The sequence below is a fragment of the Netta rufina genome (genome assembly GCF_964035555.1).
Source record: "Netta rufina genome assembly, chromosome: 5".
NCBI lineage: Eukaryota > Metazoa > Chordata > Aves > Anseriformes > Anatidae > Netta > Netta rufina.
In genome coordinates, this window is record NC_140128.1 from 43,530,725 (window position 1) to 43,669,616 (window position 138,892).

At 49.5% G+C, this 138,892-nt stretch overlaps 6 protein-coding genes and 1 long non-coding RNA gene across 8 annotated transcripts; 6 read left to right on the plus strand and 1 right to left on the minus strand.

Annotated features, from left to right (window-relative positions):
- Positions 1 to 4,021: 4,021 nt before the first annotated feature.
- On the plus strand, positions 4,022 to 6,555 carry SYT8 (synaptotagmin 8; the record flags this gene model as incomplete). Its single annotated transcript, XM_084287129.1, has 8 exons — positions 4,022 to 4,133; positions 4,498 to 4,655; positions 4,978 to 5,073; positions 5,266 to 5,433; positions 5,566 to 5,733; positions 5,873 to 5,990; positions 6,103 to 6,236; positions 6,322 to 6,555. The coding sequence occupies 8 exons, from the start codon at positions 4,022 to 4,024 to the stop codon at positions 6,553 to 6,555; spliced, it is 1,188 nt and encodes a 395-aa protein (XP_084143255.1).
- Positions 6,556 to 17,753: 11,198 nt separating this feature from the next.
- Positions 17,754 to 19,603, plus strand: TNNI2 (troponin I2, fast skeletal type). The gene is made up of 5 exons (XM_084287733.1): positions 17,754 to 17,927; positions 18,240 to 18,368; positions 18,578 to 18,667; positions 18,802 to 18,978; positions 19,306 to 19,603. The coding sequence occupies exons 1-5, from the start codon at positions 17,769 to 17,771 to the stop codon at positions 19,402 to 19,404; spliced, it is 654 nt and encodes a 217-aa protein (XP_084143859.1). The 5' UTR covers positions 17,754 to 17,768; the 3' UTR covers positions 19,405 to 19,603.
- Positions 19,604 to 19,740: 137 nt separating this feature from the next.
- Positions 19,741 to 60,680, plus strand: LSP1 (lymphocyte specific protein 1). Of its 2 annotated transcripts, none has more exons than XM_084287731.1 (11): positions 19,741 to 20,750; positions 39,654 to 39,806; positions 42,050 to 42,139; positions 44,379 to 44,574; positions 45,196 to 45,318; positions 48,307 to 48,350; positions 48,494 to 48,575; positions 48,943 to 49,083; positions 49,739 to 49,819; positions 50,541 to 50,655; positions 59,345 to 60,680. In XM_084287731.1, exons 1-10 carry the CDS (start codon positions 20,671 to 20,673, stop codon positions 50,628 to 50,630), a joined length of 1,080 nt encoding a protein of 359 aa, XP_084143857.1. In that variant the 5' UTR covers positions 19,741 to 20,670; the 3' UTR covers positions 50,631 to 50,655; positions 59,345 to 60,680. The 2 variants fall into 2 exon arrangements, with proteins under 2 accessions (XP_084143857.1, XP_084143858.1); XM_084287732.1 differs by lacking the exon at positions 19,741 to 20,750 and adding an exon at positions 30,311 to 30,440.
- PRR33 (proline rich 33) lies at positions 51,454 to 68,615 on the minus strand. The gene is made up of 3 exons (XM_084287730.1): positions 68,382 to 68,615; positions 63,078 to 63,205; positions 51,454 to 56,274 (listed from the first exon to the last, which is right to left on the minus strand). The coding sequence occupies exons 2-3, from the start codon at positions 63,096 to 63,098 to the stop codon at positions 54,676 to 54,678; spliced, it is 1,620 nt and encodes a 539-aa protein (XP_084143856.1). The 5' UTR covers positions 63,099 to 63,205; positions 68,382 to 68,615; the 3' UTR covers positions 51,454 to 54,675.
- An 838-nt stretch (positions 68,616 to 69,453) lies between these two features.
- On the plus strand, positions 69,454 to 79,158 carry LOC311210063. Its single transcript, XR_014618485.1, has 4 exons — positions 69,454 to 69,627; positions 73,952 to 73,986; positions 75,059 to 77,518; positions 78,208 to 79,158. It is a non-coding gene; the product is annotated as an uncharacterized lncRNA (long non-coding RNA).
- Positions 79,159 to 80,902: 1,744 nt separating this feature from the next.
- Positions 80,903 to 100,146, plus strand: TNNT3 (troponin T3, fast skeletal type; the record flags this gene model as incomplete). The annotated part of the gene is made up of 12 exons (XM_084287933.1): positions 80,903 to 80,933; positions 82,077 to 82,091; positions 85,787 to 85,804; positions 90,839 to 90,857; positions 91,621 to 91,666; positions 92,498 to 92,614; positions 92,947 to 93,024; positions 93,256 to 93,369; positions 93,574 to 93,683; positions 94,543 to 94,633; positions 95,324 to 95,364; positions 99,747 to 100,146. Coding segments are annotated over 12 exons (729 nt in total), but the record flags the coding sequence as incomplete, so codon positions are not given.
- Positions 100,147 to 101,206: 1,060 nt separating this feature from the next.
- On the plus strand, positions 101,207 to 112,252 carry MRPL23 (mitochondrial ribosomal protein L23). Its single transcript, XM_084288292.1, has 5 exons — positions 101,207 to 101,280; positions 101,374 to 101,496; positions 102,194 to 102,276; positions 104,099 to 104,172; positions 111,886 to 112,252. The coding sequence occupies exons 1-5, from the start codon at positions 101,222 to 101,224 to the stop codon at positions 112,048 to 112,050; spliced, it is 504 nt and encodes a 167-aa protein (XP_084144418.1). The 5' UTR covers positions 101,207 to 101,221; the 3' UTR covers positions 112,051 to 112,252.
- Positions 112,253 to 138,892: the final 26,640 nt, after the last annotated feature.

Consider the following 138,892-nt stretch of genomic DNA (forward strand, 5'->3'; position numbering starts at 1 on the left):
GTAGCCAAGGAAGAAATTCCACTTTTGCATGCCCAGGTCCTGTGGTTTCCACAACCGCCTTGCTGTACACTTTGTTTCTCTGTGCTAGATAGTGCTATAAGTGGACACTGGGATTCAGCCTGTGGGATGGGATTGGCTCCTGTTCCCACAGGGGTTATTTCCATCCCACAGCTCCTAAAAATATACTGTGGGGTTTCTCGGGAGAGCAAAGGAGGTGAGGACGGCTCTGCCTGGAAGTGCTGGGAATTGCAATGGAATTACAACCTTGTTCCCCCTTTAATGTGCTGCCTGATTAATGGGGTGAGAGGCTGTGCTAGCATAGACCAGAAAGAGCATACAGGGTGAAGAGTCAGGGTCTGCACGGGGAAAATCTCACTGACAAATGTCTTATTGCTGGGGACTTCACCCTCCTTGCTGTCCTGCCACGCTTGCTGCTGGAGGACTTCAGATCCTCATCCAGTGGTCCCTCTGGAGGTACGGATGAAAGGACTTCATATATAATCTGAATAGGGACATGCTCCTGCACATGTGCTCCCTAATTTCCCCCTGGGGTTCAAAGCCCCATCAGCAGGGCTGCTCCCCTAGGAGATGCTGAGTATCTCTGTGCTTCTTCCGCTTGCACCCTGCATGGGGAAGATCTCATCCTGCCAAGCAGAGCGCTCGGGGTGACAGCTGCCAGCCTGTCTGAGCAGGGAGAATTCCCCTGAAGGGATTTCACCCAGGCTTAAAATATGCAGTGTTTTGGGGCCTCTTTTCTTAAAGCGAAAGTGAAAGAGGTGACAGGAGCCGAGGCGCGCTTCACAGAGGGAGAGCAGCCCCTTTAATTTCTGCTCTGTCCCTTGAAACCTGGCACACCAAGCCTGATTCTCCCCTCTCTCTCTTCCTATAGTAATTGAAGCGTTGTTTACATACAGCCCTTACACAGATACGTATAACACACACCTACATGTGCACACATCCGCAAGCACCACACATGCAATGCCATACACACAAATACTTAAGGCAGATGCTTGCTGGACCCCACAGCTTAGCATCGCCTACCTCCAGCTGGGAAAGAAAGTGCTGAGGCTTTGCTAGAGACAAAAGCCCAAACTCACCTCCAGTGCCACTTCCCTTCCCTGGTGTGGTGTTCAAACCTCTGCCCAGCTTCGCCCAAGATGCTGCTGTTGATATCTGCCTGGAGCTGGCAGGAAGCAGGCAGGAGCTGTGCTGGGGCTCAGCCCCGCTGCTGGCGTGCTGGGATTTGTAGGCAGCCCCGTGGGCTGGCTTCGTGCCCAGCCTGGGTGGCATTTCCCGAATCAGCCCCGGCCAGCCTCCTGGGGAGCTTTTTTTTTTTCCTCAATTTCTGCTTGCAAGCACTGTCATTCGGTTTATTTTTGTAGGTGGGTTATTTGAAATGTGCCTCTGGACCTCTCATTTTCTAGCCCTTGCCTGCATAGCTGTCGTGCTTTTGACCAAAAATACAGGAGTGCCTCTTCAGGAGCACGCACAGGGCAGCCTCTTCACATATGTAATTTTACTGCACCAATTTTGGGTCCTTGTTCATTTCTCTTCTGAAAGCTGGGGTTGTTGCCATGTGTTACCAGATCTCCTCCCACATCACAGGCTGCAAGCAGGGTCCTGCTGCCATGCAGCTGTTTCTCTGAGATGCTTGACTTCAGCAGACAGCCAGCTGAAAGTGCTGGCAGTGAGCTCAGCATTCAGCATGTGTGTGTGAACCCCCTTTCCCTGAGTAATTTTATTGGATGTGTTCCCTTCCCCCCTGCCCAGTTTCCATTATATGTTTCTCCTGTGCATCCTCCAGGTCTGCCAATTCAGAAAAAAAAAAAAAAAAAAAAAAAGTATTTTGGCATCTGTGTCCCCTCTCCAAAATCTTGCTGCAGCATCACTCCTGCAGCATCTTTTGCACCTGGAGATGATGTTTCTCCATGCAGCAGGATCTCAGGGTGCTTGTGAGCAGGGCTGTGTTGTGGGGGCTAAGGACGTCCCTGGCACCTCTCTAGGGTATGGCAATGCCTTGGTGGCTACAGGAAAATCCAGAGGTGGTTTCTGGGGCCTCTCCTTACTTTTTGGATGTGCCGCTGCTTTTGGGCATCAGGCTCTCATGGTATTGCTCCCCACTTCCAACAGCAGCCCTGAACGTCTGCAGGGACAAGGCAGTTTTTAGGCTGAATTGACAGCAAGAGAAGAAATGAGGATCAATTTGAGATGGGGAAGCTGCTGAAATCACCCCTGACCCATCCCCTGGCACTAAGCACACGGAGCCTCGTGCTGTGCCCTGTCCTGGCACTGCTGCCGGGCTGGCCTGGAGGTTTGGGTTTGTCCCCAGCAGCGATGCTGGCCGGCTCACTGCAGCCAGGAGTGCAGGTTGTGCTTCCTGCTCGGGCAGGGAGTTCCCCGCTGGCTTTTCGCCTGCGTGAGCACCGCTTGGGTCAGCGGTGAGGTGGGGCCGGACGAGGAGGTCGGTTCCTGGGCTGGCAAAGCAGACTTTCCAGTTTCGGCTGTGCTGTGCACGGGGAAGTCACTGTCCCTGCTGTGCCCCCAGCCCCGTGCCCGGTGGGGACCTGTTTTGTCCCACAGCATGTCCTTGCCACGTGCTGTGGCTGGAGCAGGAGCCCAAGCAGAGGGGAAGGGAGACTGAGGCTGGGAAGGAGACACCGTGGTAAGTTTGGTTTTGGGACCCTGGTCAGCATGGGGTGGGGGAGAAGGACAGGGCTCCCCAAGTCCTTTTGCAGAAGCAAGAATGCTCGGTGCTCCCAGGTGGTGGCTGGGTTGTCCCCATTGCCCCCAAAACAGCGGTTTGAGTCACCTCACAGGGCTGGGCTGAGCTTTTTCCTTGTAACTGGGGCTGAAATCAGACAGCCATAGGGCTCTGGTGGGAAAAAACATGATAAAACATCTGAGCCTGTGTGGGGTGGGCATCTGCTTGCCCACGCTGCCACTGCCCGAAGCTGCAGCCTCCTGAATAATGAAGGTATATCACCAGGCTGCTGCTGCTTTCTGCACATGGAGACAGGGGAAACAGATCACTAAAACTCAATGGCGAGGCTGTGAGCTGAGCGTGAGTTTCCGATGACACCAATAGCCCAGAAGGCCCTGGGCAAGTCATTTAACCTGCATCCCGCTGCCCCAGCAGGGATAAAGAGCTCTCCTTCATCCCTGTGCCACCCAGCAGCAGAGCCCTGTTGTCTTAAAAAAATAATTAAAAAAATAAAATTAAAGAGCATCCCTGTGCAAAGAGCCCTGCAGTGCTGGTGTGGCCAAGGTAAACACGTGCATACCTGCCGGCCCTCGTCACCGTGCTGGGAAGAACACACCCCAGGCCATGGTTCCTTAGAAGGTGGCCTCCAGGAGGCTGTGGAGAGTGTTTTCTGGTCCCTTTGGAGGCTTCTAGCATGAGATGTGCTCTCCTGCTGGCTCCTTCAACCCCAAGTCATAGCAGCTCTGCTGCTGCTCATCATCCAAAGCAGGGAGAGAAGAAAGCTTAGGTTACAATGAAACATTCATGTGAGGAGAGCACATCAATTAAAATAATAATTATAAAAAACCAACACCAATTCTGGTTTAAGCATGAAGCCTGCTCTTAATGCACGTCAGCGTTGCCATGTGCACCAGCCAGGCTGACGCAGTTTCCGAGCTGGCATGGTGGCACTGCTGGCACTGCTGACACCCATCGTGTGGCCACCAGCCCTGCTGCGAGCGATGGTGCAAGCCCTGAGCCCTGCGAGAGGGCAGGGAAGGGCTGCAATGAAGTAAAGGAACTGGTCACGGAGGGGAGATGAGGATTAAATGAAAAACCAGCTCGAGCAGAGACTGTCCTGCCTGTGGGAACAGCTCTGCTCCATTTCACACCTCATTTCCAAAGCAGCCGAGCCCTAAATGCTTACTCTGGGCTTTATCTTAGGATTTTAATTGTGTTTACTCATTAAATCTCTGCGCCACCAGCAGCACATGTGCTCCTGGAAAGGAAATCCCCACCCTGTTCATTTTGTTTGCCTCCCCAGGTCACCTGCACTTCTCCATGGCCAAGGCGTTGAGGATCAGTGGGGCTACAGCCTCCCCGCTCCCTGGTAGCCCCGTGGCTACCACGGCTCCGCCGGGCTTCCTCAGTGGCTTCGTTGGCCGCGTCCCATGTGAGTACAGCTGGGGCAGCTCTCGCCCTGCTCCCTTGGGAAGCGTTATCCTAGGGGCCCTGCCTCTGTTCCAGGTTGCATCCCTTCCTCTCCCCCCTTCCAAATCCTATTTTCCAAAGGGGTGTGAGGACCACCATGGCCAGGGATGCTGCGGAGCAGCCCCACACCTCCCCAGGAGAGATCCTTGTCACCCATGTCAGGCACGGTCTCTACCTGCAGCCTCCCAGTTTTGGGTCTTTTCAGGATTTTAGGGTCAAGCCCCCCAAATGCAACTTTGTAATGCTGTAACGCTAGGAGGGGAATATAAATGCACTCTGCATGTTTTTGTTTGCTTTTAACTCTTTTGTCCACCTTGTTGCACCAGTACCCAGATGGGCGCTCATCGCCGTGGCACTGGCAGTGGCTATTCTGCTCCTCCTCTTCCTCATCTGCATCATCAGGTGCTGCTGTGCCAAGAAGAAGCCCAAGAAGAAGGAAAAAGTCACCTTGCATGCCATCAGCAGCTCCACCACAGCCAGCCTTGTGCGTCCTGCTTTGCCCTCTTCCCCACCACCCTCCTAGCAGGAGGTTTGCCCTGCGCTGCCCATCTTCCCCCCAGGTCCCCAGAGTGGCGGTACTGGTTGTAGATGTGCAACCTGGGATTTCTGGAGGGGGGCTCTTTTAAACCTCACCTTTAGAGCATCTTGGTCTGCACGGTGCATAGTGCCTGGACAGACAGCGGGGATGTGAGAGCTCAGCTTGGTCCCCATAGGCTGGGAACAGAGCTGGGGGTCCCACCCATGCATGGGAACACACCTGAGCATTCGGGACCCCACCATGAGGGATGTGCTACTCTCTGCTGCAGGTCCAGCCCGAGATGGAGGACCTGGAGCAGGGCCCGGAGCAGACGGGGCGAGGAAAGCTGCAGTACTCGCTGGAGTACAACTTCCACGCGCAGGAGGTGGGGCTGCTGTGAGGCTGGGCTCTTGCATGGTCCCTCCATGGCCCATCAAGACCCAGACATCCATCCCTGCTGTCCCTACCCTGCTGGCTTTCATGCTTACATGGTGTGGTGACATCTCTGAGAGCTCGCTTGCTTTTCACCTCTCCCCATCCTACACTGTGCGGTGACCTCGTGCATCGTTCTTTCAAGCTGAAGGTCGGCGTGAAGCAAGCAGCTGATCTGAAGGCCATGGACAACAGGGGCACGTCTGACCCTTATGTTATTGTCTACCTGACGTCTGACATGAGGAAGAAGTATGAGACCAAGGTTTACCGCAAGACCCTGAGCCCCGTCTTCAACGAGAGCTTTACTTTCCAGGTAGGATGCCCTGGCTGCTGATGGTTCCTTCATCCCATCGGGAGCAGTGCATGGGTGCTGCTCTCCAGGCAGGGAGATACCTTTGCTGTCATTGTGTCTGTCACCCCATCCTTCATGGGTCCTCCCCTGCAGCTGCCCCAGGCGGAGGTGTCCGAGTCCACGCTGGTGATGCAGATCCACGACTTTAACCGCTTCGCCAAGCACGACACCATCGGCGAGGTCCGCCTGCCGCTGGCCAGCGTCAACCTGCAGCACGTCATCGAGCAGTGGAGCGACCTGGCAGTGGCCAGCAAAGTTGAGGTTGGTGGGAAAAGCCCCCGAGAGGGACGTGTTGTTGTCCCTCTTGCCAGCCTCTAAGGAGGTAAAGCTTTGGGTCTTGTCCGCCTCAAGAGCACCTCCTGTGCTGGGTACCCCTGCTCATTGCCCACGTCTCCATCAGCAAGAGCGGCTGGGAGACATCTGCTTCTCACTGCGCTACGTCCCCAGCACCGGCAAGCTGACGGTGCTCATCCTGGAAGCCAAGAAGCTGAAACGGATGGACTCCCATGGGCTGGCAGGTTGGCAGGGGCTGCTCGTGCTCACAGCTCCCTACCTGGTGCTAATGATAGCACCGAGTGCTCTCAGGGCTTTGCAGATCTTGGTGTGGAACTGTCCCCTCTCTCTCCTCAGATCCTTTTGTCAAGGTGCATCTCATCCTGAACAGGAAGAAATGGAAGAAGAAGACAACAAGTGTGAAGAAAAACACCTTGAGCCCTTACTTCAACGAGGTGTTTGTGTTTGAGGTGCCTTTCAATCAGATTCAGGTGGGTTTCCCTGCAGTGCCCAGCTCTGAGCAGGTCCCTGGGCAGGTGCGGATCCGACTGATGCTCTTTCTCCTGTCCCCACCAGAACGTGGATGTTGTCATCTCCGTCTGGGACTACGACAGAGTGACCAAGAACGAGCCCATCGGCAAACTCTTCCTGGGCTGCCGGGCCACGGGCAACCAGCTGCGGCACTGGTCCGACATGCTGGCCAACCCGCGCCGGCCCCTGGCCCAGTGGCACAGCCTGCAGCCCGCCGACGTGGTGGACAAAGCCCTGGGGCTGAAGTCCCACCTCAAGCTGCCTCTGGCCACCAGATAGAGGGGGCGAGAGCCCCAAATGTGTTGAGGGCTCTTCTTGGCGAAGAGAGGAGCTGGCTGCTGGTGCAGCTCGTGCCCTGGGCAATGCCAGAGCAGGGCAGATCTGCACCGGGGGGATGCTGGAGGGGAAGGTGTGGATGGGGGTCCGGCTTGTCCCAGCCCCTCACAGGCTGGGGGGACAAATACAGAAAGGCTCATTGGAAAACACTGAGTCCCTGGGTATTTTTAAAAGTTTTAAACTTAATTTTTGAGGGTTTTTAACTGAGACCAAGATCTTGAACCACCCAAAGAGGCTTGGGGGGAGAGAAAGAGGATGGGCTGGTGAGGAAGGCATTGGAGACACAGGACTAACTCTTTACTGACTCTGTGATCAGCACACTTTGTGTCCTGGCAAGAGGCTAAAAGAAACAGCAAAATCAGCCCCTGGCTGTCCATGCAGCTTCACTCTTAGCCTGTTCCTGACCTGACTTTGGCCCGTGCTGAGCTGTGCACCCTGAGATGTGTCCCGGGGGGTGGGACTCACCAGCGACCATCCCTAAGGACCCTGCAGATGAGTCTGCAGTGCTGGCTCCATCCACCCCCATGTGATCCTACAGAGCCGAGTCCATGGGGTTTTAACCCCAAACCTGGAGGTGCTGCTGGGGTGGGGTGGTGCTGAGCATGCACCTTGTCCTCTTGCTTTCATGCTTTGAGTACCCTGTGCTGATGAAGGCTGGGCTGCAGCCCTCATCTCAGTTCAGGGTGGGTTTTGCATAGTCTGCTTGTGTCCCCCTGTTCTGCCTTGTGGGGTCTTGAGATACATGTGGGATATGGAAGGAAAGATCTCTCCTGGGACAGGGCGGCTCCTCTGAGCCCTCTGCAGGTGGAAGCTCCCTGCACTGGGCTAACTCCAAAGCCCAGGAGCCTCCTAGCTCCCCGAATTAGTATTTCAAGGAGCTAATAAGGGAGAGCCTCCTTGCTTCAGCTGAGAAGAGTTAAGCCAGATTGGCTCAGATACTGCCTGACCCCTTCCCATTCCCACCCGAGGGGATTGCTCCTGCTCTGAAATGTTCTGGGAGAAAACCTCCCTTCTCCTGGCCTTCTGCATCAAAGCAGCCACAGCATGGTGGAGATTTGGGTTTGTATCACTGCATGTGGCCTCAAAAGACAAAAGGAAAATAATTTGCACCGGGCAGCCTGTGGGAAGCCGTGGGCTCTGGAGGGGGAGAGCCCCAAGCATTAATGAAGAGCCATTAATATTGAAAAGCGGTTAATCTGCAATTATCCCCGGCTCCGCAGAGTGACTACGAGAGAGTTAAACAAATACGGTGAAGCTGGAGAAGATTATGGAAGCTCTCGATAGAGATTAATGACCTGAACTTAACTATAAAAAGCCGCCGTGTCTGCTGTTTAATAAATGTTAACCGGGCTTCGCTGCGGCCGTGGTGAGGGGAGAAATGACAGGGTTGTTTTGGGATGGCTGTGACAAGGAGAGTGGGGCTTCTGCTGGGAAAACAGCATCATCTGGCTGCCCTTAAGGAAATGGAGGAGGAAATCAGTCACCTGAGAAATGCTTGCAAAAGGACGCTGGGTGAATTAAACCCTCAGCCTTAAACCGAGCTGGGAGGGGCTGTGCAGAAGGGAGCAGCTCTGGGGGAGATTTTTGGGGCAGCTGGGGACCCCAGGAGCGAGCACCCGGCTGGGCAGGCTCCGTGCTGCCCCAGGTGAGCCTCGGGGAGGTACAGAGCCACCGGCTGAGGTGTTTGCTCAAGAGGGAAAGGTGCCTGGGTGGGGATAGTATCCACCCAGCTCTGGCTTTTAATGCCCTGCCAGGGCTGCTTTCTAGCTCTGGTGTTGCTTTTCCCTCTCCTTGCATCCCCACCAACACGTCCCCACGGCCCGTTGTCCCCCTGCCCGCCCCGTGTCTCCTGCCCAAGCGATGTTCCTGGGAGGGCTGAGCGTGGAAATGAGCCTCAGGAGGAGGATGCCCTGGTGGAAGGCGCAATGGGGAGCGCTGCTGGGTGAGAGGGAAACCAACCTCAGCTTGTGTCTGTGCTGGATTCCCGTGTCTGCATCTAGAGGGCAGGGCAGGTACGTGCTGGGATATGGGGCCCCGTTATCTGTGCTCCCAGCCAGAGCTCGGCCTCCTCATGAGGTCTCCTACAAATGAACACGGGTGCGAGGCAGAAAGGCCTGGTCCTGCACTGCTGGGGCAAAGAGGGCTTGCTGCTGGGTTTGGGGGGGGAAGGAAGAGAACCAAAGCCAGGAGGCTCAGCCTGTGGGGTGGCAGGCTGGGAGGCTGTGGACCCAAATTACAAAGGAAATACAATTAGTTATGAGGGGGCAATCACCCTGAGGGGTCAAACTTCAGTAGGGGTGTGGGATCTCCATCCCTGAGGATGTTCACACCTCAGTGAGATGCTGCCCCTGGCTCTGAGCAGGACCTCACTCCGGATCTAACCCCACTGGTGGCCCTGCCCTGGGTTGGGGCTGCAGCAGGCAACCTCCAGGAGTCCCTCCCAAGTGAATTATTCCCTCGCTCAGTGATTTTATGATTATTGGTCCCTGTGCTTTAGGAAACCAGCCTGGAGAGCTGCACCAGGCGAATGCTGAACATTATACATGCTTGTCACCATTCGTCTGCCGTGAGACAAAAATGATTATGGGCTGTCATCGTTCAGCCTGGCTATGTGCTGGCTGTCCTCCAGCCTCAGAATTTTTTTTTTTTGGCTGGTCTCACAGTTTTTGAGCACTGGAGACTATCTAAGCTTCTCTCACAAGGAGTAAGTGTGCCCATTTTATAATAATGCTAGTTAATGAATATTTATCTCACAATCCTATGGTGAAACTTTGCCACACAAAGAGTTCCTCCTCTAAAACTCCCGAGCTCCTGGGTTTACAGGGTGTTATGCAGGCTGTAGGTTTTTTTCTTTTACAGTATATTTTTATGTGGTTTCAGAGAGAAAGAAAGTTGACTTAAAAAATAAATAAATAAAAATGCCGAGAGCTGGATGCTTCCCGAAACTACATCTCCCAGGCTGCCCCGCTGCTGCTGCTCCCTGGGGTGCGAGACGGGGGTCCCGGCCCCACAGGCGCTGGCATCGTGCCCCTGCCCACGGTAAAGCCCTGGGGCTGGGTGTGGGGGGTGTTTTGGGGCAGGGTCCCGAGCTGTGTGGGGCTGCTGCTGTGGGGAAGGGGGATTGGGAAGAGCCGGGGGGCACGGGAAGGAGGGAGGAGCGGGGGGTCTTTGTGCTGGACTGCGAGCGGGGGGAGCGGGCCTGCCCTGGGTGAGGCTGTTGGTTTCTCGGAGGGGCAGGGAGCTCTTTCCCGACCCCCTTCACTTTTTCCCATCCTCTGCCCTTTCCCCATCCCCTTCCCCTCCGTGTGCTTCCGATAGCTGGGTGCTGTGCTGCCAGCACCCTGTGGCTCGTAGTTTGTGCCTCGAGGCACGCAGGTATCTGAAGAAAGGGGTGCACGGATCTGTGAGCTGTAAAGGTTTTACGCCCAGATTCTGGGGGCAGCTAGCTTGACCCACGTGCAGAGGTTTCTCTAGGGTTGTACATTCAAGGGAATTAAAAGACTGAGTGCTGGGACATCAAATATTTGCGTTGATAAAACTGACCTCTTTGGAGGTGCTGAACAATCTCTGTTCTGCTGGCTTCTGGAAGCCGTCACCTTCTCATCCCACTTAAAGAAATACTTGCCTTTAAATTGCAGATAATGAAGGTTTTTAAAATCTCCTATCCCTTGCCCCTTTTCCTATCTCTACTCCCACTCTTTTTCCCACTGTGACTGCCTGCTGCTGGGGCTCTGGTATCTGGGGCTGTTCCTGCCCCAGCCTGGGCTCATGTTGCTCCTGGATCACTCATGCCATGGAGGTGTCCCCAGGAGCACCTCCACCACGGGATGCCTCCGTCCTGAACACCCCAGGGCTGATAATGGGGGTGCAGAGATCACCCTGCTTCCCCACAGCTCCTTCTATCTCAGCTTTGTAGGCAGAAAGAAACCCAAACCTCCTGCTTCTCCATATTTCAGGCTTGGCAGCATGGAGCCACCGGAGAAGCAGCACAAGGACCTTGTGGCTGTCGTGCTGGAGGGCAGAAAGTGCCCCCCGAAGAAGAAGGGTGTCACGGGTGAGTGGATGCCTGCCTCCAGCGGCTTCTCAGCTGGGTGCGGAGTTTTTCAGCAGTCTGTGCTCATCCCTTCCCTCCCCAGGCCGAATCATGGAGCACCTCCAGAGGACCTTGCAGAGGCCCATCTCCTGGCGGCTGTCTTCTCCCGTGGCTCTCCCGCGGTGCTGCACAGGTGGGTGAGGCTGCCGAGGGGCTTCACTGCTTTTTTTTTCTAAAAATTTGTTTTCTTGGCTCACGTGGTACTTGGGGAAAAAATAAAAAACACCAAACAATAACAAAACCACGTGTAAAAAACAACGGTGGGGTTGAAGTGGATAATTTCTAAAGGATCATAACTGATGTGGCCACTGGTTTGCAGGGCAGTTGCTAACCTTGGGGAGGGAAGTGCTTTGCACTTTATCGCCTTTGTTTTTGATCTCAATTGCCACTTCACATTATGTTATTATTCTTACTCTAACAAAGTATTCTTGCTGCAGCCTCATTTTGGCATGGAGAGCCTGAAAGCCATTTCGGGTGTGGAGGCATGCTGAAACCTTACTCATTTAATCACACGGAGGTCTCAGTCTGGTCTCCAGACACGTCCTGGCTCCTGCTCTGATCTCTAGCAGGCACTGAGGTCGTGCAGACACAGGGACACCGTGCCCAGGTGTCAGGTCGCTGCAGTAATTCTACCCTGGGGCAGGCTCGGTGGGAATGCCAAATGGATCACCTCCTGGGTACATCAGTGCTGGTCCGAGGGGTTAGCTGGTGGCTTTCCCAAGGGCAGGGGCTAAGGCACCTTCTGCCGAAGTGCACATGATGGCAGTGGGAAAAGCTCCAGCAAGGAGTGAGCCCTGAACTCAGGCCCCTCACCTTGGCTCTCGATGTGTCCTCTCCATCGCTGGAGGCAGGTTCAGAGGGCAGATGCTGCTGCTGCTCATGAAAGCCCTTGTGTTGACTTGTTCTGTCCCTCCAGGCTCTTGCCCAAACCTGATGAGGAGTAGCAGTGAGGCACGAGGAGAGAAGCCCGGGGAGGTGGTGTCTGCAGCCCCGCAGCCTGGCAGGATGCCCTGGTCACCCTGCTGGTCATCGTCAGCAGGAAGGGATGGCCCCAACAGCACGGCACACCACGGCTGGCGGAGCGGTCTGGGGGTCCAGGTGGGCACCTGCTGCACGCCCGTACCTCTGTGCAGGGCAATGGGCTGGGTGTTCAGGTACTGGGGATGTGCAAGGCCCTTGGGGCTCTATTGTCTGTGGGTGGGTTGGGGTCCCAATGCCTGCTCACGTCTCCTTGCCCAAGCAGCTGAGTTGTGTTTCTGCGCTCTCACCGGTCCTTCCCTGTCTTGCAGGTGGAGGAGGCTGACAGCAGAGGACCAGCCCGCAGTGTGGGCTCCCTGGTGCTGGCATCCCTTCCTTGTGCCCTCAGACCCAGTCCCTCCCCTCCTTCTCTCCTGCCTCATCCATCACCCTCCCCTCCCGAGGCCAAGCTTGCCAGCCGCTTCCCCCTCTTCTCACCGCTGTCACAGGGCTCCGGGCCTGGCTCCATCCCTCTGCCCTGCGCTGGCCCCAAGAAACCTCACAGAGGGAGCTGGAAGAAGAAGAACCCGCATCTCGAAGAGCACCCTGGCCCCAGCCCAGAGGAGCCTGCACGTTTCCCCTTCGCAGGACCCATCATTGCCCAGATAACCGACTGCATCTACCTGGGGAACCTCAACGCTGCCTACAGCGGGCGGGTGCTGTGCACGAATGGCATCGACAGCATCATCGATGTGAGCTCCCTGCCCAGGGACCGCAGCCTGAGCATCATCCCCTGCACCTGCGGCCAGGCAGGCTTCAGGCACAGCTGGCCACGGCTCAGGGTTGACATCAGGGCTTCCCTGCACGGGGGTCATCACGAAATAGGGCAGCCTTGCTTCTTGGACATCAACGAGTGCATCAAAGCCTCAGTGGAGAAAGGGAAGCGTGTCCTCATCCACTGCAGGGATGGTTACTCTTTAGGTCCTACTTGTGTCATCCAGTACCTGATGGTCAAGCACAGCATGGGACTGCTGGCAGCCTACGGGTTTGTGAGGGCACGGTACCCACTGAACATCCAGGAGTGCCATCAGGACCTGCTGGTGGCTTTGGAGATGTCCCTGCAGCCTGGCACTGCCAGCTTGGCGTGCCTGAAGCACTCCCTGTCGAGGAAGATGGCGTGGAGCTAAATGGGACCTGGTGGCTGTGCTGTTTGCCAGCAGCCCCACAGGAGAAGAGCCAAAAGGAAAATAAAATGAACCCCATGTCATGGGGAAGGAGAAAACCGTAGCTGTGGGGTGTGTAGGACAGTGCTGGCACGGGATGCAAAGGTGATGGCTTTGCTTTGCAGAAGCTCCTAGAGGCTGGTGTTGGCAGACATAAAGCTTGGGGAGCTCCTGGGGACATGCCAGAGGGAGAGGGGATGTCCTGGGCAAGGGTGGGAGCTACGTGCATTGGTCTGATGTGATGTGGGGAAAAGGCAGTCAGCCACCTCGTTCCTCAGTCACCCTGCGGAGTTTTTACCATGCACACTACTGCTGTTGGGCTGCTATTTTTTTTTTATTTTTTTTTTTTTTATTTTTTTTTTATTTTTTTTATTTTTCCCCCTGATAATATCATCCTTGGAAACAAGGCCTAAGGTCTCCTGGTGTCGTGCTGGACAAGTCACCGCATGGCCCCTGCCCACTTGATGCTACCAGGGTGCTGAAAAAACCCAGGGTGGAGAAAACCCAGCTCCTTGGGCATGGGGACTTCTTGAACCCATCACCCTCTGGCTTCAATCTCTCATCCAAGAGCTGCTGTCTGGCAGGCCAGCAGGGGCCAGGATGGGTGTAGTTCTGTGGGGGGCTGAAGAAAATGGCTGCAGACACTTTGGAAAGAATAATAAAAAGTTGGTTTAACTTTAGGGTCACGCGTGGCTCTCCTGGGGTGAGTATGAAGGAAAAGTGAAGTGGCTAAGCTGTGCCTTGCTGGGTGACCTCTGCTGCTGACTGCTTGGGGTGGCTGCTGTCTGTTCCCAAATGCACTCACTGCACTCTCTGTTCTTTATTTTTCTGAGAAGCCGGCTTTAGCTGGGCCGAGCAGATACCCCAGGAAGGCTAGTGGGTATTTCCCAGCTAGAGGCCAGCACCAAGTGACACTGACACTCCTGCTGTGGCAGGGTTGTGGTGATTTCACTACCCAAGCCATCTAGCTCTCAATGTTTGAGAGACTAATCCTGAGCAAACCCAGCCTCACCCACACAGGACCCCAAAGCAAGACCCCAGCCCCATCTGGGGCTTCTTTGGCAGCACCTGCAGTGCTGCTCGTGTGATGCTACAGGCAGGCTGCAGCAGCGGATTTGCTGCTATTTGTGTGATGTCTGAGAGGAAAATTAGTCCTGACCGTGTCTGAATCTGCTCAAAATCCCTTGGCTGACAGCGGAGGGAGCGCCTGGTCTGTGGGAGGAGGGCAGGAGCTGTTTGGACTCTTGTCTCCATGGGATCCCCTGCACACACATACACACACACACACACCCGCTGCATGTGCTCTGGATGGGGCTGGTGAATATTTCCAGAGCCATTTCCATCTGCCTCTTGCTTGGGCTGTGGGGATGTGGGTGTGAGGCACCCCTCAGCAGCCTTGGGGTTACCTTTCTTGCTGGTAGCGCGAGACTGCTCCCCATGTGCTGCAGGGAGCCAGCAGCAGGCTTTGGGTTTGGTTTTTAAATAAATGTATAGTTGTGATGAAATATTTCACACGAGGAGGAGCTGCGAATGTTTCCCTGTGTGGTAACTGAGGCTAAAAGAAGATGCCAGTGCTGGATGGCTCCCTCAGGGATGGCTCTTCCACATGCTGCTGGTGGTTGGTTTTTGGGGGGGCGATGCAGGATCCGCAGCCTCCTTCCAGCAGCGTTCCCCAAGGGCAGGCAGAGCTGCTTCTCTCCCGCGGGGCTGCCTCGCCTGCCCCAGCCAAGGGAGGTGCACCGGGGACTCTTGCACATCATTGGTCTGAGAAGGTCTCCATGCCCTTAAAGAGAAGGTGGATTTTCTGCTGAGCCACCCGAGAAGCCCTTTTATACCTCCTTACTCAGCCAGCTGCTTCGGCTCGCCAGTCAGTCCTGGCCGGCCAGCGGGGCTCTCTCTTTCTCCTGTGGATTTGGGTGAGCTGCTTTGCATGTCTCTTACTGACTGGCTTGCTCTGCAGGGGGTGACGGGGAAGCAGGTTCGCTCACATGAGTTTTGGGGAGGTGAAGGCTGGGTGGGGTGACCTGCTGGGGGAATTAGGGGTGCTGACAAAGCCACCTCCGTCCTCTGCCTGTTGGAGAGGGTCTGGCATCGGGGAGCCTCCCTCTGTCTTTCCCAGCTGCCTTTTCTTTTTGCTTTCATCCTCACTTGGTTTTGCTCTCTGCCTTAAGCCCCCTAATGCTGACTTCTCTGGGACCACAGGAAAAAGCATCCTCAGCTGCGGCACCCTGCAACAATCCCCACTCACACCCCTCCGCTCCGTGCAGCCCTTTTCTCCCCCCAAATCACCCTCGCCACTGGGAGACCCCCAAAACAAGGACCATCATCCAGACTGGCAGCACCATGGGGATGATTTTCAGCCCAGCCTGGCGTTGCCTCCTCCCGTCCTTGGTGCTCGCAGCGCGGGGTGCAGGGACGCTGGCAAAAATAGCTCCTGCTCCTTGTCCACCTGCGGTGGTGGCTGTCGCCCTGCGTCGCCCCGACCTCCCCGAGTCACGGGGCCTGGCACCGGGGCCAGGCTGCCGTCTGAGGAGACAGCTGCAGCTCCTTGTGCAGCTCCCCGGCCATTTTTAGAAGCACTTTTCTCCCCCCCCTCCGCCCCTTCCCAGTAATGTGATGGGCCCGCACATTTTCCAGGATAAAGTTTCCTGGGGGAGCTTGGCCCTGCAGCCCGTACCTCCTCCCTCGGGCACCGACCCCGTTAACACTTCACCTCCCAGGCCTGCAGGTTGCAGTGTTTTGGGGGATTGTCTCCTCTGCAAGGGAGCAGCTTCCTTTGGGCTTGGCCAATGTTCCTGCGTCCTTCCATCAGCAGACACAAGCAGGAAATATTGCTCTGATAGAAAAACGCAATTACATTTACGGGGGAAAAATTGCAGCATGATGTTCCCTCTGGTACTTTTCCCTCTCTTCCCGAAGATGCTGTGTTGTGCCTGTAAAATCTCCACTTCCAGCAAATGCAAAAAATCCTCTGATGAAGCTGTTCATACCTTCACCAGCTCAGCAAGAGCTCTCAGCCCTGTGTCCCATTATCTGTGCATGTTCCATTACCTGATGCAGACATGTGCTGGCAGCAGCATCCTCCAATGTCCTTGTCACCTGTGGCTGCTGCCTGGCTCCATTCCCAGTGCCAAAAGCCATCGTGGTCTTTGGGGTATGTCTCCTCCATGAAGCGTGGCAGTGCTGTTTTCCCCATTAGTAGACAGGGAGGTTAAAGCTCGAAATAGCCATTTAGTTTTCTACAGCCCTATGTGATAAGAGCTGTATGACAGAGTCAAGTGGCAGACATGTCTTCCCCCCTCTTCCTTCATTGCATAAAGTGGCATCTTGGGGGCCAAGGAAGAATCACCCCTGCAGGGCTCACTGTCACAATCCCTTTTTCTGGCCTGGCACCGCTTGTCCCAGTGCAAATGTAGCCATGAGCTGGCACGTGCTTGCCTCTCGTCTACAAACCTCAGCCTAGTTCCCCTTGAGACGGGAATTTGGAGAAGTTGGGACAAACCCCTTCCTCTTTTTCTTTCTTTGTCTCGGGTAATCTTGCTTTGTTTCTCAACGCAAGAAAACCAACACCAGCATGAATAATTGTAAATTATTTTTTTGGTTTTCGTTGCAGGCTCACAACCATCTAAAGCAAGATGTCTGAGTAAGTTCCCATTTTCTCTCTCCGCTATGTCGCTGGCCTTTAAACACTTCCATCCAGCTGCCGGCTTTTTACACTTGTTAAGATGCATCTGCTTGTTTCTGACTGGGATGCTAACTGCCTTTTCTCCCCTTTTTCTTCCTCCCCGTCCTTGTCTGCCTGCCCTACCTGACCAGTGAAGAGGTAAGTGTGTCTTGCTGGGGCTTTGCCTTCAGCCGTGCTCAGCCCTGCAGCCCTCGCCTCGCAGCTCCTCCGTCAGGAAGGTGGCTGCACCTCCTCCGCCAGCAGGAGGGTGCTGAGGGGACACTGGGGCAGGGATGGCCTTGAAGTCCAGGGATGGCTGTGGAAATGCAGGGCAAGGGTTTTGCCATGGCAGAAGGAGGGGTTCCTGCACCAGACTGCCTCCAAGTCAGCACTAGACCCCAAACTCCCCTCAGGTCGCTGCAGGAGCCATGGCAATGAGGACCAGGTGCAGGGTCAGCCAGCGTGGCTCCGTAGCTCCTTTGAGCAAGCTGCTCCATCCTCCATCTCCCCACACACCCAACACAGCATGAGGCAGAGCTTGTTCTCACATAGAGAAGAGGATTTCAGGGCAGTGCACAAACCCTGTATCACAGTGCTGATGTCCAGCAGGTGCTCTGACTGCCCACTAAGCCCAATGGGAAGGCCAGGAGGGCACTCTTTGCTAAGGCAGCACTTCTCAGATGGAATATAAGCCCTGTGCTTGGAGTCCTCAAGGACTCTGATCTCCTGTGCCCATGCCCAGAACCTTACAAGCAAGATCCCGCTGGTCAGTGATGCATTGCATCTCTGCGCTGGATGCCTTTTATCTGCAGAGCCCTTGGCTTCTGTCAGGAGGGCCTTAGCACCATCTGTACATGCAAAACCTGCCAGATTTGGTTGCAGTTCACTCCGCAGATCCTTATCCACTTCCTCCTGTACGTAGCAGACCAACACCCAAACGCTGCTTTCTACTCGCCCACATCTGCACGTCAGATGCAGGGTGCATTTCCCCTGCCCCAGCCATACTCAGGCTCACTCTCCTCTGGCTGAAGGGCTGAGGACACAGCTGCAGTGCCGTGGTAGACCAAGGCTGTGGTTTCTCCTCTGAACAGGAGACCTGCTGATGCTGATCTAGTGCACTGTGGGTACAAGAGGCAGGAGAGCTCTCCCAGGCTCGCCAAATTGTGAGGGTTTCACGCAGCTGAGTGCATTGCATTTCTTACCTGGCGTCTCAGGGAGGATGAAGCTGGTTTGGGGACCAAATGTGGATCAAGCTGCGGGGTTGTATGGGGAAAGGAAACGCATGGGGAAATGTACACACCGTAACCTTCTTTTCTATCATTTTTCCTTCCTACAGAAAAAGAGGAGGGCAGCCACTGCCCGGCGGCAGCACCTGAAGGTAGGTGACATTGGGCTGGGTGAGCTGTGTCCCTACTGTACCATCTCCTACCCCGAGCAGCTCCCCTAGGCACTCTCCTGCCTGGGAAAGGCCGCGATGCACAATGTGAGGTTCCCTGTGTGCTTTTCTGCCCCTTACCAGGGAGCCTTCTGCACAGCGGGACTCTGGTGCTGGGGGAGGCTGGAGCCAGCATCCCCCAGAGCTTCTCAGCAGTTCCCCTGAATCCCCCCTGTGTGGGATGTGGGTAGTTTGGCCATGGGGAGCTTTCTTTTGCCCCTACTCCACGCTGACCATCCTCCTGTTGCTTTGCAGAGTGCTATGCTCCAGCTTGCTGCCACTGAAATAGAAAAAGAAGCAGCTGCTAAGGAAGTGGAAAAGCAAAACTACCTGGCAGAGCATTGCCCTCCTCTGTCCCTCCCAGGATCCATGCAGGAACTCCAGGTAAACACCTCTTTCACCCTTACACCCTGCAGGCCACCCTTCACCATCTGGGATCAGATGGTCTTGAATGGTGGCCTGGTCCTCCTCCAGCCTTCGGGCTTTTTGGAGACAGAGGGGTCTTTCAGAGACACAGGAGAAGGAAGAGGTCTGGCGAGAGGAACCACCTGCATGTCCTAGTACTCAACATCCCTCTCCGTTTTTCCTCCCAGGATCTGTGCAAAAAGCTGCATGCCAAGATCGAGTCAGTGGATGAGGAAAGGTACGACACAGAGGTGAAGCTACAGAAGACTACCAAGGAGGTGAGCATCCCCTGGGGCCATCCCGCAGCTGCCTCAGCAGAGCCTCTGGCTCATCCTTCCTCCCTCCCCATGCCTCTTGCTGGTGCATGAAGCTCACGCTGGGCTGTCTCTGCCCCTTCTTCTCCTCCCCGCAGCTGGAGGACTTGAGCCAGAAGCTGTTCGACCTGAGGGGCAAGTTCAAGAGGCCACCCCTGCGCCGGGTGCGCATGTCAGCAGATGCCATGCTGCGCGCCCTGCTGGGGTCCAAGCACAAGGTCTGCATGGACCTGCGGGCCAACCTCAAGCAAGTCAAGAAGGAGGACACAGAGAAGGTACCCATTCCCTCTCCCACATGGGCATCAGCCCCTGATTTTGGGAGCTGATGCCTCCCTGCCTGATAGACAAGGTGGGGGGTGAGGGTCCTTCCTGCTCCATAATTCCTCTCCTAGCTCCCAGTGTCAAAAATGTGGCATGCGGCCCCAAAAGACGTACAGGAGGGGTGGAATTGGGCTCCTCTAGCTGACATGGGGTTGTCCAGGGGAGATGAAATATTAGAGAACCTGTGGTGAGGTTTCCATGGCCAGAAGGGTGAAGGGGCTGTGCTCGGGGGGTATTTCACCCTGTGGAGCCATCCCACCACGTGCCCATCCCTCCTGCAGGAGAAGGACCTCCGCGATGTGGGCGACTGGAGGAAGAACATCGAGGAGAAGTCTGGCATGGAGGGCAGGAAGAAGATGTTCGAGGCCGGCGAGTCCTAAGCACTGCTGTTTCCACGCCTGCCTTTCCCACCCTCCTCCATCCCCTCCTGACATGGCTGTGGCCATGGCCACCTTCCCCTACCCCCGGCCCCAACAAGTCCTCGCCACGCATCGAGCCCACCGGCCGGGTGCTGTTTCCCTGGTTTTGTGCAGAGCTGCAGTCTGGAAGCAGCGGTGTAAATAAAGCTTTGGTGGGAGAGGGGGATGTCGCCTGCCGTGCTAGGGACGGGGAGGCCCCGTGCTGTGGGGCCACCCTGGGGATGCTCATCTCCAGCAGGAGGCTGCCTTGGCCTGGTGTGCTCAGTGGGCAGCAGCACGGGATGCTCCCCTGCTGCCCTCCTCGTGGTCTCCATCTCGTGGTGACGGGGTTGGAAGGGACATTTCCTCTCTCCTAAGATCTGTCGTCTGACCCCATCGCAGGAGCTGCCATGCCTGGGCACTGCTTGGGCAGGCAGAGGAGAGGGCTGGGGGTTTTGGGGTGGTGAGGAACCATCTGCCAGAGGAAGGAAGTGGGAGAGGCCACGGCATGATGCCATCGCCTGCTCTACCTCCTCCTGCTTCTGCTTGTTCCCCAGCGGGGGCTGAGTGGGGGCCAGGAGGTGATGGCCCCATGCTGGGCGCTTCTTGGTAGCCTCTTGTTGGTTCTGGTCACTCCTTGCACTGGTGTTCATGCCCATGGTGCTCTGCTGTGGCTCCTCTCCATATGGGGTGATGGCTGGGGGACAGGAGCTCTCAGCCCAGGCACGGGGGGCATGCAGCCTGCGTTGGTGGTGCAAAGCAGCCACCCCCAGGGCTGCAGGGGATGTTCAGAACCCGGAGAGGAGCAGGCTAGTGCTGTGAGAGGTGTGAAATCCAGATTACCTCCGTGCCATGGTGATGGTGCCCCACGCACCACAGGGTGCTGCGGTTCAGGGCTGCAGGATGTCCCCATATGAGCCGTGCCAGCACCAGGGGTGGCCCTGGGTAGCGGTGGGTTGCCCTTCTCCCTGCTGGGGGGGATGTCCATGCTCCTCCCTTCCCCTTTAGTTTTTCTTAGCGCTTCCCTCTTTCGAGGCTGCCGACAGAGGCGAAACCTTAAAATAATCTGAACCTTTTTTTAAAAAAAAAATAAATTTGCCTTCTCCCATCCCCCCTAAACCCACAAAGTTTCCGGCACAGCTCACTTCTGCCCAGCGCAGGAAGAGCGAAGCGGCGGCAGCAGCACCCTTGCACGCCGTCCCCCCAGCCCTGAGCCGTCCCCAGGGCACTGTGCCGGACAGGAGGGAGATGTCGGACTCGGAGGAGTGCCACCAGGGTGCAGGAGGAGAGGACCAAGTGGGAGATGAATCCCACCAGGAGAGCGAGAGGTGAAGCCTGGGGACTGGGGAGCCCAGCGGAAATGAATCTGGGAGGATGAGGAGCTCGGAGGGGAGGTGTTGGGGAGAAGGAATGTCGTGGGGCCAGTATGAGAATGATCCATGGGACATGAAGGTGATCAGATGCCCTGGCAGGGTTTTGGTGAAGCCCTTCAGCTATGGATAGACTTCGATTTCCTAAAGGACCCATCTCCTTTGAACTTCAAAGCTGCTGGGGGGGTTGGTTCAGCGGGGAACCTGTACTCCCATGCAAGCTCAGCGAGGGGTCTGGCTCCAAGACTGGGGCCTGCCATGGTGCCCCACAGTTGAAATCAGCCCCGTCTTTAAGGCAAATTGGGGCAGACCCTGCTGCAGGATGTGTCCTCTCTCAGTGCGCATGGGTGGGTGACTTTGGTGGGAAGGAGATGGGAGGCAGGAGGGATGCCCAGACCCCTCGCAAGAGGGATCCCCCTTGCATGAGGGATGCTCAGACCCCTTTTGCTCTCACCTGCTGCCTTTGCCATGGCTTGTAGGACCATGCTCAGGATTTGTGACACCAGCAGCTAACGTGGCTGTGGGATGGGGCTGGGAGGTGGTGCTGCCTTGGCGGTCTGATTTCTTTTTGTGTCCGCTACGCCTCTAAACTGAATTAACCTGGACATTTTTCAGGCTGGCTGCTGTCTTTTGTCAGCTTACACATCTCCCCGTTCCTCGTCTGCTTTGTTGCTTTATCAACAGACTGTGATTTTACAATCCGTTGTACTCTGTACTTGTACTCTGGTCACTCCACAGCAGGCAGCTTTCCATAGGGGTTAAGGGGAAAGAGACCAGCAGCAGCGACCAAACTGCAGCTGACTGCAATAGGGGAAGGCAGAGGTAAGCTTGGCCGAGGAATCCCACAGAAGTATTCAGATTTGGATGCAGCCAGGTTGAGGCTGAGCATCCCTGGAGCCTGGGGGTTGCCTGATTTTCTCCTCCAGCTTCAAAGCTCGCATTAGCATTTCTCCGCAAGGCTGCTGAAAGGCAGCACACTTCATGTCGAGAGAAAAAAACACCCCTGAGTGACAAGGAGAGGGGAAAGGTGTGTCATCTCCTATCGCTGACGGCTGCGCTGAGTGTTTGGGCTGACACCTGACAGCAATTAGCCCTGGCTGAAGGCTTGACTGGAGGCTTCAAAAAGGTGCTGGAGCCGCAGTGTGTGGCTGCCTGCAGGAACAAAGGGGAAAGCTTTGCTGCTGGGGGGTGCTGAGGTGTAATTCCAGGCAGTGCTCATTTGCCTTGCAGGGGAAGGAGCCTTTTTGGCGTGGCTGAGTCCTTTTTTGGGTGGCCGAGCCCCTTCACCTCTTGCTGCAGTGGGTGGAGGTATATTGGCTTAGCCAGGGCCATGCAGCAGGAGTCCCTGGTGGGGCAGCACAAGGCAGGGCAGGGCTAGGTGTTTCCTTTCTCTGTTTTCTCCTGGAGCTTCAGATAAATAAGATACGAAGGCACCTGTTTTATAGCATTGAAACTCTTTTTGAAACTTTCTGATAAATTGTGTGCATGGATGCTAATTAAAGCTGGTGCAGCCCTTTCTTTCAGATGAATTGTAATGAAATATTAAATGGATGGAAAAAAGAGAGCAAAAGTAATTTTTCTTTGTTTGTTTAAAAAAAAAAAAAAAGGAGAATCACTTTCCCTCCTGATTTGTGTAATGGTTTCATGCGCAGCTCTGAACTCATCCCTTTGCTTGCACTATTTACATGTTTGCCAAGCTCTCACAATTTCCACCCCCCAAATGGAGGAAGGAAGTGTGTGTTTGCTGCCTGGGGCTGCCTCTCTTCTGCCTGTGGTTAGCTCAGCTCTCTGCTCTCCTCACCTCAGGCAGAAGTTCTTCTCAAGGCCATCAGTGTGTGGATGGAGGGGTGGATGGATGGATGGAGTCAGGGCAGTGCAGCTAAGACAGTGTGAGGAGTGCCGGGGATGCGAGCGGTGGGATGGAGCTGCCAGGGAAGCCAATCTTGAGGCTTTCTGGTGGCAATGTACGCATACCTTGGAGATATGGGAGAGGAAAAAAGAAGTTGGGTTTGCTTGATGAGCTTTGAAATCTGCCCAGCATATATAGAGGAATTCACGACAGGGAAGGCTTACACTCGTATAGCTATTGAGGCAATCCCAGCCTGGACACAGCTTACCCCTTGTCCCTGTGTGACCAGAGGCATGCTGGCAGAACCTTGCTCGTGCTGGTGTACCACCACCAAAAACCAGCTGGAGTTGCACTCTTCTACGAGCTGCCCTTGCTCTCAGGGTGTCTCGGGGCTGTGAGCCCAACACAAAGCCTGCCCTGCAGGACACGGCCACGTGAGCGTGGCTCATGAAGCAGGTCCAGTTGTGGAGTGAGGGGCTCAGAGCCAAGAAGCCAGCTTCTCCCTAGTCCCCTGCCACCTCCCCTGCGGGGCTGCCCTCCCGGGAGCTGCAGGAAGCCCTCAGCAGCCCTTGTATGGTCAGCACCAAGGGAAGGGCTCCACTGCGCCAGCAGGCCCCAGGCTTTGCTCGGCCACGTCTGTCCCCAGCTGTCTCGAATTCTCCAGATCCTTAGAGGAGTCTCGAGGGTCCCTGCGAAGATGAGTCTTGTTGCTAAGTATACCCGTGGCTGGAAGGAGGCTGGCCAGGAAAGCTGATATGGGGAGAGCCCTCGGCACATGGGATTCCTTGGGGGAGGGATGGCTGAGCCCCGCACGGGGTGACTGCTCCGAGTTTGCCCCAGCTGAGAGCAGAGGAGTGAAGAGGAGTAGGGGAACACACAGGGGAGGGCCAGCAGACCCCAGCTGGAAGACCTAAGGAAGCTGGGCAATACTGCAGCATTTCCATATTAGATGTAGGTGTTCTGGCAGGGGCATTAGGGATGAAGAGCTGCCTCTAAATATAGGGACGTATCAGGTGCCTTCACTGCCCCTTTCTCCTTGCAGGAAACCCTGGCTTGTCTTGCCTACTTTGCAATGTAAAGCTGGGGGTTTGGGGGTGTGGGTGTTAATAGGGGATAGCCCAGGAGCTTTTATTTGATTTTTTTTTAACCACTGAAGGATGTGCTAGCCAGAGGGTTAGCTGAGCATGGGCTGCCAAAAACAAAAAAAAAAAAAAAAGAAAAGTGTGTATTTTAAAACAGTTTAAAAACACTTGGGGTGAAATCTGGCTCTGAAGCCTGTGGGATTCCCTTCTCTGTGGGTTCTGGAGACAGCTTGCTGTGGGGCTGGGTGTCCTGGCACCAGTCCAGGAGTTTTGCCAACCCCCCCACTGCTGGCTGCTGCTGGAGCCCATGCCATGGGGTCACCCAGCCCCTCCAGCATCCCTAGGCTGCACCCCAGGAGGGGGAAAGCTCTGCTTGGCCTTTGTCCAGCATCACTAAAGCACATCCCTTCGTGCCACGAGGAGCACCAGGAGTCTGGGCTGAGCTTTGGCCTCCCACGGCCGTGGCTGAGGTTTCTGCTCCCTTACCCGGAGTCTGACATGCTCCTCCCAGGACTGAGGCTTTGGAAACCCTGGGGAGGTGTTTCGGCATCCTTCAAAGGATGCCGTTTGTTTGGGAAGGGAATGAGGTGCCTTATCCACAGGATTTGCCCTCTGTTGGGTGCCAGCTACAGGTAGTTTCTTATCGGACCCGTGTGACACCTGCCAGGCCTTGAGCAGGTGTTTTACACAGCCCGAGGCATCTCCGATGGTGCTGCACCTCTGTTTAGGCACCTGAATTGCCGAGTTCCCAAATCACCGAGCGAGCACAGACCACTGCTGAGATCTGGGCTGAGGCTGAGCAGGTATCCCAGCCCTCGGGCTGCCTGGGTGCTCCGAGGAGGCTCAGCTACCAAGGGGTTAACCGGCCCTGCTTGGCGCCCGTGTGTGCTTTCCTTGCCATGGATCCCTCCTAACACGCACCAGATGTGTGAGGCAGCTGCCGGAGTGCCTTAATCCCAGGTTTCGGCACTCGGGGCTGCCTTTCTCACGGGCAGGTCCACAGCAGGGTCTCTGGGGGCTCGCAGGGCGGCTGGCAGCACCCGTCCTCATCCAGTCGAGCTGGGCATCTTCTGCTGTCGGCTGCCTGCAGTCACCTGCGGGGTGTGCTGCTGGCGTGGAGGCAGGGCTGGTGCTGACGGTGTGATATTGGGTCGTACGGGATGAGCAGTGGTGTCTGGAGACAGAGCGATGTGGATTTGCCCTGCCACAGAGGAGCTTCACACCAGCCACGTGTCTGAGAGCTGTCCAGGGACTCCGTGGGCAGAGAAACACGTGGGCTGAATTTATTAACGAACCCAAAGGGAACCCCATTCAGGGACTGGTGACCCGCTGGCACTGGGGGGCTGAACGCTTGCAGCCACCTGGGAGCACCTGGTCTGAGATGTGCAAGGCTTGGTTCACTGGATTTATTTGAATTTCTCTTGTTCTTGCATAGAAATACAGGCCTGATGTTTTGGGTAGCGTGCATCAGCACCACCCCACTGTCTGCGGTGAAGCTGTGCCAGTTTGCATCAGCTGGAAGTCTTCGGTTCTTTCCCTTACAAGCTCATTTTGCAAACGAACCCCTTGCTAGGGATTTTTTCTGCATTACCAAGCAGCCCCTCTCCCAGCCCTAGGTATCTGTTGCTTGCTGCTGCTAAATAGACACTATGTGCAATTTGTTTTATCAAACTCCTGCCAGACGGACTGGAAAATATGATCACTCCTTCGGTGCATGCGCATGCATGTGCTTTTTTCTGCTGCAAAAGCAGTTTCCTTTCCAGGGAAAGGTTGCTCCGGAGCCATTAACATTGACAAACCCTGAGCTATTGACACATCCCAAGCAACCACAACTGCCATCCATTTGTGAAGGGCAAAGTTCCCCCCCCCCAATAAAATCAGAAGCGATAATTGAACCGGCTGCTGGAATGGTTTCAAAGCAGGCGCCTCCTCGCAGTTGCCCCTTACCTTCTGTAAGGGAGCTGACAGCAGCGGGCCCAAGCTCAGCTGTGCCCGAGGAAAGGCTCGTGTGTTATCCACTGTGTGCTCCCCTGCCCTGAGGGGCTTCTCCTTCCCTGGGCTGGCATTTCTCACTCCTCTTTTCCTCTCCGTTTGACATGGTCCTGCATACAGCGTCAGCTTGTGCTTGCCCTGATCCATCTTCCTGGACCTAATGGCAGAAAGGCTCCTTTCGGCTCTGTATGAGGTCTGGCTCTGCAGAATTAATTAATTTTTGGATGCACCCCAGCACTTTTCCCTGCCCCTCCATGGTGGCTCCCATCTTTTTGCCTGGCTCCAGCAGGGGAGGCGTGGATGGATGCTGGCTTTCTGCGAGCTGGGATTAGCTGTCTTCCCATGAAGCTTGGAAGTGGGAATTGCCATATGATGCTTGGGGCTTCCTTCCTATCCCTTAGCCCACCCTAGCCCTAGCAGGAGAACCAGCCTGGCAGCGTGAGGCAGGGGTTAGTGGCTGCTAGAAGTGCCTGTGTTGCACAGGGCAGTGCCACACCACAGGAGAGTTGTGTGGCCACCTCTGCTCTTCATGGTGCTGCCCTGGCTCATGCTCTCACCCCCTCTGCTTGCTTTGCTTTCCTTTTTAAACCCATCTTTCATTTTCCTTTTGCTCCCTTCTCCCTCAGTCCTCTCATTTCTTTTCCTCATTCGTATCCCTCATGGAGCACCACACCATCTCTCACCATGCTTACAGGCTCCCATCTCCCCTCTCACTGGGAGATGAAGCAAATCCGTGGGGTTTTAGGCTTATGATCTGTCCATAAAATGCTCCAAGGGGACAGAACAGGATGGGTCCCTCTTCTGTCCTGCATGGGGGTGAGAGGGCAGCAGTGGGATGAGGAATGAGGGCTGCTCCTTCCAGCCGCAGCTCTCTCTCCTTTTTGTTTCTGCCTCTCTGGATGTCATAGGAAGAAAGTCATCGTTGTTCCTGAGCCAAGCGCCTCAGACTTCTGACATGGTGTTTGTTGACTCTTTGGACTCAGCCCACAATCATACGTGCTCCTCCTTGGGAGCCAGGCCCCCTGCAGCCCCAACATCTCTCGCCTGCGGTGCTGCCCCGCGTGGCTGTGGGGTGAGCCCATGGCCAGGCGCCCTCCTGCGGAGCCCTTCCTGAGCGCCTCCCACCTCCTCTGCCCCACTGCCCCTCGGGGTATGTGGGCTGGCAGAAAGCCCCTTGCTCGGGCAGCCCCTGCCTGCTGCATTCCCTCCCTGTCTGCCCCTGGGGTCACGTCTTGTCTGGGGAGCATCCTTGTGCTGCTGCCAGGGGTGGCTGCAGGTGCAGGCAGGGCAGGTTGATCCCACCTCCAAGAGCTTGCTCTGCCTTCTGGTGGCACCTTTGGCATAGCTGTACATCCTCTGCTTCACCCTGGGGTGTTTTCTAGTGCTCGCCAGACCTGGCACGTCCTCAGCACTCCGACCCTGCTCTTCCCTCCCCAGAAATCACAGCACCCCAGCTAACTGTGCCGACGGGACACGCGGCCCTCATGACAGCACGCTTCTGGAGCTTGCAACTGGCTGCCCCTGCTGAGAAGGAGATAATGTGCTGCTCTTGGCTGCTAGACACCCAATTTCCTTGGGATTATCTCTGCCTGCCTGTTCTGGCCTCTGCACTTGGCTGCCCGAAAATGAGTGCTGATGGAGTGTGCCGAGTGGGAACTAGGGATGGAGGGGACGCAGGCAAACCCTCTCCATCAGGCTGTTGTGCTGCTTGCGCCAGCTGGGGCCCCCTTCTTGCTGAACTGGGGCTCCTGGGAGGCTGGGCAGGTGCTGGTTTCAAAGTGGGGTTTGCCCATGGTGAAGAGGTCCGGGAGGTGTCAGAATGGGCAGAGAGGTTTGGGTGGCAGGGGGAAGACTGCAGGGTTTCTGACCCTAAAGCCACCCTTGCTGGGGCAGGGCTTAGCCCACGCTGGAGCAGCAGAAGCTGTTCCTGCAAGGGGGTCTGCTCTGGGTGGGTTCCCCGCTCTGACATGGGGGCACGGCTGCTGGAAACCACGCTGGCCCTACAAAGGGCCAATCCTCAGCACGACTGCCTGTTGGAACCCGCGCTGCTGCTCGGCTGGGCTGGTACCGCTTTGCATCGCCGCGTGTTTGGGGAAAACTGCTTCGGATGCATTTCTTTGTTAGCAATGGAGTCTTTTTTCCTAGTTTTTCCTCTCCCCCCCCACTCACTAGACCATGTGTTAGGCTCCGACTGATTTTGCAACCAGCCCTACATAGCAGAGCAGTTGTGTAATTAACGGGAACTAGTGCGGCCCTATCTCCGGGGGACTCCCGCCTCCTCCCCACAGCAGCCCAGCCCGCCTCGCTCCCTCCTGGCCTCTCACCTCTCTGCTGCCCCTGCTGCAGGAGAAGCCCTGGGAAGCTCCCCAGTGACCGGCAGCAGCTGTCGGGGTGCTCAGGGCATCCCTGCTCCCATATTGGGGTGAGGTTTTGCTGCGGGGATTTGTGGTGGTTCTCCTAAGCATGCGCCACACACCCCCACTGAAAAATAATAAAAAAGGAGATGAATTAATTCTTTGTTTCTCTTCCTGTGTCCGCTGTGCTCCTGCCCGCTTCCTGGTGGGACCAGGAGGTTTGCTGCTGCGAAAGGAGGTGTGCAGCTGCGGGGCCGGGGCTGTTCTTGGCAGCGTGGTGGGATGCAGGCTGCTGCACCTGGGCTGGGCGGCGAGCACAGGAGGAGAGGGGACAGAAGTGCCTCTGTTCTGCAGGATGGTGCTGTGGGACCGCTCTTCCTCCAGCTGTGGTGTGGGGGGCTCTTCCTCTTGGTGCTTCACAGCAGACGGGTCCTGTCCCAAAAAGCAGAGCCCTGTAGGTGCGTGCACCATTCGGAGCATGGGGGCAGTGGTGGTGAAGTCCAGAGGAACGTCCTCTGGCTTGATCCTAATTACCCTGTAAATACTCACAGGGCTGGGACGTGCTCCTTTTGAGCAACAGAGGCCTTTTGTGGTGAATCTCTTGCGTCGTCTCCCCAGCCCCGAGCTCGGAAATAGCAAACACAGCGTGACAGCATCGGAGGGGCCGCAGAGCGAGGCCAGGATCAGTGTCTGTGCTAGCTGGGTTTGTGATCGCTTAGGGGAAGTTTGGTAAATACCTGAAAAAAAACAAAACTGTTTCGAAATGAAGCCAAGGAGAGGCACATCCTTCTGATCTGGGCCCAACGCACTTCCTTTTTATTGAGATTTCTGGGTGTATTTCGCGGGCAGCTTCCCCATTTCAATAAGCACTTCTGGAGAAGTGATTGAAATGTGTAAGTAAGGTGAGAGGGGGCTGAGGGCAGAAGGAAGGTGAGAGCAGGGGTGTCCTCCCTGCGGGACATGATGAGGAGGTGGGCAGGTTGTGCCATGTGCACTGCTGCCTGCCGGGCTATAGAAGGGCTGGGACTTGGTAGGTGCGACTCCAGGCACCCGCTGCTCTGGAATAGAAGAAACTTCCCCTCAAAGTCACATGTGGACCTTGGGATACAGGTGAGGGAGGAAAGGCTGATTTTGTTATTTTTTTCCAACACTGCTCCCATGATGAGGCAGCATAAAGGCGAGAGCAGTCACCTGTCCCTGACAGCATGGCAGGCGGTGTTGGCAGGTGACATGGTTCCCAGTCCTTCACCGGCCACTCACATGCTTCTTTATCCTCCTGAAGTGCTGATGCTTTGTGAAGGCAAGCCAGTTCATTTTTTGCTCTCTCTCTGGTTGATGCTTGGGGAAACTGATGCACGGCAGAGTCGGTCACTTGAGCAGGCAAAGAGGAGTGGTGAGCGCAGAAGCAGGGTGCGTGCCCCCTGCTGCCCGATGGCAGCCCCCAAAATCCAGCTGCTGGCCTCATCTCCTGAGAAGAGCTTCCCCTGGAGCAGTTCCCCAGTGCTAAAGCCCCCCTGGCATTAACCTGGCTCTGGGTTTGTCTTTAGGCACATGGGGACAGCAGGGAGGTGAGACTTCTCCCGATGTGAACGGAGCAGGGCTGCCTGAGTGCAAGCTGCAACCTGAGGGCACAAACCCAGGCTGGCTTTGTTCCCAATTGTTGTAATAGGGAAAGCAGTGCTGGAGGTAAGGGGGGAGTAAAAACAGGGGAAAGAAAAAGGAAAAAAAAACGAAAAGGAAAAAAAAAAGAAAAGAAAAAAAAAAGAAATGGAAAAAAAAAAGAAATGGAAAAAAAAAAAGAAAAGGAAAAAAAAGGAAAAGGAAAAAAAGGAAAAAAAGGAGAAGGAAAAAAAGGAAAAAAGGAGAAGGACAAAAAAAAAAAGGAAAAAAAAAAGGAAATGAAAAGGGGAAAAAATAAGAAAAAAAGGAAAAAAGAACAAAAAAAAAAAGAAAAAAAGAAGAAAAAGGGGTAAATGGGGAGGGAGAAGAGCTGGAGAAGAGGAACGAGGGAGGGATAGAAGTGAGAGGGAAGCAGCCCGGGGGGGGAGCGCTGGGCTTTGTGCTGCGCTCGCAGGCAGCATCCAGCCTCGCATCCAGCGCTGCTCTCGGCAAGCTTTCTCCCTGACATTTCCAGCAGGCAGAGGAGGAGGAGGTGGAGGTGGAGGAGACAAGAGGGGGTGGGCCGGGGGGGGCTCGCAGAAACAAAAGGAAACCAGCTGCAGAACTTCCTGAAGACGGGGCCGGGGGGAGAAGCGAGGGCGTGCGGCGCCGGGCGGGAGCTGCGGGAAGGGGAGCCGCCAGCCTTGGCCACCATGACCAGCGCGATCCTGAGGAGGAACTCCAGCAAGCAGGGCCTGCAGAACCTCATCAGGTGAGCGCCCACCTGCCGGGGGCCCGGGGGGGCCCGGAGGGGCCGCCTGTGCCGGGAGCCGTCCCCGCGCCCCCTGCGATCAGCGGGGTCCGGTCCCCAGCCCCGACCGCTCGCGGTGCGCCGCAGGGAAGGCAAATGGATCCCCCCCCTTCCCCAGCAATATGAGAAAAGCAGATCTGAACTTACTGATGGCTTTTCCAGGAGCACACAACTGGAATAACTCAGCGCGGCCGGGCTGTGACACTCACCTGAGCCGGCTGCCTTTTTTTTTTTTTTCCTTTTTTTCCCCGAAATGTGCATTGTGCCGTGCCTGCTGTGATGTGCATGCTTAATTCTGAGGGGCCGGGTCCTCCCGGGGCTGCGAGCTGGCGCTGTGCCCTTGATTCAATCAATCGCGATAGTGCTTGGAACCTCTCTTCCTTACCGGGGCAGGGAGGAGGATGGCAGGGTTGTTTTTTTTTTTTTTTTTTCCTTTTCTCAGCCCAGGCTGAACCGAGGAGCATGGCCACATTGTCTGCTGGTGCTGGGATTCCCTCCCATGCGCTCACTCTGGTTTTGAGCCGGGGCTGGAAATACCCCCCCGGGACCAGCAGCAGCTGGTGCTGGGGCAACTCACACGGTCCCTTGTGTCCCTCCCTGGCAGGAGAGATGAGCTGCTCCCCTCTTTATATTTAACCAAGCCCCCGAGCGAAGGGAGGGTGGAATTAGGGAGCGCCGGGCTCACATCCCACGTGCTGGGCACCTCCGGGCTCCCTCGTGCTGCTGGCGGTGAAAGATGGGGCTGGTGGGACAGATGTTCCCAGGCGGTTTGGGATTTCCCTGGTAATGCAGGCTGCGAACCTCACCCTCCGAGTGAATTCCTTGCTGTGTGGGGGAGGTTGGGACCAAAAGTCACCCCGTCCCTGCCACCTCCTGGTCTGGGCACAGGGGTGGTGGCAAGGAGCTGCTGTCCTCTGGGGTGGGAAAGGGGCATGAGGGGGGAGGCATGCATGCTTTGTACACAGACAAGGGGCATCCGAAGTTGGCACAGCCCAACCAGAGGTGTTTTCTTCTCTGTAACCATGTCCCCGAGTTCCTCCTGCTTCAAGTAGGGACTTTTTTTGTGTCCCGGAGACATGCAGGGGCTTTTACCAGAGAAACTTTGGGATGGCTTTTGTCCTGAGCGGGGTTTCTATGCTTCATCTGGCTGACGTTGACTCTGGGGCTGTGAATTCCAGCCCTGTTTATAGAGGAGGAGGAAGGAGCTAGGGCGTGAAGATGTGCGAGGGATTTAGCCCGCTGTTTACGCCCAAATAACTCCACTAACACTTGCAGAAATCAACAGGAGAACAGGCAGGCTCTGCTCCACTCACAGCCTGTCTTGCAGCTGTATTTTCTCCCTCTTAAGCCTGCCAGGGAGGTGCAGACCCTTGAGCAAGCTCCTTCAGTCTGTGATTGCCTCGAGGCTCCTGGCTTCAAGATACATCCCTGTGAAGACTGTGCTCCTGCTCTGCTTTCATCTGTCCCAAGGTGACCGCAGGCTGCATGGTTATGCTTCATAGGTCTGAAGCTCTTCTGACGTGCAGGAGTGTGTAGCTGACCTGGGCACGAGTAAAATAGGCTGTTTGGAGCCTGATGTGTGCGCATCAGGGATTTCCCTGCAGTGCCAGATGTGCCCTTCACTCCTCCACGCCAAGCATCGTGCTCCCTTCGGAGCCTGGTGCGAGGCTCTCAGCATCTTTACTGGGGTGACCTGTTGGCTCGCGTGGTGCTCACTGAAATTTGGGAGGATCTACCTTTTGTGTTGCTTACAGGGAGCCGTGGGTCTGTCGGGGCTAACCAGGGACTTGCCTTCCTTTGGGGCTTGCTTTGGGGTGGGTCGGTGTGCTGGAGAGCCAAGCGGGACGAAGTGCTGTGACAGCACCCTGGGAGCATCCTTCACCTCTCGGCAGGCTGGAAAAAAAAAAAAAAAGAGCCCGTCCTGTGCCTTGCTTCCTCCCAGGCACAGGGCACGAGTGGCTTTGCAGGGGGTGCTCGGCAGGGATGGGCCACGCAGCGCTATCTGCCTCCCTCCTTCCCCTGCACATACCCCCTCGGGCATAATCTCTCTGTTGGGACCTCCCTGGGGAAATATTTGTCCCTTTGTAGCAACTCACGCTTGCCAGAGACTTTGTATTTTTGAAGTCTTCTACAAACACAAGCCTCCCTATCTCGTTATCACGGTCTGTTCTCCCCTTATCCTCCTAATGAATTCCTATAAATAAGATAGGGATCCAGCGCCTGTCATGTCGATCCATTCAGTTCATTATCAGTTCCTGCCGGAATTTCTCTCCCTCTATTTATCGAGTCTCAAGTGTTTCACAAAAGAAGATGGCTGTTTAATTAACCCACAAATCAGCCTCTTTGTAAATCCGCAGCAGCGGCCACGCCACTCCCCGAAACTGGGTGATGGGGGCTCCGTGCGTGCAGCGCACTGGATGCAGTCACGATCCCATAGCCACACTGGGTCGGGGGCAGCTTTAAAATACCCTCAGCTTCTTGAATTTCCATGTATGTCGTGAGTGTAATGCTTGGTGCAATGAGAATCCAGGCGTTTGCTTTCCCTTCTGTCCGTGCGTGACGTCTCCTGGAGGTGGCCAGGATGTGTCTCAGCAGGGAAGATGCTGCTCTGGTGTCTATTTCTGCTTGACCTCCAGAGCAGGGAGCTGCCTGGGGCCGAGCTGGGAATGAGGAGCTCGAAGGGCTTGGGAAAGGGCGAGGGCTGGATGGCGCTTTGAAGGCGAAGGAGATTTTTTTGAGGGTTGGATGCCAGGCCACAGTTCATTGCAAGGGCAGTGGTGGTATCATGGGGGCTATTGCAGCTTCTCTGGGCTCATGTTCACCTCCATGTTCCCTGGGTAGATGCAGGGAGCAGATCCTTCTCCTCCATGGCATCCTCCTGCGTACCATGGGGATGTTTTTGCAGCTTTTCCTGGCCCTGGGGCTTGCTTTGCTAGGAGCACCACATCTGCCATGCGGTGTAATGTTCCTTTTCTGGAAGGAAAGAGGAGCTCAGCAGCCCTGCCGATGCTTTTTGCTTCTTTTTAGCCCAATTGTGCCTCACTTGTCTCTGGCTTCTACTCACCATAAAGCAAGTGGATGTTTAGGGCTTGACCTTGAGGTGATGGAAATTTTGGGGAGCTGCAGGGGGTGATGATGGGGTAAAGCCCCACCATGCATATCTGCAGGTGGTTTGGCCAGCAAGGGCTGCAGGTGGGATGCTGGGGTGCTGTGTGACAACAGGCTTCCCGCTTCCCGAGGCTTTTTTTTTCCCTTTCTCCCACCTTTGGTGACTTGGCTAAGAACAAGAGTTGCAATCAGTGTTTTGGGGCAAAACCTGTTGTTTTTTCTCGAAGGCACAGCAGAGGCTGAGGGCTTGTTGGGGACCCTGGTTCCTGTTGCAGCTCAACTCATCAGCACTGGCCATAAACGAATTGAGCCTCAGCTCTCTCAGGGAAATGCACAGCGCGTTCCCACGGCCTCCCTGCAGCCTCCTGTCACTGCTCCGGCAGGAAACTCCCTCCTGCTGCTCTGGGCGGTGGGGCTTCGGGGGAATCACATCGCCCCGAGGACCCTACAACAAATGCCTTGTGGCCGAGCCGGTGGGTCCTCGAGGCTCAGCCCTGCTGTAAGCAGCAGCACGCCTGATACGAATCTTGCTTGAAATCCCAGCTTCAAGCAGGGGCAAAGCATTGTTCTCCTCCATCCTTTGCAGCATGAGTGCATCGAGGAGGTAGCCAAGGCAGCGAGGCTGGGAGGCTTGCTTTCCTCATCGAGAGACACAAAAAAAAATACTCAGGCTTAGTAAGCCAATCCGACCCTCCCTGACAAGCCTGCTTTCTCCTCTGGCGTGCCTCTCCCTTCCAAAAACAGAGCCCAGACTTCCTCCTCTTTAGGCAGACGCCGATTTCTCGAACCTTGCAGCTGAGATAGAGGGAGCGTGAGAAAAGGCCACGGTTCGGGGTCGTACGCGGCACCGATTTCTCACACCTCCTGAGCGCTGCAGCCTGCGCAGGGTGCTGGGAGGGCTCCAGCCCCAGCCCTTTCTCTCCCCCCTCCGCCTCCAAATTCCAGACCGGTGATGTTAATGCATTACCGCACCAGCATATCTGTGTGCTAAGGACCCACGGTCCTGGGGGTGCAATCCATCATCTTGTAAAGGAGTTGTTGGGAGTCTGTCTGCTGTGGTTAAAAATGATTAAAAAATACATAAAAATGGGTTATTAAAGGCGCTGGCCTCAGGCTTGCTCCACCAGGCTGGGAGCGCTGCTGGTGGGATGCTTCCCAGCCTTTGGCATAGGTAGGGGAGGGACCTGCTTCTTCTCCGTGGTGTGGGTTTGTGTCCAGGTTTGGGGTGTTGGTGATGAGATGCTGTAACTCCAACAGCAGCATCTATTTCTGCTCCTGTCTTCTGTTTGGTTTATCTTTGTGCAGGCTTTTCCCCTCCCAGGGACCTTGCACACAGGGGCTGGTCCCTGCTGCACCTTCTGGGTGGCGCCAGGAATACCTGGCACGTGTGGCTGTGTAGCTGCATATTTTGTACTTCGGGCAGAAATGGGATATGCTGTTGAGAGGAAAGATCCGGATTCACTTAAAAAAAAAAAAAAGAAGAGTTGCTTTAATTTTTAAGGGGAAGCTAGGTCTGTGCCACACTGCCTAGGGTTTTCTTCCATTTCTGCTCGATGAAAGCGCCAGCTGTATCTCACTCGGCTCAGATGCCTTGGCGTGTCCTTATCAGCCCCTGCGTGACGCCTTTCCGCACCCCAGCTCCCGCGGGTCAGCGGGGACGGGAGCCGAGCTGCCTGCCGTGATTTACAGGAGAGGGAAGCGCTGAGGCTGCGGGGCTGCTGATGGGGCGGGGAGCTTTGGTATGAGAAAAAGGCTTAGGGTGAAACATCTATATGCATTTTTTGCCTCCCTTCTCCCCTTGCTGCACCCCTTTTCTTGCTCAAACCCTGCAGCCTGGGCTCTGGCCGGAGCGATGCAGCTGAGGAATTACATGAATGTTTGGGAGGGAGAGGCTCGTGCGGCGTCGCAGGCTGCCTTCGGATGACACGGCGATCCTTCAGAGCTGGAATCGCCATATCCCCTGGGACGGGGCTGAAATAAACTCCGGGCTGTGACATCATAGCTTCTGGTTTTATTTCTTTCCCAGTCCCCTCATATCGTGTCAATATCCACATCCCCTTCCTTACCCAGGTGGATAGATGATTATCCCCTTTTTGCTATCAAGCCACGTTACCTCTAAGCTCCAGAAACATGTCCATAAAGAAACTGAACTGCTGTTTGCCATCTGATTCAGGGATTTCCACATCACAGACGTTTGGCCAGCCTGAAAGTGAGCCTTGTGTCACAGAGGCCACTTGTGCTTGTTGGTGATCAGCAGCAGCCCCTTGGAGGGGAGGTCAGGATGCTGCTTGGACCTCTGCTGAGCTCCCAGCATCTTCATGGCGACCTTGGACGAGCCCTTAGGTTTGGGGACAGATTTCTGAGGGTGTCTTGGTACGTAGATAAACCTGGGTCCTAGGTCTTTGGAAAGGGCAGAGATGCTGAACTCTGTGGTGCTCCTCTGTAGCCTCTTGAGGGTGTCCTTTTCCATTTCAGGTGACAAGGGTGAGCTGTACACTTTGGGACCCCTGCAGTCACACCTGGACGCTTTACAAACCACAGATAAATGTGGTATAAAATAAAGCCCAGCAGCTCTACCTGGCAGCAGGATGAACCTGGGGACAGTCCTAGACAATATTCAGTTTCATGAGGGTGGGCAGCTTCTGTAGGTGTTTGTCGGATGGTAGTGAAGTAGTTTTGCTTTGAGCATGCCGTCCTCTCTCCATGATGGGCCACAGGGCACCGAGGTTGTGGCTGGCCTGTGACAAGGCAACAGGGGCTGACATGGATGATGTGGGAAGGGGAACGTCCCTTGCATAGATTTCTGCATCTTCCTCTCCCTTTCCTTGAAATTCAACAGAAGAGGGTGATGTGATGGCTGCTGGGGGTCGCAGGGCACCTTCTCCCCTTAATGCAGCCCTGGTTCTCACGCGGGACGTTTCCAAAGGTGAAAGCGCAGCAGCTTTTGCTGTGGTGGCGTTACCCTTGGCAGCAATAGGGCTCGCACTGGCTTGCCCTTTGAGAAGTGCCAGGTGTTGGACACAACTCCTCCTAAATCGGGTTCCCAAAGCCTCTTTCTCCATGAACCCTGGGTATGCGGGGGCAGCCGGCGCGACAGGGGCACCCACCAAAGTCAACACTGGTCCAGCCTGGGACCCGGCGAGCTCAGGAGACAGGAATGTCGAGTGTGCTGGTGGAGGGTTGCTGGGTTCTGGCACAGGTCCGCAAAGCCTAAAGCCTCTGGGAGGCATTTTGCTTTCCTTTCTGGAATTAGCTTTAGTGCTGAAGGTTGGTTTGGGGCCAGCAAAACTTCCTCTGAGCTATGAGCCTTGCAAAAGACTCCTCGAGTCTGCAGCATTTCCCTTAAGCACAGCTCGGCTGGTGCCAGAAATTTCCCTTGCCTTTGTATTATCAGCTCCTCGAGTGCCCATGAGGAATGGCCCAGAGGAAACGTGACCTTCCTAGAGATGCTGGCTTGTCTGCAGCAGGCATTAGTGGCCACGTGGAGCATGAATGCCTGTATCTCTGTTCTGCAGGAGGTGTTTGGTAGGGCGAATGGAAACAAAACTCCTCCCTGGGCTGGGGGTCCTGCGGGAGGTGAGGTCAAGAGCTGGAACTGAACCGGGCTGCCGGCCCCAGGCAGAGGAGTCTGAGCATCCCAGAGGTTTGGCCAGTTGTGGCTGCATGGCCAAATCCAGACCTGGGTGCTTTGAGCCCAGCCCTAGGTCTGCAGGCTTTCCTCGCCTCCCCAGTGAGAGAAATCGCCCTCTGTTTAGGCAGTTGGCTCGGGGTGGAGCACACCGTGAATTCACCTTGTGAGCCCAGCGCTGTCGGTTTCCATGTCCCGTGTTAGGGGCAAGGAAATGACAAGGGCAGCTCTTGGTCCCACCAGCAGCTATGAGCCTGGTTCTTCCCATAGCGCCCCAGTTTTGGGGAAATGCCATCTGGAGCAGTGCTAAGCGCCACCAGCCTGTCCAGGCCTCCTGAAGCTCCGGATGATGGCTTCTAGAAATGGCAAAGATGGTTGTGCAACAAGGAGAAAAAAACAGGAGACCGTGCCTCCTTGTGAAGAAAACCGAACCGTTTTGAGATGAGATCTTTCCACCTCCTTGCCTTGAGAGGAAATCTTACAGCTGACCCCCTCTGCACAGAGGGGGCTGGTGAAGGCTTGTGCTTGTCCAAGCCGAGATGGCACGGTCAGTTGGCAGCTCAGCAAACTGCTGTAGCTGACCCGAATGTGAGCACTGCACCAAGGTTTTGTTTGTGAACTTGTTTGCTTGTTTTTCATTGAAAACAAATATTTGTGCTGCTAGGTCAGTTGGAAAGGAGTAATCACTTTCCCTCTCCTTGTTGGCTTGAACACTGAGCCCCAAAGCATCACTTTCTAAACCTTGCTCTAGTGCCAGCCTGTTTGAGCACAAAAGAGAGCTCTGAATCCGCTGATAAAGTGGTTTTAGGTGTTTGCTGGCATTTCTGAACCCAGGGCAAGCAGGGGCTCGGTGGGGACTTGTTCGTGCCCAAAGTGTATGAGAAGCACCCAGCATCCTCGTGTCCGAGCCGCGTGCCCTATGGCCACGAGCACTTGGATGCCAGCTTGCTCTTTGGTGATGGGAGCCAGGACATTCCCCCACCCTGCAGAAAACTGCATCTCCCCGAAACAGTCGCCCCGGCGTTGTCCTTGGCCCGTTCAGAAGATGCAGCGACAGAATAGCGAGCCGGTGAGGTCATGGGGAGAGAATTAGTCACATCCAAGTGGGAAGCGCAGAGGGCTGCAGACCAACGCTGGAGTGGGAAGCTGGCGTGATGCAGATGGGACCCCCCCAGGTCACCACAATCCCCTACAACAGCTTTCTGGGGAGCTGGAATTGCATGAAAATCTGGTTTGCTCGGGGAGAAATGTGGGCGTTGCTTCTCGTAAGCGGGGAGATCCAGGCGAGAGGGGGTTAAGGGCCGTTCGGAATCGGAGACTCTCTGGAGCTGTCACACAGGGGAGGGAGATCGTGGCAGAGTTTAATGAATGACTTCATTTAGATATTAAAAAAAAAAAAAAAGAAAAGAAAAAAGCGTGCACACAAAAAAATAAAACAACAACACGGTGGCTTCCTGCCAGGCCCACAGACAAGGGTTTCTATGGGAACAGGGGGGGAAAAACAATAAATATGAGTGGGGGACGAGGAGGGGTGGAGGGGACCTGGCTGCCTCTCGGGTGGCTTCGGGCTCTTTGTTCCCATCGAGGGGAAGGGGCAATGTGGGGGGGAGAGGAAAGTGTGGCCAGAGGCACCTGATGGCATTTAGGAGAAGACCCCACCCAAGAGGAGTGAGGCGAGGGCAAGTTTTCTGCTCTCGAGGGGCAGCCGGGGCATCCTCACCGTGCTCCCCCCCGTCATGCAACCCTGCTAGGGCTGGGGAAGCTGGGCTCAGCTGGAAAATGCCCCACACTCACTCAAACCGGGCCTTTTTTTTTTTTAAAAAAAAAAAAGTTTCCTTTCCATTAGATTTTTGCCCCAGTCCAAATTGACATCACATCTTGTGTCCTACCAAATGGGTTTGTCCTACAGGGAGAGCAGCCCCCAAGTGTGCCCACGCCAGGCAGGAGGCTGCAGATCTCCGTCCTTGCTGCCATAGGCACGCCTTGCACAGGAGCATCTTGGCGAGCAGGCTTGCAGACACAGGGAAATAGCCCTCCTGCAGACCTGGGCGAGTGGGATGGGGTGAGCAGCATCAGCAGCAGGTGCCCTGGCACAGAGCTGCCCCTCGCAGGCAGCGTTTTGCAGTGCCCCACACCAAGGCTGCTGCCCATAGGGACGATGCTGTCTCTTCCTGTGCATCCCATAACCTTGCGCACCAGTCTGTCCCAGGCACCAGTCCTTTCCTACAAAGGGTCTGGTGTGCTCCTGGAATTGCTCTCCTTGGAAAAGGAGCACAAAGGCTGCAGTGGGATGGACACCGTCACAGCCGTGCCGGGAGCACTCACCCAGCGGAGCACCTGGCCCGCAGGGAGGGGTGTCTGAGCAGCTCGGGGGGTTATCACCATATGTTCAAGCCCTCGCAGTGGCACTGAGTTGGGTTTCCCTCTGTTTTGGCAAGGCTGACGGCACAGTGGAGCGTGGAAGACGAGGAGGAAGCAGCCAGAGAGCGGCGGCGGCGGGAGCGGGAGAAGCAGCTGAGGTCCCAGGCAGAGGAAGGCTTCAACGGCACCGGCTCCTGCTCAGAGAGCGCAGGCTCAGCGCAGGAAAACCAGTAAGAAATACCCCCGTACATACATCCTGGCACCAAAAACCTCCAACCACGGATCAGGCATCTGTTGTTTGAGGCGGTTTGTGGGGTGGAGGGGCTCCTGAGCAGGTCTGGTGGGATTTAGCCCAGGTTAAACAAGGATCGTTTAGCTCATGGGCTGGGGGTGAGGGCCTCCCCTGGCCAGGCTCCCTGCTCTTCCATCGAGGATGCTGAACCGGCAGTGGGAGAGCATCTGCAAGAGGGCAGGGTTTGTGACCATGGAGCACCCGCCAGAGAGAATCAACAGCTTCATTTTACTAGGAAACCAGCAAAAAGGCACTTTTTTTCCCATGAAAAGACTTGTTGTTTCCTTTTTTTTCCTCAGGTAGTTTGCAAATTATTCAGGACTTTTGTTGTTGTTGTTGTTATTGTAAAGAAGCTTCAAAATCTTTTTATGGCAACGCACCCAGTGATGTTCTGCAGAGAAAACCACTGTGATCTGCCCTAAAAGCATGCAGCATATCTGGAAAGTAATAATAATTATTCACTCTCCCCCCTCCTTGCCCCTTTCACACAGGGGCTGGAAAACAGTTTGTGGAGGTCTTTGAAGCAGCTGATAAGATGCTCAGATTTACCGGGGGGTGCTGCGAGTGGCCCCAGATACACAGCACTGGCAGTGCCTGAATTTGAGTGCCCGGGTGCCTGCCTTAGCCACACGTGTACCTTTGGTGTCAGCGGGAAGGGTGCTGCTGCTTCTCTGGCCATCCCCTGGTTCCTTCTGCAGCTGCTGACAGCCACCTGGGCTCGCTCAGGCAGCCGGGGTCAGCCTGCTGGCAATCTGCGCTCTCTCCCATGTAAACACCGTCCCCTCCTTCCCCTGGAGCTTCCCGCACCGGCACTCACCCTATCTGTATTGCTGCTCTCTTCCCTTCCCCCATTAAAAATAAAATAAAAGGAAATAACCAGAAAACTGCTGGGGCTGAGCAGCAGTTTTGGGTGCTCCTCCCGGGTGAGCCCGGTGAGGGTACATGTGTTTTTTTGGAGACCTTCAAGCCACTGATGTTATGGAGAAGGCTGAGCATCTCCTGACACCTCTTAAGAGCCCAGAAGGGCAAAGGAAAATTAAAAAGGCTCATTGGTGTTTAGTGTGTGTTTTGAATCTGCGAATTTTAGACTAATCCGTGGGCTCCACACCCTATTTGCCATTCCTAGGGGATGTGACCACCCTGTGTCCCGTGAAGCCACCTCCTCCAGCTGATGCTTGCTATGTGGGCACCCACCCTGCAGCCCCACCTGGCTGGCAGTTCTTGTTGTGAATGCAAGGAAAGAAATAGGAAAACCCCATCAATGCCCGTGACCCCAGAGGGCTGCTGCTCCATCTGTCTGTCTGTGTGTCCGTGGGCCAGGGCAGTGTGCTAGCAGAGGGCTGTCATCACAGCCTGGGAACGCGCTCCCAGGGCCGGAGGGCAGCGGGCTGCAGGATGGACGTGTTTCCTCCTCTCTCCTTTCCTATTTAGGAAGGATGGGGGCGGTTTTCCCCTCCAGCACACAGAGCCATTCCCTCTGAGCAAAGCGGCTTTTGGTGCAGTTGGACTTCAGCCTGGCCCGTGGGGGGCTGCTGAGCATGCTGATGGCTTGAACTGCAGCCAGCAGAGAAGGGCTGGGGAGGATGTGGGATGGAGCGAGGCTGGGCTGTGGTCCCCTGCCCATCCCTGAAACATCAGCATGAGGAATGCCCATGTAGATATTTGGGTGTGCAGCAAGGCAGGGCTCCAGCTTCAAAGCCACGCCTGCAGCATTCATCCTCACCCTTTATTTCCAGTTTTTTTTCCATATGCCACTTTCAGATGGGGCAGGACCAGCACTGGTATTTCACAGATGGGGAGCCAGCATCTCGGAAGCACATTTGACTGCTTCAAAGCTCTATAGAAACGTGAGGATCAGCCCAGGACTTGAGCCTGTGCCCAAAAACAGTTTTCCTGCCCTCCTAATGCTGTGCTCTGCTCGGGCTGGCTCCTGCTGGTTCCTTTTGCTGGAGGCTGAATGCAGGCAAAGGGCAAGCGGGAGCCACACCTGAAACACCTCTGGTCCAAATGAGCTCCGGTGCAGAAGAAAACCATGGGATTTTTTCATTTTGCTGTGCCTCTTACTTCTGCTTACCTGTCCCAGAAACTGGGCAGGCAGCAGGGTGCTTCTGCTGGACACGCTGAGCTGGCCGGGTCTTTTGTGTCACTTTCATCCTAATTTTCCTCCTTGCTATGTTTCAGCTATGACTTTAAGCCCTCTGGGCCCTCAGAGCTGGAGGAGGACGAGGGGTTCAGCGACTGGTCCCAGAAGCTCGAGCAGCGCAAACAGAGGTGGGTAGGGCAGAGCTGGAGCCACTAGCGTCCCCAGGATGAGGTGACCAAGGCCAGGTCCTGCCCTGCATGCCACGAGGGGAGGCTGGAGCATTGGTGGGATGGGGACGGACGCTCTCTGCCTGCAATTTGGGCTACCCGGGAGGAAGGGACACGGGGCTGCCCGAGGCTTTGGGGATGTTTGGCTTCAGCTTCGCGCTCCGAGCAATGGCAGCCAGCCAGGACGCCTGGGCTTGGAGGAGTGACAACAGCGGATCTAAGCCACCTGAGCTGCTGCAGGGGCCGAAACAGCCCCTAACATAATGCAGGCAGCCTAAAAAAGCTGCTCTATGTTATCGCTGCTTCCTGTCTCATGTCAGCCTAGTGGGTGTTGTGGCCCCAGCCCACCTCGTGCTTGACTCCTCTCTCAGTGGTGGAAAACAGAGCCCAGATGGATGCTTGTGTCCCTGCCCAAGAGCTGAGGGCCAGATCCATCTTCTATCCCTCTTCCCTGGCTGAGCTGAGCAGTGCTCCTGATTAACTCCTGCCCTGGACACCGTGTACCTGCACGTGAACTCTGTGACTCAGCTGTCCAAGCAGTGTGGTTTTATGGGGAACTTTGTCCCACGATGACACAACCCCTTCTTTGCCCATGGGATTGAAAAAAAAAAAAAAAAAAGCATAATATTAATATTTACTGCTGCACAAATACGTGGCCTCTTCCTTTACCCAAACACTGCAAGCTGCACCTTCCCCTTTGCAGCCCCAGGAGCACCTCCCAGCAGAGCTGATGATCACAGCTGGGAGAACAATCAGAAATCAGCCCCAGCTGCTTTTCTGCACTCTCCCCTCCCTATTAATCCCCCCCTTGTAAAGAGTTTGTCCCTAGGGAGAGGCTGCTGCTGTTGGCTGGAGGGGGTCTCTGTGAAAGGTGGGCTTCCCAGCTGGTGGCTGTGCCCTATAAAGTCTGGTCAGCTGCTTTGTCCTTCCTCCTGGCCCATCTGCCTTGCCTGAGGACAGGCTTGGGGTGCAAGTGAAGGTAGGAGGTGTGCCTGGCCACGATGCCCTATGCTGAGTCAAGTGGTGCTGTGGGGTTTCCTAAATCTCCTCTTTTGTTTTTTTAACTGGACGTGGAGTAAGTCCTGTTTCTTCCATCTGAAGAAGAGCTATGCTCTGGTCTTCAGACAAGGGAGGGGAGATGGTTTCTCTCTGGTAAATGGAGCTAAACAGCTTGTGTGTCCCCTGAGGGCTTATGCAACCCCATAGTTTCTTTTGGGGTCAGGTTTCCCACTTTGCAGGGGAGATCTGTGCCCCAGCCAGCCATACAGGAAGGTGGGAGCTGGATGCCCCTCTGCTGTGATGCAGTGGGGTCGGGCTTACTGCCTCCCGTACAAAACTGCTCTGTGTAAGAAGCATCCAGTATGCAGCGTTGTATCTAGTGGCATAAAGTTCTTAAAATGAGCTTGCACTTCAGCTGGAGCTGTTGTTGGCTGAGACATCTCGATTAAAAGAAACTTGTTGCCTGGGCTGCAAAACCTTCAGAGCCTGTTTGTTGGTGGTGACTGCACAGTCGTGGGAGGATGATCAGTAGTGAGCCAGCGTATGCATCAGCCTTTTTTCCAGAGGGGTCAGTGAGGAGGCCTGGAAGGTGGCTGTCCTGTGAGCTGCCTTCCCAGCTGCAGGGAGGTGGGTGGAAAAGCCGAGCTGGAGCTGCTGGCCAGCGAGGCAGGAGCAGTGAGTCACCCTGGGCTCTGGCAGCAGCCTGCTAGCCAGCTCTCTAGCCTGCAACCCAGGCAATTTTCTAAGAAAGAGGTGGGAGGAGAAAGCTGGCCTCCAGCCTGGGGCCATAAGATGGCAATAGCACCTTGGCATGTCTCTGTGAGGGCTCAGGAGTTAAGTGCTCCTGCTGGCTCTGTGCACTCAGCGTGGGCTGCTCTGCTTTGGCAAAATGGGTTGCTCAAACACTGCTGGGTCTCTTCTCTGCAGCCCCTGAGAGCTGTAGGAATCCTCACGTGAAACTTCTGTGATTTATTGTTTTATTTATTATTATTTATTTATTTTTTTACCCCCTTGGTTGCTTTGGGACTGCTTTGGTTTGCTGGGCTCTCCTTATAGACATGAGTAGAGGTGTCACTTATTTGGGTGGGTAAATCTGAGGTTTGGGACTGACACAGACTTACCACTGCCTGTGAAGGCACCTGATGTTGTCTGTAGGCTTGTAACAACTCTTTGCTTCTTCGACCTCTTCCCCTGCCCCTAGGTCCCCGCAGCAGTCGTATGAAGAAGAGGACAGTGGTGTGAGGGAAGCAGAGGCCAAACTGGAGCAGATCCAGCTGGACCGGGAAAGCCCGGAGGAGACCCAGGAGGAGAATGTGGCTATTGGGGAGGAAGAGAGGCTGTGCCAGGAGGAAGAACATATCCAAGAGCAGCATGAGGAGGAGAGAGTCGAGCAGGAGGTGAGATCAGGAGGATCTGGGCTCTGATGGGATGGTTGAGGTGGGAAGGGACGTGTGGGTCTGTCTGGTCCCAGCCCTGCCCCAGCAGGATGCCCAGGGCCACGTCCAGGTGGCTTTGAAGATCCACAAGGAGGGAAACTGGGCAGCCTCTGGGCAGCCTGTGCCAGGCCTTGCTTCTGTGACAGCCCATGTAGGTGGTGCTGGCCTGGCACAATGTGGGGATGGTGCTGCCTTTGCCTAGTTGTTTTCCTGGGGTCTGAGAATTACCATTTAGAATAAAGGCAGATGCTTTCCCTCCTGATATCCTGAAATGAGAAACTCCTGTTTTCTTATCTCAGTAGTAGTAAGAAACCCTTAACTGATGCAAGGGCCCCTTTTCTCATCATCCTGGAACCTTGAACCTGCAAAAGTCCTCTGAATTTATTTATTCTTTTCAAATGCACACAAGCTTCTTCCTGGATGTTCCAGAATGAGATAATGTTAACACGGTTTCTGTGTCAGAGTATTCATTTAGTGTAAGACAGGAAGCCTGGGAGACAGGGGGGTGGGAAAAAAATCATTTTCTGTATTCTAAGCATTTTGACCAGCTCGCTTCCTGGCTTGCTCATTTTCTGCACTCAGGAAAAGAAGAGAAGGAGAAATGAAGAGGAAGAAGCACCAGAAAAACGCCAGAAAGCCCCAAGCCCCACCAGCCTGGAGGAGGAGGAGCTGTGCTCTGACCACACCGCAGTGTGCTCCACCAAGGTCTGTGTTTGGGGACCCCTCTGGCACCTAGTGACAAGAAAAATTGTCCCAGGGCTTATGGCAAAACAGAGTGTGAATTCCGCTATGGGTTGCGGCAATTCACTGAATGTTTCCCTCATCTTTGGTTGTTGACCTCCTGCTTTGTCTGCTTGTGCTGTTGGAGGCTGTAACTGTGCCTGCCTGTGTATGCTTTGCCGATCGGTGTGAATCTAAGTCTTCATTGAGGATGTCAGGGAATGGAGTAAGACAAATAAAGAAGTCTGCTTTAAGCTTTGGTTGAAGATGATACGTGAACTTAATCAGAATATTTCCCTGAAAAAAAGAAACTTGAAACATTGAAGCACTGGAATTTCCCTATCTTACAATAAAATAGAAAATATCACTTAACCTTTCTGAAGTTAACTTTTTTTTTTTTTAAAGCTATCTGGGATTCCTGATCTCTGAAACACCTTGCCTTGCCCCACTCACATCTGCGTGAATTGATGCTCTTGTGAAACTTCCATTTCTAATGCCACTCAAATTGATCTCCTGGCTTGTGTTGCTTTTAGCAGAAATCCTCAGTTCGGTGTGTGTGCTTTTACATACAATAGACACAGATAAGTGGTTTCTGTAGCAATTGGCTTTTTGTCTCTCTAAGCCCTGGGCTTGCTGATTATTGCTCTTAGGAAAGTGGTGAGGAGCCTAGGTAGCCTATTAACCTGCTGTTGGTGTTATCCTTGCTTTTCTGTTTGGCATTCAGATCTGTGCTGTTTGCTTCTTGGTCAATGTTTCCTGGGCAGGGAGGATTGTACGAGCACTTCCTCTTGCAACAGTAAATAGCAGCAAGAGGAAGATTTCATCATCTACAATCATCAGATTCTCACTGTTTACGGAGAAGCCTTTTAAAATCAAATAAAAATAACAAAAAAGAGGAAAGGTGGGTTTCGGTGCAGGCCATGTGATAATCTCAGGTTTGAGAAGTGGGCTGGGGGTGGCCTAAGAGGATACCAGGAGTGGGACCAGTGGGGGAATGTGAGAAACACTTCAGTGCCTGTTACGTGCTGAAAGTCCTCTTGTTGCAACCCCCAAACACATGCAGCTTCCTGACCTGAGCTTAACTGCTGTTGCTAGGATTAGCCCAGGGAAAGGTTTGGAAATCTAGTTGCTGTTTTTTATATTGGTGATGTCAGAGCTCACCAATACACAAAGCTGAAAGTGAAGCTGTTTGGGGGGGAAAAATAAGAGCTTGGGATCTTTCCAAAGGAAGGAAGATCTTTACACCCCAGCTAGCAGGGTTTTATGTGAATCCTAAGAATTGCACAGATTGACCACCAAGAAGGTGTTTTGTCATAGGGTCGCTCAGCAGAGATGCTAGTTATAGGATGAGAACCACCCCAGTGGGGTGGGAGCTTCCCTGCCAGCAGCGGCTGGTGGTGGCCAGGGACAAGTCTAGGACAGCTGGATGTTGGGGTGCAGTATAACGGGGTGTTTGGGGCTCAGAGAGAGAAAGTGGGTGTGTGGGAGCAAGGTAGAAACCTTGTACCAGCACAATTTAGCCCCAGGCTGCTAGTGAGCTGAATTTTTGAGGTTGGCGAGTGAGCAAGTGAGGTTTCTTCTGGCCTTCAGAAGGTGCTTGGAACTAGAAAAATGCACAGCTCTTGCTGCAAGAAATTGCCCTAATGGGCAGAGGGAGATGGTCTGCAAATAGTCTAGATGGAAACAAGGCTCCCATCATCTGTCATGCTGAGATCTCCTGTCACCTGCAGCCTGTTCCTAGGCCCCTCTGTGTTTAAGTTGGTGCTTGGCTTTGACCTATGGATGATTTGCACCTGTACAGCTCCTCTCCTGCAGGGCTGGCCAGGTTTTTCCTGTTGATAAATACTTGTGGTCAAGAAGATGAGACATGGGCAGGGAATCTGAGTGCCCATCTAGGTGCTGTTGTGCCCTATGCGGTGTCACCTTGCCTACCAGTATCCCAGAGGGATGGACAGGACAATCTTTGAAGCCATGGCTTGGAGGCAAGCTTCAATTCCTCCAGCACTGAGCCAAAAAGCAAGCTACTGGCAGGCAGACAGCCAGCCCAGAAGGAGCTGCTGGGATATTTGTCATGCTGCTGTGCTGGGACCCTGCAGGGTGACTCTTTGGTACATCTCTATTAGCAAGGGTTGTGCTATTTGTTGTTGGCTGTGCTCTTCTCTAATGGGCCTTGAGCTCTTCAGCATGGGTGTTAAGTGTGTCCTTCCTGTGATAATGTCTTCTGGTTAGTCAAAATTTAGCACTAGTATCTTTGAAGCAAGCATTTAATGCTGCTTTTTACCAGCTGCCTTGGTAGGTGATGTTTCCTGCAGCCCAGACAGCAGTGTACAGGGGGAGGCTTCTTGTTACTTGGCTGCTGCTCCTTGCTGTAAGATCTACCCTTTGACTTGAAAGTGATTGTCTCCATTCTTGTTTTCTGGCACAGAAGAGCTGGGAGGTTTAGCAACACTTTAGTCTTTTCCTTTATTCTGTGTCTGAAGTGTTTGCTTGCCTTCCTGTCTTGGCCAAAGCGTTCTTGCACAGGAGGCTCTGGTGCAAAGCTCTCTTCCCTGATGGTCTGACCTGAAAGGTTTCCTTGCAGGTGGCTCCATGTGCTGAACTGCCCTGTCTGTGTGCTTCTCTGGTATGGAAGAGCCAGTGCCACTCGTGGTTGTGCTGCTCTGGTGCTTGGCTCCTCTTCTGCAGCAGTGGCTGGCGATAACTGCAGTTTTCCTCCCTCTTTCTGTACTTGCCATTCTCTTTCCTGGCAAGAAAACCAAGTGCCTGAGAAAGATAACAGTCCTTGAGCGGTGGGAATAAGGAGAAAGGGTGCTTGCAGTTTCTGAGCATCATGAGAATGTGGGACTGAGTGCCCCAAATCTGGGGGAGGGAGCAGGGAAGAGGAATGGCTGAAATGCGGTCAGCCAAGGTGACCTACATCCACCTGAGGCCCATAGAGAAATGTTAACACCTGTCTCTTCTCTCCCACTTCAGATCACGGACAGAACTGAGTCCCTGAACCGCTCGATAAAGAAAAGGTACTTCCAGGGTTGTGAGAGGCTCGGGGTGAAGCAGGTTCCTGCCCCACTTGGGGGGTGCTGCAGGGTCCTGCTGCAGGGATGGGCAGGAGCAGGCTGACCTGAGGCACCAGGGCATTGCCTCATTCCTCTTCTCTCCCCAGCAACAGCATCAAGAAGAGCCAGCCTCCCCTACCCGTGTCGAAGATCGATGACAGGCTGGAGCAGTACACGCAAGCCATTGAGGTGAGGTGCTGTGCTCTCTGTCCCCGGCCTACAAGGAGCCCCTGTGCAGGGTGTAGCGCTCCCACCATGTCTCTACCTCACCTTCTGGGAGGTGGCACCTGAGACATCTCCCCTTGGATGGAAGCAGCTGTTTCTCCTGTCTCTGTCTCATGCCAGAGCATGAAGGTTTCTTTAGTGAGCTGCCCTATCCTTGTTTCCTCGTGTACCCTGACTGTGGAGTGAGAGCCTGCAGCAGGAACCACCAACACGTCCTTTTAAAGCCTCTCATCCCTGAGCACCTCCAATTACAGGAACTAAAAAAAAAAAAAAAGACATGCTCAGAGCTGTTAAGTTCCCCAATGGTGATCTTTTTCCATATCTCTTCTAGACATCCACAAAGGCTCCAAAGCCCGTCCGACAGCCCTCTCTCGACCTTCCCACCACCAGCATGGTGGTGGCCAGCACGAAAAGCCTCTGGGAGACTGGGGAGGTTGCAGCTCAGTCTGCTGTGAAGACCCCAGCCTGTAAGGTAAGGCAACTATGAGATGTGTCCTGCTTTGTGCAGGAGAGAAACTCTGCTAGGGTGCCAAATTGTTCCTCAGTGGTGCAGCTAGGAAAGCCTCTGTGATGCTGGTTGAGCCCGGGCTTTGAAATAGGGGTAAATTCACTGGTGGGGAAACCATACATCTACCCCGCAGGAGATAGGGCTCAGCTCCAGTTAAGAGCAATATTGGGTCTATCACCTTGATGATAGATCTTGTGAATTTGGAAAATGCAATGGGTATTATGGATTGCTCTTAACCTTACTTCTTGGTTGTTGTGAGTAAGGGTGATTCTGTAACACATGGGTTGTAAGCCTGTGTTTATATGAGTAAAATTCCTTCCGCCCAAAGAAGCCTTGATGTTAACATGTCTTAAATAGTTAACAAACCTAAGAAAATAAACATCTGGGATCTCTGGTCCAGGCTCTTGTTGGAGACAGTGAGAGAGAGGAAAACACAGGATGTACAGGGAATAGGAAGAAGTTTTCATAGTCTTGGGTTTTAGCTGCAGCTGCTGTAGGTCAGACAATGTGATATTGTAGCTGTAAAAGGAGGTCAGATGCGTGGGGCTGGAGGAGATGTGAATGGAGGCACGTCCAGCACCACTGGTGGTGGAGGGTAATCAGAACCTCATCTTCCCAGGATATCGTGGCTGGGGATATCGTGAGCAAAAGAAGCCTTTGGGAACAGAAGGGCAGTCCCAAACCTGAGACCAATATCAAGGTAAGTTGGTGCCTGTGTGAGGGCAGGAGTCCTTCCCTTTTCACAATAGGGAAAGGGCTCTTAGATGGGTTGGGAGCACTGAGAAGACAGCGACATATAGAGACAAGGGCTGCCTGTAACTATCAGTGCAATTGCATGCATGAGGTCACTGTTAGGAAGAGTTCTTATAGATCCAGTCCTAGCAAAAATGTGGGCAAAAATCTACAATAATGAGCAAACCCACATAACCAGCAATACTGAAGGGTCTTCTGAATGGTTTGTTCTTCTCAGACAATGGGCTGGTAGCCCAAACCTTCTAAGCTAAAATTGAACTGCAAACACGAATTACTTAGCCCTTGTTATGTTTTTTAGTCCTGAGAGTAAAGAAAAACATCTGAAGTTAGGCCTAAAGTAGTGTCAATGCTTGTAGATGGATCTGGGATTTTGTGCTTACTGGTACCTCTGTGGGAATGGCTATTAAATCCAGCAAGCAGCTGCTGTTCAGACAGAGACCATCCAATCCAGCCTGAGAGAAGATGGAAGTACATTGTCTGTTCCTGGATCTGTACTGCTGCCAGCGTGCAGGGAATGGAAATGGCTCTTGCCATGAGTGAAACAAACCCTGCAGAGCACCAGGATCCCTAAGTCCTCTGGGATTACAGACAGCTGTCATGTTCCTCTAGCTTTGGTTATTTGAGGGAGAAAGCTGCTGACTCTGGCTACTTCTTTCTCTCCTGTCCAGTCCACTCCTTCTGGCAAGAAGTACAAATTTGTTGCAACAGGCCATGGCCAGTACAAGAAGGTGTTGATAGATGATGCCACAGAGCAATAACATGCCTGGAGAACTCCTCAACCAGGTAGGTGGGGTGTGACCTTGCTCTGCACAACCAACTCCTGGTGCTGCTTTGGAGGGACACTTGGATTATTTCTGCCAGCTAAACTTTGGGCAAGTTGGAAGATAAAATGCAATAACAGCTGGAGCCTTGCTTCTTGGGCAAATGCCTGGCTTTGGGCTGGAAGGAGCACAGCAGGAGCGTGTGCTTGTTTTCTGATTTTCCTGATGCTTTTAGGGAGCTGGGTACCTGTGTTTAACCTGGAAAACTATTCTCTTAGCTATTTGTTGTTCTGGTGAAGATGTTTGCCTTTGCAAGCTCAAATGGAGTATCTCTGGATTTATTAACGCTCTTATGTTGCAAGGAGAAATACATAGCTGGAGGTCACTCTGGCTAAGCATGGGGACTGATATAGTCCTGAGATTCAAATAATTCAAATGATTCTGGGCTTTAATTCCCCCACCCCACCCCAGTAAATAACTGGAACTTCCAATGATTTCAGTAACCTATTGGAACCAGCCCTGGTAGGGTTGTGGTGGGGAGGACGTGAACATCTGCTGTGCTGGGTAGACCAACAGAGCAGACTGTCCTTGGGTGTGCAGCAAGCAGGGGAGGCAAAGCTGGGATGTGTGACCTCTTGAAATGGTGTTTGGAGCTCAAGAGCTCATGTTGTGTCTGGTAATAGATCTCTGGGTGTTATCTTCAGTGGGTGATGGTAGAGGGATGTGGCAATAAGAAGAGATGGCATGGAGGGAGGAGATAACTGGCTGGATCCAGCCAGGCAGCATCTGGAACTGAATGGAGAGGATGTTGCTGGGGGTGAAAACAAGCTCATTTTTTCCTTCTACTATAAAAAAGAAGCTTTATTTCATAGCCAAGCTTATAAATAGCACTGTTTGCTACAAAACACCTTTGTTTGAGTTCTCCTGGAGGGTTTGCTATTTTTTTTCCTTCTTAGAGGAGTTGACTTCTGAATGTTGCTTTTCTTCCTCTACTTTTGTGGTGCCTATTTAGAAGAGAACCTCTCTTGAATGCCAATTTGAGGTGGGCAGTAGTATAAACCCAAGCTTGCCCATAGCTACCTTTTCAGTTATAAGGGAGAAGGAGCCCACAGGGCTTGTCCTCTACTTGCTTCTCTGCCTGTGGCTCCCAGAAACCCACTAAGGTCTCCTCTTTGATCTGTTGTCTTCTTTCTCCCAAAGTCTCTTCTGATGCACTGGGTAGATCCTACTGGGCTTCAGTTTTTAACAGCAATGTCTTGGCAGTTTTTTTTTTTTTTTTTTTTTTTTGTCCCACCTGAGTTTCTGCAAGCAGCTCAAAGGAAGGTGCCCTCAGGTTCACTTTCTTCCAGTAGCCTTTCTTAAAAAGTCAGTGACTGTCTTGGGAAGTCCTCTAGGATCCATTTGAACAGCCACTGAGCAGCACTGCTGTCCTATGGGCTTACTTACATAAATGTGTGGGTTTTGTTTTGTTTTTTCTTCTCTATGAATAGTAAAAGGACTGCAGCAGCTGAAGAGTCTTGGCTAGTTGATGTTCTTGAGCTTTTAGCTGGTTATTTTATGTGCTGAGAGGTCCCTGCTCCTTAGATTCTCTTCCCCATTACTATGTTCATCTTCTTTCCCTACTGCATGATCCCCTCATGTCTTTCTGCTCCCAAACCTTTCTGTCTCACCCTAACATCCCTCACTCAACACTATCTCATCAGCTTCCTAGTCACTTGAGCACAAGTAGTTTTTTCTTTCATCTCCTGAGCTGCAGGACCTCTGAGCAGGCTGCCGAGTAAGAGGTTTTCTCTAAGTGACAATTCGGTCTCTCAACAACTGCCTGAGGCTGTTTGACATTGATGCTGAACTTCACGCCCAGTGGTGCTCCCTTTTCCTCACTCATCACGGCAGCTCAGGCTGTGATGTGCTGCAAAGGCTCCGAAATAGGAGGTGGTGGAGATCTCCTGTTGCCTCTGGGCATCTGTTTTCCTGTCTGCAATGCTCTTGTGCCAGGGTCTGTCTCTGCAGGGCCCTTTTGTCTTGGGGAGGAAGGGCCAAATGTTCAGAAATGAGACCTGCCTTCCTCTAATTCCCTGTGGAAGCAGAGGTTCTCCATCACTGCACCAGGGTTGGGCTGCAGATGCAGCCTGGTGGGAAGCCTAGCAGATGTAGGACATAAGCCTCTCCTCTTTGCCTTGTGTGAGAGCTGCTCATTGTTCTGGGCTGCTGTGGGATAAAGTGGGTTAAAGCACAGCTGCTTCTGAAGTGGTGTTCTCTGGTCAAATGCAGTTAATCTCCCAACTCTAATCAGTATTGTTTGTCTTGCCTCTGTATGCAGACTTGTTCATAGGTGTCCATCTATTTGTGCTACAGCAAGGTGCCACTTCATCACTCTGATAAGGTCATCTTTATCTGCCTTTAACGTTAAGCACTTTACATGTTTTAAGCTGCAGTCTATTTGATTTCTTTTCCTATGTGAATCTTTCTCCATAATCCTGTCTTGCAGCGTGTTGAATTATCCTGCAAAGCTGATCTAGGATCCACTTGTGATTACTGAGGTGTTTCCAAATTACCTCTTTTCAGCTTTTTCTTGTGAAACTGGAGGTCAGAGGGAGGAGAAATCTAAGCTTTAGATACCTGGGATTTTGCTTTCTTCTATTTTTCCTCTTGAAGTAAGGAAGAGGATACAAAACAGAGGATAAGACTAGCAGAGTGGAAACTTCACTGAGCCCTTCTGATAGCATCATCACAAAATTGGAAGTCTGCAAAGCAGTAAAAAGGGCTTTTATTCCCCCTCCCCTTCCCCCAAGTCTATTTCCAGTTAGGCTTGGGGAAATTGTGCTCAGCTCCATATCCTCCGTATGTGAAGAGAATGTAAAGAGCCCTGTATCCAATTTCCTATAGGGCTAAACATAGCAATCCTATATCAGCTGTGTAGGAACATCCATCCCAGCATATGACAAAGTCCCTTGAGAGACAGAAATAGCTGGTCACCAGCTTTCTTGTTTATAAGCCTGGTGGTGATGGAGATGCAAAGGGGTGGCTGTAACGCTGGATAGGACAGTTGTCTCTGTGGATGGCTGGTGTCAGGGAATTTGTTTTAATTAGCTCTCTTTCAGGACATCAGGCACCAGAAAGTTTACAACTGTTGTAATGTGGCCCCTGAAAATGACACTACATAGGCTTAGCAGGATCCCCCAGGAAACAGCACCTTGTTAAATACACCAACTTGGATACTCATGTGCTGAAGCAGGCTCTTGCTGATTATCATGAAAACACTAAACCCAGCTGTACTTAAAAAAAAAAAAAAAAAAGTAAAATACATAGCAGAACTTGATTATTGCAAAGAAGCTCGTCTTCTGTGTGCTGCAACTTACTAGACTGACCTAGAAGGGTGTGAAATGATAATGCCCAATTATTTTTGCAGTGGAACTGCTGTGTGAGAGCAGGATGGATTAGACTTCATGCTGTCCCTTTCCTGTGCCTCAGGTGAAGGGTTGTGTTTCCACCTAACTTCAGTGCACTGCTGCAGGGTGCAGTGCTTGTGGTAGAGAGGCTAAGGAGGTGTTTGCTCTTAGAGTTCAGTTTCTAAGACACCCTAGACAAGATGTGGAGCAATGCAAACCCCTTCATGTCATCTCATCTACCACAACTTCTGTTTCTAGGACTTCTCTTGCTCTTAAGCAGAGTAAAATAAATTCAGGTTCTATCCTCCTCCTCTAAACTGGACTTCTTCTACAGGAAATTCCTCCTCTTTGCTGTGTCACCTCTCCCTGCCACATTACTGCATAGTGTTTGTCGTTGTCTATTTCTAAACCAAGTGTTTATTTTCTTGACTCATGACCTGTGGATGTGGTATGTTAGGCATTTAAGCTTATGTACATATACAGAATAACCCTTAAACCCTCAGCGTGAGGCTGCTGGCTTTGGAGGGGTTTTATTTTATTTTATTTTTTCCTGACACTAGGCTCTGTCAGGCAGAAAACCTAGTGGTAGGTGCTCTTGTGCTTGGCTCCCCGCAGGAACCTCTGGAGGATGGCTGTGGTTGAGCAGCTCGCCTTCAGTTGACTGACCACCCCGATGCCGTTCGGTTAAAGCTCCTGGTGTGCTCCTTGGCTCCTCGGGGTCCGTACCGGCCCACCTCGAACACGGTGCTGATCCTCGCCATGGGTTTGGCAGCCAGCTCTCTGAGTTTCCGGGCGTCGAAGCGTGGCTTGTGTAGAAGGATGGGCAGGCGGCGGGGAAGGAAGAAGCTTGCTTCTTTCTGTGCTTTCTTCTCTTCTGCTTGCTGCTTCCTCTCCTTGTTGACCGTCATCTGGTATAAAATAGCATCCCACATCCTCATGGCTCTCGATTTAAATGGTCTGATGTCTCGACTGATGACTTCTTGAGAGCTGTCCTTCTTGTTCCCTTCCTGCCCCAGCTTTTCTGTCTCAGGCTCGGGGAAGCTGGGTGTTTCTGGCTGCACCATCAAGTGCTTCCTGAGGCGATGCCAGCCATCGGCCCCAGGTCTTGCTGCTTCCCCTGATGCTGCTGCTGGCTCTGCTTTGAGGGGAGGGCTGGTGTTGGGTAAGCTGGGGACTGGCTGGGGGTGCATGGCATGTTCTACCTTTGTGTCTGCAGGTGTGGCCCCTGTGGTGTCAGCTCGGGCAGGGCTTTCTGTTTCTGGGTGTGCTGGCCTCCAGGGAGTGCTGGGTATTGATGGTTTTAAGCTCTCCCTGTCTGCCTCAGGCAATTCAGGAGCTCTCTCTGATCTGGGTATTTCTGTGTTGCTTCCATGGGCTGTAACTTCATGGGAGTGGGCATCAGAGGTGCTGGGTTTGGGCAAGGGGGCTGTGGTGGGCTCTTGAGGAGAGGCAGGCCTGGGAGTGTGGTGAGGAGGCTCTGCCTCTGCAGCAACAGGAAGGGGGGGCTCCAGCGTGGGAGCCGGGGCCTTGCTGTCATCAAGTGGTGCAGGTATCTGCCCTGGAGATGGTTCAGATGCTGGAGGAGAAGACCTTTGTTCTTCACTGCTGGTGGTTGCTTGGGTCTGGCTTGTTGGTGTCTTGGCCCTGGGTGCCTTGACGCTGCGGAAATAAGTGTGCACCTTGGTGACGTAGGTAACCTCCGGTGCCCTTTCTTCGTGGGGCGTGCTGGAAGGAGGAGGCTGGGGGACAATGAGTATGGAAGGGTTGACTGGGGCATCCGGGCCGCCAGGCTGCTGCGGGGTCTGGGGAGCACCTGGCCTGTGTGGAGGGGGCTCGGCTGGTGGAGTTGTGAACCTGAGGTGCTCGGCGATGCGCCTCTGCTCCGTGACCTTCAGGACAAAAGGCTTGCCCCTCCGGATCGGGGAGGGGACACGGTGCTGGGTGACGGGCCTGACAGAGAGGTGGCTTGTGAGGCTGGTGCAGGCGGGAGCTGCAGCTTCGGGGGTCTCTGTGGGGGGAAGGCTGTCATGCTCCAGGTCAGAGCTGGCCTCGTTCACAGGGGAGAGGCTGGACCGAAAGGACTTGGATTGTTCTGCAGCTAGCAGGGCGTTCTTCTTGGCTGCCTTCTTCAGCAGCTGCTGGAGCCGCAGGTTGTCCTTGCGGGGCTTTGGGAGCGTGGGAGGGGGGGAGAGGTGGTGACGGGTGGGAGCGGGCTGGACAGAGGATGAGACCGTGATCAACATTGTCATCTCCTGGAAGGAAGCACAAAGCTTAGGGTAGACGTGGGCTCACCCCTGGGCTAACGCTTCCTGGGGTGCAAGTTGGGAATGTCTCATAGTTTTCCAAATCCCAGCTATTAATACCCTGACACAGTGCTGTGTGCAGCAGGGCAGCCATAAACTGCGTGTGTCACTTGAGGCCAAGTCAATACTGGCTTTGATTTCAGCTGGCAGAAGGGCATCCCTGTGAAAGGCAGGATTTAAAAAGCTGAGCTTATCTGGTGGGAAAGTGCCTTGTCATAACGCTAGCTCTGGCGTTTCCTTGCTGTGGCAGCCTCCTTTATTTGCACTTGTTAGTCTTTAAGACAAAACCTAGTTTTTCCTTTCTGTTAAGGATCATTGCTGCTGTCCTTCCAGTACAACACATTTTCCAGCAAAACAGAAATAGGCTGTGGTCTGGACAGGTTCTCCTTTCTAGTGGCAATCACACCTGGAACCCCATCAGCTGAAACTGCTGCTCATGGCAGAATGCAGAGCTGCTCTCCCAGCTGTCTGCCACCAGCTCACTGGAGCAGCACTTTGCTGTTGCTGCTGTTCCCTTTCTGCTGAGCCCTGTGCGGACTTGCTGTGCTGGGGGCAGCAAGGTAAACCTAGTCCCAGTTCTCCTCTTTCTCCTTCTCAGCAAGGCTGGGGAACACCAACCACCCAGCCTCAACTATTTGGCAGCTCCCAGAAGGAAATGTGACTCTGCCCTGGCTCTCTCTCAGTGCAGAGTTGCTGAGTTTTGCTATGAAATGAAGCATAAACCACAGAGCCCCTTAATCCTCAGTGCTGGATACAGCTGAGCATCCTGAAACAAGGAAGAGACAGGGTGATGTCAGGGTTGCCCAGAGGGGCTATTGCGTGTGCTCTGCTTAGTGGGATTGCAGCCTGAGCATCAGTCCTGAGGCACAGGGTGTAGCGTGATACCACAGTGCAGAACTGCCCCTAAATAAAGCTCTCAGAAGAGCAGAATGGATATTTGTGCTTGCGCACCTGGTGTTGCCTTTGGGCTCATGGAAGCTCATCCACACTGAGCAGATGATGCATTTACCAAAACAGTTCCTGGAGGAGGGGAAAGGAGGATGACTCTTCCAAAAAAAAAGAAAGAGGGAGGGGGGGGGAAAGGGAAGAGAAGCACTGAAGAGGTGTCATGTGGGCGAGCTGCCCTCCAAAGCAGAAGCTGTGCTGGGCATGGGCTGGGCAGCACCTAGCAAGCAGTGCTCTGCTCCCAGCTGGTGCGTTTATTTCAGCTGCAGCTATGAGAAACCTCCCAGCATTTTGGCGAGGGGGCTCGAGGGGATTTGGGCAAGCTGGGGTGACAACTGTTGAGCATTCCCAGCAGCTTATCAGCTTCATGCCTTAGGCACAAGGCTGGGATTAGGATCTGCACTATTTCCAAGAGCTGCTCCTGGAAACAAGTGTGTGATGGCCCCAAAAAAGGCTGAGAGCCCACTCCATCATATACCTGCTCTTTTCCCCAGCACTGTAGGTATTATGTGTGTGTTTTTCTGGGTCAGAAAGCCAAAAAGCCTCAGTTGGAGGGGTTGTACTTGCTGTTCAATGCTATTCTGGTTCTGTTTGCACAGGAACTGGAAACTGCTTAGGTCATTTTTATCTGCTGCAGTATGAACTAGTACACTTGCCTGATGTTAGGATGCATTGTGGAATGATTTCATCCATCCCAGGTTAATGTGGTCCCATGAACAGCATACCTTACAAGATGATCTGTGGTCTAGCAGCATTGCTAAGCCAGAATTTTAAGGTTGAACTGCTCAGGCTTGATGTGTTGTGAATACTAAAGAGGCAGGGCAATGAACTTCCCAATGACTGATCAGCTCTGAGTGCTCTTGACCTATGGACTGCTGCATCCCAGAAAAATGTGGCTTCTCACATGGGTAAAAGGGCAGGATCTGGGTCTTGCTGCAAACTGTGCCAGATCCTAAAGAGGAAGGCATGGGGGGTGGGGTGTGTGTGTATAAATTTAGGTATAGTGCACATGCACCAAGAAAACTCTTCTAACAGAAGTTAGGCTGGCTTGTGCCCTGTGACCTCAGGATCTGTAGTCTGTGCTCTTAAGATCACTCTTGCTCCTGTCTCAGCATCCCTCTAGCTTGGCACCTGCTGTGCTGTGGGTATTAGAGAGCACCAATGGTTGATGAGGTCTATGGCATGTCTGTGTGTTTGGATAGAAAAGCAGCGAGATGTGATGAGGCAGCAGAAGGAAGCCAGCTCTTAATTTGTTTGCCTCCCCTGTCATGCTTGGCTTTGTCTGAGTCTCCTTCAGAGCTTTGTGCGCTAGGGAGAAATCCTGCAAGCAGCAAGGCTTGTGAGCGGCTTCCCCCTGGCTGCACAACGAAGCAAATGCGAAGGGAAAGACAGCTTTGCTTGCTTGCCAGCAGGAAGGCCAGAGCTTAAAACCTGGGGACGGAGGGGAAACATACTGCTTGGGTGGGCTTGTGATGAGCTGGAAAGAAACATATCTGGAAACTGAGTCGAGAGGCTTTTAAGGGGTTAATCTGGTCTGCTCTTGGTCAACCACCCCTGGACCCCAACCTGGGACCAGAAGGGAGCCTCTCGGTGCGGAGGAGCCATCCATCACTGGCAGACAAGGCATTAGTGTGCCGGGTCCCTCGGCAGCGCCAGCTGTCCCACATGGAGCAGACCGGGAGCTGCAGGAACCCGATACGGCCACAGATGGTCCTGGGCAGAGCGGAGGCTGCAGGAACATGCTCCGTGCTCCAGTGGCTTTGGGCTTGGAAGGGAACCTGCTAATGGCCTCCTGGGGTGGAGGAGGCTGGTGGGAGTGTGCCCTTTCCTCTGCCTGGGCAGTCGTGACCTCTGGGCATCAGCTGGGGCAGCCAAGCCCTGGATGCAGGGATGCTTGGGGCTGCAGCTGCCCTGCCACATAGTACAGCTGGCTGCCCTGCAGTGCAAAAGCTCTTATGGGTAGCAAAGTGGTTTGCAGAGCTCTGAAAACAAGTGGGAGAAAGCCACCTTTAATTGCTAGACAAAACAGCCCTGCCACAAGCATGCTTAAATTTTTTGTTCTCTTGTCTTACAGCTGAGCTTGGTCCTGGCTCAATGCAATCCTCAATGCCACTATTTCCTCTGCTCCACAGAAGATAATGAAAGGATGTTTCTCTTCTCCTCCTGCCTGACGTCGGTCTGCCTCAGTACAGCCTGACTCTCCTTTTGGGGTGTGAGCAACACCCTGTGCTGCCTCCAGCTGGATGCAAGGAACGAGATCAGCTGGCAAAACCAATCCCTGTTTTAACCTCCTATGTGACTCTTTGGCTTTTTTTATTATTATTATTGTTAAATCTGTCTCCCCTATGGAGAAGGGAGGCTGTGGCTCTGCTCCCTCCTCTCTCAACTGATGGAAGAGGAGGAGCTGCTGTCCTGCCCAGCCAGCAAGGCTTCTGCTGCATGGTGAACCACTTCTGACTCTTGGTGGCTGGCTGGGTGCTGGGAGAGAGGCGGGAACTTGCGAGAAACCCAGTGACAACTGGTGCGTGGAAGGCTTGTGATGGGCAGGGACCCCATGTCACCCCATGGGTGAAACTTTCCCCTGTTTACAGCACAGCCTCTGCAACATCTGCTTCAAGCATCTTCCATCTCTGTGTGTATGTCAAATTATATTTGACTTAATCCTGGTTTTTTGATAATCCTGGTTTTTTTTTGATCGTCCTTTAATCACAGTCAAGTAGCCATGCTGCAGTGTTCCTGCCACTTCTCCACTTTGACAGTGGCAGTGCCAGCTTTGTCTCAGAAAGCTGAGCCTTCTCTCCATGTCTGTCATGGGTGTGAGGTCTCCTTGTCCAGGTGAGGAGTGTTGGTTGCTGGTATCATCTCCCTTCTCTCACGAAGGGATTTGCCTGAGCCCCCAAGCTAGGGAACAAACAATTGAAATCTCTCTTCTGAATGTAAAAGGTGTTGGGCACACTGACAACTTGCATGCTGTGCTCCTGTGGAAGGGCAGGAGATATGGGAAATGGCAGCTTCTCTTATGCTGGGGGACACCAAGGTGAAATGGCATCCTCGTGAGTTGTTGGCAGAGGTCAGGGCTTGCTGTAGACATGGGGAAAATGAGCCCCTGAAGTGTGGCACTCTGCTTTCCAGGCCTCAGCTCTGTAAGCCAGCTCCAGAGCTCTCCCATGTCTTCATACATGGTGTTAGCACACCCCTGACCCTTTCTTTAAAGTCTTATTCCTGTCCTCTTCTCACAAAGGCTCTCAACATAATTTTGCAATTTGCTTCTGCCCTCCTGGAGGAAGGGCAGCCTCTCTCTCCTCCTGCATCAGTTTGCTTTCTGCTTAAATTTATGGCATGTCCTGGATTATTTTTTTTGTAAGCATTTAATAAAATTTGAGGAAGATGTTGTAACAATGCTAACTCTGAGGATTTTGTTGACGTAGGAATTCCTGAAGCAAAGCTGGTCTCAAAACCCCTGCAACTCCCTTCCTGAGCAGAAATTGGAGGAAAAGAGACATCAGGCTGAGTGACAAGATGAAATGAGCTTGATACATGCTGGAAAAACATGCTTTTCCTGGGCCTGCTCTGTTTAAGAGATTCTTGCCTTGCTGTTTTCCCTGTTACTGGGGGGGATGACTTAGGATGGGATGAGTGGTGTTTGGGTGAGAGGTGGAGTGGCATGCAGAAGGCTTTCCAGAGCCATCAGCATGGAGAAGCAGAAAGCTCAGCTGCCCAGCTAATAGACCTGAGAAATCAGGCTTCAACTAAAGTCACTGGAGAAGTCAGCTATAAAAATCCCCTGCAGCCTGCTCACACAGCTGAGATGAGGCCGATGTAGCTGTCTGCGTGGGCACCCAGCCCTTCAGTGAGCTGCCTGCCCTATCTGCAACTGTCTAATGAAAAACCTCTTATGGAGGTGACCTTGTAGGTAATAGCACTTCTGTCATGTAGGGACAGCGCATAGCCTGCACTACCCTTGCTTTCTAAAAATGTTCAGAGCAGGAACCCTCTGATTTCACTTTATTTTTTTTTCCTGTACAAGAAAGACTTCCTCTTGTCACCTTGTTGCCTACTGATATCCCCCAGCCCCCTCTGTCCTCTGCTTCAGCTCCTCGGGGAGGCAGAAATTTGAGGAGCCATGGCCAGCGTCTGGACACATCTTTGTTCCTTCTACACATCCTCTGCTGAGCTGTGACTTCCAAGTGAGGCCAGAGCAGTAGCAGTGTGGTGTATGAAGATGTCCCTGCCTGAGGTGAAAGCCACCCTGTGGGGGTGCAAAGGGTTCACAGCATTTTGTTTTGACTCCATCCTGCAGCTGGCAGGAGGGAAGAACAGCCACAAACTAATTCTCCTGCCAGCGTGGGAAAGCCCTGGAGTGTGCTTGTGTGAGATCGCTCTGAAATGAAGCTGCAGCAAGTGTGCTACTTGTCTTGTTCTGTAGCAGGCTTTAGGGCTGCTTTTTTTCAGTTTGCTTTACCAGATAATTCTATGTGAGAGATGGGATTGAAAAGCACTGCCCATAACCATTGCAATGCCTATTTCCTGCAGCGTTTGAACTTGGGGAAAGCTTAGCTGATGGAAAACTGGAGTCTCTTCTGGATGTAATGTCTTCATTGTGCTTGTCCTGCCTCAAAACCAGGGGCTTGACTACTTCTGCTTCTCTTTCCAGGTATAAGATAAGTATAGGCCTGTTTTATGACTGTCCTTATGAGTATATGCTGGCTAATTAACAGATCTCTGCTCACTGCTTGCTTGCAGCTCCCAGTGAGGTGCTGGACACCAGGGTCTAAAGTTTCCTTGAAATGTGCCTGCTCTCCGAAGGAAAGGTCAGGGTCTGAGGCACCTGGGCCTGAATGTCAGAGCTTTGCCTCCCACCACCACCTCAGGGAAGGGAAATAAACAAGCCCGAAGAGCAGGGCATCTATAAATAATGAGATGGCAGCTGATCGGCTGCAGAACAAGACTCTGAGGTGGCTTATTCCTATCTCTTGCTAGCTCAACACACTTTCCCTAATGCCTTTTTTTAAAGTAAATAAAGAATGGATCTGACAGTGACAAAAAAAAAAAAAAGTTAGATTTAGCGCTTGATTAAAAATGATGGACCTCTTACAAGGATCCTGATGATGGTAACAAGACAGACCATGGGTGATTTCCCTGGGTTTTTTGCATTGGGTCCCCAGAGGGTTGTGGTGGTGGTGGAGCAGTTTGTTTTAGATCATAAATTTCAGGAAGGTGCTTAATCTCTTCATTACTTGAAGTGACAGTGGTTTAGTGATGCTAATGACATGCACTTTTTGTCCTTCAGATAAGGACTTGGGGCTTTCAGGAGTGAGGGGAAGAACAGAGGGAGGTTGGAAATACCTCAGGGGAAAACTTAATTGGGATTTCCGTGAGTAAGCACTTTAAAGCATGAAAGCAGCAGAGTGTGAGTGTAATTACTGAACTGAAGGTGCTTGGCTGGGCTAGGAGCTTCACTCGCCTCCTCCAGGGATGGCCCAAAACAGCAGGTACTTGTCCTGGCCCTCACCCTGCTGCTTGGGCCTCATCCTTGCTATCAGGCTGCCTCCTCCACTGAGGGGTAAATAGCCTGAAACCAAGAGCCTAGATATGTCTCAAATTGCCCAGCCTCTTTCTTTACCTTCAGAAAGACATCTAGCCTGGCTTTAGGGCATGCATGGAGGATCTACTGAATCCCACAGGGGTGTCCAAAGCAGATGGAGGGAGCGCACATCCCAGAGTGAACAGCTGAGTGATGGAGCAACAAACTACTGCAAAAATTGGGAATCAACATCAAGTAAGGAGAGATGAAACTCGGTACTTACCGATGTGTAACTTTTTTCCATCTGCAATCACTTGCACGTTGGGTGCCTCATGTTTGGTGTACAGGACTAGCAGGTCATCGTTCCTTCAAGATCATTTCAGGTGCTGTTGTCTTGTGATTTTCAGAGCCCTGTAAGTTCAAAACATCATATGGAAAAGAGTATTTACAGTAGCCAATAAGTACAGGAGGTTTCTCAAAAATAAAATGAGTCCTTTTTGAAAGGATGAAAGGTTCCATTGCCTAAAATAAGAGTGAAGATGGGCTATCGAGTAACACCATTGCATGCTTCCAGCTTTGGATCTGCAAAGTTTGGCATCTGAGGCACCAGAGAAGTGAAGGGCAGATGATGGTGATGGTGCCAGGATAGATATTTTAGCAGGATAGCTCCAGGCAGTGAAACCAGTTGGAGGTTTTTCAAGTTTGCCGGTCAGATTTACAGTTTTGAAAAAGTCAGGGTTGCAAAATGCAAATTTGAAGCTGTGCTTTGATTGTTAGTGTCCCTGGAGAGGGAGAGCATGAATCGTGGCTACGTCCGCCCTTGATCCTGGCATGATGTGTGCTGTATTCAGGGGTGTAAGCATGGAAAGTGCAGTGCTGGGAGCAGAGGAGAAGTGGCTTGGAGTTGCTGGATTGGGCAGGCAGCAATGAATTTTGGTTGGAGGACCAGGGGAGCTTTTCTGTCACTTGTATCAGCTGTATACAGGCAGATTTGGGGTTAAACCAGTCCTTAGGAGCCACCTTCAACCCTGACTCTTCTGCAGGTGTTGAAGGTGCTTGTTGGTCAATAGGATCAAGCATCATGCGGACTGGGAAATCTGTGGCCCAGGTGGGCTCCTCTCCTGTTGGAGGTGAGGTCTCCATTTGCTTTTTCCATCTCTACCTCTCTGACGAATAGTGAAATTGTGCCTGTCTCTGCACTGACCCGTGGAAAGATTTGGGGTGGATGCTCAGTCCTGCATGCAAGTACCTTAATGCACTTAATTCCTCCTTGGCTGATGACTTTAACGTCTCAAAACTGCCACTGTCTTTTAGGAATGCTAATGACTTTGTGCATCTCTAACGCTGAAAACATTGCTGGGAAAAACAAACAAACGAGAAAACCAATAACAGCCAGAGGCAATCCAACTGGAAACTTAGGAAAACAAACAAACAAAACAACAAAAAATCAACAAAAACCACTTTATGAATAAGAAAACTTAAATAGAATTTAAAAACGCCTAAGGACACATTGTACTGTGCTCTGCTACTGTCACCGCTGAAACCAGATGACCCTAATAAGTGCATTCACAGCAGGCGCTGTATGAACGATGCACAAGGTTGGTTTGCATTTGCATCTGATGCTGAAGTAAGAGGTCTTTGGATCCATCCCTATTTATTTTGCAAGCATGCAGAGTTTTTCCCTCTGTCAGGCTTAGAGGGGGATAAGATGGGGCAGATTCTCCTACTGACGGGGTTTGGCAGAGGGGATGACATGCTGGTGTCCTCCATGGAAGTGTTGGTTGGATTCCTCCCTCCTGATGCAGCAGGGAAAACTGTGGTATCAGGAAGATGGATGCAGACATACATAGGTAGTTTGCTCATTAATATGAGCTTGTTTTTTGCCCTTTATTCTCCTTTTTATACCCCAGAAATGTAGAAATGTCATGGAGCTACCATCTGAAGGTGTTGGCAGCCCGCGGTTCCCCAGCCACCCTCCAGGATTCAGGTAGGTGAAACAATGCTGCTGCAAATACTTGTTCCATCTTCTCTTAAGGAAGGCCCTTGTTTTGTGTGAATGCTCATGAGTTCCTGTAGCCTGGAACCTCCCTCACACCACATAAAGATGCTGTCCTGACTGCTACAGCTGCTCTTCATAGATGAAAGTATCAGGTGGGATTTGGGGGCTGGCCTCTGGATCTCTGCTCTCGGCTCTGTTATCTTCCCTTTCGTTTTTACTGCAGAAACAGAACTGAAAGACTCCTCCCTGAAACACTTGGGATGGGGTTTGGGCATGGCTGTTGAAAGGGCTGGGTATTGGAATGGATTCCTCAAGAGTCACAAGCGCTGCCCCAAGGCCTTTCTGGCTAGGATAAGGGAGAGACAAGTAACCAAACGTTGACTCCTGAGGTCCCGACCCCAAACACTAAGCATAGGTGTTAGAGAAGCCTGGGGGAGCCTGGTCTTTGCTTATTCCCTCTGAGTTGTGTTTCACATTCCCCAGGATCCCGTCATCACTGGTAAAATGGCAGCGGCCTGCTGAGACTTAAATAGAGGAGGCGATTTGAAAGTTTAAGGCTATTCTGATCTCTGCTTGACCTGCTGCATGAAACAGGTTATTGGATTTTACCCAGGAACAGAAAATAATTAATTATATATATATATATTCTGTCCTTTCTCTGAGGCTGCTTACATAGTCTCTATCTGATCTGTCTTTTTATTGGCAGCTACTTCAATTAAATCAGAAAGAGTGTTTCATGCACACAGGACACCTGCTGTAACCTTGAGCTGCTGATCAAAGCCCCCTGCAGAAATTCTTTCTCTAGGCTGTGAGAAAGAAGAAAGGGAGGAAACCTGGATAAGAATTTACGTTTCCTTCCCACTTCTCTGACTCCTGCTTCTCACCTGCCTTAAACCATGGTAAAAAGGTTGATAATTGCAAGTGTCACCAACTAGAAAAACAAACTTCTCACCTCTTCCCCAGTCAGCTCTACAGGTTTTCCTGGATAACTTCAAGTGCTACAGTGTCTGTGTAAGTGGGCAAGTGTGCCAGAAATGGAAAAAAAAAAATCTTAATATTTTGGTTTGGAAATATTCAGATAGGACTTCGGAGGGGAAACTAAACCCACCAAAGGAACGTTCTGACTGTGAATGAGAGAAGCATGCAAGCAAAACCCTTTTTCCTTGAAAGCAGTTTCACTTTGGGTAACAACCCATTTCAGATACAAGAACGTGTCCCTGCAAGCTCCTCTGCAGCTGCAGCATGAGGGTGCAAGTGCAGAACCAGGGGTGAGCTTGGCTTGGGAAAGACCTCAGGAGATCTTCTGGCCAAGCGGGATCAGCTTTGATACTGGATCGCCTTGCTCAGGGTCAGCAGCCGGTGAATAAGAGATTAATTTCAGGAGTTAGGTCTCTCCTGTGTAATCGCCTGTTTCATAGGAAGGATGTGGCTGACTTTATTTGCAGACTCTGCAGCCCCTAATGAACGTGTGGCTGCCCATTGACCGATGCATGAGGAGCACGGGGGCCGGCAGGATTAAGGAAAGATGCACGCGTTTGGCTGAGCCGTGAGCCTTTCTGAGAGCTGTAAAATTATCGGGGCTAACGTGCATGCACGAGCATGTTGAAGAGTATGAGGGGCCCTGGGGACTCTCCCCCCTCCGAGTGCCTGGGACCGCTGCAATAGGTCAGCCAACAGCCACAAAAGATGAGAAGGGCTGATTTCAACTCCCGTGCAAGCGGCCCTGCTATGCTGCGTATTCCTGTGGCCTGTCTCAAGTAACCAGCCTGGGTGCTCCTACCTACCCAAAAGAAATGTGATATTTGGGTAGGTTTCTTCATGGAAACTTCTCCAGGTCTCTGTCCCAGCCTCTGGTCCCTATCCAAGGAGGAACACAGTTTTTTTTGTTTTGTTGTCCAAGTGGAGATGCTGTCACCGTAAAAGCACATTGGGCCGTGGCTTGTGGTCAGCAGGTGGACGGATTTAGTGCATTTAGAGCCCTTGGTTTGTGCCTGTGACCTGCTCTGCATGGCCTCAGTGCTGTCTCCTAGCCTGGGTGCTGTGTGGTGGGTGAGAGGAGGCTCTCCAAAGAGAGGTGCTCACTGCACCCTCACCTAGCAACATCAGTAGGTTTTGGTAGAAATGAGGCCACAGCTGGACTTGAGCAGTCATCACTCCCATGTTGCGTTGATGCTGAGAGTAGGGAACACGAGGCAGGTGGTGGTGGTTCCTTTGCTGGTGTGGCTGCATGGCAGCAGCTCAAAGGTGCACGTGTTTTTTGCTGCTGGTGCAGGGAGAAGATGCTCAGAGATGATGTGCAAAGTGCATATCCCGGGTCAGGAGGATCTGCGGTAAACCGAGGCAAAGCTGGCAAAGGATGAGGCATATGTAGTTTGTGTGGGTAGCACGGGGTGTGTGGCTAAGGCTTGAAACAAATGCTGGAGAGGGTGATGGTCACACGCTAAAGCTGATGGAGAGACCCACAAAGCATTGGAGTGGACTGTGGGGAACAAACCTTGCTTGTGAGGCAGATGATGGCAGAGCAAAGGAAGGATACATGCATCAGATGAGCCACCTTTCGGAGGGATGACACAGGTCCTCTGCTCCAGTGGGAAGAGAGAGCCAGACCAGCTGGGACTGGAAACACAATGCCCAGCTCAGGACAGCATGGATGAGACGTGGGACATGGAGATGAGTGCTCCTGATGGAGGCAACTTTAGGACAGTACTGAATAGCCAGGTAGGAGGGAGACACAGCATGGAGGTGCTGCATTACACCATGATGGGAATTAACCTGGAGCAACTTGTCCAGATCAAGATTGGAACTCAGCACAGATGTGTGCATGTGGGAGCTAAGGGGATGCCACAGGGAACAACGCTTGCATCTGATTTATTTTCTGTCAGAGGCAGCAGACTGTCTCCTGCATCTCCATCCCCAGGATGCTGTGCCCCATAAAACAGTGCACCAAGACCAGATGCCTGCACCTGAGCAATACCATGGAAAGCAAAGAGCTGCAAAAGAGCTGGCTACCTATCTGCCCATCCTGTATCAACACTTATTTTGCTCTTTGCATGGCTCTGCCAACACGTGTTGGTGTGGAGCATCTGAGCTGAGATGTCCCATCAGCAGCAAGGACAACCTATGAAGGATAGGCTGGGGAAGACCTTTGCCAAACAGATTTCACGGCAAACATAAAAGGAGAAATAGGCAGGGGGCTCCCCTTTGGTACATCCCCGCTCTGTAAATACAGTATTTCTTGGAGACGTGCCCAGCCACTGGAACATCAATGAAACTGAGCCAGTGGAAGATGGCAAAAATGCTGAATGATGCCCAAAACACAGCCTGAAAGCTGCTCTGCTCTGCTGGTACTTTCAGGGAGCTGGGGCTGGGGAGAGAAAAGGCTGTGGAGCCTGGTCTGGCCGTGTGTCCCCAGGCACCCACCCATCCAGCTCCAGGACGGTGCAAACCTGTCTGCACCATCCTCTTCCCACCCAGTGAGTAATGAGAGCATCGCCTCAAGCCGAGTTTCAGGAGGCAGGCGAGGGGGTAAGCTGCCGGCCAGCCAGGAAGCACAAGCTGCAGAAGGGGATTTTTGCTCATGCACATTACCTGGTGCATGGGAGGCTGCAGCGCCGTGCTCCACGTCTTTACAAGCTCTTCTCTACATCCTCGCTGGGGGACCCTTTCCTGCAAGTGGCAGGGAAAGAGTGGACAGGAATCGATCTGTGACCCGGGCCAAAAATACCACCAGCCCTGCAGCTCCTAAAGGTTTCCTCCGCTCCTACAGGCTGGGAGGAAGGGGGTGCCCGAGCTGCCAGGCACACCGACGGGCATGCTCTGCAGCGCGGGACGCCTGCCAAAGGGGGACGGAGGGAGGGGACGGGGAGATGGAGCCTGCGAGGTCTGGTGAAATGGGAACTGTGGTGAAATGGGAACTGTGATCTGCTGCGATCCTCTGCTGGCACAGCCCTGCAACTGCTGAGGGAGCCTAGGGGGTGAAAGCCTTGGGGGCTCCTTGGCTGGAGGAGCACCGAAAGGCTCCTGACCAGGTGCTGGGGTGACTGGGGGGTTCAGGTGCCTGGGGCTTGCCCTCTCTGGGATGTCTTTTCTTAAACAGGGCTTTCTTATCACACTGGGAAAGGCTCTGAGTGTGGCTTGAGGTCGGGCACGCTGTCTTGCTGTGCTCCTGCTCTGCTCTTGGATCTTAGCGAGAGGTGGCCCCACGCTGCACACAAACCCCGTGCGTTACGTGCTGCTGACTTCTGACACACCATTTGGCTGCCCGTTTTAAAGAGCGTTGGGCAGAAGCAGGTCCCCAAGCTCCAGCACAACATGCAAACACAGCCGATTGCATTTTGAGAGCAGCAGGGGAGATCCCTGCCCAGCCAGGAGAGCGGAGGCAGCTGCTGAGCATTCAGACCAGGAGAAGCAGCATGCCAGGACCATGTTTTAAGCAACACCACAGAGCTCCAGAGGCCCCACGTTTCATTTCCAAGCTGCCTTTGCCTCAGATACCCCTCTTCAAGCTTCATTTGCCTGGTGGCAGTGTAAATATAGAAACACAAGCCCTGCAGTTTTTTTCTCCAAACATGTCCCTCCCATCTAAGCATCATCTGTGCGAGTCCTCCAGCTGCTCCTATACATGGTATGACCTTTTTTTCCCCCCTTCCCCTTGCTCCTCTCCCCTCTGAAGCCCCGCTCCCTTCCCTCCCCTGCCCATCGTGGGGTCCCAGGGCCAATCGGCTCCTCCAGCCGATCGAATGTCACTATAACTTGAGGGCTGCATCACCTTGGGACGCTCGCAGAGCCCAGCCCGTGCTGAAGGGAGCTCGGTGTTTCTCTCCTCTCCTCCCAGGTAAGCAGCAGGTTTGAATGGAGGAGGATCAAGGGGAGGGCTGGGGGTTTGTAGGATCTGGGTTCCTGCACGGCTCTGAGTGTCCCCCCTGAGGACAAAGCACTTCTTCTTCTATTTGGTTGGGCACCACACAAGGTTACTGTTAACTGTGGAGGTTTGGATGCCGTGGACTTGCAAAGATCAGTGGTGGGGGGAAAAGATCTTTCCAAAGCCCAGGGCTGGGGTTGAAGTGGTGTCTCTTGGGGGTCAAGAAGGCAAACATTGTGCTCAGGAAAACCTCTGATGGGAAAAGGGATGGCCACGGTGGGAGGGATGAGGGGCAGGGCAACCAGGCAAGGAGGTGTGGGGCTGAGAAACACCAACGCAGTCCTGGAAAACTGTCCTCCTCCCATGGGAAAAGAAGAAAACTAGGGAAGGAACCCCTCTAGGAGGAAGGGGGTGGGGGATTCATTTGGGCTATGGGATGCTCCCCACATGTGTGGCTTCAAACCCCTGTGCATTGCTGGCCTGACCCCCAGTGCGGTGACATTGAGGAGCTGCAGCGTGCTGGGAAGGCTTCAAGCGATGGCCAGGGCTGGTGGCCTGCTGGCACGGGCCGGGGAGAGGCAGGGGGTATACACTAAGCAGGCTGCTACCTCTTAGTCTACTTCTTTCTCTCAGCCAACCCCACACAGGGATCCAACAAGACCCAAAGACAGGGTTAAAGGGCACGTTTTGGGGCAAAGAACTGACGTTTTGCTTCGTGTTGGTGGAGTGTGTGGTAGCAATTGAGTCCCACTACCCCACTGCAGCAAGAAACACTTTCTGCTGGAGAATACTGAGCAGTTCAGAAACAGAGGGAGGAGGGAGAGGGATGGAAGAAATATGCCTTCTATATAAATATATATGAATTATATGATTTGGGCTTGCAGCAGCTCCTGCTAAGAAACCATGGCCATCTGGTGCTTTGGTGCGTGGAACCCATGCCCCTCGCCTGATCACCACCCCTGCCAGCTCCCACTGCCTTCTTCCTCCCCACTTTCCATAGGACTCTTGGCAGCTCCCCTCCCTTGTATGGCTGCAGAGCCCAGAGCAGGAGGGGCTGGCCGGTGGGTGGGTAATTTCCAGGGCTGGTCCTGGGGCATGAGGCAGCCCGTTCCCCCTCTGGGCGGGTGCATTCTCAGCTGCTAAGATGCTTCTTGGGGCGTGAGGGCTCTGCGCCTCCAGCCAAGGACAGAAGCCTTTGAGGTCGAAGGGGACGAGCTGACACCATGCCCAACATAGTGGTGGCCCCTGCCTATTTGGGGTTGATGAGGAAGAGGGTATTTTCTCCCCCAGCCAAGATGGCAAGCAATATAAGTGCCACATCCCTGCCCTTGGTGGAAAGGGAAGTGAGCATCCATGGCTTTATTTCATTTCTGGATGGAACCAACACCAGGGCTTGAGGATCTTCAGAAAATAAAATCAGAAATTAAAGAGTTTAGGGTTTTTAGTTTTGAGTTAAATGCAGAAAATAACCTTTGCCTTCACCTGAAGGGTGGGAGGAGGCAGGAAGCTTAGACTGGCAATACCGTGTTTTGATTTCCTCCTGAATGGTGGGCGTTATTAACTAATTGATTTTATTACATCCTCAAACCTCAGTCAAGACCGGACGCCCTTCTTTTTTCTGGCACTGTACAAACAAAAGCCAGTTATTGCCTCAAGGTGCTAACAGCCTTAATCTCAGGCTGCTTTTGCTGCATGTAATGCAATTTCCACCGAAAGGCAATCCTGAGCCAGCTGGAGACTTTCCATTGCCTTCAGTGAACAAAAATAAATAAATAAATAAATTGCTCTTAGTGGATTGCTTTCTTCAGCACCTCTTGGAGGCAAAAATTGGCTTTGTTTTATTTGCTGCTTTGATGACAGGATTAGCTATGTGGCCAGTGCAGGAATCGAGGAGCCGTTTTTGCTCTTGGGTGGCCTGAGGTCTTTCTGTCACTACCTGGTTTTGCCCTTGGCTTTGAGGGACCAGCTGGCTTGTTATTGACTCACTTTATCCAGGGCTCAGAAAGCTCCTCGGGGCTGGGGTTGCTGGGTGTCAGAGATTTTGGCATTCTTGCCCAGCTCCTCCAGCAGGCGGGCAGATGCCTCGCAAAACCCCCCTCGCTTTCACCGCGCTCGGATTAACAAATATGGAAGGGCGCAGGGGAGCAGCCAACGTGACAACCCTCGGCAAGATGTCCTTAGAGCTAAATTGGAGGCTGGATGAGCTCATTCCAATAGCTGTTAATGGCAAGCCTGATTGCCAAGGCTCCTGTTGGCTTCAGCTGCCCTGCAAAGAGCAGTACGCCCTGTGTTACGTGCCTGCCCTGCACCGGGCAGGCGCTGGGCTCTGTGTGCTCATGGGGGGCTCTCAGGCTATTTTCTTCTCCAGCACGGAGGAGCATTACTCTTCCTGTCAGTGGGGTGAAATTGAGAGTTTAGCCCTAAGCCCTTTAAAAGTGCTCTTGTTTTGGCTTCGCCTTGGGAAGGATGAAATCTGGCTTTACAAATTGAGGGCAGAAACCACAGGAGGGTTTGGCTACTGCCCCCAGTCTCACGATCGTGGGTTTTGGAAAGAGCCATTAGCTGGGCATCTGGAATCTTCCCTCTGCAGGCTTCTGCCAGGACAAGCTCTGCCGTCCTGCTGCATGAAACAACGGGCTGTCAAGCTTTAGTGCTATTAGCTTGAACAGTTCTTGGAGGCTGGGATGAGGTGGCAAAGCTCTTGTACTGTTAGCCATGAGCAGACAGGGAGTGGAAGCCTTCACACTGAGGATTTGATGATCTGGATAAAGATGAGGGGAGGGGAATGAGAGGTGTTACATCCAGACAAGCAGCAGAAAAGCTTTTTGCAAAGCCTTTTGCTGCTCCCAAACAGGAATCCTGCATTTCTTCCTGCATGGGGAGGTGTGGGCGATCACAGGTACCCAGTTAAAGGCAGCCCTGGACCAAGTGACCACGGGATCCAGACCTCGTGTGTCCTAACAAGAGATCGACCTCCTGTTTGTAACATGGTCATGGCTGGCAGAACTCCCTGGGCAATGCCGAGTTACAAAAAAAGGATAAACGAGTAGCCTAAAAGCACAGCCTGTTTAGAACGTGGGTTTTCAAAACCTTGCTGGCGCTAACGTGTGGTGTCCAGTGTCACTGCTGGGGAATGGAGAGGATCACTTATAGGGCAGAGCTGGAGCCTCTGGGATTACTGCCTTCCTCTGAAATAGAAAGCCTCTGAGCTGCAGTTGTTCCTTTTGAACCTAAATCGGTCCACCTGCTCCTTCAAGACATCTCTCATATATCAGCTGAGTAATGAAGTCCTGAAAGTCACGCTTTGGGTTTCCCGGCCAGGAGGAGCCTGGCTTTCTAATTTAAGACCCGCTGCTGGTTCGGAGGAAGTTTGGGGGGCCCTTCCCCACCTCTGCTCCCCTCTCTCGGGGCAGACAAGGCTTTCAGGAGAAACGTAGCCCTGCGCTGCTGCCATCTCTGAACCCATTCGAGCTCAGAAACACAAGCCAAAAAAGTACCGTGGAGGCATTTGTCTCTGCCACGCGCTGCGAGGATGTGTTGTAATAAATACAACTGGTTGTATTGATGTGAATTGCCTCACTATGCATTTGGCCAGTTTTCATCCTGAATTAATCAGCAGACCATTGTTCATTTATTAATCAGCTGTGTAAGCCAGACGCTATTACTTAAGGTACTCAGTGACAGTTTCTGCGTGCTGACAAGTAAACAGTTATCTCTGGGTATATCTGCAGGGATTTTATTTTATTTTATTTAGCTCTGACTAATGCTTTGGAGCTGGCATCTTCCCACTTGTAGCAGCATAAAGGAAGGAAACATTTCTCTAGGGAACTTGCTTTGGCAGGGGTTTTGTCCTGATGATCTCCTGAGATCCCTTCCAGCCCCTACAATTCTGTGATTTCCCTGGTCTCGCTGGAGTGATGGAAATGTCAGCAGGGTGGGAGAGGACACCCTGGCCTCTGCCCGTCTTCCTGAGCTTTGGGGCCTTGGTAACCCAAAGCCAGGTCCAGGTTTCACCCCCGGGGGCCATCTGTGGCTGAGTTGATGGGGCACGCCTTGCCAGCTGATCTTTTCCTTTTTCCACCTCTTCTTCTCATCTGACCTGGCTGGCAGGGGGCTGCGCTGCTCCGAAAATGGCAGTGTTGGTGGGGGATTGGCTGCTGTACGGGGAAGCAGGCGCCTGCCTTTTTTCGTCTTCAAATGTCAACCCATCTGCTCCTGCCTTGGCATTTTTTAGGAGGCTCTCTCGCTAATAACACTTTTTTTTTTTTTCTTCTTCTTCTTTTTATCTTTTGACTAGAAACTCGCTGCCAACATGTCTGATACCGAGGAAGTGTAAGTAGAGGGAGCCGCCTGCACGTTCATCTGTTCGCTTGGCTCCACACGGTGCCCGAGGGCACCCCCGAGGGGCTGGGGGCCACCTCCTGCACAGCCCCAAGCCCCCCGGGCACTGCAGAGGGGCCTTTGGGTGCCACAGGGCCCATCGAAGTTCATCTGACAGGGGAAGTCCTCCTTACACCTAAACCCAGCTCAGCTTGTCCTTGGTGGTCACAGTGCCACCCGTGGTGGGGGCTGAAGAAAACACAGTGGAGTGGAGGAGCCACTTTCTGCCCTTTTTAACAAATCCAGAGAAATGTGGATTTGTTAATGTGGAAACTTTTTTGGCACTTATACACCAGGAGGTACAGGTGGGAGGTTTAGGGCAGTTACAGGATCAGAGGCATCAAGGACAGACCTGCAGAGGTCATTTACCCTCCTGCTATGAGGAGGAGACTAAATGACATTTTGTCCAGTCAACCCTTCCACAACACAAAACAAAAAGTCCAAAGTTGAGATTCAGCACATTTTTGGCCAATCTCCAAATAACACATCCCTTGCTCTGTCTCTTTCAGCTGTGCCTTGCCCCGCTCTGCAGCCTGTCGCTGCTCTAGGGCTTGGGTTTTGTGTGAGGTGGTGGCAGAGCAGGAGAGTTTGGTGAGGGGAGGTGAGGAATGGGAACCGAGCATAAAGTTAATGGTGTTACAGCCATAGGGTAAAAACCTCTAGGGGTCAGGGAGCCTACAGCATGGCTGGACATCATCACAGGCTTGCCCAGTGCACCAGGACTGGGGTCTGGCTTCACCAGCCCTGCACAGCACTGGCTTCTAGGTATCACGTACTGGGAGGATTATTCCTGGCTGAGGTTCCATTTGCAGCCAGGGGCATCATTAAAAATAAAAGTTTAACACTCAAAGCAGCTACTTTACTAATCTAAAAACCAAATGACTCTTCCAAGAGCAGGGGGGAAAGAAGAAGCAACACAGATTTTAAACAAAATTGCATTGGGTTAGTTCAGTATAGTCTGGCCATAATACAGAGTGGAAGAAATATTTATTTAGTCTCAATAACCATTTTTCCTCTCCCACAGGGAGCAAGGAGAGGGTAAGTCTGAAATCTGTCTCTAATCGCTTCCATGCCAGTCTGCAGCACTCACTGGCCATGTGCAGCTTCTCCTGTCTGCCTGTTGTTGGTCTGCTAACAAAATGTGCTGGCACAGTTAGCCCTGTCTGATGGATAAATAGGTGTCAGTGCACCTACCTCGTTGTGTGTCTGTCTGTCTGCCTACCTGTCACCAGCTTCTGGTATCTGTACACTATTCGTAGCACCCGGGCTGTCTTCGTGCTGTGGGCAGCCTTTGGGATTTCAGCCCAAAACTGATGTCCTGTTTGCAGGGGACGCTGCCGGTTTTTGTAGGGGCACTGCCATCTGCTGGCAATTTATAATGAAGGCTTCGTATACATGATTTCTGTTTTTAAACATGAAGACACAATGCATACAAGCAATGTATGAAGAAACAAACATATTTTTTTCTTTGCTGTTATTCCTTATGCTCATTTTCCACCTTTCTTTCTAATATGCTTGTATGCCTGAGCCCCTGTTGCCCAAGAAAATATCCAATATAATATAGTCTTCCTCCAGTCTTCCTCCCCTTTTATACTTTTTTTTTTTTTTTTTTCCCTTAAAGTCATGTTGTTTGCTATTTTTCTTGCTGATTTGGAAATGGCTGCTCTGAGGGCTTCTTGCCCCATGTCCATGTGAGTGTAAAGGGCTCTGTTGTGGGTGATGTCCTACTGATGTGCCACCCATCGCAGGCTGCGTGCTGGGCGCTGAGGCTGGTGGTTGATTTGTCTGCCTTTTTTTTCCCCCCCTCTATATCAATGCAGAGGAATACGAAGAAGAAGGTAACAAAACACTTGGAACGTAGTTTATCTTTCCTGGATTCTTGGTCCTGCCTTTCCCTTGTCTGTATTTGACCCTTCTCTTTGGGGCTTGCCGCTAAAGGTGATCTGAAACACTTGATCGGTCACCAGTCGAAACAAGAAAACCAGCCAAGCTGGGACCATGACATGCAGAGGTTTCATGTTATAGTGAAGCATGGGATTTGTAGGAGCCACAGAAGCTGGTTATAAAGCTGGTAGCTGAAATTTGGAATTGGAGAGTGGGTTGTTTAGCACCAGGGAGGGTGCTGAGAGGGATGGAGAAGGTGAGGCAGGGGACTGGCTGGCAAAGATGAAGTTTTTTAGCATGCCTTTAGCTGGCAAGCAGTGATTTGACAAGCTGATAGAGACACAGAGGAGATTTTTGGAAAGATGGAGGATGAAAAGCCCTTCACACCCCTCAGTTTTTTCACCTGAGTCATTTCAGAGCAGGGAGGGGAAGGATTTGGGGCTGTACCAGTGTCTTTGCTGGGCACCTTTGACATGTTCAGGCAAGCGTAGCTCTCAGTTGTCATCCTTCATTTTCCCAAGGTATCTGGAACTGAAGTGAGGTGCTCTGGGCTACGTCCGTGGGAGCTTTGCTTTCTCCCAGGAGCTGACCTTAGTGTCTGAGAGACCTTCTAAAGGGCCAGGAAATGAAGCCTTGCCTGGGAGAAGGGATGTTTGCTCACTGAATGTGTGAGATCAGCTCTGAGGTTTCCCCTGTGCAGAAATGTCCCACCTGGGCACTTCATATGCAGCAGCAGTTTTTTATTTGCCGTGGGTTCCCCCAAACTCCTGCAACCAATTCCCATCAGTGGTAGTGGGAACAGAGGTGAGAATGTGGGCTTGCTCAGAGTAGTTTCAACCCTAAGACACGCCAGTGTCTCGTGTCTCTGATTCCCCAATATTGCTGCCAGGGGCATCAAGGACTCAAAAAAAGCCAAACGCATTGCAGAGGTGCCTCCAGGTCTGTAGTGGTCACCTGCCTGGAGGGGCAGAGCCGGGGAGGTGAAGGTGCTGCTCATGCTCCATCCTTCTTCACATCTTGTCAAACGCCCAAAGAGTGAGCAAAGGGCATCATTCCTACAGACAAGCCTTCCTAAAAGGAGAAGTGTTTCTTCTTGCCCCTTTCCTTCCTTCCCTGACTGTCTCCTTTTGGGTTTCAAGGATGATATGAAATTAAAAGGCAGGTGGCTATTTTGCTTTTTTTTTTTTTTTTTTTTTTTTTTTTAATCTGCATGCCCATCTCCTCTGAGTTGTATCTTCTCATTGCTCTCCACTTTTGCTCGACCTCTGTGTTATCTTCTAAAGCCACCCATCTCCTTTCACATAACTTTTCTCCATCACTTTCTAACAACTTCTCCAGACCTTAGCTAACTCAAATACCACTTTCTAACAGTTTTCTGTTTTCATTTTCCTGTTTGCTGCTGCTTCTTGTTCCATGACACTTGCCCCCTGAAGCTCATGAAGAAGGTATGTGACATGGCTTCTGCTTTCTTTCTCTCGGTGCAGAGGAAGAATGTGGGTGAAGAAATCCAGAGCAAACAGTTCACACCTGGTGGCCAGGACTCAGTCCTGAGCCACAGGCATCAATGCAATGACAGCCATTGATGTCACTTATTGAGCTGGTAGGAAACTGGGCCCATTTTTGGGTAGAAAATCCATATATAACTACATATCTATAGCATTCATATACGTGTGTGTTTATATATCTGTATGGGAACAAATGCATATTTGTTTTGGCTTAGCTTTTCTACTGAACTGTGACTTCCTTGTCACAAAGGTGTTAAATCTCCTCCTTTCACTCCCAACGCTTAGATTTTAAAAATGGGATGTGGGGGGAGAGCCTGCAAAGTTGATGTCCATCTCTTGGTGTTCAGGAATGATTTTCTGTGACATTGCAATGTTTGATGACCATTGGCCAAAATTTTTACCCATTCAAGAAACACAGATTTTTTTTTTTTTTTTTTAAAAAAAAAAAAGGGAATGGAGCAATTTTATTTTTGATTAAAATTTCATCAAAAGACAGCTTTAGGAAATTTCGACCAGCTCTAATAAAGAATGATGTAGTGGATGACTTCTTAATGTGGTTTTCATTTGTGGTCATATTCCCATATTTCAGTAACATTTATAACCCCATAATATGCCCATAAAAATGTTATTTTTATTTCTCTCTCATCCTGTAATTCCATCATTGTGTATTTCTACCCATAACGGCCTGGGAGCTTGGGAAACCTCAAGAATGTTTAAATAAGATATTTCTTGTTTTAATTTTCTTCTCCCCTTCCCTTCGCCGCCTGCCTTTTCCCACCCACAGAAGAGGTCCAAGAGGAAGGTAGGTGAAAGCACTTCTCAGCCCCACTCTTCCCTGCAGCAGGGCTCAGAGCTGATGCTCGCCTCGTTTTGCAAGGTGGTAGAAGAAAACAAGAGGAAAGAGAAGGATGCTGTAGCAAAGGATTCCTCACCTGACAACATTTGCTTCCCTAAACTGCTGGTTTAGCAGGGTGTCTGCAGAAGTTTGGGGATTCCACCGTGGGTGTCCCATACCTACCTGTATCCATGTGGTTTTGGGGAGGCAGCAGCATAGGAAATGAGGGCACCATCCCCTCCTGCAGACCACAGCGGGCTCCCAGGCTGATTTTGAGCCCTGGGTGCTTGTAATGCCTGTGGTGGGGGTCTGGCTATAAAGGTTTATATCCCACGTCCACTGGTTTCTCCTGCGTAGCTTGGCAGATAATGATCAGATGGATTTTAAAACCAAAATCCATCTGGGGTAAGGTACGTTTGTAGCCATGTTACACACTACATATGTGGTAATATGTAATATTATATATAGTATACTGTATATATTATGAAATATAGACTATAATATATAATATTATATATAATATAAATAATAACACCACAGAATGCAGGTGTTATTAATCCTATCTATGCAGAGGCTGGCAAACAACCCCAGCTGGCTCCCCGCGTTGCGCACGGTATTTGCAGGGGCAGAAAAGGGGCTGGAACAGAAACCCACCCTTTGCACGTGAGAGGTTTGGGCCTTGGTGCTCCGGGTATGAGGAGCCAAAGGGTGTGTTGGTTCCCTTTGCATTTGCAAAGTTTTCTGCTATGGGCATTTTTGAAACCCAGGTAATCCTCTTTATAATGGGGGTAGCAGCTGGCAGGATTTTTGCAGAACGCAGGTCCAGAAGGATTTACATTTCTTCTGTCTGTGCGTGCTTCGGTTGCCTGTCTCCATTTCATCTCTGTTTCTCTATTTCATCCCCCCCCCCCGTGTTTTTTTTAGACTCCCCCGTTGTGTTCACACACCCTTTAGTCTAACACTTCTCATTTTCCATCTCATTGCTCTTGCTCCCTGCCGCATCCCAGCTGCCGAAGTTCACGAAGAAGGTATGTGCTGTGACCTTCCCGATTCCTCCCTGTCCTCCCCTTAGCACTGGGAGGAATTCGAGGGTGGTGCGAGAGGAGCAAGACGTGGTTACGTGGCGTTGTCTTTGCTTTCCATATTTCCTCCATAACCTCCTCCTTTGTAGGCTATCCCACTCCTGCCTGACCAAACCTAACTGCCTGAATGCCCACTTTAAGTGGCAAATCTGCTCTGGTCCATGTCTCTGGAAGCCAGGTGCTGGACCTTCAGTTTTTCCCCCATCTGTGCATAGGAGGAGCTGCCTGCTGCCATAGAAAGCTCCCTTTCCAACCAGAGCAGGCAAAGTTCCAGGCACAAGGTCCTGGGCATTGGCATATGGGTGCTGCACTGCTGGCACCCCAGGCTCTGCCCTCCCGCCCAATGCACAGCCTGCCATAAAGCCAATCTGCATGATGGCAGAAGGCTTTTCCTAAGAACCTGGACTCAGAGGAAAAGTCCAGCCTGTACCTGAGCACCCAAGCAATATGTTTTTGTCCATTCCTTTCACATGGTGCAGTTATTTTCTGCTCACCTACATCTCAAATTCCTGCTCCTCCTGGCCTTAAGTGCATCCCTTACTGGGATTAAACTTTTCTCTCCAGCCTGATAGAGTTTTCAGCCTGTGTAATATCAGCCTACGTATTAATGTGTCTCTCCTAATGTTCCTTTCCATCCTGTCCTGTGGCACCTCCCACCTAACGAAGCTCATGAGGAAGGTATGTGAGATGACTCCTGAATCCCCGTTGTTCAGAGTAAGCTCTGCTGTGGCCAGGAGGTCATAAGGTGGTAAAAAGTAGCAGGAGTTGAAGCCAGGCACCTCGGTGTGGAATTGCACGTGCCACTGTGTTGGTTTTTGTACTCGTCCTTCATGTTCTGTCCTGACGTTTGGTGTCCTGGTGATGCTACATGGCAATTGTTGCACGAAAAATTAAAAAGAAACTTCTGTAAAGTAGTTTACAGAAGGGAAATGTAAACCTCTTGCAAGGATTGAAAAGCCTCTGTGCTTTGAGATGGGTTGGGTCTGGCTGGGAGGCTTGTTCTGGTCCTCTATTTGGGGAGGGTTGGGCCTTTGGGCAACCCGCAGGTGTGCCCCACTGGGTGTCCTGCTCCTACAGCAGCCTCCCCACGTGCCTACGGCTAAGGTTAAAGCCTGCTGTGTAAAGCAACAGGCAACTATTCTGTGGTTTAGCTTTGCAAATGGTTAAAGACAGCTTTCTTCATGTTCGTGCAATGGCGTTTCTAGGCCGCTGTGTTGTGGTGGCAAGCACAGCCCTGTGCCACCAGGAGGGTGCTGGCCTCAGGCTGTAAATCTGCTCTGAGCCTGGGCCGGCAGCAGCCCTGTGAGGGTGCATGCTTCATCCAGAACGGCAGCAGTCTGAGTTTAAGACAAATGCCACTGATATGGCCGTGTAAATCAGTTTTATGTTCTTAATACCTCAGACTATCTGCATCTTCCCTCCCAGTAGTGCTTTCTGTATCTGTGTTCATTTTATTTCCCTGCAATATATCCTCAGACTCTCCCTCCCCTCTACTTGGTATGAGTGCAAGGTTGTTCTGATGTCTCTAACACTCTTGTCTTCCTTTGCATTTTGCTCTGTGACTCTTCCCACCTGCCAAAGCTCATGAGGAAGGTATGTGCCATCATTTGCAAATCCCTCTAGCTCTGTCTGGAGTGGTAACATGTGCAGGAGTCGTGGCGGTGGCCGAAGAGGAGAGGATGTGAAAGCATCCTCTGGGCGCTTGCTGAGAGATGCTTCGCTTGGTGATGGGCTGCAACAGTTCTCACTGCTGCCCTTGATGCGGCACCAGTTGGCCTTCCCTGCTGCATGCAGAGCTTTGATTTCCCCCATGCTCTGATTTCCCTGGCCAGGCTGTCCATAGGGGTACCAGTTGGTATGGGGATAGTGCTCCCCAAAGCATCTCCTCCCAGCTGGCCCTAGTGCCACGTCCCTCGGCCTCCCACCCCATCACTGCATGGAGACAACACCCAGTTTTGCAGAAGCGTGTGCTGACCTGGAGGTTTTATTTATTTATTTTCTCCTAGGTTAATGTGCATTATGCAAACATAGGGATAGCAGGGTTGCAGTTCTGCTTGATTTTTACAATGCGCATTAAATCCCAGATCTGGCAAGGTGGTCTGTGCAATTAGCAAAACAGTACAACGTGTTTACCTGAGCATCCTCCCATCACCCAAAACCCCTTTACCTTTAAACTGCCCTCCCAGCCCTTCCTTGCATGCCCAGCTAGCTGTGACCCCATGCTCAGTCCCACGGATTGGGGAGCAGAAAGGTGCTCGTGCTCTCCTTCCCATCCCTGTGCCTGCTCCACGCACCAGGGGGGAAATCCTGGCTGCTGGGGAAATCAACACCTGCTCCCCCGAGCCTGCTGGTTTCTGCAGCGGCTGGGATTTCTATGCACATGAATAAGGACGGGTTGTCTAGGCCCTTTTTACACATTCAAACCTGTGGACCTGATTTAATCACAAGTTATTCTTTATGTCTGCTGATGGTAGTGGTTTATAACATGAGTATACGTCATTCTCCTGCATTTCTCATCTCCCAGTACCCTCTCTCCTTCCTCTCCACGATTTTGATTGACATCCATTTTCCCCTCAACTTCTCTTTTAATCTTATTAATGTTTTTTACCCCTTTAACCCCTCCACCCTATCTAAAAAAAGTACATTTTTTTGTTTGTTTTTTAATGATCCTCTCTTTCTTGCTCTAATTCTCTTATCTTTCTTTGCATCTCCTTCCCTGCTACTTCCCTCTTAAAGAAGTCCATGAACCAGGTATGTGACTTCTGAATTCCTCTGCGTCAATCTGAAGGGTTATTGTGTGCTGGAAATTCAGCTGTTTTGCAGTTTCACAATTGGGTTGTATTCTCAATTGGGACTAAGTGGAAAATTTGCAAACAAAAACCAAAACATTAAAAAATAAAAAGAAGAATGAAAGCTTTTTTTGGCAGATATTGAAATTTATTTTTATTTGGGTGAAACCAAACATTTTGATCCAACATTTTAGATTTTTTTTTTCTTTCCTCTTGGGAAGAGGTCCAACTTTTGAAATGAAAATTCATTTGGAAATAGTTCTGAAGCATTGGCTTTATGGATAACATGGAGTATATATAGTGCAATGCAAGAACATGAATTTGGAATGAGATAATGTCACAAGGCAAAAAAAAAAAAAAAAAAAAGGATGGTTTTGCTTCAGAATGTTAATATCCATGCAAGCTTTGTTTGTGAAACTGTTTCCTTCTTATTTTTATTTTTTTGACCAAAATCTTAGCTGAATTTACATGAGTTTTGAAATACTGAGATGTATTTGGAGCTGTAATTTCGGACACAAAACGATAGCAGTAACTCTAATATTATACTCAGGAATTCAAAGATGGTGGAAGGAACCCGATAAAAATACAAAACATTAACGATAAACTGTAACTTGCAGCTTCCTTACACCTTCCATCAATAATACTTTCCTCTTTTCCCTGTGGTGCATAATAATGAGGATGAGCTAACTGTTGCATGAAAGATGTAATAACGTTTTTGTGAACAAGTACTTCCGTGTGTGCACTCTAATGACAGCTGCTGAGTGGCCTCAGAGCTGTCCTCATGCTGAGAGTGGGAACGTTAGGATGTTTATTGTGTGGAAAAGCAGAAATCGAACTTGCAGCACCCTCTGAGCTGTGAAAATGGTTTTGTGCTGTTTTGGGTAGCTTTCTAAATCCAGCCATCTCTCAGAGCCGTCCACCCTGGCTGTTCCTCTCCGCAGTCCGCAGAGGGAGACCAGCCTCTTGGTTTTGAGCAGAGCAGCAGTGCTCCTGCGGCAGGCAGGGATTGATTTGGTGTGACTTAATGCTTCAACATCCCTCTGTGTGCTGCTTCTCACCTCCCTACTGCTCCCACAGCTTCTTGCTTCCCATCCTGCCCTTCCCACGTTAATGATATTAATTCCTTGTTACCTGTGGCTATGTCATTCACGAGCTGGAGCTCCTTGCTGCCATCCCAGCCACCCCATATGTCTCTGCCCCCTGCATGCCTTCCAAAGTCCTGGGTGTTGGTCTCAAGCTCAGGCACACGTATTGGCTTGAAATTTGTGCAAATTAATAACGAAATCCGATTAACAGTCAAGCCATACCTACAGCCTTCTGTGCTTTCTTTTCCCTGTAACCGTCTGTCTGTAACATGAGCAAACAGGAAGTTTTATAAAGATGTAAGCAGAATGAGAGCCTCTTGCAGCTCTTTGTGCTGCCTTGTTGTTATTTAGTGTCTGTGCTGTTAATGCTGTCTTTGTCTAATGCACCTCACGAGTCCCAGCCTGGTCCTGCACAGGGTCAGAGCTGTTGCTGTTGTGTTTCTTCTTCTAATTCCTTTACAGTTCTTTGCTGACACTTTCCACCTCTCTAAGTGCACGTGTGTGACATCTAAATTCCTATGTATTAATCTGAAGTGTTCCTGTGCATAGGAATTTGAAGATGCTGAAGAAAACCAGAGTCACAAAGAATCAATCCATTCTTACGATTCCCTAAAATGTATTCTCCCTGTAGGAAACACAGATTAACTATTTGTAACTGGGGTGGCACCTTGTAGGAAGCTTAGAAGAAATGTTTTAGTGCCTGTGCAAGCTTTTAGGGCTGTGACTACACAGCAGCTTGGGCAGAGAGTATTCAAATTCCTTTCATCTTCCTCTCTCTGGCATCCCTTCCCTGTTTACTTCACACCCCACTGTCACTGTTCCCCTCTCCCTCTCTTATTAACGTCCTCTCCCCATAATCTAGTATGCAAATGACACCCCCCTTCAGCCTGGTCTTACCAAAGTTTGAGGTGATCCCCTCCTGAATAACTTCTAATTCTTCTATCTTCCTTTTGGATGCTTTTTCCCTGACACTTCCTACTAAATGAAGCCCCCCCTCCAGGTATGTGATTTAACTTCTAAACTCCCCAGCGACTGTCTGCTGGGACAGCCTGCATGGAGCCAAATACATGCTGACAGGAGATCATGACCAAGCTGTTAATCAGAGCTTGTGCCTCGCATGCATTTGGGGTTGTGGATTTCTCTCCTTGTTCTGCATTGTTTCAGTTTCTTCTTTAAAAATGTTACTAAAAGCCATGGAACACGTATACTATTGTGAAAGAGCAGATCGGCAAAATGCATCCTTGTGGAATGGGTTAAATCCTGTGCCATAGTATGTGCAGCAGTATTTTGTCCTATAGCAAAAGCTTCATTTCAAATCTTGGGGCAGAATTTGTCCCATTGACTATACACGGTGAATATAAATACAGTGCAATTTTGCATTATTTTTATGCCTGCTTTGCAAAATATTCAGCAGCGTGTGTACGGCTGAAAAGCAAAATCTGTCCCTCAAATCTGCACTGCTAATCGATTCTTGCTTTGCCAAAACCAGAAGAATGAAATGCAGGCCTGCACAGACTTTTAATCAACATTTTCTTCCTCTGAAGTAATCCATTTGTAAATCTACATTGCAAATGGATGTGAAGACGAGTGATAGATTTATACAGACATCCAGATTGTCTTCAAGGAAGAAAATGGCACGAGCCAGAGATCCAGAAAAGAGAACTGAGCTTCTCTAGAAGTTAGCTGCTGCTGCTGCTGAGTTACAGCAGGTATTTCAGGAGGTTTCCAGACCACATCACATTTATCTCAAACGGCTGGAATGCTGCTGTAGAAAAGGATGGATCCAATGCTTTAAGAGTGCTGACAATGTTCATGTGCATATTTCAAATCGAGGTAGACTTTGGCACATTGTGTTGCCAGGTTATGCTTTATGCATATAATGCTCCTAAGCCGTTTTATGTATGTATTTATTTATTTTTTTGACCATCACACTATTATCATGAAGCTGCCTGTTTCACCTGACTGAATTCCTCTCCCACCCTGTGACTTCTGTCTATATGCTGTTTCAAATGTAATCGATTTATTTCATCTCAGGTTTACTTCTCAACCTCGTTCCCCTCTCCCCTTTTCCTCTCTACCTCTCCTCCCCTTTGGCTCGAAAGCTCTCTTGCTGTGTGAAATAACAGGTTTCTCGTTCTCATTCTCTTATTTTCCATCGCACCTTGTTCCATGACACTTCACACCTGAAGTTCATGAGCCAGGTATGTGACATGACTTCTGATTTACTGTGTGTAGTTGCAACATGAGTGTGCGTGTGTTGAACAGGAGTCCTGAGTTGGTAGAAGAGAACAAAGCAAGAGAAACAAATATTAACCACAATGATCACTTGCAGCCCTCTTCTCCTTTAATCTCAATGCTTACTACTACTTTAACCTTACAGCACCTTTAACTCCCAACAGCCTCTCCAGATACCTCTTCTCCTTGCCTTAATTCACTAATTCCTTTATTTTTCCCCCCCTTCATGCATTCCCTGGTCTCTTCCTCAGGCTTCCAAGAGCTTTAAATATCTGATCTTTTTTTCTTCTTCCTATCTCCTGTCTTTCCATCGCTGCTCACACCTTGACATCTGCAGAGGAAGCCCCTGAAGAAGGTACGTGATGCCTCTAAAGACCCTCACCCTTCTTCTCTTTCAGCGCTGGGGAAACTGTGTTAAAAACACCAACCTTTTTCAAGAGCACAGATAGCACAGGAGGGAAATGGCCTCTCTGGATGGCTTTGGGTGAACATGGAGAAAAGGGTTGTCTGCTAGCCAAACTGAACCTCCAAAAGGCACAGGAGCTTGATGAAACAGGCAGGGCACTGCAGATGCTGCAGGCCTTAGCCTCGCTGCAGTGACCTCAGGCTTTTTGTTGTTTGAAGCTTGTGGGTCAGCATGTCCCTTATGGTGGCCCTGACTAGATAACAGCCCACAGCGTGTGATTGAGAAGGGCTCAGATCTCCTTCTGTTGTGTGTTCTAGGCTGTTTTCAGAAAGGTCTGATGTGGTTTGTTGTTGTGGACAGACAGAAGTGAGCAACAAAGACAGAGAAGTGAAAGGAGGAGTCCCTAGCTGATGGCTTAGGGACCTGAATGCTTTGTTCCCACACATATGAAAGTTTTGCTCTTTGGATACACAAGTCCAGACAGTTTGGGGTTTGGTTATGAGGCTGAATCTGTGTCTATTGCTTTGTCCTTAGTTCCACATAACTAAAGCTGCAGCTTTCATAGCAGACATTCAGGAAAGTCTTTGGAAGGATGGTTAATTTTTATCAGGTTCTCGTAAAACCTGCTATTGAGCTCCTTACAGGATGACTTTAGTGATCAGAAGTGCAGAACTTCAGAATGAGCTAGAAAGTCAAAACTTCTGTCAGGTACAAAGCTGAGTTGGGCTTATAACTTGATATGCCCAAGTGTGCTGGGCAGTGTGGGATGGTGTACTTTATAGGACACACCTTTACCTGCTGCAAACTGGTAGACCTGCAATTCAGCACTGTACCTACCCAGATTTCCACCAGTTCATGATATGGCATTTTCATATCAGGATGTGACACTGTTTTAAGTCCACTTTTTTCCAAAACTTCACAGCTGGCAAAGGTACTGCCTCTTATCACTCCTTCATATTGTTGTGTTGCTGTTGTAAGGAGCTAGACACCCTCTTCTTTATGTTCCTCCCCATTATCCCATCTCCAGAGAGCCCCAGTTTCCCAGCGTAGTGGGGAGGGAGTGAGGATAGTTGCTCTCAGGACAACAGCACTGGTTGTGGATTGACTACTGTGCTTCTTTTCTTTTGCTTTCGTCCTTCAACCTACAGCTGATGAAGAAGGCGGATACTACGATGGTAGCTCGGTGTTGTCGTAAGACAACAGAGTCATCTTCCTAACATCTCGCTCTTTTTCTTTGTTTGTTTGTTTTTGCTCCTCACCTCATTTTAAACTCAGGAACTGGGCCAAAACATCTCTGCCGCAAAGAATCGCTCACTGTGTATATCCAGTCACTCCCAGGGGGATCCCTGTCGTGTTGAGAAGCCTGCACACCCCCACTGGGAGGGCAGGTGGTGAAACCCCAGCTCTAGAAGCTTGCTCTTCTTTTTTTGTAGCTAGATCCTGTTGTATCATACCTCTCAGTAGCGAAACGTCCCTATCCAAATCGCCAGGAAAGTCTCTCAAATCCCAGAGGCGTGATTAAAAAGAGAAGCTGGGCACTGTGTGGACATGCCTTTCCCACCCAGCCTGGAAAGTCATGCTCTCCAGGCTTGAATTTGCAGATATTTAAACTTCTGCTCCAGCCATGCACCTAAAATTGTGCTTAATATGGAGCATCTGAATAAATTTATTCAGACTGATGTGTCATAATTTTTAAATTTTGCTTAAAATAGTGTGCTCTTCAACGCTGGGTCAAATAGGCCCTGGAGCACATGGATGGGAACAAGACTTGTGGAAGGACCGAATCTAAATGTACATGGGGTCAGTTTTGCTCTGGTGTGTGGGCAGATAACTTACTGTCCCTGGGCCAAATCCAAAATCATTTTCAAGGTATAGAAAGCTCTCATTGACTTTGAAGGTTTTGAGGTAGCTCAGTTGTGTCCACATGACCCCAGCCTGGCCAGCTGTTTCCAAAGACGAAGCCCAACACCCCTTGAAACTACCTTTCTTTTTCTGTATTTTTAGGCTTTTCTTATTTCCTTTTTTTTTTTTTTTCTTCTTTGTCTTTTTTTTTTTTTTTTTTTTCCTTTTTTTTTCAGTTTTAGGGAAATCCTCTGAGGACCTTTCAGAGACCCTGATGCCAATTTTCACTTCAGAATGGGATCTTTCCCTCTCTTTCTTTCTCTCGTTTTTCTCTTTCTTTCCTTTTATTTTTTTCAATAGCATATTGATTTTCAAGGACAGACTGTGAGTTAGAGAAGCTGCTTCTCAGAAGTGGGATGGAGGAGGAGGGCATTTAGGGATTTCTGAATGAAGCAAAGGCAGGTCAGATGGATTCACAGAAAGGGGAGCATTTGTGGGAATGTCTTGCTGACTGGGCAGGAGAACTGGGTGTATTTTTGGTGGTGTGTGTTCTCCAGGGGCCCACCCTTTCGGAAACCAGAAACTAAGAGACTCTCTCTAATTGCCATGTCAGTGAACTTGGATTTCCAGTGGTTCTTGCCTTCTTTTGGCAGGGTTGTATGTGGGGATTTTGTCACAGCCCTATGCTTCATGGGCAGAATGAGCAGAATATCAGTCAAAATCCACCAACAGGAGCAGGAATTTGCTACGACAATTCCTGTGTGTCAATAAACTTTGGCCCAGTTCCTTAACTCAGTGTCTTGAAAGATGGGGCATCTCAAAATCACTTCCCTGGGCTCCTTTTGGTGCATACAGTATGGACCATGCTGGATCATGCACTGCAAAGGATGGTTTTTTTACTCTTCCTTTTAAATGCTCCTGTTTCTTTGTTATCCCCTTTTCTGGTTTTCTGGAGGTACCTTTAAATATCCTAACTACAATTTCTTTTTCTCAAGAAAGCTAACCAACCTTAATTTTATTTTGGCAATTGTTTGTTGGTGTAATTATGTGTAAAATGCTGATTTGCTAACGGCTGAAGCCAAATTCACCCAGTCATTGACAGACAGGTGTCAATCCTGGCAGCCAAGGTCAACAAACAAAATCCGTCATTTCCTCTGTTCTTTTTCTCTCTGTGAAGTGTTACTAATTGACAGCTTTAAGTTAAACAGGAGTGTTTCTGAAAATTATCTGGGTATGGCGTGAGGGAAAGGAATCCTGTGTGAATAACATCCCTAGCAGACTGGTTAATCGTGACTACTTTTTCTCTTTCCAGATCTAAAACAAAACAATTCAACTTATATTTTAAGAAGCTCACTGGTTATTTGAAAAGCAAAACAATTAAAAAAAAATAACCAGAGAAATATAGAAGTGCATTTTTGCCTAATAGTATTTTTCTTCAGGAGCGATTTGTGGTTTCCTTTATATGAGTGCTCTAAAACACTTTTCTAATTACTTGCTGTTTATTTTATTAGCATTGCTTTGGCATTTAGAGGCCTCAGCTGAGATATGTTTTGGTAGGCAGTGTTCTTGCAGTAAATGAGGAAAGTGTCTACTTCCAAAATTTCATTACTGAAATTGATATGGGAAAGTGTGAGAGAAAGGAAAGCTTGGTTTCTGATCTCTTTTATTCATCTCTCACATCTTTTCTCTTAATTATTCCAGTTACCTATTTCCAGTAATCTCCAGTTTTGATTATCCAACATCCTTGCAAGCATCTCCGCTAAATATTTTTCAGTTCCAGTTTTTCTATTTATTCCCTTAAAATGTTTGATTTTATTTTATTCTACTCTGTTCCACTTGCTCTCCCCAATTTCCTCCATCAGTCCCAAAATAGATGGATGCAAATAAGCACTTGAAAAAATATAGTATAATAGCTTTCTGTATCACGATACGGATAACCAGGCTCACGCAGCTGCTCCTGAGGGAGGCTAGTTTTAATTTTCCTTTACTAAGCTGCCTGTTTTTACCAGATTCAATAGGCTGTGAGCTTTTTATTTCAGTTCCTCCCACTGAACCAACACAGAGAGAGTCTTGTACAGCAAAATCCAGCATCTCTGAAAGTTCAAACGTAGTGTGTGGTTATGAAAGTCAACCTGGGTCCCTGTGAGACAGGGCCAGAATAAACACGTAGGTTTAATTCACTCCTATTTGTGAGACCGACAGTGCTGAACTGAGCGGCGTTACACTGGGGCTAACAGCTGAAGTTCAAAAAGCAGAGCAGGGACAGGGACTGATCGCAAGCACAAATGTTAAGCAAGTAGCTCCTAGGGCAGCACGTTTCTGAGAGCCAGGGAAAGGTCACCTGTGGCAGGGGGACACCTCTGACTGCCACCGGGCCCAGAGCTGGCAGTCTGTAATGGTTTAGCCTTCCCACCAGGCTGTTATACCTTTCCTGGGGATGCGGAGTCATCATAATTAACATTTACGTGAATTTGGCATGTACCTCAGCAGGAGAGGATGCTCACTAAGAGAGGATGGTCTTGGCAGGCTGGGTTTGAGGGCCACCACTCTGTACAAAAGAAACATCCTCCCCATGGCACCAAGACATCTCAGGGATACATGCCCTAAGCTATCTTAAGAGCCAGTGGGCAGAGAGAAAATGCATGGCATCAGGCTTTTTCCCGCCTGGCCCCCAAGTGAGGCATTTAAGCCAAACCTATTTATCGTTGTTGCCACTCAGAATTCAGGTTAACTTCAGTGAGGGAAGTGTTGATTGAAAGAGGCAATGTTTTCTTCCACCCTCCAGCCCAGCTGTCCTCCTCGGAGCTTTGGTCAGAATGGTTTGAGAAAAATAATTTAGCATTTACATGAAACCATTGCCTTCCAGATGCTACATTTGGGATTTTCATACAATCTCTTGATTCTTTTCTGCCAAATTCTGTTTTAAGGGTAAAAAACACATTCTCTCCTAGCAGAAAGGGGTGTGTGAGTGTGTGTGTTTCTTTTGGAAGTATGTGCGATTTAACCAGTTTCTTTGGGATGTTTCCCCTAAGATTGAATTTCCCTTCCCTCCTTTTACTTTAGCAGCTGGCATGATCTCTGTTGTTCTAACTGTTCTCCCTCTTTTTCCCTTCCTGTTTTGCTCCATGCTTCCAAATACAGAGGAGAAGCCCAGAATAAAGTAAGTATGAAGGGCAGGGGGTTTCAAAACCCTGGGATCATTTTTTTCTGATCTAGCAGAAGCCCGTACAGTGTCTGTTGGGCAAATGGCCATTAACCTTTGTGCAACCCTCCCTCGTGCAACATCCAGCCATTCCTGTGTGCCTTTCCAGGCTGCCTGCTCCTGCCAGAGGACGCCTTAGCAGTAGTTACTGGCCAGGGTCTTAAGACCAATTCCTGATGGAGTTGGTGAAATTGTCCAAGTCTCACAGCTTTCCATGGAAAGGAGGTGGCTCTGCAGTAAATTCTTTGTGAGAGCCCATGGCTGGGAAGCTGCCCATCCATCCAGGGCTGCGGACAACAGGAAGGATGGCAAATGTTGGGCAGGGCTGGCTAGAGCTTAATGGAGGTTTCTTAAGGATCTTCCTTTCCCACTGCACTGAATGCCCAGAACTAAGCGTGCAGCACTGCACCGACAGCTTTGGAAGCCACCATGTTCCCATGTGGTAGGGAATGACCACAGATTTTGGGAATAGAAAGAGTTTTTAGGGGCATGTCCCTGTCCTGCACAACCTTCCATGAAGTTCACAGGTCCCTAATGCTTTCTGGAGTAGTTTTCAATTGACTTGCTGTTTCACACCTCTGCATCTCCATTAACATTTCTCCTTGTCAGCATCATTCCCAAGAGCAGATCAGTTCAGAACCTGCTCTTTAAAAAGCTGACTATTTTTTAACAAGAAAATTCTCTCTCTTTTTTTTTTTTTTTTTTCCTTGTCTCTCTGCAGACTAACTGCTCCTAAAATACCCGAGGGTGAGAAAGTAGATTTTGATGTAAGTACTCCTGAGGCTGTGTGTATTTGTCCGCTCGTACCTGTCACACACATGTGGAAACCGACATAACTCCTCCTGTATTGGATATAGCTGAGGATAAAGCCAAGGACAGAAAGATGGATGCTTTGCTGCCTGTTTTCAGTGAAACACTATCTTCTGCTTCCTGAAACCCTTTGGATATATTTGTTATTAGGACCAACCTAAAATATTTATTTATTTATTTATTTATTTTTCCTTCCTCAAATCTTTGAAGCTAATACATGAAAAACAGAGAAAGAGTTTTAGGAGCTCTCATGTCCCCTGTCCCACTGCTGTAAATGGTTTCAGACTTACAGGGCAGATTGAAATAAAGCAGGTCTATGCTTAGCTGTTGCTGAGAAACTCTACCTGAAATAATAACAAAAGTTAACAATACAGATCCAAATGGCTTTATAAAAATCGGATAGAAAAATGAAGAACCTCTGATGTCAAAAATCTCTGCAGACATGTCTGTTGTACCCAAAATGCAGGGATGTTTTCTAGGTAAGACTCATATCCCGACCCTCAAGCTGAGCTCTGTACCTGCAAAGAGGAGGCAGCTAAGCAAAGCCAAGGATAAAATTCAGTGTAGGGAAATAGAAGATGGGAGTCCTGCTCCCTGCTGGTCTCCTGACTGTCACTTGGATGAGTCTCTGTCTCTGACCTGCACCAAGAGCCACTTAAGCTAATCTATGGATAACCACAGACACTTTCTGCCTTTGTTTCTGTGCATGAAGGTGGGGTGCTGGGAGTCTCCAGGGCACAATCCTGGAGCAATATGGGCTTGCCTAAAGCCTTCTTCTGCTCTTCTAGGACATCCAAAAGAAAAGGCAGAACAAAGACCTGATTGAACTGCAGGCCTTGATCGACAGCCACTTTGAAGCCAGGAGAAAGGAAGAGGAAGAGCTTGTTGCCCTCAAGGAGAGAATTGTGAGTCCTTGTACTGCTTGTTCACTGTGCTAGACTGAGAGATCTGGATGAGAAGTTGAACCCATTAATCCAGACACTTCGGTAGAAAACTGCGTTGTCATGCATAGAAATGATAGTTCACACCATCCCTAAATGGTTTACTCCCACCTCTGCCTCCTCCCTCTGCCCAGTTTTACCACTGGGAATTGCAGGTTAGCCCCATCCTGCACGTCCTGGCAGGGGAGCAAGTGGCTCACTCCCTGCACACCAAAACTCTTGGTGCTGGTGGGGTAATATGGGAGGTGGATGAAGCCACAGTGATGGCTCCATGCCTCTGTCACCGCTTCTTGCAGGAGAAGCGCAGAGCTGAAAGAGCAGAGCAACAGAGAATCCGGGCTGAGAAGGAGAAGGAGCGTCAGGCAAGGCTTGCGGTAAGTGTCTTTGTGTCTGTCTCTGTCTCAGCATCACACTGGAAGAGATTTGATGCCGAGATCTGCATCACAGAGAAGAAATGACCACCCTATTAAATCAAGGGTGGGACATGGGAGTTGCCAGTTCCCCTCAACACCTTATCTGATCACGTTCCCTGCAGTGACTCTGGTTGCTGGAGGAGCTGTGGGTCTCCCCTCGAGTAATGTGCTTCTGTGTGCTGCACTCCACAGGAGGAAAAGGCACGCAGAGAGGAGGAAGATGCCAAGAGAAAGGCTGAGGATGATCTCAAGAAGAAGAAGGCTCTGTCCTCCATGGGTGCCACATACAGCAGCTATCTGGCAAAGGTAAAAAGCATGGAGCAGTGGAAAAAATATGGAAGTGTTAAGCCACTGGGTTGACAGGGAACAGTCTTTATTACAAGTCAAGAAAAAAAGCTTGACTTTCCTTCTTCTGGATCTCTAGTGGTTTGTCTTACATTCTCCATCATTGAGCTAATTTCATTCAGCCTGAATGTCTGCAGTCTGACATTAATTATGTTCTGAAAACAGGCTGACCAGAAGAGAGGGAAGAAGCAAACAGCTAGAGAGACGAAGAAGAAGGTCCTGGCCGAGAGGCGCAAGCCCTTGAACATCGACCACCTGAATGAAGACAAGCTGAGGTAACATGCCTACACTCACTCACTGTAATATAATCCACTGAAATTTGGTCTCACTGTCCTGGGGTCTTCTCTAGTGAAAGAATGAGGGAGAGGAGGGGGCCTTCCTTGAAATTCATCAAGGGACAATGTTAAGTTCTGCCTTTCCTTGATCTGGAGAACAGAGGGAAATGGGATGGGGTATTATTGAAATGGCTTGGTAGCCATCTAGCCATGCTGTTGGTATAGCTTCAGTTGCCTCTCCTGTTAATTAAGATAAGCCATCTACTGGCCTAGGTACAAACTCTAAACCCAGCTCTGAGATAGCTGAACAAACCCTCAGACTGGGATCTGTGTTACAACAGCATTCCCAGGGTGAGTTAGAGCTGCTATAAGGTATGGGTACGGATATCCACTGAGGCTGAAGGCTTGGGGGCCAAGTGCTCTGGTGCAGAGAAGTCTTCAGATGGCGGCCTGGACTCCACACACTGGAGTTTACATGTGACTGAAGGACCAGGCTGGCTCACCTCATCCCTGGAATGGATGAGATTGCACAGTGGCAGCTGCTCTGCTCATCCCTGGGGCATTCAGCCTTCATTCCTTCTCATCTAATCCCCCTGGACTCTTTCTCTCATTAAGAATTAGGGGGAAAATTAAATCTGTCAGAAAGACATTAGTGCATGGTACATGAAAGAGCACAAGGCTAAAAGGTTCTCAGGTGAGAAGGTGAGAAACGTGTGCCCTTGACCAGCTTTCAGAGGTCAGTAGTTTTCAGAGGATAATGTGTGAACTGCACTGAATAAAATGTGAAAAGTGAAATGAAAACTAGAAAATACAGGATGTGATGTGTTTCTCCTATTGCCTTCTCCCCACAAACACACAGGGACAAGGCTAAGGAACTGTGGGACTGGTTATACCAGCTGGAGACTGAAAAGTATGACTTTACAGAGCAGATCAAGAGGAAAAAATATGAGGTGAGTTAAAAAGCCATTTTTCTAGTGGCGCTAGATCCAAAATATAAAAATCTTTGACATTGTTCTGGCAAAAGCCATGCAGTGGCAATACGATTTGGTTCTCCAGTGCCCTTTTGGAATATTTAAGCAGAAGGCACCTGGAACTACAGTTCCCCTAATGTACTTGGTCTGGATTTCACATTTTAGGCTGAAATTGTATAGACCACTCTCAAGGCTTTCAGTCCTTCATGGAAAGCCAATCCTGATGGAAAATAGACCCACTCAAACACTTCTTGCTCATTCTTGTTTATCTATAGGTAGCTGTGTTACCAAAAAAAAAAAAAAAAAAATCAATCACACTCTCAATTTGCTCATCTCCATTTCAAAGTAATATTTTTAAACCCATCTTTGGCTTCACACTTGAACATTTTAAGTTTTATTCCCATCCCAGACAGATTCCCTGTGGACTGAGCTCTCTGGAGTTACTGAAACCTGTCTCCAGACAGGAGCACCTGACTGCAGTGCCATAGGGTAACACAAAGCCGATGGCTTTCCTTCACAATCACAGTCTGCAATCCCCTACACCAGGTTCCAGTGGCTGAGAAATCCTACTGGATCTCTCTCCGTCTTACTCTCCTTTCAATTCCCAGTCCCACAGACACACTGACAGGGAATGAGCAACACCAACGTAACTATCTCAATCTCTCTTAGATTTTAACAATGCGTTGCAGGCTGCAGGAGCTTTCCAAGTTGTAAGTACAATGAATTTGCCTGTGTAACAGCAGCAGCAAAGGCTACCAAATGCATGAGCCTGCCGCATGGTCGGAGGCCAGGTGCCAGACAGAAACTGGCGCTTGGCTCCAAGTGCAGAGGGAAAAGAGAAAATGAATCTTGTATGTCTCCCTTCACTTCCTTTTTCTCTCCCTTTCTGTTCTTTGAAAAGAGATGAAGTGATTTAGGAGAAGAGTCAGGGTCCAACAGGGATGCAGGTAAAGAAATGCAACCCACGCAGGCCACCACTGAAAATAATTCTCTATCCAAATGTCCAGTTGTATTTGCATAGGAGAGCCACCCCGATGCACCTGAGGTACGTGCAGAAGCTTAGGGATGCACAAGTAGCATCTTGGGCTCCACAGAAAAGAATAGTATGGGGTGTGGAAGATTCTCCACTTTGTGGCCACATGCTAGCTCCAACTGGAAAGGGCAAGTTAAGGATAACATGAGGCACAACAGGAATTAAGGCAGTGGCAGGGGAGAAATGTGCTGTGGCATGAGGCCTCTATACAGATAAAGAGATGGGTGGCTGATGAGAAGAATCAAGGACACAAAGTGCAAAGAATTGCAGAGTAGAAGGATGCACAGCTGAGATGTGAGAAGAAAAATTGGAGAACAAAGGGAAGGTGACAGCAGGAAAGGAAAGTGAGGGGAAAGGTAAGTGCAAGCAGCAAAGGGAATGAAGGAGACAAGCAAGGACACAAGGGAGAGACAAAGGAAGGAACTGGGACACGCAGGAATGGAGCTGTTCTTCAGCTCTAGTGTCTGCTGCTCTTTGGTGCTTCCTTGGAGAGTGTGCTATGGTCACTATGGCAAGGTTGTCCGTGAAGGTAAGTCTTAAGTCTCTGGGTCAAGCTGAAGACACAGCTGGTTCTCCTCCACACCTGGGAAAAATACTGAGTTGCAATAAACAATTTAAAACTGCTGCAGCAGATAAAACTTCCACGAGTAAGTACAAAAGCAACTGATCTGCTGATCTTTCCTTCCTTGTGTTGTCTTGTTCCTGCTAATGTTTCAGTCTCTCGTTTCTGTTTGCCATGGAAAGACATGAGATAGGAAACACCGGTTGTTGGGCCAGCCTGGGTGTATGACTTTTTTTTTTTTTTTCTCATTTCGCGTGTGGGGAATGTCAAGTGCCACTTAAAATATTGAAATATTGGGTCATCAGTTCTTGGACATGCAGAGGCAGTGGAGAATTTTGAATTACACCAAAAGCAGAAGCAAAGCATATGTTTTGGAAAGTGCATTTTCTCACCCAAGGAAAACCAGGTAGAACCTAGGTAGATCCTTCACTTGGTTACAATCAAGAAGGTGAAGGGGAAAAAGAACGTGAGTTCTTTAGGGCTTGTCTGCTATCTGCACTGAAGTCCTGGGATTTCAGGAGGGAGTCCAGGGCTATGGGCCAGGATTGAGATGCTGAGTCAGGCCACAATATGCAGTGAAAGGTAGGTGTTTGCTTTGCAATGCTTCAGGTTGGAAGCTACAGTTTACCCGTTGCAAAACACATCTTTACTCCATCTTGTCAGGAGCATAGTGGCTGGAAGTAACCAGCAGAACTTGAGAAGATGTTCAGAGTCCCCACTCCAACCTTTTCCTCTGTGGTTGCTGAAGCTCTCCTTGAATAGTGCCATCTTCAGCACTTCAAAAGTCTTCCTCTCATATTAGATGAGTGGCTAGGAAGATGGTGACTGCTGCAAGCTCCTCACCTCCTCCTCTGACAGCCAACAAAGGCACTCTGGCAGAATGTGTGACCTGCATTATTGAGGTCCCCATACAAGGTCCACCGAAGCTCTTTGAGCTTACACTTTTCCTAATGTGTAGTAGGGGAAAAGTAAGATGTGGTCAACGCATATGGGGAGATGAGGCCATCCAACAGCTTTCCAGCTGGCCAAGGTGAGAGTCATTTGAGTTCACTTGTCTGCAGTTTGACATGTGAGTTCACAGTAAATTAATTCATATAGATTGGGATTCAGCTAATAAGGACTATAAAATTCTAGCTCATCTTTCCCTTGAAATGTGAAATTAGTTTGAAGATTTATAGCCAAGGAACAACATTTTTCTCCTTCAAGCAAGGGTGAGCTTTTATTTTAAAGGAAGTATTGATTCCTATCACAGGCACCTGTTTCCAGCTCTTCAGCAGGTAAAACTCTTCTCTCCATGAGGGAACAAGGTTTCTTTATCTCTAAAACCCCTGGTCATGTATGTTGTTTTCAGATTGTCACCCTCAGGAACCGGATTGATCAGGCTCAGAAACAGTAAGTACCCGTATCCCCTCCTAGCTCCTGGCTGGGGATATCTTCTCAGTGTTCAAAGTATTCACTTCAGCCTCAACACCAACATTTTCTTGCTGCAATGAAATGAGGCGAAAGGTAGAAGGGTAACTCCCATCCTGCCTCATGTTGAGAAAATGAAGGGGAAAATGAAGTGAACATAACAGCTAGTAAAGAAAAATTGTGTTTCTTCACACCATGTCTGCAAAATCTCCATCTGCTAATTGCTGGGGTTTTCAAACACCTGACTGAGGTGCTTTGAAAACACAAGGGGAGACAACCCTTGCTTATGAAGGGTAAACAGGTGGTTGCTGCGAATGGTGTGTAACAAGACTAACATGTTGTGAGTTCTTTTCACTCATCTCTCTTCTCTCACTTTCCCTCTCCATATGACTTCTGTTTAATTAGATTTTTTCTGAGTCTTATATCTTTAACTATTCTACATCTTTGCAGTGAACTTGGGTGGTGTCATGGTTTGTATGGGTGTTGCTGCTCTTTTGAGGGGCACTGCCACACCACCCACAAGCTGTACCATTAATGCGTATTTGTTCCCTCAAAAGACACAGCACAGTCTTAGTGCAATAGGAGAACATTTGAAAAGGTTGCACTGGAAAGCCCGCAGCTCATGAGATTTCTGCATATTTGCATTTCTATCCAAAACAGACTGTAGCATTCCAAAGCAACGTCTGCTGACGTGTTATACAAGGATCAAGTGATCCTTTTGCTTCACACTGTTATTAAGTCTCCTTAAGCACATTCTAAAGGTTAGGCATAACATCAAACATCAGAGGCGTTTGTGGAGATAAAAGGACTCTGCCTTCGTTTGAGGAGCTATACAGTTCCTCTACTGGATTTTGAACCTGTGGGAAGTCTGCCAAAAAGGGACACTGAGAGGAATTTTAAATAAGCAGAAAACATCTCTAATGCAAAGGGTCAGTTTTTCAAATAGATCAAGTCTAACTTGGTCAAAAGGTAAAGTATCCACTCTGTGTACGTCTGTGTCACTGTGTTATATCCTCACATAAACATGGCTAATGCTCTTGAACAAATGGGGCAGTACTACAAAAACCTCCCCAGATGTGTCTTCCTCATCTTTCTCTGCTCTCTGGAGGAATCAGTGGTTCCAAAGCAGGCCTCCTTGTTGATGGCGAGGCCCCAACATGTCGTGCCTGTCCCCGCAATCCCATGCTCTTCTGTGTCAAAGATGTGCCCGCAGTTTGCATGTGCTTTTGTTCAAGAAGCAGCCTCTTCATCCTACGTGTGAGATGCAAGGGTTTGGTGGTGTGTTGTGCCAAGGTTTTACCTATGGGAGCCAGTTCAGAATCTAACCTGACTAACTTCACGCCTGGCCCCTCTCTGGCTCCAGGCGTGCCATTTTCTCAGACAGAAGGTAAGTGGCTTGCATGCAGGATTGCCCTTCTGTGTGCAAGAAGATACTGTTTGGAGAGAGTTTGCTTTGTGTGGGGGCTGTAGCTGGACTGCTCCCACACTCGCTATAAGCAAGATGGGAATATTGATGTGAGGGGTGACCTAAAGTCCGCATAGTTTTGGAGATTCTTGCTCTCATGACACAAGGAAGTAGTCACTCTGGCTGTGCTAGAGCAAAGCAGTTCTTAGTTGTGTATAAATTACTGTTCAGTGTTTTGTCTCCACTTCCACTTTTTTTTTAACTAGGGTATCTGGGGGATTTGACTAAAGCTCTCTGATGAGGAGGAAGTTTTCTCCAGAAACAGAACTAAATCATAAAATCCAGATGAGAGCAAATTTGAATTCAGGAAACATCAAATCTGTGCTTGGATAGGCTTGTCACTTAGTTTTGAAATCACACGAACTTGTGTCCTGTTAATGCAGGAATCTGGAAGGGTCTACCTTTCAGAAATGCACATCCTAGTCTTTCGCTGAGAGCCTGAGGTGGAACCTCTTTCCACAACATATGCAATGTTTTTCTCAGGATGTGCTCTATAATGGATATGCCCAACATGTGAAAGAAGGAAGAAGCTTGATGCTAAGATGAGAGTCAGAAATGAGTAGTGGTCACCATGGACCAATTCTTTCACACTGACCTGTTTTTCTTTCATTTTGTATTGTAGCAGCAAGAAGGCAGGAGCCAAGGGGAAGGTCGGTGGGCGCTGGAAGTAAAGAACCAGGCAGGATGGCCCTTAGTGACATGCCGAAACGCTGCTGGTCTCCTCTTTCTTCCTTCACAAACCACTTGTGTTCCCATGCCTCAGCGATAACAAAAATTGCAACATCAGCCTGGGTTGGCTATTGCTGCTGCTTTTCTTCCTTTTCTTCCTGGAGGGGTCTGGTGGCTTCCTCAGCCAAAAGGAAGCAGGTTCCCTGCGGAACTGAGGTGACTCCTTGCTGGCATCTTCAATTCCTGCTGAGCATGTCCTTTACCCTCCTGATACCAGCCCTATGCTGTCCTGTAGATTGCTGTGTACAAATCTCTGGATTTTGTAAATAAAGCGCAACCAGTACCTACTTCAATGACAGCTTTCTGGAATGGTGTTTTTATTTTTTTTTTTTTTTTGAATGGCATTTGGGAGTTGGACCTTAGTTATCCTTATTTAATATTTAATCCAGCCCTACAAGTGGAAATGGGGTTTGGCATCATTAACAAAAAACAGGACTGGAGGCCAGTTTTACAGGTCCCATACAGGCAAATAAGGAAAGCCAACTCTGTTCTGGGGGAGCTCGTATCTGTGGGACAGTCTGGATGCCAAAAGTGCTTGAAACAACCTTAAAAGTCTGAGTGCTGAAGGGAATCAAAGAACTGGGTGTAAAGGAATGAATCCACAGGTGCCATAGTTTTCAGTATGCAACATTTCTTAAAAGCACAACACAGATCACCGTTAATTCAAATATTACACTAAAATGTTTATTGAAACATTTAACCTACATATAGTATTAAAATCCAATAGTGAAGCCTGAATTACTTGGTTATTTTGATGTAGATGTCAAATGGGGCCATGGACAAGAAATGGCTGCCGCCAAACTCAGGCCATGGGCTCTTGGTTGCGTGGGGCCTGCTGTTCACTTTGCTGACCTTAGAAGCTCCTGGTTGGAAAAAAGACTACTGCAGGCTTCTCACCAGGCTTCCTACCAAACTTCTGGCCTTTCCTGGTGCCAGTTTACACATTCTGGTTCACCAGTCAGTGAGGAAAAGAGAATCATGGTGGCGTCCCACCCCACAGCGTGAAGTCAAGGTGGCAGGACAGCAGTCAGGCGCTCAGAGGTGGCTTCCACAGCTCTTGCAGAGCTGCCACCCTGTGCCCCCGACACGTCCTGTCCCTCGCACCCCTGGCTTGTCGCTGTCCCACCCTTTGGGGCTGCGCTTCGCGAACTCCCTCAGCGACGCCATTTCACAGCCACGTTTCCCCACCCCTGCCCCGTGCCTAGCGCACCCCAAGCACCGCATCCCCTCTGTGGCGAGGGCGAGACCCCGCTGCCTCCTCCAAGGGCGAATGAGGTGGTGACCACCACCCCAAAAAAATCAAAAATACACAAAAACCACCCTCGTCGCCCCTCCGCTCCAGCAGAGGGCGAGAGCGGGAGCCCCTCCATGGCGGCGGCGCTTCCGGGCCGTGCCGCGGCCATGGCGGCGGGCGGCAGGCGGGCTGTGTGAGCGGGGCAGGGCGGCCGGGGAGGGCCGGGGCCGGGCTCGGTGGGCTTCGTGCCGCCGGGCGGTGTTTTACGGGCGTCCTCTCCCCGCAGGTACCCGCTGTTCCAGCTGGGCGGCCCCCAGCTGCGGATCTTCCGCCCCAACTTCTTCATGCTGGCGGTGCGGCCCGGCGTGCCGCAGCCCGAGGACACGGTGCAGTTCCGCGTCTCCATGGAGTGAGTGCACGGGGAGGACGGCCGCAGCCCGGCCGCGGGGTGCCCGGGGGTCCCCGCCGCTTCTGGAGCATCCCCCTGCGCCCAAAGCACCCCCCCTGTGGCTGAAGGAAGGGTATTGTGCACCAGGGAGGGCTTTGAGGGCGCTGGGCTAAGCAGGAGCTGTGCTTGGTTCCTCTCGGGGTGCTGGGAGGCTCTGGCTGCCCCGAGGTGGGGTGAGGAGGAAGGGAGAGGTGGTGGAGGTGGCCAGGAGGAGAAGAGGTGGTGTCCAGGTGCTAGTTTTGCAGGACTCCTTCGTCCTGGCTGCTCTGCTTCTACACGTAAAGGCCCACATGCCTGCAGCAGGCCCCAGGAACATTAGAAGTCACGTTCAGAAGCTTAGAAAGGATTCTCAGCACGGGCAGTCAGAAAGCCCACCCTGGCTCCCAGTACAGCAGGCATCTCGTGTTTTGATTGCTGAGGTGCCAGAGAATGAAGTGTTCAGCATTATTTCAATTTATGGGCTGTGAATTGCTGTAACAGTGTATGTTCCATGTTGGGTTTATACATCAGTGCAGTGAAACTACCTTGGTTGAAAGGGGAAGACATACCTATTCCAGACTGTTAACCTGCCTTTAAATACTGTGGCTATGTTCCGAATTTAGTTAAATATTTCTACTTTTCCTTCTTTCTTTCCCCAAAATGTTTTTTTGTTGCCTAGAATGACAAAAGTGGATATCAAGAATTACCTTGAAAAAATCTATAATGTGCCAGTAGCTGCTGTGAGGACCAGAATACAGTATGGTAAGTGCAGTTGAGTAATTCTCAGGGATAAATGCAGTTTACCTTTTCAGCCAGAAGAGGCTTTTCATGACAAAAGGTCTAGTAGCTTTCTACAAACTATGTTGCTGGTGGCAACTTCCAGCTCAGTTCTTTTTATTATTGTTACTTAAAACAAGTATGTACCACTTCATATGTAGTGCTTCATATTTGAATACTTTTATTAGGTTACAACAAAGTTTATTTTTAAAAATAAAAAAATGAATTTAAAAAGTCTTAAAATCTTGATCTGTATCTAACCCATGCCAAATACCTTTGTAGTTGCTACCATTTCTCCTTGAAGACCAGTGGATGTCTCACTTCAAAAGGAACTACTTCATGTATTTTAATAAAATTAGCAATTAAACTTATTTTTTAAGTCTAGGAAATAATAAGAGTTAAGATTACCTAGCATGCACAGAGAGGAGGTGTTATGGTCTAACTAAAGTCGAAATATGTAGAGAAAAAAAGTTATTCAATTAGACAAGTACAAAATATCAGAAACACATCTTTACAAACTTTTGGTTTTTCATAACCTGTAGTTACCACATTTCTACTACAGACTCGTATGCTTCCACTTACTGTATTTCTTCCTTGCACTACCATTGCTCAAAAAACCTCACCACCACCACAAAGAACCATTAAAAAGTCATTCTTAATTGAAATTATGTTGAACTCAGACTTGGAACAGAGGGACCCATCTCTGATTGAACTAGGCTAGAATTCTACAAAGTCACATTTACCTGTGAATGCCTCCCTTCCCAGAGTTTCTGTGACTGTATTTTGGATGTAGTGCAAAGTCAGGAATATATTTTTACGTCATGTATGTTTTTGATCACCAGGCAGTGCATTAATCAAATGGAGAGTGACTTGTTTGTTGGGACATCTTTGGTTGGATTCCTCTTTTGCATGCACTAATTCTAGCAAAGGAATTGATTGATGTGTTTATAATGGTAAGAGTAAGGACAAATTCAAAAGGGCATAAGGAAAAAGAGCTGTCGTAGTGAAAAATGGAGAATGAAAGAAAAAGCTTCAAGAGAAGGTTGTAAAAGTCAGAGCATCTAAAATAAGGAAAACATCATCTGCAATGTGTCTATGTAAAAATAAAATTAAATGAAATCCTAAGAGCAAACATGTTATTTCAAACAGCACTGAAAAATTATTGCTTTTGTCCATAAAACTGTCGAGTCCCTCGGTACTTAATGGAAGTGGTGGTAGAATGTCAGGAATAGAAGAGGAAAGGGGCTTAGAACGTCTCATAATTCAACAGCTTTAATGTTTGCCTAACATGCAAGGAGTAAATTGAACTTCCCACTCAGTTGTGCTTAGCATACTTTCAGTAAATGAAGGTGCTTTGATTTTTTGGGGTGTAGAATGTAATTTTCTGATAGGTAACGTGTGGAGCCTGCTCATTAGCTGGGCAGTAAAAATTGACAAGTTTGAAGCTGCTTCGTGGTCATTCCATGCTTGTCTTTCTGAAGCAGGTAATGTTGGCAGGACAGTTTATTTCTCCTGCCCCCCTACTCAGAAGACTTGCCTCCTTGCTTCTTTGCAAAATTTGTGACCATGAAGGCACAACAGCTGTCAGCAGCCCACGTCTGGTGATGCCTCCTCTCCTTACATGTCAGCAGTTTACCAACTTCAGTACGTTTTAGTAATTTTGATACTGCTGTGTGGTATCTATGTTGGTGCTGAAGAAGTAACCATCTTAATAAATCAAAACTGGTGCCCCCCCCCCCACCTTGGCTTTGCTTTGGGGTACTTGGAATTCCTGTAAAGTTAAAAATGGGACTGTTCATTTCTGCAGGTGCGAATAACAAGAGGAACCACAAGAATCAGAGAGTGAAGACACCAGATTACAAGGTTGCCTATGTACAGCTGGTGAGTTAATATGGATGCTTGCAGGAAAAGAAGGGGCTCTTTGTCAGCCAAGCTACAAGTAATGCTTGGTGAATTGTCCAATTAGCTGACTGTTTCTTCCACTCCTCTAATGAAGGCATTTTCTTTAATATGTTCCAGAACATACAAAGGCATTCACTAATTTAAATGACTTAGTTTGACAAACAAATTTAAACAAATTGTTTATTTTCTAGTACCATTTGTGTCTGAGGCCTGTATGTAAGTTAGGGCCTGGTGTCATATGGCGCTGCTTTGTCAGCGAATTTCATGCTGACCCTGTACTCTCCGTGCTGGAAGGTTCATGGCTTGTGTGGTTGATTGCTGAAATGCCCAGTAAGTGAAAGAATATATTGTAAAGGTGGGGAACTTTTTATTAAAGCTCTTTGGATCTCCAAGAAGACTTAAGGCGTATTCCCTGGAGAGCTTTTAGTCATGTCTAACAAGTGTGCTTTGTGGCTAAACTGGGTTCTGAAACGTATATTGGTTGCCCAGTGGAAAAGGTGCTTCATGTTCTTACAAGTTTCTTTCATAACAGGGGCACATTACAGTTCTGTCTTCTCTTGGGCTTACCTGTCTACAAGTAAGAAAGAAATGCCACCGGTGATAGAAAAGCCCTTCGCGTACCAAAATTACTTTAAAGGAATGCTATTTATGGTTGTAAAACCAAAAGTTCAAAGTTGCTGTTGGCAACACAAGCTCAATGTTACTCTGTCCTGGGACAAGGAGTCAGTGTGGGGGAACATTGCGTGATCTTATAGCATAAAGATTGCGTAAGAGTTTGTAAGGACTTGGGGTCAAATTAAAGATGCGTAGACAATGGGAGATCTGATTTTTTTTTTTTTTTTTTTAATTTTTGATTTTAAATTAGCTTAGAAAAATATTCTCTAAGCCCTTTCTAGGGAAGGGAGTGGAAAGAAAAATGAGGACTCTGTTTTTGTAGACAGCCCTTATCTTTAAAAGAACAGTATAAAAAACAGCGTTGATAGGAAGTAACGGTTTTATGTTTAGATGAGGACTAAGCTTGATTCACTGTGCTGAAGTTAAAGGCAATGTCATCTTCACCAGGATTTACATTGTGATAGTAAAATTCACATGCCTTTTTCAAGGAACAGGCCCTGTGTCGGTAGACAAATTCTCCCTAGTGGAGGGAAGGCTATTACCTGTGCAGGGTTTTTGTCTGTGAAAGTTCAGGTATGACTGATTTATTAAGAACACAGCTGAAGAATTGAATGTCAGGAGTGATTTTGTATTGTACAAGTTGCTTTCTCTGTGTGTTATTCGTTAGTAGGTAATTGCAGGCACTTTACATTGCCATAGCCTCTTGCTGGTGATGGCATTGCTTTTGGAGGCTTGTTCCCCAAGATTGAAGCAGACATGCATCTCTACTGAACCTTGGTCAGTTCTCAACTTTTATTTTCCTATATTTAATGTAGTCTTGTTTCTGTGTCTGCTGAGTTGCGAAGGGAAGCAGTCTGCAACCCACGGATAAATTCAGTGGAAAGCCAAATGCTGCTACTCTGTGGAGGAAGCCACTCATTTAAGGCAGTGCCTTTGAATGTTTATTTCAGATCAAACTTCTGAACCTAGAATAGTTGCCATCACCTTGTGGGTAACTGCAGTGGAATGGAGAATGCACAAAGCCCTGTGGTACTGTGGCTGAGGAGTGTTTCTGGTACCTGAGAGAGCAGGTGTCTTTTACTGTGTTGTCCTATCCAGTGACATCATCCTCAGTTTTTAAAGAATGCCACGTTTTCATCTCTCCCATGAAATAGGTTAGGGGACTGCATTTTACTTTTTGTTGTACAGCATCCCGAGTGAGGGAATTCTGACCATTTATCTAGATTTCATCAGTGAAACTTGGTCTGCCTGTTTTCTTTTCACATCGTCCTGTCCTCTTTGCTCTCTTTTCTCTTACTGTTGCTGTCTGTGAGCTCTAACATTTAGGTTTGTCTTTTTTTTTTTTTTTTCCCCCTCTTTTGTTCTTTGCTTTTCTTCAGTAGTTCTGGTGTCTCAGACAATGAGCTCCCAGTTCTGTGTTCACACCAGCTTTAAACAGTGAGTGAGGCCAGAAACCCAGTGTCATTTCTGAAACTGAAGGTTTTCCCTTCATTCATGGTGTGATTCAGGCCAAAACAGGCCCCATGCAGTCCATTGTTAATATCTGCCTAATTTAGGAAAGTTTGGTAACCACTGTAAAACCCATTTTTTCATTAGAATTATTTTGCATCTGCCGTGAGTCAGAGTAGCAGGGCTTTCCCACCATTTTTACCAGCTGTGTTTTCCCTCATTAATCCAGTTTCAAGTTAAAACTGCTTATGACTGGAAAAATAAGTATGTGTTTTTGGAAGGTTTTGGGTTGATCTTCCTGTTGCCCACTAGGTGGAAGTATTGCTCTTCCCAGTGCGACTTGGAAGCAGTCCTGGTGTGGTTTACCTGAATGAAATTGAGTGTATTTCTTATGACTAGTTATGCTTGCCTGCTTCATAAAACATCATCATATGTGTCCCAGCACAACATACGTATCTATTAGCTTACCACAAGTGTCTCAAAGGTGGAGGGTACGTGAAGTCATAGCCGATACACCCTTAGGTGTCAGATTAGTGCCTCAGCTGCTCCATATGTAAGAATTGTTGTCCTTTCCTTTCCAAATACTATTTCTTGGAGATTCAGAGCTGTTTACTTTATTCTCAGGCTGTAACTGGACAAATACATGACCAGTCCAAGCATAATATTTTCACACTAAAAAAATACCTCAAATCATAGAAGGCTGTGGATCAACAATATCTTGCCATTCCAGAGCCTGCCTGCCTTTTTTCCCCTTTTGGAATGTGGTGAGAAAGGTTTAAGTTTAAGGCTTATCAAATGCTACTTTTAAATGCTATTTGATTTTTTAATTAAAAATATGTATCTTTTCCAAGTAGCTAAAATGAAAGTAATTAAGCAGCCTTTCTCTTTACTCAAATAGAGTTGTAATTATCCTAATATTACTAAAAAAAAAAAAAAAAAAAAAGCCAGTGGGAAACTTTACAGTTGCATCAACATCAGGGAAATTAAAAAAAACAACAACATCCCCTCCTCCTCCTTCACTGTTCTCACTCTGTAGCTCAACAGGTGTTAGCACCCGTGGGAGCTCAACTGTAGACAAGCCTCTGGAATCCAGACCTATTTTTAATTAAACCTGTTTTGAGAAATCTAATGGAGATGGCTGTAAAAAGGAGTCTGACCTTGTCAACATTAGGACTAACACCTATTTAGCTGCATGAATGATGGCACCGGTGGGAACATTTTTGCAAATGTTTTCTCCTCAAACCCAGCCTAGTGTGTCCTGTATGTTCTTATTAATTAACCCATTTGCACATCAGATGTGACAGCAGTTTTCATTTGACATGTAATGAATTCAGAGGAAACTTGGATGCCCTGTGTGCTGTGTCATTCCTGCGTGGGTTCTGCAGTTGCTTTCAGTGCTGTTCTGCCATACGTTTTAACATCAGATGTTACCAAGTGCAATAGCAGGAGAATTGTTGAAATGCACTGGATTATTAAACTGAGCTGCATTTGCTGCTACTGCTGGACTGAATCCCGTGCTGTTGGGAGTCCAACATTTTTTTAGTTAACGATACTATAAACATCACTTTTCTCCTAATTCTGAAGGACAGTAGTAAGTGCTTCAATTATCTAAATAATCAGAAGACCTCACAGTTGTTTACATGATCAGTGTTTGCTGCGTCATTCCTACACAATAATATCTGTGCTGACCTTCCATTCCTAAACTTTTCAGAGGACGCAAAGGTCAGAAAGTACAAGTGAGTTTGTGCTGGATAATCCTCCTAGCAATTTTCTGACATGAGGTTCAGCAGTGGAAAGGCTAACACTTGACTTCATAGGCCTAATTGTGGTCACTTAACCTCCCATTAAAATGAATGGAGGCAATTTGTACCACTTCATGTTGTAACTCCTTCTGCAAACTCAGAGAAACAAGGTGTGTTTTCAACCTTTATAACCAAGAAGACTTGACATCTAAGATGAAAATATGTTTGGTGCTTAGGTCTCTTGTTATCTTGAAGGATTTTAGTATTTAATAAAGGAATCCTCTTAAGACCATGTATATAAATCAGTTTTACATTTGGGTACGGCTGAAACGAGGATTAGATTTGTGCAGGAGTAGAAGTTTAATGGCTCCCATTTCTGCAATCTAAACACTGGACCACACATCTCACTTATACATAACCTTAGAATTTGTAGAAAGAAGGGAGGTCTCTGGGAAGGCCCTAAATTTAGAATACCGACATGTAAAATCATCACAATGACTTTATTTTTAGGTGCTTTAATAATGCTTCTATGACTTCATTGCTCCATTTATTTATTTATCTTTCTTTGTCTAACATTATAAGAGCTCATTTAGATATTAGAGGATGTGGAGGGAGAGCTTATCCTGACAGACTCCAGAGGTATCACCTCACATTGCTGTACTGCTGGTAAAACAATTTTTTCACCATCCAATTCCAAGACAGACTAAATTATCTGAGTAAAATAGCTTTTTTTTTCTTTTTCTTTTTTTTTTTTTTTCCCCCCAGTGTTTGTCTTTTTTATGGTGCTTTCTTTTAGCACAACTGTTAGAAAAGAGGCTGCTCTCATCTACACTTTTCTCTGTGCTTCTGACTAAGGTAACTGTGCTGGCAGAAGTTCTAAACGAAGACCTAATCCTAGCTTTTTCAGAGGCCATTTCAGTTTATGAATTTCAGTAAATCAGTGATGAAAGGGGAGACTGGTTAAACAGCTTGCAAAAGGTAAAACATTGAATAAATGTAAGGGTTAGGAATAAGAATGCAAAATTTTGCTTCCTAGTTAAATATGCCAGTAGTTCATGCTCTAGCAGTTTGGAAACCAAGTAAAACACCCACACTGATGAACGAAGTAGAAATTCAGTTGTTTGCTTTATTTTGGTTAGGATTTCATTTGAAGGAGGCATTTAACTTAGCTGGCAGATGGTTGCTGTCGGGAAGGGAAAACTTACAAAGAAAAAAGTCTACTTTAAGCAGGACTGCATAAGGGAGTGATATCCCTCTATTCCTGTGGTAGGCATTGTTTTGAGAAGGTGGCAGATGAGCTAAACAACTGGTAGCCTCTGGCATCATGCTGAAGATGCATCGAATGTAAATATGCCTGGATAGACTCTCAGCCTTTTATGTAAGTCGATGCCTTTTGGTATTTTTGAAATTTTGAAATACCCAAGATGAAAACTAGCTACTGAGCATGCACAACAGCTATTTTTCATACAGCTTTCATCACTCCAGAGTCTTACAGTGCAGTGTTACTGCATAGTATTGTTACTTAAGATTTATCAACCTTCAGTTCTCAGGGTGTAATGTCTTGGCTGTTTCGAATCGTGTCTGGCTGCCAGCCAAGATCAGAATTTCTTCACAAAACAAGAGCTGGAAAGAGCCAACTTGTCTGTGCTGATTTTGATTTATTAAAAGACTCCAGATACAGATTGACATTTTCAGCTCAATATTTGACTTTCACCAGCCTTGAAATGGGAACTGTGAGCACTTTGATAAACAGCTGAAAGGTTTGCCTGGTTTCACTATAGTTTCTGTGCATATCCTTTTTAGTTTTTTTCCTCTTTTAAAAATAATGACTGTTTTGCAATGCTTAGTGAATTAACCATGAATGTTGTTAGTATGCTTTAGGGACAGCTTTCCTTCACTCTCCAATAAGAGCAGTGCTTTGGTGCTGGAAGCATACCAGAATGGAAGTGCTGCATAACAAGAACAGCCCCTTACTACACTGTTACCAACATAAATAGTTCTCAAATTTTCAGTGTAGGTGGTATGCCTACCATGTTAGCCTGAATTGTTTTCCAACTTGTTTCACTAAAATGGCTTCCTCTCCAGGATGGATGAGTCCTTAGAATCGGCCTCCTCTGTCCTATGGGTCCCACAGGGCTGAGCAACCTGCCTGCAGTGCAATTAAAATGCAGTAATTTTTTGTAATGTAAACAAATTCTTTTCCAAATGCTTGAGTGTGCCAAACTCTTGGGCAGCCCTTTGCCTCAAGGGTGCTTGCTGCTGATCCTACTACAGGAAGAGCATCAGTAGGCTATGGCGTTGGGATTGTTCAAGGCCATTGATAAGGCCTGTTGCTGTGCCTCAAAATGGAGCTATGCTTCAGTTGTCATAGGACAGCTATTATAAGCATACCTGGTGGTAGTTTACAGGTACAAAAGAGTTGAAACCCCCGAGTGTACGGTGTGGAAAGGAAAACCATGATTTGTTCCACTTGATCTTATCCAGGCTAGAATCTAGGAAAGCGCAATGTACACAGCAGCTCCCTTGTTGTTTTTGTAGTATGGTCAGGCTCTTAGGAAACCCCCAAGAAGTATGCACTACAAAAACAACCGGAGCATTGCTGGGTATGAGTTGATATTTCCTAGATTCTAGTCTGGATAAGCTCAACTGGGATAAGTCATGGTTTTTCTTTCCAAAGTGTATGCTTGAGGTTTAAATTCTTTCACACCTGTAAATGACCCTGTTGAGTGTATATGGCTAAATGGAACATAGCACACATTCAGCTGGGTTAGGGACATGGTGGCAGGGTTTTTTTTAATTTAATTATGTCACATTTCTTATCTCAAAATGCAGCATAGGTAGCCGTGTTGTGGAAGGCTTATTTTATCTCTTTTGTGGAACCATTTTGTAACTGGGCCTCTGGTTCAGTTATTTTTATTGCACAAATAGAAAGAGTGGCTGACCTGAAAAAACTGTGTTCCTCTGAAGCAATTGCATGCTTTTGTTGAGATTTCTATATGTAGTATTCTGCCAGAGAAGTTAATGTATGATAAGATTTGTAACTATTCCGGAGAATAATTTTAAGAGTTATGAGCTATCAGTTATGAGTTTTATTATGCGGAGTCCCATATGGAATGCAAAGGAATGGAAGGGTGATACTGTTGAGTTTAATGAAGTTGTGCTTAGTGCAAACACCACTAAAACGTAAGTAGATAATGTTAATGGGATAGAACATTTCCACAGAATAATGGTTTCCTGCTGTTAGATAAAAACCAGAAACCAAGCAAATGTTTATTTTCCAAGTGGGAGACATAGATCTGATGATGATGTTACACTAAAATGACTTGTCTGTTAGGCAGAATGACTGATGCAGATGTAATCACTTTAATCTCATCAGTGATGTATTAGACAGATTGTTCCCACTGTAATTATTTTACACTGCAGACTTTATTCCTGTTGATAAGAGACCTCTGATATCTGTTACTCTGTATTCCCACATTACACCCCATAGTAACAGCTGCTAGGTCTGTTCTTTCTGATCCTTAGACAAGATTTAAACAGCTATAGCTGCGACTCATACCCAAAGTATTAATATAATGAATGCTTGCCCTGCCTGTATTTCCTCCGATGGTATGACTTTAACAAAATTACTTACTTTGCTCGTCTTGCTTTTACGGTGTGGCTCCTGCAACATCTCTGAGGTGGTTCAGCATCTTGAAGATGTGTCCATCTCCTGACCATTCATTCTGTAAAGAAGGATGCCAGTGTCTTAATTTGCACACAGAAGAGAAGAGGCTGAAAGTTAGCTTGTGGAGGAGGGATATATGTGTATCTTGGGGAAAGCAGTGGAAAGAGATCTTGGGAGTGCCTCTTAAGGCACCATTTTGACCATTTGTTTTCTTTTTAGGGCAAAGGACAAACCTTTCAGTTTCCCAACCTGTTTCCAGAGAAAGAACAAGACGAAGAAGCTCAATCTTTTGATGACTTCAGGAAGAAATATCTAGAGAAAGAGCAGAAGATCCAGAAGGGTGACCCCAGACGAAGTGGAGTTCCCGATTGGTTTGGACTTTGATGCCAGCCAGTTTAATGAACAAGCCAGCTGCCTTTCTGTAGGCTCAGAGGAATTTTGGTCAGCAGAACTTGAACTCTCCTCTTCTTGTAATGACCAAGGGTTTATTCTTGAGCAGCCCTTGCTAGAGTGTCTTTTTTCCTGGCTATTTGTGCACGACTACAACAAAATGGCCCTAAAGAAATAAAAAGGTAAAATAAATCTGCATCAGATCTTCCCTGTGAACTTGTGGACCATTTCTGAAATGTGGAATTGCTTCTTGTTTCTGAATGAGAGTGTCACTGTGCTTACCTTGTTCCTGCTTCTACAGGTCATTTGAGTGGAAGTAGGAGGCGTTTCATTTCTCAAGTTAAGTGTGGTTGGCATTGAATGTTACTTAAAAATGGCAGGATAAGACAGCTGGAGGTGGACAAGAAAACTTGTAGGTTATTAGACTGTAGGCTCAGGATGTAGGGTTCCCTTATTATCAGTTATGGTGTCTTTTACTATCCTGTGCATTGCCTTTCTTCCAAAGTGACCCCCTTTCCTGGGGATGCGTATGTAGCCTGATTTCACTCCTGCGTTAATGGCCGTGTGGCATTTTGGGGCAGGTTTTATTGGCTAGGCTTGTGGCTGGGCATGTGTGTGATCCCCAGAAGCTTCAGGGAATGGACAGACACAGTGCAGTCTCTGCTGGCTGTTGTGCAATGCAGGTAGTTGCCTTCTGTGACCGCTCTGCCCCAGGAACGTTTCAGGGCACAGTTGTGCTAGTATTCCTTACCCTGCCCACAGCTACCTTGCAGTGCTGGCAAGAGTCCTGTGTAGACACAGTTGTATTGGCATAAAAATGCTTCTGCAAGTGTAGACTGCTTTGTGCTCCGGACTAGTAAAAAGACTCCTTTTACTTCTTCTGGTGCAACTCCCTTTACTTCCAAGTTGCTGATGCCAGGGCAGTGGTAGAACTTTTCTAGGCCTTCAGGGCTGCCACGTTTAGTTTTTTTTTGTTTCTTGGCTCTGCAGCTGTTTTTCCTTGCTCTGATGAGGATATTTCCTCTTTGCCTTTGTCAAGGAACGTGCTCTGCCAGTGTGTCAGAAACAGTCAGGGGGGGAAGGAGGGCCAGGAAGGACTTTGCTGTGGATAGAAGGAAGGATGCGTTTCTGCAGGCCATTGGCCACAGTGCCAGCACGTGCAGGGTTAAACACCCAGCTAAAGTTTCCCTTGCTTCTGAATGCTGCCACTCAGAGCAATTGGCAGGGCAGTGAATGAGCCCTCGCCTTGCCTTGAATGCTTCTACCGGGTGCTCTCCATTATTGTTCTGTGTCTGAACTTCTTGTTTGGACAGCTAGCAAGATGTTTACAAGGAAACAGCTGTTCCCCAGAGAGGCAATCCAAGTAGGATTTTACGCACCCCCTTCTGTTCATTAGTCGCCTCTTTCCCCCTGCTACTTCCCCTCTGCGCGACAGTCCATCTCCTTCTGCGGTTTGTTGCTTACAGCTTCAGTGATTCTCCCACCCTCCTCTTTGTCCAGCTTCCAGGGGGGATCTGCACGATGGTCTGTGTAAGTTAGCTGGTGCTTAGAGAGATGCTCTCAGAGAGGAGGGAGATAAGGGAGGATTTGCTACTCCTAGCCTGCCAGCAGTTACAATAGTAGATGTGGAAAAATACTGAGTTCTCCGAAAACAGCCCGGGTGTTTGGCATATCTGCAAAGCCAACACTTCCAGAGTTTTGTAGCGACATGTAAAACTCCAGGTTAAATCAGGAGCTGACCTGCAGTTTTAAAGCAGGAGGACTGAACTTGTCTAGATAAAAGGGTTTCTCTCCTGCAGTACACAGTTTTCCCCGCAGCCCTCCTTCCTTTATTTGTGTTTTGGTTTTGTTTTTTAATGGGGTTGTTTTTCAAACTCTCACCTCCATTTAGAATAATGGGGCTGGGGCTTTGCCTCTATGGTATAATATTATAGAGTTTGCTATTTTTTCATCACTTTCCTTTGTGGTGGCTTCCAATATAGGTAACTCCATCTTCACCATGGTGATGGTAAAATGAAAAGAGTTCATCTAGTGCTGCCATATATCTTCCTAGCTGGCTGGTCAGCCTTGAGCAAGCAAACAGTCAGGTATGTGATAGTTCTGGATGAGTGAGGCTGTGCTCCATGTGGTAGGTGTAACAGCAAGTAATATATTAACCATCAGCCTCTCTGCCTTCCCTGTTGTGGTCCTCAGGAGAGGTTGGAGTCACCAGCTCCTGTACTGGCATTGAGAACCCAAGCTGAGAGGAGTTTATTTGCAGTACCAAATATGCGCTAGGCTGAGTGAGTATCAAAAGTCACAGGGCAGGTCTGCCGTGCTTTGCTGCTCTGATTTCTTCATGGGTGATTAATTTTTAGCTCATGTTCAAAACAGGTTTCTGACTGGAGTGACACAAAAGGACAGAAATAGAGAGATGAGTGTACCCGTATCTATATGAAGTTGCTGCAACCCAATTCTGGCAGATATTCAAGCTACTTGAGAGAGAACTTTTGTTACCAGCTACCTCTAAGCTAGTATACCTGTGAAGTTAAGGTAAGGTTTAAAAAAAGAAAATTCAAAGCCCTGTTTGCTTTGATGCTCCAGATTGCCATGGAAGCAGGATTATGAAGATGCCAACTCCTTCCAGTCCCTTGTTGGCCAGTATTTTAGAGGAAGTGCCAGTTCTTAATATAACATGGTGCTTCACTGGTCTGTACAGGTAGGTTAGAAGATAATGCAAGCAGTGCTTGAATACGAAGTCAGGGTTTGTGCCACGTATCAGAGAAGCACAGCAGATGAGTGATGAAGCGAGGAGAACAAGGGATCACGTTGTGATACGTTCTGTAGCTGCGTTGACTGAATCATGCTCGTTCCAGCACATCCTGATGTTTTGGGTGATGCAAGGGTTCGGCAGATCCTGTGAGCAGCCCTGTTTTCAGAGGTGTCGAGCTGTCCTTGGCAATGTCCACAGCCGTACCTGCGGGCTGGGGGTTCACATAGACGTATGAGTAACTTCTCCAAGGACCAAAGTAATGACTTGGTTGAAGGGGCTGATGCTCGCTGTGATGCAGGAGAAGCCACGTCCTGCACTTGGCGTGCACGGCTCTGCAGCTGCTGGCTGCGGTGACGTGCAGGGGAGGTGCTGAGCGCAGTTTTGTTCCCCTCTGTACGTGTGCAACCCCCCTAAGAGAGCAGTGTGCTGGAACAGTCAGCGGATGCGCAGTTGTCTGCGTAGGCCACTCCGGTGGAGAAAGGCACCCAGCTACGATCAGGGTTGTCTCAGCAATGCCAGTATGCTTCAGAGGGAACGTGCAGTTGCTTTTTTGTTTGATTGTATTTATTATTTTTTTAAATCAAACTGAAATGAGCTGCAGAGACAGTGACTTCATAGACTGGTTTTATTAATATTACAGTTTTGAAACGAGTTTTCCTTTGTAGCTCCTGCTCAGGTCCTGCTGATAGGTTCCTTGTGGATCATGTTAAGAATATGTGGGTGTGTACAGGTGACAAAATTCCCGTGTCTTCTAACCTCTTGTCACCTGAGCCTTACCACATGACCTCAGAGAGCGCAAATTGTTTATTTTCACAGCTAACTTGAAGTAGGAAGACACATAGTGCAGCTCAGCTGGTAAGTCACAGTTTCATCTTTTGTGTATAAGCCACCCCATGTCAGAAATGAAATATATCCTGCAGTTCAGTCTTCTGCATCATTCCCCCTTTGGTAGGCTACTGGGTGGCTAAGAGAAGAGAAAAGGCTAAATAAAATAAATGATGGGGAAAAAGTAAGTGCAACCTTGTGGTGTATTCCAGGGAAGGTGTATAGTAATCTATTTAGCAAATATTCCTGCTCTGTATAATGGAAAGCCACATCGCTGAGAGGGTAAATGGCTCTCTTTTGAGGGTGAATATGGCTAAGAATGGATCATTTAGAGCTTCAGATACCTGCTTCCATGCTGGGACTCCCTAAGTATGGCTCTGCTGACAGAAAGGTATTCAACAGTCTAATCTGTTTGGGCCCATTGTTGGTAGCACTTCTGAATGAATGAAGTAGTGGGAAAACTATGCTTACTTTATCCAAAGTGGTCTTGCTGTGGAAACTGTTCATGGCTGGAAAATTCCTGGTCCATCCAGGTTATCCCAATTTTATGGGAAAAAAATGAAAAAAATATTTTGCTTGTTTTAGTTCTCAGGTTGTAAGAGACTTGCTTCTTCAGCGCTGGCCTGTTTGTGGAATGGCTCGCAGAGAGCGGGAAGGGCTGGGTAGAGGACGTCTGCTCACTGTGTGAAACAGGGCAAGGTACACAAAGCGAGCACTATTTTTGCTAGAAGGACTGAAAGCCATAAAACCGTTATCTTGACAATGCTGCTTTCTACTAAAGTGGAGTTCAAGGACTGCTTGGAGTCCAATTTAAAACAGTTGTCTGAAAATGGCTTTCCAGACATGAACCTTTGCTTATATGCCAAGGCTCACAGGCACCATGGCTAAAAAGGAACATTGTGATAATCCTTTTTGACCTCCTGAATAACACAGATCATAAAATTTCATGCCGTAGTTTCTGTGCGTAGGCCAGAAGCTTGCGGTTGAATGTTACCTGGAATGGATTTCAGTGCTTGAACTTGACAAGTGTTGCAGGACCGAGTGAATTTCCTTGAATAAGCTGGGCCCAAGCAGGCTGAAAGTCAGCAACATGTTGTCATCTGACCTGTGAATTTCTTAAAGTAGTTGTAATGGGGAAAAATGAGCATTGCTGTTTAGGATTCGTGTGTTTGTGGAGAAGAGAGGTAATTTTTATAAATATTATTTCCTTTAAATGTGAAAGGCTTTAGAGTAGCTAAGATGACATCCTTGCCGAGCCATTTCTTTTAGAGTGACTTATGGCTGTTTAGACAGATTTTAGCTCTTTGTATACACTATGGCTTATCAAAGTGTGTGCTGCTGTTATGGGCACGCCCAGCTTGCAGAATGCAGGAGATACCTCATCTTCATTTATTTTGGGGCCTGAGAACACTGGAACCGGGGCCTGATGCGAAACTGGTTGCTGTAATTACAAAACATAAGTAATTACCAGTCTCTTAACCTTTCCTGCCTTCAGCTGTGCTAAGGGCAATGAATGGAAAGTAATTACCATTTGGAGTATTCACGCAGTCCCCAGTTAGGTGTTTAATTTTCTTCTGTGGTGACTGGGACTTCAGAAAGCATCTTTAGGCCACTCGTGGTATTCTAGGTAGGCAGGTCTTGCTTGGGGTCTGGCCCTTACTTAATGCTGTCTGTGCTTCATTTTTGCAAAGTTTTGGGGTTAGGAGTCAGACCAGTGTCAGTGATTCAGGGCTTGGAAAAGTTCCTTTCCTAAAAAAAGGCTGGGGAAACTCCCTCTGTTGCATCGTCGTGGTTTAGAAGCACTTGAACTGCTGTCCATGTGTACGTACCTGGAAATAAAAAATTCCAGAGGCAAAACGTAATTGAGCATAGCAAGCGATGGTGCAGCAAAGGAAGCGAAACAAGCTGTCTAGGAGGGGGATGGCAGTGGGGTTGGCAAGCGGAGGGAGAGGGCAGGGAATTGCTCTGGGTCGGGTGGTGCGTTTGCAATGAGCCAGTGCTGGAAATGGAGAGCTGGTGAAGGCCTCGTAGGTCATGCAGTCCATCTCCTCAGACGGGCTGCTGCGGACGGGGCCGTGCCAATGCTCACACACATGGCAAACCCAGTGTGTGGTGTGTCACAACAGCTGTCAGAGACCGGTCGTCATACCCAGAGTCTCTAAACATCCTGTTTATCCCTGCAAGGAGGAACACTTGATTGAAAGATAAATACCAAAAAAAAAAAAAAAAACCAACAACCCAACAACCAAAACTGGTGCTAGGAACAACATTTGCCCTTGGGCTAACAAACCTGAAAACAAAAGAAAATAAACAGAGGATGGAGGCAAACAGATTTCCACACAAGGCCAGATTCTAAAAGGGATTTAGGAGCTTAGCTTGTTTTGGCATGCCTGAAAAAGAAAAAGCCGTCTGGGTGCCAGGACTCTTCGGGCTCCGTGTGCGTGCGCCTGCGTCCGGGGAAGGACGGGGTGGCTGCAGCGGTGCGAGGGGGACTGGAGGAAGCTCTGTGCAGGGTCACCCCCAGGGCATAGTTTGCACATTTAAATTTTTTTTTGAAAAATTAAACATGCCGAAAAAAAAATCTCCAAGTTGGCAGTGAGATTTTTTTTTTTTCTTTCTTCCCCCTCTGTTTGTTTGTTGTTCATTTGTCGCTGCACTGGAGGTCTGTTTACTTTGCTCAAGAGAATGAGGGACCCAAGAGACGCAGCTCTGCATGCAAAGCTTTTATGGAGGGGCTAGGGGAAGAGAAGGGGAGGAACTTTCCAGGCCCTTATGAAACAGAGCTGCAAGAGCTTGCGGACCATTTTGTTTGCTGCTTTGCCTCATGTTGGGCCTGATGCTACTGCTTGTGCAGGCATAGTTGTGCCATGGACATCCAAGGTGGGCCTCACTGTTAAGGGCTGCTCAGGCAAACCTTGACAGGGGGAGCATGAGGAGGCCTGAGAAGCCCTTGGGCCTGGCCTTGGGGCTTGGAGCAGTCACCTAACACTACTAATCCCCCTCTGCCTGCAGGAACCTCTGGTGGGTTGCTTTCAAGCCAGATGTGCAGCTCTCTCCCACCCCCTTGCCATTAACCCTTCTGAATCAATTGGGCCTGGAGCTTGAGGTGGCTTCCCCTGTGCCATGATTGCTAGAGATTGTGTCCCAGCTGCACGAGGGGAGTGGGGATCTGTGGTACTGCTCCCTTCCTTCCAGCTGGCATCTCACAAGGCAAGGCAGTTTTGTCTAGCTGCCCTTCCTCGTGTCTTACAAGGCTAGAAACTCAAACAGCAGGGAGAAAACTAAGGGTGCTGAGTGAGGGAGGTGAATGTCTTTAGGTTAACAACCAGGCACATCCCTTGGGGTGCTTCTTTCACATGTGTTCTCGTTTCTGAGCGCCGAGAGTGACGGCATGCAGCGGGCAGCTTACTGCAGTGTGCGGTAAAAAGAAATGCGCCTGATGAAAGTGATGGATAATTCAGCTGGAACAGACTTGAGAGCGACGCGGTGTTCTGCCATTTGTAGTTTTCTTACCCTTCTTTACCCTTTTGGCTTGTAAGATGCCAGAAACCGATGGGTCTGCCTGAAACCTCAGTCTTGTTCTCAAAGCAGCTCTTTTGTAGCACTTCTTTGTTCTTTTGTACAGCGTTGGTGCAGAGCAGAAAGGAGAAACTTTGACTGGTAGGAGCTGAGTGCTTTTATCCGTTTCCTGTTGTAACCAATAAGAAAATTGCTCAACAGTCCCGGGACTTCTTTCTGTGTTGTAAAGGATCCCTTTCATACTGGGACACACCATGTTATCTTGCCAACTCTGTCTCCAAATGGAGGGAGAGCTGAGGAACCAGCTGTGGCTGTAGTTGAGGAAAGAAAACAAGATCTCTTGTGCAAAGTGATTGAAGAACCCCGTAAGTGCTCATTCTAGAAGCAGAGGGAATGTGATTAGAGATGAGCCATTCAGAAGTACCTCCCTTTGAAATGTATGTAAGTGGGGACTGTCAGAGAAACAAAAAAGAGGGCAAGATAGAAACTGTCACAGAAGTATTTTCACTCGACACTGGGTTAGGTTGGTGTTGTGCAATTCCTTGCCACAGAACTTCAGGGCCAAGAACTTTGCTGGATGCCGACACACTCTGGCTGTTTCTGTGGATAACCGAGATATCAAAGAGCTAATGGTAATATTAAAAGAACAAGAGCTTTGGGAAGTCGTCAGTGCCACATGCGTCAAGGCATAAGCTGACTCCAGCAGATGGAGGTGGGGATAGGAAGAGACTTATTTCCTCGGGAAGCAAAATAGCCTGCGAGCTGTCTCTTGCAGGGTTTCTTTTTCTGACCTTTGGGTCAGCCTGTCATGTTGCAGAATCCCAGCCAAGATGGAGATGGGGAAGGTTGGCAAGTTTGGCAGCTGGCTCACCTATGGTACTTCAAAGTCTTGTGTTGGACCCTGTGGGAAGATGTAGTGCCTTCTATTGTGAACACCTAGGTTTTCCTCAAAGGAGAGGTCACCTCTGTGGCTTGTGAATCAAAAGAGTCAACTTCACATCCAGACTACTCAGCTGAGCTTAGATCATTTCCTTAACCTCCCTTGCTGCCTAGGTTTACTGTTGTAGAAATTATTTAAGGGGGGTCACTTCCCCAGCACCCCTACTCTGTCTGTCTGGGAACCACTTAGGGCTCTGCAGTGAAAAGTGCCCCCTCCATTCCCTGCATGTTTCAGCATGAGGCAGTACACAAAATATCAATAAACTGAGGCTGAGGTCTGGTTTTCTAGTTTGCTTTTTCTATCACTCTTTGAACTGTCTGGAACAAGTAGTGTCGGGGCTTTGAACACCTTAGCTGTGGAGCCGTGCGGTTCAGTAACAGCTCCTCAATAGCCGAGCTGTTTATTTTTATTGCATTTTCTTTGCGCTGCTTTTAATAGCTATAAACAACCTCTGCGCAGGGTGTATCTTGAAACTCGCAACCAGCTGGGTGAGGGGCCTTCGTATTGATTTCAGGCCTGCGGAGAGGAGAGCATAACAGGTCCCTGACTGCTCCAGCCACTTCCTGCCTGCCAAGGAATGCTGGAAGCAGAGGTCATTATTGCACAAGTAATTAAAGGTTCATCAGCCCTACCTCTCTGATTGCTTAAGGCCATTGTAGTAAGGGACAAATACTCCTGCTTGCCCACTGTTATTTGTTTTCTGCTTGCTCTGTTTTTCTTGGCTTGAGAAGAGGAATTATGAAGACTCTTGAGTAGGATCTGGGAGTGCTGCGGTCTAATGCATTTGGCTGTGGCCCTGGGCACGTTGTGGAATACGCTAGTACTGAGAAGTGTCATGTCTTCAGGGCCCTCGCTCTTCCTGCTTCTTCCCCAAACGCACACGTGAGAGAAGAGCTTTGATGGTGCTCAAAAAGCAGGTACAGGTTGCCCAGGTCCTGGCCCCCAGGGTGGGTGAAGAAGCCAGGCTTGGGAATGGCTTTAGAGCGGGGCATCTGGGTGGCCAAAATGTCTTCTGCCCTCACATTAGCAGGATTGTAGTGTAACTGAGTTGGACTCAAAAAAAAAAAAAAGTGACATTGGCTTGTAAAGGGAGAGTTTCCTATGGATTTTTGTAGAGCTTCTTTTCTTTTTCTGTGGCTTGAACTCTGAGGTTCAGATTTTTGTATATTTTCTCTTCACTACAGACAAAAAATTACTTTGTCTTTTAAATAGATGCTGAGATTCGCATATGGGCATGGGCCTCTTAAAAAAAAAAAAAAAAAAGTACCAAATATTGTGAGTCTTTGACAGAATCACAAGAGCAGGGCAGACTGAGCCACCCTTCAACCATCTGTCCCTTGAGATCTGGAGAGTCTTTTTTTCTCTGGGGAGGACAGCCCACAGGCACAAGAAGTCATGTTGCTGCCCTCCAGCTTTTCTTCCTGTGGATCGATGATCACCAGCACCACCAAAGAAGCGAGCAGCCCCCATTGCTCTGACTGTCCTTGTGCCTGGGGATCAGCAGAAGAAAGAGCTGAGGAACGAGAAGGAGAAGAGGGCAGGCTTTCAGGCACCTTGGTCTGATAACATTGTGAGTCTGGGATTATGGCTGGCACAGGATGGGCATTTCACTCCCTCCTGGGAGCATAAAAGGGGGCTGAGCTTGGGCTGCGCTTGCTGCCTGCACCCCTAAAGCCTCCTTGTTGCTGCAGGCTGCCCCAGAGAGCCTGCAGGGGCTTGGCTGTAGCTCAGGAACAGCTTGAAGGGCACATGTTGGGTAGGCAGATGGAGCGGGTGATGGAGATGATCTGCTGAAGAAGGGGAAGTGCGGAGTGAGAAGGGGAATGACAAAAGGGCAGCCGTGTGGGCAACCCAGTGGGAGCGGAGGAGGGCAATAACTCATCTCAAGAGGAGCGAGAGGCCAGCAGCAAAACTGCCTGGAATAGCTGGCTGAGGCAGAAGAGGGCTGGTGGAACGATGAGGTCTGGCAGACCTGAGGTTATTCTCCATGAGTGTCTGCGGAGGAGTCGAACAGCTTCTCCGTCAGCCTGCGAGGGCTGCTAATACGCAGCCCCCGTGCCGGTCGCAGCCCGGGATGCTCCAAGGTATCGCTCTCCCCGCCGCAGAGCAGAGGGGCATCTCCAGAGGTCCCAGGGGCACCGCGTCCCAACACGTGAATGCGGCCCCCGACGCAGCAGCCTTACAACAGACACTGCGTAATGGCCTGTTTTGCATTTGTATTTCATTTGCCTCCCATATGGGATCAGTTTTTCCCTTTTCTTTATTTTTTTTAATAGCGTTTTTCCTAGTCATAATAATCAGCGTTTCCCTGCCCCCCCTTCGTTTTACACAGCTGGCTTTGATTGGTTTCAGTCCTGCAGATGCTCCTTCGGACTGAGAAGAAGGGGCAAAGGTTCCCTTCCTTTTCAGCGCGAGGCAGACGGCCTTGCCGGAGGGATGGGGGAGGCCCCCATGCTCCTGGACCGGTCAGCTCTTCGCTGTGGCCCCAGCCGGCCTCTTGTGCATCTGGTGAGGTTTGCCAAATTGCGAGATAATTTCTCTGCCGAAGGCCTGGAGAAGATCACAAGTCGCTGATGGCGTGCATGCCCCTGTGCTGCTCGAAAACAACCCTTCTGGTAAGCGAGAGGGGCAGGATCCCCAAACGCCTCGTGCTCGCAGGCTGTGGGTACAAAGGGCCAGAGTGCATCTGTGAGCTGGTCTGGCGAAGAGACCTCGGAGCGCGCTGGGACTGACTCAGATTTCTGTGTCTGTGTGCCATCAGGCTTACGGCAACTGCAGCCCCACGTGGCTGACTGTGCAAGGTACGTGGTAATCCACGCAGGGCACGCTTAACCTGTGCAACCCCGTGCAGCACACCACCAGGCTTTTTCCCTCTTGGCAAGTGCGCAAGCAGAAAGCGCCCTGAGTGCACGAATCAGCATGGGAAAAGAATTGGAGGACGGACAGGCAGCCTTTGCTGATTTTTAGGGTGTGAGTCAAGCATAAATTGCGTGGCAGAAAGAAGAAACTTCCCTCAGAGGCCACCTAACGCACAGTTGCCCAGTGTGGGGTTTCTAGCAACTTCCTTCAAAGCAGCTTGTGCTGGTCACTGTCGGAGACGGACAGCTCAGGCGCTGGTTGCTCGGCCGCTGTGTTATGGCTATTCCTGCATTCCAGGCACCATCCAAAAGAATGAGACATAGCATTGCACAAGACTGAAAGAAAGTAAATGTTTACAGGCACAACGCACATTTCAGCTTGTTACATGTTCCTGAGCAGTGAAAGAAATGAAACAATAATTAAAACAGGTCCCAAGTCTCAGTGTGTATCTTGGCTCGCGGCGTAGTCCTCTTGGAGCGCTGCCTCTGCCTCTCTCTGATCCCAGCCTGAGCAGTACCACTGGGCCCTAGCATCCAGGTCAAGGTCTTTCCAGTTACTCCAAGTATTACTCCAAGTACGTTGGCTTTCTGAGAACTGCAAAAGGTTTTAGGTGAGGTGGCTTTATGGCTTGCAGGAGATTGGGGTGCTTTCACCTTTGACAGGAGCAGGAACGCCTGCCTTGGGTACCCGAGGTGTCAGTGCAAGGAAAATTATGGATGGACTTATTACCGTGGGAGGGAGGTAGAGAAACTAGAAGAGCAGAACAGGAGAGAAGTGGGCCCTTTTAAATAGTTTATTTCCTGAATTATCACTTTTTAATGGCCTAGTTTGGCTCTTCGTGCCTTCAGCAGAGCTCTGAGTGCGATGGAGCAGATGTGGTGACGGGCTGTATCGGCACACCTGACAGCTGTGCTGGGAAGCAAGCGTGAGCAGCGGCCTCTGCTCTCCTGCTCTGAGCACGACATCGGTCCCGGCACGGCTCGGAGACTGGGATGTCTCCCCGTGGTGTGTCAGCAGGGTGGAGGGGAGAAGAGGGCCTCTGCTCTGCCCCGTTTTTCCAAGGAGAGCAGTAAAGGGCTGTGGAGGTTTAGCTGTGCATGGAGTACTCCTTTCTTCATCCTTTCTGCTTGGCACGAGGAAGTAGGGAGAGAGCAGAGAGGTGACTGAAGCACTTCAGCAAATGCTGTATGGGTGATGGTCCCCGTGTATCCCTACCTCCGCCCAGGCTGTGAAGCTTGCAGCTTTGCCTCGGCCTTCACACGGAGAGGAGAACTTGGGTCATCCTGAAGGTTAGTTCTTGGCGAGGAAAAAGGCCTCTTTAGTAATGATCAGCCCACTGTGCACGTGGCACAGGAAGACAGACCTCCGTGCATGCATTACTCTGGTCTGAGATGTAAGCTTGGTATCCGCTTATGAGCAATAACCCGAGCTGCTGACTCACTCCCATCACTTTGCTTGGTTCTCTCGGCTGAGCAGTGAGCTGGCCAGATATTATTCATTCTACTTGAAATAATAACCGAGAAAGTGTCTCTTGAAGGTACAAATGGCTAGGCTTCCTGTAAGGAGCGGGGCGAAGTCCAAAAAGCACACAGTAAGTCATGCGGCAGACCGTCTCCAGGAGCACGCCTACACCACTAGCGAGTGCCCATATATCAGGCAGGGCAAGTGGCCACGGTCATTGCTGAGTCTGCAAATGGGCTGGATTTGTTCTTCAGCTTGTAAAATAAAGGGTAATTTTAAGAGGCAACAGCTACATGGCCTCTTGTCTTATGTGACCAAGTTATTTAAAGTTCTTGTTGTTATGGAGAAATGCTGACTTGTCTATAAGGCAAGTTGCAACCTGCTTTATGCAGTGTTCCCTTACAACTCTCCGCTAACCTTGAATAAGCACAAATTGTTGTAGGGTGTGTAGGGAGCCTAGCATGGGAATTAAGGTCCCAAGCCTCAGTCCTCTTACTGGTATTGGGATGTTGTGCTGTCTTCCTTCTTCCACTGGAGCTTCTGTGGATATAGTGCAGAGCAAAACAGAGGGGCGTGATGACATTTTTCTAAGAGCTATCAAAAATCTTCCTGTGAAGATTATCTGCTTTGGTCATACTGGGGTAGTAAAGGCTTGTGTTTGTAGAGAGGAAGAGCCAGTTTTTCAGAAGTCTGGTATTTTACAGATTGCTTGACACAAAAGCCATAATTCTGGGATTTGGGTTCCCTTGTTAAGTCCTCATGCTTTCAAATTCTTGGAGCTAATTTTCATTGACAATAGGAACATTCCTTGAAAAATGCTGATGTAATGAAGTACGTGCTACTTGAGATTAAAAGATTTATTCAGTGACTCCTTTTTGAAACTTTTGCGAAGTGTCTTAGCATTTTTATGTTTCTCCAACTGCCAACAAAATCACATTGCACCACACGGTTTGCAACATTAGTCAGATTTTGACACCGGCTCACGCAAGAGGCAGTTTTCACAGTCAGGAATCATAAAATGTTAAAGAAATTGCCATTATTTGAAAACTAGACACAGTTCAGTGAAGCAGATGGACTTGCTAACAGTGACTTAGGAGGTCTGTAGCACAGCTGTGTTGACACGGATTATAGACAATCAAAACTGTATATAAAGTGCATGCCATAGTTTTAGTCTTAAGCATATTGCTAACATTTAATGAAGTATGTAACCTTATATGGTTTATGTATTTTTGTACTGTAGCTGCAAGTTATGCTAAGGCCTTGGCTAAACCTTCCCAGAAATCTCGATTGCTATTTGTAATGCAGGAGCACAGACCTAGAGTGCCAATAAGCCTTTGATTGAATCTTGATTAATGTAAATACGTTAAGCCTGTAGGTGCCATTCCAGTCTAGGAAGCTTCTTACAGCTTTTAACCATGTCCGCATCAGAGTTCGAGTCCCTTTGCTTCAGATAATTTCCAAAGAGCAACTGAAGAATGTTTGGGCTTGTTTGTGAGGGATCAGGGTTAGAGACATTTCCTGAAGCCCCTAGCTGGCTTGTTTGCAACACCATCCCAATAAAAATTAAGCCCTCAGACAGAAGGAAAGAAGAAAACAGAATTCTGATATGTTTCACAACTGTCCCCTCTGATCCCAGGAGAAAGGTTGGGTAAGAAACACTGTGATCTTTCTTACATCTCTGTCTGTCTTCAAAGTTTTCAGCTCATTCCGTTGTACTGGTCGGGGCTCTTGGGTTAGGTGAACAAGTTGCCTAATTGTTTCAGCTCATTGCTTTAACTAATTGGTTCCTTGTCTAGCCAAGCAAGAGAGGGCATGCAGCAGCAGAGCGTGCGGCCAAGCAGAAAATGGGATGTTCTGCAGGAAGGAAGGCATCACAAAGTGTGGTACGTGTCGTTGGGATCTGGAGGGGTGGGACAGGTCAAAGCACTGTTCTTGTCCTGACTCTTCTGCTGCCTGGGAGTGTCTGGTGCCTTTGTACCTGTTCTGATGTAGACAAGCGAATGTGCTGAACATCCATAATGACATCCGTGTGGAATGGGACGAGGCTCTCCAGCACAGCAGCTGCCTTCTTTCAGAGTAAATCTGTCTGGCTATAACCACCCTGCTCTACGTCACTGCCAGCTCAGGCCAGGAATTCTGCCACAGGGAAAATTGTAACTGCAGTGGCACGTGGTGAGAAAGGATGAGTAATGAAAGGAAACAGCTCACGGCTTTTGTCCTTCCTGCTACGGTAATGTCCTGCGGTGTCTTCTCCTTGGAGAAGGCTTCTTCAGAGTGTGCCTGCAAGATAGGTTGCTTATATCCCCTCCCATTGCTTTTCTGTCTAGACTACAAATAACTGTAGGCTGGTGTTGCGACTGCTAACAAAGAGTCTGCAATAACTGACCATGAAGGGAAAGGATTAAATTTGTCATTTCCTGAATTTTCCTGAGGACATCTCCATCTAGTATCTTGGAGGGCGTTAGCAGCAAAGAGCTTCTTTCCAACCCACTCAAGCTTGCCCTTCTCTGATGCAATTCATGTCCTTCCTTGGTGAGCATCACCAGAACATTGCATTTCCCCCTTGTGCCTGGGGCAGCTGTATGTGAATACTGTGGCTGGTATGTCCTTGGTTTGGGTGTCTTTACACAGCCACAACACAGGAAAGGGGCTGATATTCTGCTGCGTGTTTCAGGCTGGCAGGCACTTGGCTTCTGCTACAGGTCTGCTTTCAGTGGACCTCTTGGCCTCCTTGCCCAAACCCTACACACGCAGGTGCTTTCCAAAGGTTCATGTTGTTGGGCAGATGTCTGATCTTTCCCACCTCCCGCATGCTCCAGGTAGTGTTTCTGTGGCCCCTGGCTTAGTGTTTTCTTTGCTTTTCTGCCTCCACGCCTTTCTGTATGGCCTATTTTTTATTTTCTACCATGTCTGCAGTGTCTGAGCCCTGTCCACGTGCCACAAAGCTTGTTCTGGGTTGGCTAAGTGCTTTACCAGGGTGCTTTTCTCTGGCTGCTCCAGCTGCCCCTTGTACTCAGGACCCTTTTCAGAAGCTCAAGCCCTACAGGCTGGGTGTCTTAGCCGTGATTCAGTCTCAAAGGATGCTGTGCTTTCACATCAAGTACTAGCAGCTTTGTATTCTGGAGGGGGGAAATGCAATTTCTAGAGGGCAGATATTTTTGTGCAGAATATGTTACTTGCCAGGTAGCTGTACTGAGTAGCCTGAGGTTACTAGAGGATTTAAAAGCACTTCAGAAATAGCTGTGGGGAGGTTACCTTTCTTCTTCCTTGGCAAGGCTCTGAAGAGAGACATTTTTTTTATTAGACAAGTTGATATAACTGGATTAAAGAAGCCATAGAACAGACCCTGACATCCTCTTGATTTGCATGAATGGCCAGATACTTTGGAAAGCCCTGTGCAGACCTCTGTTTTTCCAGAAGCATTTAAAAATTTATTTGCTCCAATCTTCATTTCATTTATCCTGATTTTTTTTTTTTTCAACCCTCCTATCACGTCGTTCAGTGTCACTTGGAGCCCAGGAGCCTGGGAGAGTCTGTTTTTGCTGCTTGTCTTGTCAAGAATTCCAGACCAGTCCTGTGCAACACAAACCTCCCTATTTATAATGGGACCTCTCCAAGGTATGGTTTCCTATCGTCATTTGGCCTAAGTGGGTCACTGTTACACCTACTGCTATAACATTGCTGCAAAACACTTGTAGGCTGATGCCATTACTGCGTGATGACATTTCTCTGGCTGTCCAAATATTTCCTCTGACTTGTATTTTCTGTAACATCATTTTTCTCCTGTTTTCTATGGCTTACTGTACATTTCTTTGGTTTCTTTTTTTCCGTTTTCTCCAACTATTCTTGCAACAGATGCAAAAAAAAAAAAAAAGGGTACAACTGTCAAGTATTATTGTAGGGACTCGCTGTGACTACGTAACCATTGTGCTGCAGACATGATGGTTCTCTTCACTTTTCTTTGCAAAAGAAGACTATTTAATCAAAGAAGAAATCTTATTAGAAAAAAAAAAAATCCTGTTAGCCTTTAAAACATGCAGAGCCTTGATTTGTGGTTCCCATAAAATTGCACGTCTTCAGACAGAGTTAAGAGGTGAATTATTGCCTTAAGTGGCAGATGAAGTGAAACGAGGAACGTTGTCTCCCTGTAACGTGCGTGCTCAGGGGGTTACCAGTGATGTCATATACATGGCCCTGTCCTCGTGGACTGGCTCTTTATTTTTAATTAGAATATTATATCCTAATCTCACTAAAACAATCCAGGCAGTGCGTTATGATGTAATTACTGTATCTTTCCCTTGGCTGCAGTTGCTGGAGCTCTGGCGCTGTGCATTGCAGGACCACCTGGATTGTTTTACCCTCTCTGGGTTATGCCTTGCTGGTTGATCTGCTGACTTCTCGTGGAGATCCAGCTCGTTGTGGCGCCTGCGGAGGTTGATGTGTACATTTTTTCATATTGATGCTGCTGCAGGCATGTCTTTTTTTTTTTTTTTGAGGAAAAAAAGCACATGTACCAACAGCCTTAGACTATAGGAAAGCTGGGCTGCTGCAGCTGGCAAGGTGGCTTATCATAGGTGGGCTAAAATCCTCGCAGAGCTAGCTCTGTGCCTCAGCTCTGCCAAAAGTGGCAAAGTACAGGACAAGCAACGGTGTCTTAGATGCCCTCGTGTGTGTAGCCCTGCAGCTTGTACCAGGCATCCTTAAAGAGCAGTCATCTCTGGATCAGCTCAATTAACATCCTGTCTCGTCTCCTCTCATTCCTTCATCTGCACCCCTAGAACGGTAACACAAAAATTAGCAGTGCTGGTCAAGTGAATTGTCCTGCACGTGATCTGTTCTTTGCCTTTTCTTCCCCATTCAACGTAACTTGAGAATTTGATCCGGTCTCCTCTGTGGCCTATAAAATCATAATAAGAGCTTTAGTGACGCCTCTATAATTAAAGTTGAATTGAATTTTGCTCTTCAAGCATGACTTAAACATTTATTACTTGTGAAAAATTATACCATATCCTCCCCAACTTACGCCAAGCATTCTTTGAGTACCAAATGATATTTCTATGAGATTTCTGCTGTTGTATTTGCAAGTAGGAAATAAAAAAGGATCCACTAGACAATCTATGCATGAAGGGACAAATTTTAAAAACCGTTTGCCTTAAGCTGCTACAAAAATGCATCTTTAGACCTCTTACTGTGGCATCCGTCCACTGTTTACTTGCTGAAAATAATGAAAAATACTGACATGGAAAGAAGAGAGAAGGTCCTTCTCCCTGAAAATTTCTCTTCCTGGCGAGTCCTTGGTCTGTGGCTTGACTATAGGGACAGACATTGGAGATGACGGAGTAGAAGAGATGACATTAGCTGGAAACATAAAACTCGTGAAAACTGCTCAGGGCTGTAGGTGAGACTTGTAGGTGAGACACGTGTGTTTTTTAATTTATCTTATTGGTGAGATTCATCCATGTTTCTCTTCAGGTGTTGCTTTAGTGGTAGGGAAGTGTGAGAAGACTGCCTGGACAGGAACGGGTGGTCCTGGAGGCAGCAGAGAAGCAGGTTATGAAAGCATCCATGAATTTAGTGTGGCTGAGAAAATGCAGGGTTAATCTGCAGGCCTTACGATGAATTTCTGTTATTATTCTGATACTATTTCTGTTATTTCACTTTGTTCTCACTGAGTGCTCTTCTTGCATTTGGTTTCTCTTTTTCAAACACTTGTAAATTTTTTTTTTGTGATCTGGAAGGTTCGTTTTTTTTTGTTGTTTTTTTTTTTAAGAAAATGGTCTGCAGAATTATCTTCTCTCCTAGGCAAACAAATGTCGTCTTCAGAATAAAACACGCATACACAAGAAAATTCCATTGAAGGGGGGGGGGGAAAGAAAAGCATACTTGGCTCGGCCCCCTCTCGGCATTATCTGATATACAGTATTATGTTATCCTTAGATGGTCTGTTATTGTCTTCCTTCTCCTGAGCAACGTGCCAGCAACCATATGTGTGCAAGTGGCTTAGGATGTGTATTGAGCTCCCTGCTGGCAGGCTGACAGTGTGGTCAAGTGGACAGCGCGCTCGAGTTGGGCGCAGTACCTGGCTCTGCAGCGGACCAGCTGTGTAACCTCAGGCGAGTTACTTCATGTCTCTCTTCCCTTTCCTGTCCCTTCTCTGTTTAGACTGTGCTCCCTTGGAGCGCGCCTGCCCGGCATGATGCAGCGCCCCGCGGAGATGCCCAAGGTGGATCCAGCGCTCAGGGGGACGTGGTTATGTCAGTGTGAGTCTGCAGCCGAGCCAAGTAGCTCAGGCAGCTGGCCGGGCTTGGCTGTGGGCCATGCTGATGTGGCTATCCTGTTCTTCAGACTAATCTAGCCTCTCTGTTCGGGCCTCCAAAGCGCCGGCTGGATGTCCCAGCTTGCGTGGAGTCAGCTCAGGGAACCTCTGGGAGGAACTGGTGCTCCTGTGAGCTGAGCATGGGAATCCGTGGTGGCCAGGAGGTGGTAAATGCTCTTTCTGGGCTGTCTGTTTCTCGGTTCAGGCTTCTAGACAAAGGTCCATACTAGGTGTCACACACCTGGGCCCGTCTTTGCTGCATCTGCATGACAGAGAGCAGCATCAGAAGAGATGCTCATTCCCTTTTACCCTCATGGTAATCATAAATCATATCTGAGCTTTTTCTGCTTATTTTGAAAGCTTTGGCCCAATCTTGGGCAGCTGCTTGTACAGAATAGACAGCCTCTGTCCATAGAATTATAGAATATCCCAGTTTAAAGGGACCTACAAGGATCAAGCCCAACTCCTGGGATCTCCTGTTGATGGAGATTGGCACCAGTGATGACAGAACAGCACCAATTGCCTCTAGTCAGACATTGGGTAAAATGCACATGTTAAGTCATGAAGTGTAGCTAGTGGGTAAGCATTCAAGTCATCTAGAATCTCTTAAAATTATGTTGCCTCTATTGCCATGGTATCTGGGCAAGGTGATTAACAGACAAGCAAGTGTGTTTAGCGTTTTGAGACGAGCCTGGACTGAGTGTCTATCCCTCAGAAGTTATTCCTTTTACTAGTACCAAATCATAATGCTGGGACTTTTCAAACACAGAGTTGACCATAATGGGCCCTATGTTGGGGAATAATCTCTTTGAAGTAGACCCTCTGCTGTGCAAAGACCACAGCAAAGCTTCCCCACTTTCAGCTGGCTAAGGACTTGTATGAAGTTACATTTATGAGTGCATTTGGTTCTTTGTGGACTCCTATAAAGCCACGCTTTTCAGGCTGCTGAAGTCTTTCCATGGTGGCTGCAGATCTGAATCTGCAAAGGCCTTGCTGGCCTTCCCCAGACGTTTTTGTTAGTTGCCTACTTCAGAGCAGACCTACAGAACAGGCCCAGTAAAATCTCTGCTAATTAGTCAGCAATGAAAATGTGCTGGTTTTTTATGTCAGTAAATTAACTGGAAAGACAATTTGGCATTTTTAACAAATAGTGAAAATGCCCTAGGTACTGGATTGCCTTTACTGGCCTAGCTTGAATGCAGCAGCATTTTCCAGAAAGCAAAGTGAAATCATCCAGTGCTGCTGGTGTATGCTTGTCTTAGTTGAAATGTAACCACTGTCCCCTGCCTTCTGAGAGTTTGTGGGGGAAAAAAATAAAATTATAGCACTGTATTTGGGCTACTGCTCTTAAAGCCATGCAGCTCCTCATCATGATGAAGTAACACGGGTATCTCAGTGAGGGTGAGGATGTGATCTGTGCTTGGGATGTCATCATTACCTATCTAATCCAGACCAAGCACGAATTAGGATTGACCTATATACAAAGATGCATTTGTTAAATGGAAGTTATTGTTTTTTAAAAAAATAAAAATGTAGTTAAGTCATCGTGCGATATGATGTGAACGAATGGTGAGGTAGCTCAGGCCAAACTGACCCTGTTCAGATAGGTTTTTGCCTCGATTTAACTGAATTCACATGAAATTCTGCATTAAGTAATATTTAAATTGAGGGCTACACCAGTGTGTGCGTGACCAGGTTTGAACGTGGTTGGAAAAGCGATGAAGAAAACATGGTGCGATGCGAATTTCCAGAGGGTTTTGGACCCCTTTGTTGGTTTGCCTGCTGTGCCTTCACCACGCTGGGCCTTCAGCAGTGGTGGCTTTGCTTTGGAGCAGGGGTGGCGGTCGAATTGGGGCTGCGACGTGTGTGTGGGGCTGCGAAGCTCAGCGTTCCCCACGGCCCAGGGCTGCCAGACGGAGCCGGGAGCGGCGCGGCCCAGTTCAGCGAGGACAGAGCCGTTGTGGGCAGGGGAGGTGACCGCTCCTGGTATGCTGGGAATGCGAGGGAAGAGCCCTCTGTGACACAACTCCATCTGCTTCTACTTATTTCTCCCTTTCATATTCCACGGGGTTTTGGTTGCTGCTTGTTGTTCTCGTCGCCTGGGCCTTCCTCTAGGCTTTGCGAGCACCGGCGACGCCCCTCTCTCTGTGTTTGGAGACGCTTCGCTCCCTCCAGCTGGGAGCGTGGCATGCCCCATCTGCTGCTGCTGCGGAGAGGAACCCACAGCTCCACTGGGGCCCGGCGTTTCGTCCCGTCCCCAGGAGGGCAGACAGCTCTTTCAGGGTGTCTGGGGAGGGGAGGTGGCTCCCAAACCCTCAGAGCACCGTGGTGTGCCTTCTGCGTGGCTCCCAGCATAACGTCCCTCCACTCGTGTTTCAGGGTTTTCCCCCTGCTCTGAAACCCAGTGAGTCACTTGTGGAAGCCGTGGGCTCCTCACGTGTCGTTCCTGTTGCGTAGTCTGAGGTCCTGTTCAGGTCCCACTGCAAGCAGCTCTCCGTCAATGGCAGTCTCCTGCGCTGACGGCGATGGGCGTTGAGTCAGGCGGCTGCGGAGCCGTGCCAGAGCCAGGGACGGTCGGTGGGTGCTTCTCACAGACGGGATTGTCCCCGTGCCTTGGTGAAACGAGGAGAGACCAATGAGGGGATGGAAACATTTTTGTAATGAATACTAAAGGTCTTCCCCAGACACCAGCTCCCTCATCTGGGATGAGGAGACCATCCAGGAATGAGGAAGCTCTCACACGTTGCCAGAAGCAGAGCTGAAATGCGAAGAGCGGCCTGTTTCCAATCAAGGTCTCACACGCACTTGGGCCTGGCTTCTCTTGCAGGATGCAGAGCCTGCCTTCCACTGGGACTTCTGGATGGGCTGGGGAAGGCGAAGGCTATCAGTAGCTCATGCTCTTTGCCAGCAGCAGCCAAAAGTTCTTGCTCGTGCTGTGGTCTCTACCGAACCACCCTCCCGAAGCTCACGCTGATGACCTTCTGCATGTTTCCTAGGACAAGGTTGTCCAGTACCCAGGAAAGGCAGGTGGGACTTTCACAAATCCAAGGACTGTTGTTGTGTCCTGCCTCCTGAGGAGTTTCTCTTTTAAGATGAACAACCCCAGTTTGTCCAAAGCTCTTGCAGGTTGGGTTTTCTTTGATTGTTCCTGTAGCTTTCATCCTGACTATTTCCAGGTGGCCCGCATCTTTTTGCAGTTCACTACCCCAAGACTAGATGGGATGCTCTAGATAAGGCCTTTCCGCGCTGACCAGAGCAGAAGGGTTGCTCCATATGGTTTACAAATTGGTCTCATGTTTGTACAACCTAGCACAATATCCACCCTTCCTTTGTAGTAATAAGCTGTAGCTGACTCATGTCCATCTCAACTCCCTCCATATTTTTCTGAAGGATTGTGGACAGTCCTTATCTCTACTGAATGGGATCCAATTTTTTTCAGACAATTTCCCGACTTTGCCAAGATAAGAATTTAAACCTGTCTTCAGGCAGTCCTTCCCAGCTCCATAGCAGCTGCATATTTTACAAGTATGTGATCTATCCCATGGCCCATGTTGTTAGAGAAAACTTTGAAGAAAGCTGGACTCACAACAAACACAGTACAACTCCACTGGGTTAATCCCTCCGTTTTGACACTGACCCATTGATATTTAGCGTCCAAGTATTATATTTCCAGTCAGTTTTGCATTTACTCTGTGAGGGTTTGTTTGAGCCCATTTATTTGATGTCTTATGAGGATGTTTTGCATTTGAAGCTTTACAAGTCAAGGCATGTAACATCAATGGCCTCTCTGCTATCCACGAGGCCTGTCGCAGAGGGAAATTAGCTTGGTTGGATGCAATTTGTTTCTGATTAAGTCCATATTAGCCTAAGTCTTTGCTTTGTTATCTTCTGTGCTTACGAATGTTTGTGGTATTTATTCATTTTTTATTTATGTTGCAGACTTTTTTTCTGGGAATTGGAGCTAACCTGACTTCTCCTCCTCCTGCAATCCAAAAGCTTACTTAATTTAGGCATGAAGTTTGTTTTGTTCTCTCTTTTGTGCACCTCAGCCATGCTGACAGGTAATTCCTCATAGTTCCAGCCAATTCTATAAATCTTGTAAGCTAAAGTTCATCAGGTCATGCTCCTTCCCCATTTTAAGTTGAGATACCCCTCAAGTATTTTGGTTTTAGCTGTGCTTCTTGTGATAACTGCTGCTAGAAGGTCATGCATGTTTTAGTGCCTCATGGATGAGGAGAAAAGAGTAACGCCTTTGTGTCCCCACTGGCTATATGTCACCCATGTTCAGTTGCACTCCCATTTTCAGCCCTGGGCAGCTGAAGAACCAAGTGGGTTTTCATGCATGGAAAAGCTGAGTCAAAGTCAGTGTTAGTGCTTCATGCGTGAGCAGCAGCTGAGCATTTAAAGACACGAGCCTTGGACTTGTGGAGGAGATCAGCTGCATGAAAAATAGCGTTGAGACAGTGCAGAGCAGCTCCTTGTCACAGCACGGAAGTCAGACAGCAATAATGGACTGAAAAACCTCTCATGGAGAAAGCATATATAAACAGTGAGTAGCGGCCTCTTCTTCCAGGCTGGAATAGAGTAAGTAAACAAAGGAAAGGCAACCTGCAGCAGTCTTTTAGCTGAAAGCACTTGGACATGTTAATGACCCAAGAGGCTGTCTAGGGCTCTTACTGCAATCCAGGGGAGGAAGGTGAGTCCAGACAGGGGGGGTGGACCTTGATGTCTCTTGTAGTAAAGCTGTAATGGCTTTTCTGAAACTTTCCCCAGGGAAAAGATTGTCCCTGAGAACTTTTTTGAGAGCTGCAGTGGTCAGAGGTCCTGTCCAGCCTGGAGATGTTTGTTCATGCAAAGGAAGGGGTTGTTAACCACTGGGGCAGCAAAGAGCACCTCATTTGAATTGTTTTGCCTGCAGTTTCCCACTGCCATTGTTACCCAGGTCATGTTAACTGGAACCAGAACTTTTATTCAACAAGGGATACTTGCAGGGCCAAAAACTGGATCTAAAAGAGACAAGGAGACGTCTACAGAGTTCCAGCTCAAACGGTTGTCTGGGAGTTTGCACTGCACCCACTCTTTTAGGAGCTGCAATAATATATAGCCTGGCAGGCTGCAAATCAAAGTCCTGCATGGAGAGAATCCTGCCGCACGCTGTCTATTTCTCTTTGTTGATGTAAGGACTTCTGGCTTCCTTCTTGCCTTCTCACACTTTCTTGCTCTTCAGGCCAGTTGGTGATTCCTAGCCACGCTCTTTCCGTCCACCGCCACGTCCCAAAGCCATCGCTACCTGTCCTATCGCCAAGCAGAGAGCAGCTCCAGCTGTAAGGTGTAGGGTGGCCTTTCTCGGGCTGCCATCTCACAGAACCGTTCTTGGGAACTGGAGATCCATCCCCAGTCTCGCTTCCAGTTTTTGGCCCAGCTTCAGGCCCCATGGGGAGGGACCAGAAGTGTAGCTGTTGCAAAGCCCCAAGCCAGATAACCTAATAAAAAGAGATAACAATTTAGGAAAAAAAATAAACAGAAAACAACTCAGTCCCCTGATTCATTTTGCTCTGGGAATCCCCATAGTCTTAGATTTCTAGGCCTGGCCTTGTTTCCACTTCATCCTCCCTCTCTGAAGAGCCTTTTTGTCCCTAATTGCAACTATAAATAAATCATCATAGCCAGAAGTAGTATTTTTCCAAGTCTACAACTCTACTGTCCAAGCCCTTCAGTTTCCAGGAATTCACTTCATCTTACCCAGAACTTGGGACAAAGAAGTGAAAACTGCATTCAGCCTTTATAGCACTAGCTCCAGGCTTGAGAACTTTCCCTCCATCTATTTCTGTCCTAGATCCAGACCCGACCTGCAAAATAGGATGAAAAATAGTGCATTTAACACCAGCTTGCCTCCCTGGACCGGCGGGGTTTGTTGGAGCCCTCACTGTGTTCTTCAGTGCCTGAGGGTCAGTAAAGAGAGACGAGATGTGTCCTTGTGCTGCTGGCCAAGCTCTGCTTGGACGTTAACCTTCCCCAGCCCAAGGGAGAGTGGTGGGCAGCTGTTGTGGGCCAGACACAGCCCAGTACCCTCAGATATGCTGGGAGCTGGGGAGGGGACCGAAACCGCTGTGTGTGTGGTGGATGAGTGGATTTGTATCTCCAGGACATGGAATGAGCTGGGCTGGTAGCTTAAAACGACTGTCTTTGTATTTATTTTTTTTCCTGCTAATGAAATACTTCATTGATAGAAGGAGTTTTCCTGCTTGTGTAAGTCTTTAAGTAAAGGGAGGAGCAAACTGGGAGTGAAAACTGCCTTGTAAGGACAGAGTATTAGTCTTTGTTTCGGTCCAATTCCTTCATTGTCACAGGAACATGTGTGATGGTGGTAGTCATCCTTGTGGATTGTCCTCTCGTTCTTCAGAGATCATTAAACACAATTACAGGAAAAGAGATCTTTGTTTGTGAGCTACAGTCAGCTTTTATATGTATTCCACATTTTCTTCAAAACACTTTACCGATGGTGGCTAATTTTAACCATTTGGTTGGCATGAATATAAGCCAGCTCGCTTCTGCCTACTGCTTCCCATTTGTTTTCATGAGACTCGGGTGTCTGCATCCAGAAGTCACCTTTAACTACGCCAACCTCAGACCGCATTTGCTTCGTATGACTTTCTCTCTGCTTAGTGTCTCGGGGTGAAAACCTCCCATTTTGGATAGTGATGGGAAATTCCTAGGGGCCTCTGCGAGGGCTGAATTGCGCACGTCGAAGTGGAGAGAGGCTCTGTGTCAAGGAGATGCAGAGCTCGCAGCACGATGCTGCTGCCAGCATCTAGGTTGATCGTGGACATGCAGTTGCTCCTCCATGGACCACAGCTGGGGAGTGGGACAAAGGCGCTTCCAGAGCCGAAAGAGAAATATGTTTTGGGAAGGATGGGGCATGGTGGCACAATAAATAGAACAAAACGGGAATGACAGAGCCAGCATCAGGCAGAGGCATGGTCTGGGCGGGGGCTAGATGAGCAGAACCTGGAGCAGCTGAATCTAACTTGAGTTTGGGCCTGCAGCTCACATGTGTTGAGGCAGGGACTTGTTGCCTGTAATCATTTGTAAGGTACCTGGCCTTTTGGTGATGGTAGTGTTGTCCATCAAAGGCCTCTGTTTAGAAGATGCAGGATTTCTAAGCCAACAGAGGCTACGAAAAATAATAATAATGTCTTTGCCAGCCAGAACTGGTTGGAAAGTGGAAAGTATTGCTCACGATGAATTATGAATGAAAAGAAACATTCCTGTGCTTTGAAATTTCTGCAGTTTTTTTTCCCCTATCAGAACACTAAAACCTGAAAGAAGTTAAGTGAAAAAGAAAGAAATAAGATCTTAAGCGCCTCCTCCCTCCAGGAAATGAGCTCCTCCATCTCCCTTTTCTATGAAAATGTATATTTAGAAAATAAACTGTTTTTCTGTTTGAAAATAAAACAAACTATCAAATATAAAAGGTTGACCAGCTCTATGAAAGTCTGGTCTTGCGCTTAAGGCACTGATCTTGGACCGAGAGACCTGGGTTTAATTTCCACTTCTGCTACAAACTTTTCCTGCGTGACCTTGGGCTAATCCTTTAATCTCGCTTTGCCTCTGTTCCTCATCTGTCAGATGGGGCTCTGACTTCCCCACCTCACAGGGGTGTTATGAGAGTAAACACATCCTCCGTGCCCTGCGCCTCACCTTGCAGGCAGCTCCTCTCCTGGGGAAGCGGGGCGGGAGGGACGTGCCCTCGGCTCCCTCCTCGGCCATCGCAGCCCCGGCAGCTCCTAAGCATCCTTAGGGAGCAAGAAACGAGGGAGAAGAACCACTAAACATGTGCGAACCATGTGAAGGAGTGATTTGTTGTTTTTCTCTCACTTTTTTTTTTCTCTGTGCCTTTTTTCTGCCCTTCCACCCAGCCTTCACCAAGCGTCCGCAGCCTTCTGACAGCGACCGAACCAGCCCCGCGTAGAGCTGCTTGCTTCCTGGCTTAGCCTCCATTTGCAGCAATTACCCTCTTTCCTTTCTCGCCAAATGTTTCTCTGAGCCTGAGGCCCAGATAATTTTTTTCGTCAGCTCTGGTTGCGCCGGGCGGCCCTCCCTTCCATACGGGAAATATAGAGATGCCATTCAGGCACCTCTAATCCCGCTTTCACTGCTGCCC

Coding starts and splice junctions, on each gene's coding strand:
- TNNI2 (XM_084287733.1), top strand. CDS start 17,769: ATGAAGCTGGTTTGGGGACCAAATGTGGATCAAGCTGCGGGGTTGTAT. Junction 18,369..18,577: donor GATCCATGCAGGAACTCCAG/GTAAACACCTCT, acceptor TTTTCCTCCCAG/GATCTGTGCAAAAAGCTGCA. Junction 18,668..18,801: donor TACAGAAGACTACCAAGGAG/GTGAGCATCCCC, acceptor TCCTCCCCGCAG/CTGGAGGACTTGAGCCAGAA.
- LSP1 (XM_084287731.1), top strand. CDS start 20,671: ATGTCGGACTCGGAGGAGTGCCACCAGGGTGCAGGAGGAGAGGACCAA. Junction 48,576..48,942: donor AGTACACGCAAGCCATTGAG/GTGAGGTGCTGT, acceptor TATCTCTTCTAG/ACATCCACAAAGGCTCCAAA. Junction 49,084..49,738: donor TGAAGACCCCAGCCTGTAAG/GTAAGGCAACTA, acceptor TCATCTTCCCAG/GATATCGTGGCTGGGGATAT.
- PRR33 (XM_084287730.1), bottom strand. CDS start 63,098: ATGGAAAAAAGTTACACATCG. Junction 56,275..63,077: donor TGGAAAAAAGTTACACATCG/GTAAGTACCGAG, acceptor GCTTCCTTCCAG/GAGATGACAATGTTGATCAC.
- MRPL23 (XM_084288292.1), top strand. CDS start 101,222: ATGGCGGCGGCGCTTCCGGGCCGTGCCGCGGCCATGGCGGCGGGCGGC. Junction 101,281..101,373: donor GCGGGCGGCAGGCGGGCTGT/GTGAGCGGGGCA, acceptor CTCTCCCCGCAG/GTACCCGCTGTTCCAGCTGG. Junction 101,497..102,193: donor CAGTTCCGCGTCTCCATGGA/GTGAGTGCACGG, acceptor TTTGTTGCCTAG/AATGACAAAAGTGGATATCA.